The sequence below is a fragment of the Amblyomma americanum genome, chromosome 8 (assembly GCF_052857255.1).
Source record: "Amblyomma americanum isolate KBUSLIRL-KWMA chromosome 8, ASM5285725v1, whole genome shotgun sequence".
Lineage (NCBI taxonomy): Eukaryota > Metazoa > Arthropoda > Arachnida > Ixodida > Ixodidae > Amblyomma > Amblyomma americanum.
This window is the reverse complement of record NC_135504.1, coordinates 96,172,859-96,317,037: the sequence shown is the minus strand read 5'-3', so window position 1 is coordinate 96,317,037 and position 144,179 is coordinate 96,172,859. Positions and strand designations below refer to the sequence as shown.

Genomic DNA, 144,179 nt, shown 5'->3' with positions numbered 1-144,179 from the left:
CCAGCGATGTTGAGCGATAGTTGTTAATGGAGTGTCTCTTCCTACACTTATGTAACGGTTTGATCAATGCCGTAACCCAATCGTGTGGTAGTTGACGGACACGTGAAGTTTTTTAAATAAAAGACGAAAATGCTTTTCATATCTTTGAAGAAATGCATTAGTAATGTTGTCGAGTCCTGGGGGCATTTTATACTCAGTTTTGAAATCATGTTGAAAATACTTTGTTCTGAAATTGTGAGGTCATGCATACCTGGCATGGAGACATCAAAAGAGGGTAGCGCACCATCATCTTTCGAAAACAAATTTAAAATGGTCATCAAAAGCATAGTGACACAGACACTGTTTCCTCTTTCACAGTTACAATAATTATGCGAAATACTACACGACCTACATACCAAGCCCCGCATTAACAATCCAGTATGAATGTGCCTGCGAGGCGTACATTTAACGTGTCTGACTCGGAACCCGCGGGTCAGGAGATACAGCGATCGGTGTGCTGCGCAGTAGCTGGAGAGGCGAGGCTAGTAAGTCAGTCGTCTGCTCTGCGCTTATAGGAGGGTGAGGAAAAAGACGGTGGCAGACAGCCCGTGTGCTTGGCGCGCTGCTCGCGGTTGCTTCGATCACTGAAGATCCGATGCCTCGCTGGTGTGGCTGGCGCCATCTATGGGCGCCTCTTGTAACAGCAACTTTTTCAACCAATCGTGGTTTTTCGGTAACAAAAGGAACGCCGACGACGATGTCGATGTCTGCTCTTCTGAAGAGAGAGGCGCTTACGCTATTGCGTAAAACCAAAGAAAAAAAAAACGAGCAACACTTCGCACGTGCAACAGCTCGCAGTATCAAGCTCTAAAATTTGTAATTTCGGAACAGAAACCTCCCACTCCTACCTCGTATATTATGATATGTGCACAAATAGGTATTTAGATATTCATAATTTAGCTGTATATCCAATTTTCGCTGCGCTTAAGAGTGCATTTATAGCTATTTTCGTATCAGGGATGTCCCTAGCTGATCGCACGCTTTGCAAAATATTTTACGTCTTTTGATTAGCGTAAAAAAGACGGTGTCATTTCCTGCGCCATTTAAATACTGCAAGTACGTTGTGTACCAGTCCAGGGCAGTAATATTCTAACGGTCGGAGTAGCAGGGCTTCCAGAGAGCATGCGTGATATTTGCACATCCAAAATATTCTGCCACATGTCCACAAAGGGTAAAATTTAAATGGAGGCTCCTGCCGGCCGTTCTCCGTTTGGGGTGTCAGGGCATACAACACAAGTGTATCTGGTGTACGTCTGCAGGATGCATTTTGGAGGACACTGCATTGCCCTGAGAACGTGCTTTAGTGATGCTTTGAAATTCCAGAACTGGTCTTATTCTGCGCTCCAAGTGTATCCGGAGACCTTTTTCAGCTGCTTCCAGCACAGAAAAAAAAACAGATGATGTGTGTTAGTAAATTATTGTAGGCAACATGCAGAAAAATACAAAGGAGCGCTTCCTTTTGATTCGTTTAGGCGCTATCTTCCCAAAACAAAACACGCGAAATTTTCTTCGTGCACTGCTTGATTGTGACTGATTTGTCGCCTGTGCAGGTGATCACGGCTCCTCCTTCGCACGTTTTCAGACAGAGACGATCATAAAGCTTTATCTAGACTTGAATTCTGTAACCTTAGTGATGAACTCTAGGAGTAAACCACGAGTGCATTTAGCGCGCGCAGAAAGCTAGCAGTCCAGACTTGCAGAAACATGCAGCCTTTGAAAGCTAGCTAAACAGCAAATGCTTTTAACGCTATCTTGCTCCAATCTTTGTGCTATAGAGCCGCCGGAACGCGGCTTTATAATTTTGTTTGTGAGGCGTGATGCGACCAGACCTATCTTCATTAATCGCAGCCACGGGCTTCCACATGTTTACATATTGCTGTATTTGCTTTTCGCTCCTTATCTCGAAAGTTCCTAGCGAGCTTTAAATTGAGCGCGGCCAAGAACTGCAGGCATTCAGTTCGACGACCTCAGGCCATGCTTGTGGGTATCGCCTCCGCCGAGTCATTTGAGCTCTTTGTGGGCGCGAGTCAGCCAAATAAACGCCATCTTCTTCTTGTTCTTTTTCTTCACCTTAGTAAACATGGCACGTACATACCCACAGAGGGGGATTGGCCAAGATACAGTAGAGAGTGTCAATGAAGTATTTGCGCGAGCAAAAATAGACGTGAGAAGAATGAATCAAGATAAAAATTGAAAAATTCAAATGAATTAAATAAATTTTAATTACCAGGAACAGAATCGAGCATTTTTGGACATGCGACAAATTTTTGTATACAGCTAACAAGGTAATCGATCAGTTACACTTAAGTAATCATAAAGGTAGCCGCAAACACTGCTTAACGGAAATCCCTTTGCGCTCGCACCGAACGAGAGAAGAACTGGAAGGGACAGAGGGAGTCCTAACCTCGAAAGAGAGACATTCAAATACTGGTTTCTGTGAACTGCGAACTGCCGGCAAGAGAGGAGAAAATGATCTATGGTTTCAACTTGCCCACATGATACCCAAAGGTTTGTTGCAGCGAACCCACATCTGCATAAGTACAAAATAATTGAGGGATTCTGCATCGCAGAAGCGTCATTGACACCTTATAAAGCCTTGATTTACACCACCGGATATTCCATGGGAACTTTAAGTGGTGAAAATTCACGGTATTGAAGAATAGATCACTCAAGCTGGCTGAGATATGTCAGAACCACTGGAAACGTGAAGTGTCTAACAGAATTAGGTAACGGACGGGATAGATTATAGAAGCGTTAAGAGCTGCCCTTGCCAATAAATCAGCACATCGTTAAAATAGACACCCGAATGCCCAGGCACCCAGGCAAAGCAAATCTCACGCACTGTGCGAGGAACCAAAAACCTATGCGAACGATTCAATGAAGAGTTTCCAGAATTTGGAGAGAGTCTAGAACTGAAAGGCAGTCTACAAGAATAAGAGCCCGTGGTACACGCCTAGGAATTTTGCGAAGAGGCAAACCAATGGCCAAAATCTCTGCGAAGAATATAAGAGTATAATCAGGGATATGAGCGGAATAGCTCCAAGCCAGCTCATGCGAATATATCTGTCACAAAATTCGTTACATATTCGAAAAAAACGGCACTGCTCGTAAGCAATCGCGCCCACGCGCGGTAAAATAAAACAAAATAAAACTGCGGGGAAGGAACCCTGGAGAGCGCGTGAACATTGCGTGGACTTTCCACTCAGCTCACACGCGCGGCGCCAAAGTAAACATAGCCACGCGCGGCGTGGATTTCTCTAGACTGAGTAGTTTCTACTCATCGTCGACGGAGAGAGGGTAACCTTGTCTGCGCTAAAGTGACACCCTCTCCACTTCGCTCCTGCGCCGAAGACTCCGTGTGGCGGGAATGACCTAGATTTTTCTCGAGGCTGATTTCCGCGCTCGACCAATGGGGTCGTGCGCCGGGCGCGAAGAGGAGAAGGAGCTTGTACAGTTCATATTGCGTGTATGTGCGCGCCTGCCTTGGCGCGAAGAAAAAACAGACGCGGACTGCGCCTATAAATGAGGGGAGGGGCTTCAACCGCTCTCGGTTAGCCCGAGCCGCCGTTTAAGCTTCCGCGCCCGCTCGACTCCCGGGGGAACACCACTCGCCCAGCACCGGACCAGCGAGGCAACGTGCGCCAGCCAGCGGATCGGCCCCGTCGTGCTCCTCAGGTCGTCGGACTGTCGCAGTGCCCGGTGAACAAATTGTGTTTAGTTTTTTTTGTCTCTCTCTGTTGCTGTACTATAGGTGCAAAGGTTTCGTTGAATTGTAATCTCTCTCGATTGTTCCTTTGCATGAGTTGCATTGTATTTGTAAATCACTTCGTATCTGCTCGTACGATTGATAGTGCAATCCTTTGTATCGTCTCTACGCTGTATAAACTTTGTTTTATTATGTGAACCTTTGGCTCCGACCCATCTTCTGGCTTGCGACCGGCGAAAACTGGGCACCAAACGACCAACCCCCTTGTCACTTGGTAGCTGGTCTCCGGCTGAGCTTGCTACGCTGAGTCGAGGGCATCTCCTTTGCGACCGCGACCGCTACCCCACACGCTCTAAGGGTGTCTGGGAGCGCACGCAAAAGTGCGCGAAGTGGTGACAACATCCCAATCGCGGCCTTCTCAAAGATACCGGAGACATCAGTGGAAATAACAGTATGATGAGGAAAATACTTTAGGTGTTCACAAAGAAGATCATTTAGAATATTTGTGTGCATATATTTCGCATGGGACGAGAAAATATGGTGGTAATAGAAGACGAGGTCAGCCTGCGCATTTGCAACCCGTTGCAAGGAGAGCAGATCAACCTGAAGTGGGGCTAACAGATTCTGCGTTAACATAACTGGCGGAAGCTGATAGCGTGGCCAATGATTAGTGAAAAACAGGTGTGCATGGTATAGAAAAACGGGAATTCTAACGCCGGGGGCCGGGTCAGAGGACCTGGGGAAATTACGCAATGTTAGAAGTTGGAAGCGGGAAAAGAGATCGGGGATACAGGCTTCCAGATAAATGACAGCGTTTGAAGCTGATTTTGGGAGCCCGAGGCATATACGTAGCGCACGCCTTTCCAGTAAAGCTAATGGCTGCAGCTTTTAGTTTGCGCTACCAGAAAGCAAAACGCAACCAAATTCCGGAATCGGTCTCATATAAACCTTATAGAGCTACAGTAACGTGTCGCGACGCATGCCAAACTTTTTATTGCCAACTCGTGTCAACCGACCCAGAGCACGTTCCCCTTTAATAACATTATTCTTAATATGGTGTCACAAGTCCAAACTTTGGCCATGAGTAAAGCCTAGGTATTTAACCGACTCCACCTGCGGAATTAGGGTTGAGCGGTATGCTAGCGAGATGTACAAAGGAGTGTCGGGCTGAAAAACCAGCACGCCACATTTGCTGACCTTAATTGATAAATTAGTTTGGTTCACCCAGACTTCAATTGCATTCAGGCATGCCTAGAAATACTCGTAGAGTGCATGGACGTCCTTTGCTGATGCGAAAAAAGCTATAACTTCTGCTTATAAATAAGCTGTAATGTTCGGATGAATGGGTTTGTCCTGAAGCAATATGTTGAAAAGCAGTGGAGACAGTACAGATCCTTTCGGCACACCTCTTGATTGAACATAGGTATTAGAACAGAAAGATCCGTCTGTACAGAAGAAAAATCTACCTTTTAAAAATTCACAAATCCAAGCATAGATGTAGCGCGGTGGAAGTAGCTGAGCAAGGTTGTTAATAAGGACCGTGTGCGCAACGCTGTCGTAAGCCTTAGCAACATCAAATGCCACCAAGGCCGCAACTTCTGTCTTGCGCACTGAGAGTCGTATTCGGCTGTCGAGATCCACACGCTCGGACCATATGGAACAACCGCGACGAAAGCAAATCTGTGCGAAGCTGAGGCCGTTAACGTGATGAACCTGGTCTGTGAAATGACTGTGTACTACTCATTTTATTATTTTTACTAAATTTGAGGTTAAAGCAATTGGCCAAATATTGTATAATTGAAATCCATTCTCTGACTTTTTCAAAAGTAAAATTATTTTCGCAATTTTCCAACTTTGAGGGATCCAAGAGTTTTCCAATGACGCATTTACAATATCCAGAAGGTGGGTTGGAAAGCGTTGCGCTAAAATCTTTAACATGCCCACAGTAACCCCATAACATCCAGGGGCAGCAGACTGCATCGACGAAACAATTGGTAGGAGCTCCGACACGTCTACCTCAGGATAGTCCGAGCTGGGGGAGAGAGTGTGCAAAGGTTCCGTTTTCTGCACTTGGAAACGTAAAGCCAGCCCCTGAGAGACACGTTCAAGGGTTTTCTTAGCTTCCTGCGGAGACAATACCATTGACTTTATGCGGTTGGAGGCCGGAGAGTTGTTATTCTGCGCCATGAATCTATAGAGAGCCTTCTTATTCTGAGGTTTTGAGAGATATGTGTTTAAATTTTGATTATAATCCTCCTTTGCTTTTTAACAGTTCTTGAGAAAAACGCTGAGTAGAACTTATAATTTATCCAATTAGCTGGGCTGTGATTATAGAAAAGGCTTTCCAGGCTGCTTTTCTACGACGATAAGCTTTCTCACACTCCTCTGTCCACCAAGGAGACGGCTGTCTGGCAGGGACAGTAGCGCACAGAGAGAATACAGAGCTCTCAGCAGCATCTTGCAGAAAGGAAATTGCCCGCTGAGCTCTTTCTGCACGACCTGAGCTAACTATGGAAGGAAGCGAGGCAGATATCAATTTTGTATATTAATGTGGTTTACAAGTTTCACGGTTGCACCACCTTTTCTGTTAGGAGAGGATATAATAGTAAATATTATTGGAAAGTGGTCACTAGATGTGTCTGAGTCTATTGTTGACCATGCAGATACTACAACCCCACGAGATGCTAATGTTAAATCTATGACTGAACGAGAAACTCCTCGCATAAAGGTGACTGCTCTGGAATTGAAGCAGCGCACTGCATTTACAGACATCCATGACCAGAGAAGCTGGCCACCGGAGTCAGAGCGACTACCCCTGACACTGTGGTGCGAAAATAAATCCCATGCGATGATTGTGCTGTTTGCACCGCTCAGTAAGGTATCTAAATGGTCTGTCCTGTGAACACCTACAGGAAAGTAGACGTTAGAAATATTTACTTCGGCGCACTGTGGAAGAGAGATTTCAACCGCCAACTACTCACAGTCAGGGAGCATAGCTTTCTGCGATATTGATGCTCGGTGACATATTTTGAAGCGAAAAGCTTCGCTACGCTAGTCAACACCGCGCTTCGCGCGAGTCGGCGTATGTCGTAGCACGAGTGATGTTGCGCATGGTGCAGGTGGCCGCCGCCCACTTCGTCGCCTGACCTTTCGCCGCTGCCGCGCGTGACGTCACGCGCGGCGCAGGTGGCCGCTGCCGCGCGCTATGCTCCATCGTTTTGACGTTCGGCGCAAGCGCGTGTTTATCGCGGCCGCCGGCTATATAACCGCTTGCCAGAGATTAGGCATGCGCATTCAACATGGAAGGAGAAGAGAGTGATACAACCAATACAGAAGTGCTACCACGGGAGTTGACTGAAAAGGAGCGAAGAAATGAAAGGCTGAAAGCTCAACGAGCGTCCGAGCCACCCAAACAACGAGAAGAGCGTCTCGCTAAATCACGCAGCAAAGCTGAGTGTGAAACGTCTGAAGTACGGCAGGCACGTCTCGCTAAACGGCGTGAAAAGGAAGCTAAACAGCGACGAAGCATAACCATAAGCTAAACCGTAAACATAACCATAGGCCAAATCATAAAGCATAACCACAAGCTAAACCATAAGCATCACCAAATCTTTTCGCTTCGAGATATCCAGGATTAACCTTAGCTAAGCTCCAGACAATTTTTTGTAGAGGTCATCGTTATTAACCCACCACACCTGCCATTAATGCGATCTTCCCTGAAAACACGGAATTTCTTCATTGAAAATGATCTAAGTGGAGAGAGCCATGTTTCTTCCAAAACCACAATATCTGGATTATGTTTGTGAAGAAGTATTTCAAGATCCGCGAGAAAAGAAAGTACGGAACGACAATTCTATTGCAGCACTTTTAGACCCGCCATGATTATTGAATGATGAAAGAGGAAGCAACAGCCTCCTTCAGAACATCACCCCGTTGATTACTTTGGGGGGTCCTTTCTTTTCTTTGATTTGCGGAACAGCAGACTTCAAGGGTGACGAAGTAGCTTGACGCTTCTGAGAAGGACTGAGCATTTGAACATCCGTGTTACAGAAATCTACGTGAGAGACACCGCAAGGAGCGCTATTGGCAGGCGGGACTTGGGGTGCGTCACGAGGCAAAATGGAGTGACCCTTACTAGCAGCACAATTTGGGAGCGAGGCATTCGTCGCCGCCGAAACAGATGACTGAGAAGGCAGAGATTGGCCTGCAATAAGTTGGGATAAAGCCTGGGTTAAATTGCACAGCATTCGCTCGACTGCCACAGAAAGAGCCTGTTCTACTGAGGACACTATCGAAGTAGTCAATCTTGACTCTATATCTGCAACAGAGCTTCGCGTACGGCTGGCCTACGGATTATTCTTCCGATCTAAAAGTGCATATGCATCTGCTCTCGAGCATCGCTTCGCTTGAATTATATCTAGCCGGCTTTGTTCGTCAGCTCGCTTCGATCAGTTGACATCATCAGCTGAGAGGTTGTACTTGCAGAGGCAACACTGGGGCTGAGCAGAGGCACAGCTGTCATCCAAATGCCCTTCTCCAAAAACACGGCAGCGGGTCGCCGATTCACACGCTTTACCCCTGTGACCGAACCGCCAACAGTTGTTGCATTGAAGTGGACGGGGTTGCAGAGAATCCACACGACACACTATTGACCAGAAATTGAGCTCAGGAGGACAGGAGGAGCTAGAAAAAGTAGTTATAACTGATTCTGTCGCTGTACGCGCAACATTTAATTCTCTACTGCACCGGTAGACAGAAAGAACCCCCACACTTGCATCCTGAAATTCCTCCTGTATTTCCTGCTGGGAAGATGCTGGGTCCACTCCACGAACGACACCTTTGGAGCATGCGGGCTGTTCAGGGATGAATGCTTTCACTGCTAATGACTGAAAATTTTCACACTGGAGCAAGTCTGTGACACAAGCAATGTCAGAAGACTTAAAAACATCGCCTCTACGGCCGAACGGTCGCACCTCAGAGATCTGGAGGTAATCGGCAGTTAGAGACCTTAGCCCCTGCTGAAGAACCTTAGAGGTTTTATTCTTGATAATTCCCTCACCGATTGACATGAGAGCTGCAGGGATGACGCCAATTCCATTTTTCCGAAAAAAGTCAAGCGGCAAGTTTTGGGTGGGCGACATACCTGAGGCAACCGCGCCCTCAAGTGCACATTAACCGAGGCTACAGACTTAACCTTAGACCTGGCGAAATCCCCTCGCAGGGCGGCCTCACCAGAGATGAGGACGCAGGCACCACCAGGAAACTGCAGATGAACTTTCAGCCAAGCACCAGCAGTTGTCGTTGTTGTTGTTGTTGTTGTTGTTGTTGTTGTTGACCTCACACAATGGCACATACCCACAAGGGGGATTGGCCATAACCAGGCGGTAACTATTTAAATGACCAGTCGCATGTGGCAAGCATGGGATGACCTACCAAAATTTGGATCGCACAGTTTCCGTAGCCGAGGTGGTTGCAGGAGGTTAGGGGGGTTGTTGTTGTTGTTGACCTCACACAATGGCACATACCCACAAGGGGGATTGGCCATAACCAGGCGGTGACTATTTAAATGATCACTTGCATGTGGCAAGCATGGGATGACCTACCAAAATTTGGATTGCACAGTTTTCGTAGCCGAGGTGGTTGCAGGAGGTTAGGGGGTCATACAAACTAAAATTTAGGCAAAGAAGGGGTAGGGATTACAATAAGTGGTTGTAAAAACCGAAATACAGAAGCTGATAATGGGATGGGCAGGACGAAAGCTCATGAAGGTAGACGTTTTGATCCTAGTAGATAATTTTGAACGGCAGAGCAAACATTCCCATTGGTATGGCCAAGCATAGAAGCACCAAGAGACAGAACAACCGCAGAAGACAGGCGCAAACTGAGATTCTGTATTGGAACTTCTAATAGTCGCCTCCTAATCGATGAATAGCGACGGCAAAAGAGAAGAAAGTGCTCTATTGTTTCCGGCTCCGCACAATACGGACACAATGGGGAGATCGCCAGACCAGGCCTGTATAGGTAAAAATTTAGTTGCGGCACTCGGCAACGAAGCCTCGTGAAGGAAACTTCAAGATTGCGCGATCGCCAGACTGAGCTTCTCCATGGGAACAGTAGGTGATGGAAGTCGTCCAAGGAAGTAAGCGCTGATGCGCCCAATTCGTTCATTACAGTGTACCGTCGAAAGCGTGCCGCCGTGATGCAAGCAGTTTTTGGAAGCGGGTCAACAATCGGTCCACTCAGGGCTGCCTTCGCTAAAGCATCAGCTGATTCATTTAATAGAAGACCGCTGTGCCCAGGAACCCAAAGAAATCGAATTGTTGTGATGTGTGGAGGGATCAGGAATTTTAGAATCCGAAAGAGCTGCGATTAAGTGGACGCCGAGAGGGAAGTGCATAAAGATAACGAGTCCGTAATTATTATTACTGCTGATAAAGAAATTGGTACCTTGCGCAGAGCGAGAACCACTGCTAGAAACTCAGCCAGATAGATAGGAGTGAAATCTTGGAGACGGAGAGAAAAAGAGCAGTCAAGGGACTGGGAGTAAATACCTACACCTGCCTTTTCTGCACACACCGAGCCATCAGTCGCAATTGCAACATGTGAGCTGAAGGTCGACAAATAATCCTGCAACATACCATTTAACCATGAGAAAGGCAGTAATTTTGCATTACGTGGATAAATGTCTCATCAAGAGACGAACTTTCTTCTTCTTCATTCGGAAGACGTTTTCGTTGTCTTCCTTGTTGTCGTGCTGCCGTCAGCACTAGGAAACGATATCTTGTGGGCATAACATTTCTTATATTTGAATATTTCCCCCATTATATCAGTGCATTACACGAATTTCATGGTCATATTTCCAGCTCAGGAAATGACCCCACCTACGATATGTAAACGTTCACTTGATTCAAATTCCAGGCCAAAAAGTAGTCTTGCTAATGGACGGTTGAGGGATGGTTGCAACGTACGAAACTGAGGACCTCCTCATGAGAAGTTTTGTAGCGTTGCGCACAAAACGTACTTCAAATGCCTCGTTTCGGATGAGAACGTTTGGACCGCTTGCTAATGCCTCAAGGCTTCTACTATTGTGTATTGTTTCATTGTGAGAGGGCGCCGTCACCGTAGCGGAGAAATATTCAAGTTCAGTCTTTATAAATGACCTGCACCCACTTAATAGCGATGAAGAAGAAGAATGATCTTATTAACACGCACTCTGCCGAGCCGCTCACTGGCGAAGAGAATAGAATAATTTTTGAAGCGGCTGAGACTAGCGCCGAATCCGGACATTTGAACCTGTACATGATGTGACGCTGCAAGTCGATGAGCAAAACATGGAAGACCCCGTCGGACAAGCTCTGCGCAGCACCGCGTTTCTACAACTTGCCGCCCGAATGGTTGGATGAGCCGCTTATGTGGAAGCAGACGAGATGAAACACAGCTCACGACGTCGAAGATACGTGCTCCTTAGCCGAGGTCAACCTTGTCCTGATGCAGGACGAACACCGAATGTTTAGAGACAAGGAATGCGGAAAAGAGAGCCAGAGAGAAAACACCATTTCTTCTCCAGCAAGAAGCTACGCCACTGGCCACTTTATGACCAACATTCTTGGCCTTCAGTACCGGACGAAAGGTGGCAATGAAGGCAAGGTGTCCACCCGGCGATGTAGCCGCCGAGGCCGTCGTCAAAAACAACGTGATAACTCCGTAGGTCGTGTCCAAAGCTCCATCAACGCCAGCCCTGTCATCAGCTCCCCGCCCAAGGTATTCAGCGATTGGGACATACCAAAATTCGCTGTCGACCTCCAGCCCTGGTATCGTGCTAAGAGGCCCAGACCAAAACATATGCGCATTTAAAGTCAACAAAGCGACCATTCGTTCGCCAACGCTGAAGAAAAAATACAGGGTCCTCTTCACCGGAATGGAGCGACCATGAACACCGTCCTTTCTCAAATGAAGATCTTCCCTACTTCAGCGCGCCACGAAGCGAAGGGGACGGGGTGGTAGTATCGAAAGAGCGCCTGCCAGTTTTGATCAGTCGTGACTTCCAAGCGCAGACCAGGCGAGCAAAGCGACCAATCTCTTCGTTGCGCTGTACGTTCAGAACGAAGGTAGCTGGAAAGCTGAATACCGTGTCAACCGTTACATCTAACTAGGACCCTTGCGATATTGAAGTTTGCAAGGGCAACTGCTCAGCAGATGAAGCTTTTAGGCCACAATTGTTTTAGAGTGCCGCACTGCAGTGGCAGGAAAGCCAGATGTTAGGTTTGGTGGTGCCAGTGTGTGCTTCTCGCGTTTTCGATTCTCCTGCCAAAACTGAGCGATGCCCACCTTCGCCGTGACGTGAGCGAACTTCTCATCGAAACTCTGCACTGTGAAGCCAGCCGCTGATCTTCCCCGTAGGCACTGTGGTTTCAATCAAGTCCAAGATTTCGAGACTCGAAGGCATCTTGGTGTCAGAAGACTTTCTGCCTCGCTATTCCGGGAACTCCCAAGCGAATCTTCCTTGCGCTACTGTAAAGCAACTGCAAGATGTTATTCTCAAACTTGTACCGTGAAAGTGCTGCCCATCACCGTCCGTGGAACCTCCCTGGAGGAGCGCTCTAACGTGGACGACGCTGCCAAGTATCTGGACCACAGAGACGACGGGGTACAGTCTCAGCGCTCCTAACCGGCTAATCGTTTGTGATGGTGATGCAGGATAGGGATGAGGTGCATGTGAATATCGCGGTGAATGGTGCTGCTCAGTGAGTGAAACACACCTTCTGCTCTGAATAATAGGAGAGCGCCTGAGAAAGCCGCAACTACCCAGTTATCGCGGCAAGAAGGCAGAACTGCTGCTTTTGGTACTTTGGCTTGGCGAAATGGGAAAAAAATGTTCGCATGCATTTTTTGCACCGAGATTTTATGACGAAAGGTGCCACGAGTGCAGACAATAAAAATTACAACAGAGTATTTCCTGGCACTGAAATCATAAAGTGTGCAAAAAAGAGGATTTTGCTGTTAGAAGCCGATTACTGATAAATCCTGCAGCCTTTCCGCTTTTTGCAGCGAAAAACCGTTCTCACGCATGTCCGAAGGTTGCTACCGTGACAGGCGCACCTCCGGCCGTTCTGGGCGTCTTTCGCGCTGAACTGCAGCTGCGAAGCGGTGGGGAGGGACGTCGCCGTAACATACACCACGACAAAGGCTTTCGCCAGTTCATTATTGATAATCATTTTGTTAGTTTATTTCTGTTATGTTGCTCTCATGCATGCGCTGTACAATTTCTTTTCTCTTTAGGTAGTGAGGACTACATCTGTATTGGTTCATAAATTTTTATTTAGTTCAGTCTGCAGCTGCTTGTAATAATTTTTTGGGCCTTTGTCAAACTGTTCGTACAGCTTTTAGAGCAAGTGACCATCGAGGTACTTAATGAAAAATATGACGATTTAATGATGCGATTTTATTAGCCGCAGTCGTCGCATCGACAAGGCCGGCGTGTCTTCGTATCTGCATTTCGACTTAGCCTCTCAACCGTTTTCTACTCACGGGAGGCTAGATGTTCTCCTGCCTTCGTTTCGAGAACGAGCACCTCCGATAGGGTGAATTAGCGAGGAAAATTCAGCCTCACTGAACAGGAGCAAACAACACGGCTGCTACCCTCCTTTGCTACTGCATTGCGGCTTCTGGTGCCTTTTTTGCGGTAGAATCACGAAAGCCGCTGCCAGCCGGCTCCAAAAAGGACGTTTAAAGGATCTGCTGCCTGGAAGGATGTGGGGTGGACTCAAAAGCGGCTGACTGCGCTAAATGCGCCTCTTCACTCGGGCACCAATATAGCGCGGTTAGCGTGACAGCGTTCTTCTAGCTCTAGCGATAGGCTTGTAGTGTTGCAGCCGCTCTTGGTCAGCGTAATAAAGACTTCTGATCATCGTTTAAACCTTACGCACTGAATTTAGTCGGGATCACTGTAAAATGACACAGATCTGCTTCGAATTCGTGCCGTGCGAAGAAGGCAGCGGGTCTCGGCCGACTCTTGGAGGCCGCGGACGTTATGCAGGTGTCGAACAGAAAAGGGAGCACCACCGCGGGGCAGCTTTTCGCTTAATTGTTCCTGTTAAGCAAAAGCTTAGGCCATGTAATTTTTCCGAACAAAGACATGTGCCTGTTTAGTAAGGTGGTGTGGTCACGCTGCCTATGCAATATTTTGATGACAAAACTTTCATCTCTCTTTAAGCAGGCTTTAGGTGTCGTAATGAGACCACCTCCATCAAAATGAACTGTCTCCAATTATTGCATATGTCGTAAAGAAGTTTTTTTCTAAGTCACAAACCACTGCTATCATGATTTATTTAATACTGTGGTGCCAAATATTACAAGTGTGTAACAATTCGAGATATTTGCGGACGTCAGATCCGCGCAAGCAACATGAAGAATTAAAAACTTACTTTCATTTACCACAATACTATTCGTTGCTTGCTAACTCGCATCGAAGTGCGTAGCGAGCAGCAAAAATAAAAATTCTAACTGTGAATTAAATACAGAAAAGTGGTTTGGATGCAGTTGAATTTTTCAGCATAAATATTTGCGTGAGGTTGTAAAGATTTATTAGTTTCTCAGCAGCCTTATATTTTTTGTCCAGATCTTTTTTCGTCCTTGTCTCTGAACGAAATAACCAGGACAGGTGATATGCAATAGTAATATTTCACTAGCCACGCATTGCATATTGAGCGAGAACCGCTATGAAGTAAATTAATTTTACCGCTTGACTCCGCCCCGTTTTCGTGAATTTGCAGCACCGTCGCATTAAGAAGCTATGAAGAAAACATATAGATCGGCTGTCACAACAAATTACTGTTTCATTGCAGCGGCTGAGAATGCACTAGCACGTATGTTTGGACACCTTCTTGCAGCCATGTAGGTGAGGTTGTGCATGTGCTATCGAGAGATATAGAAAATGTGTGCTTTAGTGGAATAAAGTGCACAGTGAGGGGAACTTTGTCCTGCCGTCTTTTTCGTCTCTAAAATCACGTCCTGGTGCCTTTAACGAGCAAGATTTCTATGATTGCGTGAACGGGATCAGAAAGCATGAAACTTAACAAAATGGTGCGCGTTCTCCATGCACAGTGGCTTCACAGAGGAACAACCACAATGTTTTTTTTTTGCGTTTTTTGCCTCTATTGCACCAGTGTTCTTAAAGGGCAAGCAAAGAAAAAAACATGAACTTTGCAGGGACACTGAAGGGAATAAAATTGCTTGTTGAAGGACGCGCCACACTGGTCATTAAAGTTTGCTAAGAATTTCTAACTTAACAAAACTGGCCGTCTCTTTTCTGTCTTTAAAGCTCATAGTGTTAAATTTAAATAATTAAAAAAGCCTAGGAAGCTGCATAGGAACTGAAGACTGCAACAAAGAGATGACTGAATACAAAAGAATGTATTTTACTCCTGCTGGCAGGATGTCAAGAATTGAGCGCGCACCACCCCCGAGGTTTTCGCCAGAGAACTTTGTGTACTTCTCAGAAAAGACGAACATGAGACGGCACCGCCTAATGGTTGTTCTGGTGGCATTCGCCGGTTACATTCTTAAGCAGGTGGCGGTACGCCAGTAAGCCCAGTTTCTTGAGCGGGTATTGGAGAAAATTTAAACATTAACTTAAAGGGAAGCTGAAGCGGTTTTCAAATGGCATGAAACGCTGTGGTCGGGAAGAAATGACCTTGAAAATCATGTGTGTAAATTTTTTTCCAGATTCTGTCCGAAAACCGAGCTGCAATCGCTTCTTAAACACCCGCTACCGGCACGCCCTCGTCGCTTCCGGAAGCAGCGGGTGGGGGGATGGTCGAGTGGGAGAACTGGCGGAAGTGACGGCATTCACGGAGAGTCGGCTGGCCGTCCGGCTGCGCTTGCTTAGCTGCGGCCCGCGCTTTGGCGGCGAACCACAGATCAACGTAATCTTCTGCCAGTGCCGTTCACTTTCTCTGGTTCAGGGGTTCTGTGCAATGCTTAAAGCCTACATGTATATAGACCAGTTTTTGCATGGCACTTCTTTCGAACAGCGCTCAGCACACAGCTTGGTAGAATCCTTCGGTTGTTCTCCCCAGCCTCTTCCACGTTCACCAGACAATGTGGTGGTACGCAGCATGCCGAAACTGCCTGCACAAAATATGTGCATCAATATTTCTCTTTTCGTTATGACTTTCTTACTTGTTTGTAAACTCTTTGCCTTTTCCAGCTGTTTCACATCCATGCTGAGCCAAGGCCACTTCCAGCACTGTCTTTGAGGCACAAAGTATTGAACTCATTGAGCTCGTTACGCACTGTGTGCCTTTTTGCTTTTTGCTGATTGCTTGCACCTCATGGCAGCACAAGCAATTCTCTTAATCTTTCGTCAGCGCGCAGCACACGCTGCTGTACCTAACTGAGCAAAAAAGCGATTATGTAAGCCTAGTATACTTGAGCAAAGCAAACATTTGCATTCATGAGCGCTTGGTCATGGCTGACGATCGACAATGGCGCCAGAATTCATTCTAATTTGTCCTTGAGTCAGAACGGCAAAGTTGTCGAGCCGCGGTACGCATAAATGTATATCATTTACAAGTAATTCTGCTGGTTATCTCGATGCGCAACATCAGCGACTATATCTCGCAGCACACTAGTTTTGATGAGTAGCACTGCGAGCTCCGAGACGCAGCCATAATTATTCTTCAAAAGCATGTTCAGCACGCAAAAAAAAACAACGCACGGGGGTAAGTGCAGAAGTTTCATGGTTGAACAGTAGCCCGAACATGCGACAGGAGGACAGCGCACACGGGAGCTTCCTCCCGGTCTCCTCATCTTTTCGCGCTGCAGTACAGCAGTGAACCCACTTCAACTCATCTAGTTTGGAATTCTTTTGTAGCTCTACAAGGAATTAGGGAGCAATTAGGCAAGTAACAATAAATAAATGAACAAACAAATGCTTTACCTCGCGTGGCTCGTGTAAGCGTGCCGGTGATCGGATTTAGATCATGTTTACAGGCGTTACAAGAAGTTGGTCAAGATAAAAAACAAAACAAAGAAAGACACAGGACCAGGAAAAGACACACACAGACTAGCTGTCGCCGTAAAGAAGTTAGTGGCCAGGCTTTTATGCAGCAGCGGTGCACAACAATGCTTCCTCGCGATTTCCTTTTTTTATTGCCACTTGCACATGCACCCACACAAAAGAAATGTACGCGCGTGCACCTACGCAAAACATACGTATCAGTCGAGATTTGGTTTTCGTGTTACCCTGGTAGGACGTGAAAGGCCCATACTGGGCTAACGAAATTTCCAGCTTGCAGGCGCCGCCATGCGGTCGCTTCTCTATTACTTAGCTTCTTATCCGGCGATGGCACCAGTTTTCGGTTTAGTCTATGTTCTCAACGATTTCGGAATAGGTTTGCGCGCGCTTGTCCAGGTCCGACAGTCCGGCGGTTTCACAATTACCCGGAAGCAGAGAATATGGGAATGAGCTGAATACAACGGAGTCGACGCAGATAATGATAGCAGAGAAAGTTGTGAAGCCCTGCTGCGCAGCGAAGAACCCGCTCGGCAGAAACAAGCCAATCCGCCTGGCGGCTGAGGCCGCGAAGAGATAAAATCTCTTTGTTAGCCTTTAGTCATGGGGGCTTGGGCCCCCGCCCTCCAGGCCTGCGAGCCGGGGGCGGTGAGTAGTAAGGGGCCTCCTTTTCCGGCGGAAATAAAAGCTGTCATCCATCCATTCATCTATCCAGTTGAGATTTCCAACACGTGAAAATGTCGCGACTTCACTTTCGTTGCCCGCGCACTCCGCGGCGTCATTGTTTCCACCGTTTTCTGAAGCTGCTGGTGGCTCGAACATGCATGGTGAAAGTCCAAACTGTTTAACACCGCTTGAATTATCCATAATTTCCGAAACGTAGTCCTTAAAAGCCAGCTGAAGCAACGCGCTACGCAGCAACGCCGTCGGTGCCGGCCGGAGATTCCCGTGGATGACGTCACGACAGTCCCGGCCAATCGCGGGCAAGAGCTGCGTTCGCTCGGCGCCCTGAGGCGACGTGACGCGTTTTCTTCTAAAACACAACTTTTTGCGTGTATTTCCGCTCTTGTTGAGTGAGATATCCTTTTTCAGCGGACTAAAAGCTATAAAATGACGCAGAGAACTCATTTTGTTTCTAGAAGTGCTTCAGCTTCCCTTCAAGGCGTAGCAGGAGAAACTTATTAAGTGAAGCGTGAAAAAAAATTAAATCGCTTTAACTTAGAGCGCAACTTAGAGGGAAAAGGGTATACACAAAGACAGCAGCATCTCTCATGACGTGGCCATCTATTTTGACCTATGCTAAACACTGAATATCAACTACAAATTTATTAAAGGTTGCTTCCAGGGATTCTAGCGCACAGAAGATGGGAGTAAAATTATCTCGTCTAAAGTTTCAAGCATTGGTCGCCTATCTTTGAGACCTTTTTTTTCTTCCGTCGTATAGAAATAACCAGCGTGGTATACCCATGTTGATAGTACACAAAGGGAGGCAAGAGCAAACTCTATAGGGGTGTCTATTCAGAATGTAGAGGATTGCCATTCAAGATCAAGAGTGCGCCCGAGTATAATTTTAATGATCGTGTTTTATATTCTTGCTGCAACAAAATTTCATTAAACACCGGATGTTTGGACAGGTAGATAGCCGGCCCCTTATTCAGGTGCTTTTGATGCTACTGATTTAGTATTTTCAAGAGAGGGCTGGCTGAAATGTCAGAAGACACTACGGTTTCGGTTAAAATTTCACTTCTACAACATATATGCGTCACAGTACAGGACAGTGAGGACAGCTTCAAACCAACCGTCACGCGCTCAGCTTCTTGCATCAGAAACATAACAAGTACCGGCTGTCTTCATGCGTCATTTATTCTGTTGCCTCAGAAATAACCAAAATATAGTATGAATGTGCCCTGCGTTGAATTTTTCAGGATATATTGAAACCAAGCTATGGATTATCAATTTTATTTGCCTGCTCAATTGAACAGCAAATAGTTATGCGTCGGCGTATATATATATATATATATATATATATATATATATATATATATATATATATATATATATATATATATATATATATATGTGTGTGTACATATATGCGTGCGTGCGTGCGTGTGTGTGTGTGTAAATTAGAGACACGCTTCAGTTAGGCAGGGATTTATTTTGAGTCGAAGTTTCAGCACATCTTTTCCATTCCAAGACTCAGTCCATTTTATATACAGAAACAACAATAACGCGCAGTAAAATGCAGGTAACTATGAGAAAACATGTTCTTCGAGAGCAGGTTTCAACAAAACAGAGAGAGAGTTTATTGGTTTATTGACAGGAAATTTAAAGCAGAGAGGCTGGCCGGAGAAGTGAACATCTGGGCTTCTACTCTGCACTGGGGAACAGGAAGAGAAAAAAAGAGGATCACGATGGGAGATGACAATGATGTGCGGAGATAAATGAAAAAAGACAAAAGACAAGGCACACTTTCTAACAGCACAAACGCGAGTCAAAGCCCGTTTGGCTAAAGAAGCGTGAAGGCGCTTGCGTTTCCTGCACAGTTTTTGAACTGTCTGGCAATGCGCCGAGGATGAAATCCTCGGAGAGGGGCCTGGTGTCCAAAGACTTCAAAGTAGATGCTAGCATGAGTCTGTCTTGTGCATGTGCTGGGCGCGCCACTAAACATACTCTACAGTCTATAGCACGTCACTGGTGGTGCAGTCCGGGGAGTCCGCTTGTCGAATTTTGTGCAAGTACTTGCGCGTCAAGGCAACGTTTGAACGTAGCCTATGTATTAAACATGCAATAGGCCGTGGTATTCCGCGAGGAACAGAAAAGGCCATCTTAGGATCTAGCAGTTTAAGGCGGATGTGTCGAGTGTCTGGCAGGGCCCAGTATCCAGCCGTCGCACTCCTCGTAGATCCCAAAAAAAGATAAGGGGTGTCCGGGCTAGAGAACAGCACAGTTGTGCGCAGGCCACTGCTGAAGTGCTCCTTGCTTCAGCGTCGGCGGTCTCATTTCCATCGAGTCCGCTGTGTCCAGGGATCCACTGGAACTCTTTACGATGGCTTTTTTCCTGAGCAGATGACAGGAGTCTAGTGATATTGTCACGTAGTGGTGACGGCAGTCGAAGCAGCGATGAAGACGGACGAAAGGGTCTTCTAAAAGAAAACTGTTTATTGGGCTGACTTGCACTTAAAATGGACTCAATCACTTGGCGGCGGCGAAGCGACAAGCGTGCTCGGCGGTCGTCGAACAGAATGCCCGCCGCTGTCGGCCGTGCTCAATTTAAAGCTGATAGCGAACTTTCGAGATAAAGCGTGCAAATTTACTAGAACATTCCGGAACAACGTAGAATCAGCTCTGCCTGGCTGCGATCAATCGAGATAAATCTAGTCGCGTCTTGCGCCGCAAAAAAAGCGATAAAGCGGTGTGGCGGCAGATTTGAAAAACGAACACTGAAAATATTCGTGGCAATACTCCCCTCTCAAAGAAGCATCGACCCGATGGATTAAAACAAATAATGCGACTAGTAAGAGAAAAAAACGGATCTTGCGAAAATAGAGCATGGAAATGCAGCGGCCTTTAGCGCGCGTAATACGGCTTCAGACGGACTACATGGACAACTTCTTGTCGTACGCGGCATCGCTGGGATGCAGTCATTGCGTCAGGTATGACTTCATAATCCAGTACACCTAGCCGACGAAGAACCTTGTACGGGCAGAAATAGCGGCGCAAAAGCATTTCATTCAATCCACGGCGGCGAATGGGCGTCCACACCCAGACTTGGTCTCCTGGCTTGTATTCCGCGTTGCGTCTTCGTAGGTTGTAGCGTCTGGCGTCGGACCGCTGCTGATCTTTGATCCGTAATCGGGAAGCCTTCGAGCTTCTGTGCGTTGAAGGTAGGCGGCAACGTCGACGTTCTCTTCTTCTGTAACGTTGGGCACCATGGCGTCTAGCGTGGACGTGGCCTCTCTGCCATGGACGAGCCTAAAAGGCGACATCTGGGTGGTCTCCTGCACTGCGGTGTTGTAGGCGAAGGCGACGCAAGGCAGGATGACATCCGAGGTTTTGTGTTCGGCGCCGACATACATGGTGAGCATATCGGCGATGGATTTGTTCAGGCGCTCCGTCAGTCCGTTGGTTTGCGGATGGTATGCAGTTGTCCTCCGGTGGCTGGTTTGGCTGTAACGCAGGATGGCTTGCGTTAGTTCCGCCGTGAATACTGTTTCCGTGTCCGTGATGAGCACATCGGGGCGCCGTGTCGAAGAAGAATGCATTCCACGAAAAATTCGGTGACTTCTCCTGCTGTTCCTTTCGGTAGGGCTTTCGCCTCGGCGTAGCGGGTCAGGCAGTCGGTCGCTATGATGATCCACTTATTTCCAGATGTTGACGTTGGAAAAGGGGCAAGCAAGTCCATGCTGATCTACTGAAAGGGCCTTGAGGGAGGTTCAATGGGGTTTAGAAATCTTGCTGGTCGTGTGGAAGGGGTCTTTCGTCGCTGACAATCTCGGCAGGATTTCACATAGTGTGTGACATCGGCAGACAGTCGGGGCCAGTAATACTTGTCTTGAATGCGGCGGAGGGTGCGAGTAAACACGAGATGTCCAGCTGTCGGCTCGTCGTGTGAAGCCTGTAGAACTTCTTCGCGGAGACAAGCAGGTACAACAAGGAGGTAGGCTGTTTTGCTCGCTGCAAAGTTCTTCACGAGGACCTCATTCTGCTCACAGAAGGAAGACAGTCCTCGCTTGAATGAAGCGGAGGGTGAAGAAACCTTGCCTTCCAGGTACTTGGTGAGGCATTTTAGGTCGGGGTCCGAGCGTTGCTGCTGGGCAAAAGAGCTGAGGCTGATGGGTTCCAGGAAGGCGTCGTCATCGTCGTCCGGCGGCGGTGTATCTACAGGGGCTCGTGAGAGGCAAGGTGAGAGGCGAGAGGTACTGGGATCGATCCCAGCTCCTCCACCAGATGTCACGTAGTGGTGACGGCAGTCGAAGCAGCGATGAAGACGGACGAAAGGGTCTTCTAAGAAAACTGTTAATTGGGCTGACTTGCCCCCAAAATGGACAGAATCCCTCGGCGGCGTCGAAGCGACAAGCGTGCTCGGCGGTCGTCGAACAGAATGCCCGCCGCTGTCGGCCGTGCTCAATTTAAAGCTGATAGCGAATTTTCGAGATAAAGTGTGCAAAGTTACTAGAACATTCCGGAACAACGTAGAATCAGCTCTGCCTGGCTGCGATCAATCGAGATAAATCTAGTCGCGTCTTGCGCCGCAAACAAAGCGATAAAGTGGTGTGGCTTCAGATTTGAAAAACGAACAAACACTGCAAATATTCGCGGCAATATTAAGAGCCAGAGCCTGGTAGGCGATGTGGCGTAGGATGCATCCCAAAATTTGTAGCGCAGGTTTAGTCTGTGAAAATGTACCACTCCTGAGGCGGTTCTCCGCAGTTGTGGTGAATCGCTTCCCGAAGGTCCACACGCTCTGCAGCGGTTGAAGTAAAAATATGCTCTGAAATTAATCTCCGGGTTGTCTGCTGAGCCCGGATTACCAAAGCTGCCGTCCATGCCTTTGGTGACGCAGATCAATCAGTGAATACGTGCACACAGTTTGGTGTTCTGACAAGATGTAGGCAAGAGCAAGCTGCTTCAGTCCGCTAACCAGCATCACAGATTTCTCTAGTATGCCAGGGATATGCAGGCATACTGAAGGGTGAGCCATCATTCATGGTGGCTGCAAGGGATGATGCGGCAGGGCATAGTCTGATGGCAGCTCGGATCATTGGCAGCACAGTGCAAGTGAAAAACTGCTGTCCTGTCGCTCATCAAAAATTTTCGACAGCGAGTGACAGCAGTGGCCTGTAAGCGGGCGTAAATATACGTGAAGTGATTTGTGTAACATGTAGATCGATATTGGGCACGCACAGGATTCCTCAATTGTGCCTTTGCTCGGGGTACAACATTGTAATCCGACGAATATCTTGAGCGCCTGTGCTTGAACACTCTCTAATGCCCGCAAGCAGGAAATGTTGATGGTAGAGAATACAGGAACGCTGTAAGAAATGCAGCCTATAAAGAGAGTATAGCAAAGTCTCAGCAAGGAACGCTCCATTGGGCCCGATTTAATGCCTGCTACGAAGCGAAGGACATGTCAACAAAGAGTGAGCCTTTTCTGTAGCTTATTTATATACCTCGACCATGACAGATCGCGGTCGATGATAATGCCCAAAAATCTGTGGTGGGAGACGTATGGTATAGCAACCCCTTGAAGTGTTACCGGGAAGATCAAGATAGACTTGCGCGTGAATGCGAACATCGCACATTTTTCAGCTGCTAAGTGCAAACCTGGACGCCGTAGCTTCCTTGAAGTAGATGACATGGCACATTGTAATCTCGCGCGCATTTGCGGACGTGTCGAACCTGAAGCCCAGATGCAGATTTCATTAGTATAGGCGCTGATGTTAAGGTGAGTGGACCAGGATCGCACACCAAGCATGCATATTGCATTCTTGAGCGTACGAGTGATTTATATAGTGAAAGTTATATAGAGGACAGAGCCATTGTGAAATTTCGCCTTAAATATCCAAGCATGCGATTGTCATTGCTGCAAATGAAGTTTTTGTTTGGCAGGACAGATTGTTGGTTATGTAAACATTTATGTATTTGTAAGACGTAACGTGTTCTAGGGAAAGGCCATCGACCTGGTAGTAAAAAGGTTAATGGAAACAAGAGGCGGGTTCCGGAAATTCGCATTACTTTGCCCTTATTACGGTTAAGGCGCATGTTCCAGGTGTCACACCAGTCGGATATGCTGTTAATGTCAGACTGAAGTTGGGTGGAGTCAGAAATAGAAGAAATCGTTCAGTAAATTACGAAGTCATCTGCAAAAAATCTAATAGAAGAGTTAATGTGGTCAGGCAAATCATTAATGTAAGTAAGGAAAAGTAATAGTCCCAGTACATAACCATGGGGTACACCGGAGTAAACTGGAGAAGGAGAAGAATCAGAGTTATTGGCATATACAAGCTGTGTTGTGTCGATAAGACAAATTTCGATCCATGATAAAATTGAGTCTTTCGGTAGAGAGTACTGTTCCACAAGAAACGCGGCAAATTTTGCTTTGTGTACATTCGCTATATGTCGTCTCTCCTATGTTAGGAATCTGGCACGTAACAATGTGGATCTATATCTAGAGGCATTCTCGTTTTGTAGGTATACTGCCTGTTATTCTGCTACGAGGATTTGGCACTCTGACGGCATTCCTTTTTATATCAGGCGTGAGCTATGCAACACGCAATATTCCGATAACCGTGCTGATTTCATTTCTCCTAGACAACAACAAGGTCACCTGCTTTGTTAGCCGACTTTTGGCACTTGGAACCTCGATGCGAGCTTTGGTTGATGCAATCGCAAGGTAGCAATATAGCGTAAACCCTGTAAGAGAAAATAGTACGAGAAAGTTGAAATTAGTGAAACGAAACTGATGGGAAGGGGTTCGACTTACTTCTTTCTAATCTGCTACACTGCGTACAGCGCAGTGTAGCGCAGTGTACTAGACAGCAGAAAAAGAAAGACAAACTATGCCGCTACAAATTGCACAATTTGCAAAAACAGCTTGAAGGAAATTGAGCACATGCCTATTAAGGAGGGATAAGATTTTAAAAGTTGCTGGAATAAAATATGCTAAAGCAACAAAATATTGAAAGCTACCATAATAAAATTTGCCAAAACTAACGTACAGGAGCAGTAGCTAAAGATGAGCCTATATTATGTTTTATAAAATGCCTACAATTTATACATTTATTTTTAAATTTGCACAGTTGTGTCCTTTTTCCACAATAATTAAAGAATTTTTAATATCACAGCTTTTGAAGTGCCACCTAACTTTAAGTAGAAACACGTAACTCAAGTAGTAGCATCAGAATAAGTGATTTAGCAAGGAGGCTGCAGTGTTGACAGCAGTGCTGTGTTTCGCGACATTTAGCTTTCAAGTGTTTATGCTACTAGGAATTTTAGCATAATATCAAATGTAATTCTAATTGTTGTCCAAGGATAGCGTGCGGCTAGAACAAGTAACCTGATACTAAAACAGAAAGTTTTGTGACTATTATGCTCGAACTATTTACATTCTACCATTCTGCGGTTAGGTGACGAAATATAACGTAGAAGTGACTCCTGGCGCGCTAGTTGACGCGTTACGTTCATTTTCGAAATTACGCAAAAAGCACAGGACCGAGCAAGGGACCCAAACAAAAGCGAAGACTTCAAACTTTTATTACAAAAATTACAAGTAGTCTTTTTATACCCTGTACCACAGCCACATAGCAACAGCACAGAGCAAAAACAAGGGCAATTATATTCATAGAGCCTCACCATTCACAGCACAATATCATACAGGTGCTGGAAGTCTGCGCTCGTGTGCGTGGCTCTTGCTCTGTCCTGTGTTTTTTTTTAGTAGTTTTCAAGATGAAGGTGATATGTAAAAGCATCCATACCACTCTGTAGATGTTTCTATCAGCAGCTAGCTAAAGACAAGATCGAAGTGTATCTACCGTTTCGCGAGCGGTAAAAAAATTCACGACTATCTCTTCGTCGAGAGAAGATGTAAGTATGAAGCACACTGCAGGAAAGGCGTGCTGTATTCTAGGAAGGCTCTTAGATACTGACAGCCGAACACGAGTTCTGGGGAGCGTCCCTCATGAGCCACTTTTCTTCCCTTGGGATTTCTCCACTAGTGACAGCGCGCCCGTCTTTCTTTCCCGCTTTTTATTTATGGCGACCTGCGCGACAAGAGTTCAGCGCGTGCCGAAGATGACAGGATGGGTCCAGCACGTGATACAAAGAACGCTGGGACATTTACCGCGAGCGGACGCTTCCATCAACTACCACATCTACGAACGACAAAGTAGAGCTGGTTGCTGGGCATGTTGATTGATGGTGCCATGGGACTTTTTTCCTAGTGTTTACGCGCATTACGTAATGGCAGCAACTCACACAGGCCTGTTGTCTCGCTTATCTAGTGCCACCCGGACTGCAGGTGAGCCTCTCGGGCTGCAGGGCAGGACTTGGGCTCCTTCGCGCCGTGCGGCAGATTATCCCTCCCCCAAGATGACGCTGTTGCTGACGCGTGCGCTGCTCCGGCGACAGCGCCGCAGGTAGCAGCAGGGTGTAAATTATAAGTTTCGGCAAAGTTTGTTTAGGTTGACCTGCGTGTTCTCCCTCCACCCTTGCGCCATGGTCACCCGCCGCACGCTGAGAACGTCAGCTATGATACATAAAAAGAACGGTTTGATTGCAGCGGCCGAAGCTGCAGCCGAGGCTCTGCGAGTTTCGTTAGATTAAGGTAGGGAACATTCCGGAACCTTTTTAGGTGGGAATTGTATATTATGATAGGAAGATGACTAGTAATTCATAAAAAGCTATTTTGAATCAAGCATGGGAAGGAACCTTAAAGCATGGACGATAGAATTTCTATGACGGTGTCTACATTCCTGCCGCAGCTCATTAAAATGACGGTATTCCATGCAGTCCCTACTATTCCACATAGGGAAAACAGCAAAACTGACGAGGCAGCGTCCGTTCACGCTGGCGCATGATGACCACCGCACCTCGGTTAATTAGCATGCCATACCAAGAAGGCCAGCTATCGTTGCGCACCGCAGATTTATTGAGAATGCCACGTGCGTGATACGAGGACCAGAAATGTCGAGCACCTGGCTATTAGGAGGTCAACATGTGGCCAGCAGGGGGACAGTGACTGGCCACCGTTTCTTCACCGCCTAGTCACAGTGCCCCTAAATATCTGACATCTTCGCATCTCCAGATTTCTTTGCGCTATGTGAGTCCCTCCCAGAAAATTGACAGTGCCTATTGTGGGCACGATTGGAACAAGACCTATCTCAACAATTTTCTGTGCGAGAAACTGCAGGGGCTGTTTAGGACAATTGACAGTTTTTAATTGTGGTGGAAGTTACTTTCATTTATTATTCTTAAATAGGTGGCTAAGCTGTGTGAATGGATTCTTATTTTATGTTGAAGTTCTAAGAGAGGTGTGGCTTCCAATACTTATGTTTCCAGGACACACGATTTAAACCTCGTTTTGATAAGAAGTTTTCACTTCATGATTCGGGCATGCAGGCATTGAGTTAAATTCGTCTTCAAGGCTATCACAGCACTGGGACAGCACTGAGCTTTGAAGGGGCTTTACAACTGTCCAATGTCAAGAGCTCTCTGGAGATGCTGACAATATTGTGCGCAGGGGATAAATGCCATTGTGCAGTTTCTGTGGAGAAGTCGTCGAGCATTCGGCTCTGAGGAGAGCCTCTACTCTTCACTCTTGTTTGCGTCACCTTTGTTATTGTGATTGTCTTAAGCAATATCTTTCTTTTGTTCTCGCACAATGTGCGTAGCTCCACGCCAAGTATCCGCTGATCCGCAGGACATCATAGCTTTCCTTTAATAGACCATTTCTCCCCAATCTCGCGCATTCACGCACATACACGCACTTACACGCACGTCACACACACGTGCGCGAAACTGTTTTCGCGCGAGCCAAGGAGCCTGTACGAATATGCTGCATTATATCACATTACATAAGTCTGCCAACAAACCAAGGTGGTGCCAAAGATACACAACGCCAAAAAAGATCAGTGGGAGGCTGCGCTGTGCAGCACAAGGCTGGAAGACCAGCTGAAGCTGTCCACTGGGCTCGCTGGAAAGCTGAGGGTTCGGAGCCCTGATTTCAGGACCCCACCGACAAGACATCGTGATACAAAACTTCTTAAAGAGCAATAAGATTTTCTTCCATCTATCTCTCTCTCTTTTTCGCTGCTAGTCTACCACCTTGGCGCATCATCAGTGCAACATTGAGCGATTTAAGGAGAGGGGACAATTAAGTGCACGCAAGAGCTTAGCGGCCATAAGGGTTAAAATAAGGTTTCCGTGAACGTATTCTACAATTCGTTAACCTCCGCTGTCTTTGCGATCGCTGTGATCTGTTAAAAACCAACCAGTTGTCTTATGTGTTACCTGCTTTCGCTCATTGACAGCGGGTTTCAAGTCAAGAGGCGCCGCTGTTATGAGGCGTGTTTTACTAACTTCATCATTCGTTTTCGGCCCCTCAGTTAAGGCTCATAGCGCTTGTCTGCGTCATCCTGTCCGTCTTTGTTTCCCTTTAGCACTTGAACCAACTCGCACAACTTGCGGTATTGCCACAGCAAAGGATTACTTGCGAACTGCTGCTATCTCCACCACCACCACCATACGTATTAACAAGAGCTGTTGTCAGGCTAGTTGGTGACCGTCTACAGAAGCCATGTTATATTGCGCTAAAACCACAACACGAAAGAGAATAACGTAGCACAGGACGAGCGCAAACTATGAACTGGTTTATTCAGGGCCGAGCCCCTAAATATAGAACAAAACCCGCACATGTGCGCAAGGTACATTCATGACAAGTCCTGGTACAGGTGTGCACGCATCATACCTTAAAGACCGACCTAAAAAATGCTAACTCGTTATTGTACAAGCCCAATGACACCTCACTTACACAAATTGCTATCGTTCGTTATAAAAAAAAAACGGTTGCAAAATTTCTCGTGCAGTGACACTACTGCCCCTGCCGATAATCTTTATCTCATGAAGATGTGGACGACATTCGCAGTCTCTGCAATGTTTAGACAAATTTGTCCTGCTGTCATGGCCTAATAAACGGTCAGGCTCACCTGCGCGATCATTTGTACAGCGCCCTTGTCTGGCCTATATAGGCCTTTCTACTTGTCAGTGGTATTCTGTCTGTAAACTACTCCGGTCGCGCATTTTAAAAAAGGCTTCTTGTGCCTTTTTCCAGAACCACTTTTCCTCTCTTCATGCTTTGTGTGCGCTAGCACAGCTGGCCTAGTCTCTTTGGTGCTGAGAACACCATGGGCACTTCGTACCTGCTAGCCACTTTCTTCAGGTTGGCGCGATCTTATGCACGTAAGGCATCACAGCAGCTTTCGTAGCATTGTTTGTAGCCCTTTTGCGCGATTTTCCTTTCAACTTCTGGAGAAAGGTTTCACTTACCGCGGTCCCGATCGCAAAAGGGTAGCCTGCAGCGTCTAATCTAGAAATCTGGTGTTCAAAGCTTTCACTCATTTTATGCTTGCACGACGTCATGAGCGCTGACTCCAGACAAATGGCAGCAATGACTCTCTTGATAGTTTTCAAGGCAGCTGAATCGAATGGCAGTAAATCCTCTTCACTGAGGTGGTATTTCCAACATAGGTGAAAATTGGAGCTGATCAATTGCATGTCCAAATACTGCAAAGTGTTCGCAGTAGGGACTTCGTGCGTGAAGGTCAATTCCTTACCAAGTGTTCTGAATTGTTCTACAATATCAGTCGTCAAGCCATGATACTGCACATAATTCTTCCATGGTAAAATAATAAAAGTCATCTACTAACCTTATTACTTTTAAAACGTTCAAGGTTTCTAAAGCTGTTGTCAGGGATTGGTCAATATATGACAAAAATATTACACAACACTGGGGCCACACATGAGCAGCTACATATACCGCGCCATTGCAAGTGAAACCTGTTGTGACATGTTATAAAGGTGCCTTTCAGGTAAAATTACAGCACTGTCAAAAACTATCAGCCGTCCTTTCGGCTGAGTTTCGAAAAGACACTCCTTCATTTTCTTCAATGCATGTTTTAAGGGACGCCAGCAGCTCAGCATGAAAGACCAAGTAAAAAACGTTCCTCTAAGTCCACAGAGAACTTGTACCCGATATTTTCTCTCTGTTCTATGTAGGCTGCGACATCGTTCGAATTCTTGGCAGCGAACGGGCCATGTACATTAAGCTTTTGCAAATGATTTAGCAGATACAAGCTGACCTGGTTTTGTCCAGCGCCTTTCTTGCTCACTACAGTCGTAGACGAAATGTCTATTTTATGAGTCGTTGCTGTGAAGAATACTTGTAACAAGTTCGCTTTGCATTTGTTGATCGCTTTTGCTATCCGCTCCAGGCCTAATATCCGCTTGGACAAATTTGTCTGAACATTTCAGACACTGCAAATGTCGTCCATGTCTTCATGAGATAAAGATTCTTGGCAGGAGCAGTAGTGTCATTGCACGAGAAATTTTGGAAGAGTTTTCTATAAAATATGAGAGCAATTGTGTAAGTGATGTGTCAGTGGGCTTGTACAATTACGAGTTGGCATTTTTGAGATCTGCCTGGAAGGTATGATGAGTGCACGTGTGTATCACGGCTTGTGGTGAATATACCTTGCGCACATGCGCGGTTTTTTTCTATATTTAGGGGCTCGACCGCTGAATAAACCAGTTTATAGTTTGCGCTTGTCCTGTGCTATGTGTTCTTTTTTGTGAAGTGGTTTTAGCGCAATATAACATGGCTTCTGTAACGCATCTCAAAGAGCTCTCCAGTCGGTACTACAGCAGGCGTTAATATTTGAGAGAAGCTTTGTAATGTTGGTTTGTTTGCACTCAAAGCCATCGGAACTCTTAATACCCTTGTGACACGAGGTGCAAACAGATCTATCAGGAATACCACGTCCTTTGACCATGTACCTAAAATAACTTTGGCGTGAAGCGATATTGTGACTACAAAGCTTATGTCGTGGACCCCATAAATGTATGCTTTCTTACGGGCATTTTGTTGGCACTTTCAACCCTTTTATTATGTTTTCAAAATCATTATTGGTATATATCCAAAATTCAATGCACATGCTTTGAAATTAATTTAGTGTAAGCCGAAATGGATATTCCAAAGAAACCTCTGGTGAAGATGCGAGCCGCCTGAATGAAGACTCGATTAATATATATGCTTTCTGGTTTCTACACAGTTGAAAGAAGTTACGATTGCATCTTTTGCTGTCCATTTTCCTCTCTAGGATTCCGCTTTCCATTTATAGCTTTGCCGGGTCGAAAAGTAGCGTGCACAAAATGAGAGTAGTAAGAGCAGTGAAACGAAAATAGCTGACATTACACCCCAAAAGTTGTAATATTTAAATCCATATTTATACTTCGTACCTCCAATCTGGCAGTGAAAGAAGGCCATTACACATTTCTATCACAAATATCACAGATATGTCAGAGAAATCACGAACCAAGCTTGCGATAATCTGAACTTGTCAAAGTGATATACAGCTTTACTTTAAGTTAGGTGACAGTAAATTATCCATCAATGTCTATTGTATAGTGCTTACTTGATCGGTGTTTATTATCGAGCAATTGAATGTAAACTGTTTTCCAATGGCTGACAAGTACGTCGCTGGAAACATGGATAAAAAATTCTTCAAAATGCACTTTTGGCGCCGGGATGGTAATAATCATGATCTGGAAACAACAGGCTTTTTGAACAGTAGGCTCTCTCCTAAATTGCTGGAAATGCTTTTTTTACATTGGTGTACTCGCGTTTGCATAAAAAAAGCAATGTTCCACCCGTTGTCCGCAGAATTTGGTTTTCGTCCGTGGAAAAAGATTGCTCCTCTATGCATACTCTTCCGTGGCCGAGCCTCTGTATTCGCGCATATGCACAGGTGATAATTTGTGAATAGGTTCTTCCTGGTCGCACCAAACTCATATGCCATGCGCCAGCGCGTGCAGTATAGTTTATATCATGACATTAATGATGCCCAGCGACATCAGCGCTGCAAATAACGGCTCAGGAAATTAAGCTTGCAGTTTTTGAATTGGAAGCAAGTACTGAAAATTCTCGCGAACATAATTTTGGACGCTATGTTGTTTATGAAGACAATTTATGGCATATCGTTAAGACTACACCATAAGAATTAATGTATTCGCAAATGGCCCATGATTACGGTTGTAGTTTTCTGCTATTTATTGTCAAAAACTCACTCCATTTGTTTTTTATGGAAGACCTAACTACTCGCTGCGAGCGCAGGACAAACTTTGAAAGTGATATTTTTCCACGAATCAGAAGATTAGGCCTTTGCGATCAATATATTCATAAAAGTATCTTACGATATTTAAATGTTGCCTCACAATAAACAAAATGATCTCTAAGAAAGCTGGCCTTGGTTGGTGTAGAAGGCCGCAAACGAAACAGTTTACCGCTACACCTATGTAATTTTTATGCTGAAGTTTTTTGGAAATGATCGGGCTCTAAAGGTCACGTTTTTCGCTCCATATCATCCACATGTCAAATTCCTTATAAAGGAGCGTAATACTGCCAAGAAGCGCACACCAGGCGCACACAGCCTCTTCAGAGAGATCCGGACTAGACACAAAGAGAGCCGTTTATCATAGCTCCCATCTTATCTTGCTCGCTGCGCCGCCAGAAGACTGAAGCAACACGTGATGAAGCGACCGCAGACGGAGATTCCAGGGGCGCCCGTCACCGGACGTATATAAGCCCGCGACTGCCGAGAGAACGAGAAGCGCCCTTTGGTTCTGCGTATCGCTCTGCAGTGTACGCTATCCGCGACGTCGAGGAGATCGACGTTGAACGAAGAGGCGTCGAGCGAGCTGTGTTTTACGTGCTGCTGAAACATCGCATCGACAGTAGAGTGAAAAGGAAAGCACAGGAAGTAGCGTCCGATGTAAGCAGAAATTCGAGCTCATTTCTACACACGTAAGTATGCTTGAAACCATACCCTTCCTTCGAAGTGACCCTGCTTGCGGTGATAGAACACCACGCTGAACTGGTTTTCTTTTTACAGCTTCAGCTTCAAAAACTCGTGCTTTTCACTCATGATTCGCTGGAGGCCGATATTCGTGTATTGATTTGGCGCCAGATACGGACTCTTAGCCAAAATTATCTGTCAGAACTTCAACTTCTTAGCTCTTGGAATGAGCGTTGAGGCTGCCACGTGTGTCTGAGAGGATGCATACGCGAAATGAATTAACGGTGACAAAGAACAGCATTGCACTGCACATTGCTGAAGTAAGGGAAGACTGTAAGCAAGAAGGCATCACTTTGTAAGAAACCACAGTTTGCATCATGACTCACTGCCGCTTGCCGCCCCGTCATTTCAGATAACAGTGCGTGCCAGGAACATTACAGGAAAAATAGCAAGGCTTTCGGAGTGCTACAACTACACGAAAGATTTGTCGTTCCTTCCTGTAGAAATTGCGCAATGGGCATCAAGGACTGAAAACGTCCAACGCTATATTGGTTGTGAAATCCCCAGGATACCTTTACAGGTTGGTGTCTAATTTTTCGATAGAGAGGAAAACTTATTTTGCTTTTAAAAGCGAATACCACTTTTGATCGCGCGTTTCTTGAATATCGCAGTATCTGAAAAAACGTTTCTCCTTCTCCTCCCATTGTTTTAGTTGCTTCACGTGAAGATATTCCTTAAACTAAATTTACTTGAGAGTTTCTTAGAAAATTCTCACGACCTCTTCAAAGTAGCTGTTGTTTATGTTGTGTAAAGTGCTTCGGAACCTTCAGGTATCAAGCATATAGCATTTATTTTTAGGTTGTTGGCTGGACTTGTGCGCGGACGCAGGTTCTGACTGGAGTTAATAGAGTTGAAATTTGTTGACCTGCAGTGCTCTGTTGAAATTGGAGCAAGTGTTGATGAACGACGAACAAGCTAGTAGCATCAAGCCAGTAGCACCTGCTTGCGATTATTAGTATTTTTATTGCAGAAAATATCGCCACAGTTTTTTAGAGAAGAACCACAAAGGAATGACAGCAAGCACGAAGTGTTTCACAGCAAGTGTCTTTATCGTATCGGAAGGGTTTAAAGGGTAACCTCAGGCGTTTTTCCGAACTTTTGTTGGTTATAGCATTACATGGCTTGGAGTCCACAGTCTTAGACACAAGAAACCGGGTTTCAACAAATTCACTCTAATTAGTGGTCGAGAGCAAATGTAGCCATGGCGTACCGGCTTAACACATTCTACAGATTGAACCTCCTTGCAAGGCAAGGCCTCGTATGGGCCAAGCAGTACCGTTCGTCCACCGCATCGCTCGGGCGGTAGAGTTCTAAGTTCAGGATGACAAATTTCCGCCGCCCTAACTGTTTACAACGTGATATGCGCCGCGCCGAAAGATGGCGCCATGGTTCCGGAAGATACAAATGCTCGCGGATGACGCAACACGCTCGGCGCTCGCGCTTTGCTCAGACGTCACGAGGACTTCGCGCACTCCGCACTGGCTTCGCCCACCACGTGATCAGGAAGACGCTGTTGTTGACACAGGCGCTGCTTCGGCGCCAGCGCAGGAGGTAGGCACCAGGGGGCGGACGGAAAAATTTTCCGAAAATTCCTTTAGGTGCGCCTCCATGCTCTCCCTTCGGTCGGCCTCTGTTCTGGTGCCTAGGTCACCGGAGGCGAGCCGACGACTGGCGATAAACTTCTTCAAAGCTTAATACCAATTAAAGCTTTTTTGAAACAGTAAACAAAGCACATCGAAACGAAAACTTAGATCCGGGGCGAAGCTCCGGTTGACGCAGCGATGGCGTTAGATACATAATTGGAAAAGCAGTTGCACGAGCGTGGTAAGGCTGATAGAGGTTGAAAATGACGGCAATCAAAAATTGCCGAAGCCGACCCAATACAAGCTTCAACAATCATTCTTCATGTGGGGAGCGAGGAGCGTGCGAATGATGTTTGTGTTGCAGCAAACACTGTGTTTCCCACAGAAATCACCTAAACCGAGGTGACGGAAACTGCAAAGTATAAAATCGATTTGCCTAGTCATAAATGTTCTCTTGCCTTTAAATTTTGATGAAAATGGTAAGGACGGGGAGCAAGAATTCGCTAAACCGTTTACTGGATGAGGCGATAATTATCGGAGGTGCACCGCGCGATGACTTCGCGTGATAATCTGGCAGCCGTCGAACCACTGTCGCTGATTGGGGCTTTCTGGTTCTGTGTTTGCCGACAATTTCTGTAATCGCCCGGAAGTAGCTCGTGAGATTTGCCCAAGGACTGCTTTGGGTTTTGCGGCCTGCTTATCTGCTCCCCTATATAATTACAGGCTGCTCTGAGCTCTCTAAGATTTATCGATTTGAAGGCTAGACGGCAATCATTGGACATAGTCTTCCTCTTCCAACGTTTATGTGAACAAATTGACTGCATGCACCTAGGATATTTGATCAAGCTTCAGATCCCTGAACGGTCAGTGCGTGGCACTGTACAAACTATCCGCAATTTTTCAGTTCAGTTCAATTCAATTCAATTTATTTCAATACTACAATGTTGAGGACCGCGAAGAAAAAGCCTTTTATGACTTGACAAGGTCCGCAGCCCCTTTTAACAAGCAGTGACAGAGCATAGGGTTAGGTATTACATATTAAGCTAGAATTACCTAAGTCCCAATAACACGAGTGTCAGACATAATGTATATATATAATATATACATACATATATGTGTAAAATGAATTCAAGTGAAACAGAAAGTATATGCAGTACATATAGCACTCACGTACAATTGAAACCGAAAGAATTAACGCTAATTACTAATGCACATTATACATATATGAAATCAACAAATGGGCCACACAAAACATACTGCCATGCACAATTCGGCAAATACACCTTTACGAAAACAAAGTATTTGCCGAATTGTGCATTGTAGTATGTTTTGTGTGACCCATTTGTTGATTTCATATATGTATAATCATTTATATATGTATGCGAATGATTTGTACATATAAAACCATGACACCATGTTGTCCGGGAATATTTCAACCGGATTGTAGCGCTTTTAGGCAAAACTTGCTGTGCTGAATAAACCTCTAACACTTTTGTTTGTTAAGTGTTTTTATAATTCGCAGTAATCATCTCAATTTTTTTATAGCTTTTTGTTATTTTTCTCATTCTTCTCACTTACACTGCGTTCAGTGGTGCTTTCAATGCACCACTGTAAAATACTCATGCCTGTTAATGGGCATCTCACAGTAAATATATTAATAAATAAATAAAAGACTCTTTGGTTCGTAACTTCCGATATAACTAATTTGCCAGCGGAATGTATTTCACTAACGCGGATTAAGCTAAGAAGCTGGCGACGCTAGCACTCTGGCTTCGCCATGAGCCATGCGTGTTCACATTCCAAATAAAACCTGATAGGAGTAGTGGAACAACAAAATATATGGCGTATGTTTCACTGACATGCAAGTTCAACATCACAAAATGAAGTTTTGGCGCCCGCTGCGCTATTTCTCTTATATTGCAGTATATTTAAAAGAGTGATTTTCATCATCTCCTTTATCGTACTTTATGCTGTTTAGTCTTATAATCTGGGCACTAGTGCAGGTATACTACTCTGATAAGGCGAGTTGACTGAAAGGAGAAGTGGCAGCAATGTTGCAACACGCTAACGTGCTGCTCTATCGCCAAGTCCCGTCGCTTTGTGCGGGTGTTCCAGTGGCGGCAGCCATCGTAGAGCACGTCGCGAGGATCATCGCTTCATGCAAGTCCCGCTTCAAAGTTTCATTATTAAATTGAATCTAGCAAATCCCAGGAGCTGTCCTGCAAGAATTAATGTTGAAAACAGTTATTAAGCTAAATTGTTTGACAGAAACTTATTTGTTAATAGGCATGATTAGTGGACTATTTACCTCATCATGTATTCTTAATTTCTCTACGAGCGGGTTTTCGCTCTCAGAAATCACGATATAGTTATTGTTATGTTTGTCTCACTCACACACACATTGTAAATTTGGATAAATCTAGCCTGCTATTCGTTATTTGTCTTGGTTATTAATAGCCTTGCCTGCAATGCTCTCCTTTCATTGAAGAGAGACGATTAAATTATCAAGAGACTTAAAAAAAGGATTAGGAGCGCTGAAAGGCGATTTCAGGAACGAGTTTGAGGGTGTGTACTGTTTCAGAGGAACAAGCCACCGTCACGAAATCCTAGCTTTGTAGATACAATAGAGTAAAAAGCAAGCTACAGAGCGCAAGTCAACTGAGTTCAGATCATGCAGCATTAATGCGAAAACATTATATGGCTCATAGGCAACGAAACCCGGTGTAGGCGTTCACCAGCAGTAGTGGTTCCAAACATCCCAGATGACGTCACCGTGGTATCAAAGAGAAATAAAATTTCTTCAGATTGTGCGGGGAATTCAACCCTGGACTTCGAGATTGCTAGGCGAGCACGCAACCGATGGGCCAGAAAAACGCGTTTCTTGTTGGCGGACAAGGGTGAACCTAATACATGATGCTAAGTAATAAGTGTATCAGCAGTAAGAAAAGAAAAGTAAAAATAAATAAAATGAAGTATAAAATGAAAAAAAAAATTGCTGTGGTTTAGCTCGGGTCGAACCTGGAGTGATGCGATAGCTACAGCTGGCCGAGTGCAACTTGGTCGCGTGACCAACCAGGTTACAAACCACGTGATCAGCCACGGCGCCGCGCCACCGGCAGCTGCTCCGCACCACGTGACCACCACGCCGCCACCGCCACGCTGAAGGCACGTAGTCTTAAGTTCCCCCTGTTGTTTCTTTGAGTGCAGCAAAATATACAGATTTCACAAATGCCTAAGCCATTTCAAGGTCGCAGCTGGTATAAGCGGTAACGAAGGGGACAATTAACTTATTCCGATCCAAGAATTTTTTTCCAGCGATTTCGTGCTTATGAGTGAAACATGAAGGGCTCATTGTGAAGGCCGGAGAATAACGACGAGGCCTTGTATCTCAGCATGCAGCTGTTTTGCAGTGCCGGTTTCTTGTCCGGCAGTCCTCTAAACATGGAAACACAATGTAATAATGAAAAAAAATGTGCGTCAACAAAAACATAGTACGCCACTTCTTGTGAATGATAACGCCATTCCCCGCAACTTTTCGAATGCACATTATCAGCATTACACATGAAAAATCAAATAGCGGTCATGGAAAAGCCACGATACGCGCATTCCAAACAGAACATCTGCCTTTTAAATGCGCAGTGAAAACTGGCACTCACAGGAGAGTTAATTTCGTTGCTCAATTGCAATCTCAGTTTACAACTGGCATTTGGGGGTCGTACATAATGTTAGGACAATGAATGCTGCCTTGTAATTTGACTCAAAATGATGCAAAAAAATCAAAACATTCAGTACATATTAAAAAAAAAAAACATCGTGTTCTACGTGCAGTCGATAAATATCTCAACTTTTCGTTGGTTATAGCAATACAAGCCGTATTATAGACAATTTCTTTTGCTCTATTGAATATTTTGTTTGCCTCGCACATAACCCTCCCCGCCCGTAACTCCCGAGACATCACTCTTGTGTAGCCTCAGAATTATCCTCAGAAAATCCTCAGAAATAGTTTTGTGGCTAAAATATTATTTCAAGCGAGAATTGCTAATGATGGTAACCAAGTGAACGTGAGAATTTTGCAACAAGGATCTTTATTAGCAGCGGTTGAAAAAAAATACCGGGGGCACTTGTCTCTTCGCGTACTATGTATGCGCAGTTGTTGTGCGCTACTGCTGTCAATGTTGGTGTGTTTGTGGTTGATTTAGTGTGTGGTATTCTGTGCGTTTCTGTAATTTAGTTCACGTGGGCTACCAAACCGCGCGCTATTCGGAGCTGCGTTGGTTGATACCAATATACAGCAGACTTGGTCATTCTCTATACTTAACATTCATAGCTGGCGGCGAGTCCTCGTACCGCTACCAGCGCAGTGGCACAGCTATCCGTAGGGATTGTGCGACTTTTTTTTTTCTTTATTGCCTGGCTTTAACACAGAAAATTGCACATAACAAACAATCAACAAAAGACAAACGCTATGTACACCCGACTCGAAGTCAGCCAGCATGAGTCTGGCTTCGTCAACTTAAAATTCTCATGTTGCTTTTCCCTGGTGCGACGCTCCTCTGAACTAACCCGAGTTGCTTTGCGTACAAAAAGCGTGGATTCTTTCTGTACGCGCCACGCATGAGGCAAGTAATGCTCAGGCTTCAAAAACTTTTCCCAACACTACCAGAATATGGGACAGCCATAAACATTGAGGAATAAAGTTGTTAAAGCATAGTGATACGTGAGTGTTGTAATGAAAGCCGTGAAGACAAAGTGTGGCAAATTTAAATGCGCATGATCAGCTCCAGTTGCTTCGCTTCAAGGTTTTGCAATTGTTGCAATTGCTTTGACTGTTGAGGCCACGCATGAGTGTGGTATGACTATATTTCGCTTCTAGGAAGGGTACAACGAGTTCGTTATGGCGTGAGAAATATTTTGACGCGGATCTGAGCATCGTGTTAGAGAGCGCGTTTGCGGGCTTCGTCCATGCCGCGTTCATCCTCTGTTCCGTCATAACAGCTGCAGCTGCTTTTGCACAGGGGCGTAGGATCAGCGAAACGTTGAGTTGTGCTGGTTGGTATGGATTCGTAATGAAACAGCACAAAAGACGACGGACCAGAGAAAAGGGAACACAGGACAAGCGCCGGACTGAAAAGAAACTGAACTGATGTGCGTGCGCCGTCGCCTGCTGTTTCCCGTACGCCGGGCAAGTACCGGGAGCCCTGAAACGAGTCGTTCCTGCCGGCGCAGGCACAGGGCATACTTATAGGGTAGGAAGCTCAACACTTGCAGAATTCGCACGACTGACTTGCATTGACAGCGGTGAAAGGTACACAGATGATTGTATACACGTTAGGGTAAACGTGTGCGGCCACTAGAAGTAAACAAACCGGGTGTCGACGCGTTACGTACTCACACACAGTGGCGGTCCCATCGTGGTGTCTTCATATTTTAGTGCTCTGGGACTAAGAACCCCCCCCCCCCCCCCCCCCCGCCTCCTCACCTATTTCGGCATTGTCTGTCTGGCGACGCGGGTTGCTCGGGAAGAGAAACTTTGGTATTACAGGCCCCTCGGTCGCAGTACCCTCTATCGCAGGGCAGTGACTCATCACTTAACCGCTGCACCACTCCGCGAGGTGTAGTATGAGGACACTGTCACGATTTGCTCACGCTTCCCTTGACTGCCGAAGGGGAATGCTATCGCGTGCAGGTTCGAACAAGGCAACAAACAGATCAAACAAAGCAAGACGAAGCCTTATTTATAATTTAAAGGGAAGAGCCAATAACAAGCGAGCACACAAAGAAATAGACACGCTCAACACGCGTACAACACTACAGTTTAATAGAAAGAGTTCACAAGATATTGTGCGTCCCAGGTGAAGCGGGATGCCTTGTAGACAGGGTGGACGTGGGTAGATGAACTGCAACGCGTCGCCGGCGTTGCATAGAAGCCAGCGGTGGAAAAGATCCAAGTGGTACAGATGATGGATGTGCGCAACACATTAGACGAACCACGTACACGGGAGAAACACAAGGACTGGCGCACCAGTTCTTGTGCCAGTCCTAGCATTTCTGCCGTGTACATGGTTCGTCTAATTTGTTGCGCACATCGATCGTCTCTATTATCATCATGCACCAACTAGGCCCAACAGAAGTGTTATTGAAGATCTAAGTGGTATTATGAGTGGAGAGGGCCACAGGACGACGTCGGTGGACTCCCGTAAGCCGCCCCAAGAACTTGGCAAAAGCAGCAGGAAAAGCGTAGCCGGGGCCCGTCGACGGCGTCCCGAAACGCCGTAGGCTTATGCAGGCTACCCACGGTATCCTCTCGACAGCACGGTCCCTCTGTCCATCGGCTGCCAGTTCCACAATTGAAAGCAACGCAGGAGTCTTGCGTCGGTGATCCAAGGGAGGTCCCCGGCAGCACCGACCCAACGTCCGACGGCTGCCACTTCCACTTTTGAAAGACACGACTTCCGCGGCGCTGTCTCCCTGTACACCTCGAGTTTTCTGACACGTCAGCTCTTCGCTCCTCGTGCTCGCCACGCTCTTCGTCATCGTCGCCTCGCACGCGCCATTCGCGCGTGCACACGTGCAACGCTGGGCTCGCTCACGCAGCGCTCCGCTGTCGGCTGCCCGCACTCAAATATCCCCCATCATTTGGAGTGCACCTCACAAACTCCAGGTGGTTTATGAATGTTAAGAAGGGAATGAACAATTGTGCATATATAAGAGCATTAACCATTAACGCTATGTGTACCCTCCAGCTTAAGTGCACCCTCCAGTGTTAGTTCGCTAGCACAAAGGCTCCCATTCACCGATTTCGCCGATTTTGGTCTGAAACCTGCTCGACTTTGAAAACCGAGCCTGGAACTGCAGTCGAAGTGCCAGCGCACCTAATTCGCATTTGAACCAATCGCGCTACATTGCGCGCCATTTTTTTTCATGCGCGCCGGTGTGTACTAGGTGAATGAGGATAGGAGAAATGCCATTTTTAATCGCTGATGTCTTTGGTGCTAATGAAGCTACCTGACAAAATTCTTGTATTGGATTGACGAAAGATGAAATACCTACCGCTGGTCTGCTTTGCTTAAACTCAGTTTCTTTTACAGTTCCTTAAATAGCTAATCGCCTCTTAATAATTGAAAAAAATACCATCTATACGTATACGTCAGTTAAATCATATTTCGAGCACGTTTCAAACACGTGAGCAAATATGAATGCGGTCTTAGAATCTTGTCAGCAGTTTAAAAGTGCGATGCACTCTCCCTCCACGTGCAAATCAGCTTCTTGGGGCGAGAAGCCAGGAAGCAGTTTGGGGTAAGGGGGGAGTAATTCTACTTCATTCAAAGAAACACAATCCAACAACTACCAAAAACTAATACGTTTGGAATATACTTCGGGATAATTATAATGCATTTTAAACATATTTTGTATTCATGTATGCAATAAAAATGTTCCGGAAATACGTTCCTGAAATTTTATGCTTGGTATTCGAAATATATTCTTAAAGTTTGCCAAAAATACGTCACCTAAAGCAAGCTTCCATCCCGTTTAAATACGTGAAAAATTATGCATGCGGTTTTAGCATCTTTTCAGTTTATTAAAAGTATACTTTGGTAAATATGAAATTAATGCATTCGAAGTATACGTCACTTGAAGCATATTTCGAGCACGTTTCAAACACGTGAGAAAATATGAATGCGGTCTTAGAATATTGTCAGTATTTTAAAAGTGTACGTTCGTAAATATGAAATTAATGCATTCGAAGTATACGTCACTTAAATAATATTTCGAGCATGTTCCAAACGCGTGAGAAAATATGAATACAGTCTTAGAGTTTTGTCAGTATTTTTAATGTGTACTTTCGTAAATATGAAATTAATGCATTTGAATTATACGTCAATTGAAGCATATTTCGAGCATGTTCCAAACGCGTGAGAAAATATGAATACAGTCTTAGAGTTTTGTCAGTATTTTTAATGTGTACTTTCGTAAATATGAAATTAATGCATTCGAAGTATACGTCACTTAAATCATATTTCGAGCACGTTTCAAACACGTGAGAAAATATGAATGCGGTCTAAGAATCTTGACAGTATTTTTAATGTGTACTTTCGTAAATATGAAATTAATGCATTCGAAGTATACGTCAAATAAAGCATATTTCGAGCACGTTTCAAACACGTGATAAAATATGAATGCAGTCTTAGAATCTTGTTAGTATTTTAAAAGTGTTTTTGGTAAATATTAAATTAATGCATTCGAATTATACGTCAATTGAAGCATATTTCGAGCACGTTTCAAACACGTGAGAAAATACGAATGCGGTCTTAGAATTTGTCAGTATTTTAAAAGTGTACTTTCGTAAATATGAAATTAATGCATTCGAAGTATACGTCACTTAAATCATATTTCGAGGAGGAGGAGGAGGAAAAACATTTATTCAGAGCGCAAAAACTAGGTGCGTTCAGTACTTTCTTGGTGGGTTCAGTAATGAAAGTGTACTTTCGCAAATACGACATTAATTCGTCCAAAGTACACTTCAATTCTAAAGAATGAGCTGTCCGCGTAAACGTATTTGCAGCACACTTCAAGCTGCCGTTGAACAGTTAGCGCTCGAAATCGCGTTTAAAGTGTACTTGCGTATATACAAAATTAAACCGTGCGTGGTATACTTCAAGTCTAAAAAATGGGTAGTCCGCCTCAGCATATGTGCAGCACACACTCTCCCTTTTCGTCTGATTGTTTATGTTAACTTCTAGCAGAAAGGCAGTCACCACATATTTAAAATACGTGTGGAAAGCGTGATAGCATTATACAGGGAAAGGCGCCATGCGCGCCTCCGGACCCGAACATGCCATCGAAAAGGACACCGACTGGCAAGGCTGATCGGCTCCCTTAGATGCCCATGTATTTGTTGGTTGACAGTTCGACACCTGACCAATGCTTAGCGCAAGTTATGACTAACAGTTCGGTTCTAGAGAGACCGCAGATTCGAACGCGATCACTCCGACGTTTGTGCGACAATTTGGAGGCCCACAGTCTTTGCGCAAAGAAGCGCCTCACCAGGCCAGATAATGTGTCTCCTCTCGGGAAATATATACAAGCCAACCAAAGTATTAGGATTGTCGGAACAGTACCTGTTTGCTTACGTCATTTTCCGTCGGCATTCCCTGCGTGGCGACACCTTTCCCGTCAAGGTTCCGCCCTGTGATCTTGCATTGGCACAGACTGCTTGATAACGACGCGGTTTCTCTGGTATTGTGCGTCTCCTGATGCTTATAACCAGTTCAGTCATTAGTTCTGTTGCGACAACATTGATCAATATTATCTGGTGAATCTGACTAGCACACCTTTATGAGCCGAGGCGAAGTGCATATATTTTTAACATATTAGTTGTATATTTTTAGCACATTTTCGCTGTAGTGTAATGTATTTATTGTGTATTTTTAGTTTACTTATAATGTATGGAATGCATATTTCAGCATATTTTTATGAATTAATTGTGTATTTGTTAGTATATTTTTATTGTACATAAAGTGTATTTTAGTATATTTGATGCATTTAATATTTTCAGACTATTTTAAAAATATAATAAATATACTAAGCGGACAGAAAATTCATTTTTGATGCATTTGTAAGAATGTTCAAAATAATAACCGAAGCATACTTAGAAAGCATTCGTATGGCAATTTAAGCATAGGGACAAAAAAATGCGAAATAAATACGAAATTATTAAATGTGCTGGAAATGCATTTTTAGCACAGTCTTTTTTCGCTAAGGGAAGGAAGCGAGTTTGTCGTTCATGGCAAAAACACTTTTGAATGGGAAAACTTTACGGACGTAACTTTTTCATATATTATGAGATTTCACCATAACAATCAATATATCCGCCGACCTCTTGTCAACAGGCTTGCCTTTTGGGGCTATTAACATTTCTGTTATCGTGAAAAGCGTGCCTCGTGGGTTTTTCTATGAGAGTCTTACCTGCTGCATGCGAGTTAAGCACAAACTTTAAAAGAAATATTTTGAACGAAACATTGCCTTTCATATTTCCGTAATAGTGCCTTACAAATTCCAAAGATTCAAATTACTTACCCGAGAATGCTGGATATGTTAGCCGAAGTAGCCTCAAATATATTTGAAGAATTTGTGCTAATAGCACACATCTCTGTCTTTCAGGAGGATCGGGACGAGGATTATGCACAGCAACATGGTTATTGGAGCGTTAACGTTTCTCGTCGCCTTCGTCCCAATGGCCTGGAGCCTGGAAGGCTGGGTAAAACTCAACCAAGAGCCAACAAGCTTTGAAGTGGGGCTGGGACCTCGCATGAAGAACCATACACACGCCGCTTGGGGCAGCATTTACAACCTCATGAACGAAACCGGGTACAGAGAATTCATCCTCTGCATGTACTTTTACAAGCGTTAGCTTTAGAAGGCCCGTTACGAAGAATAGTGTCCGGCGTCGGGCGTAGTGTTGTGTGCATGAACTGCCGGCTACATGCCATCTGCCAACCATAGCAGGTGGCAAAGTGGAGAGAGAGGGGAGCCGCTCTCTGCACCTGTAGGGGAGAGGAGAGAGAGGTCAGGAGGGGGTTGCTACGTGAAGAACCTAAGAAGGAAAATGGGTAAGAATTGCTCACCAGAAATGACCTTGCCACCTGACACGGTTGACAGCTAGGTGGGGAAGTGGAGAGGGGAAATGATCCCGCTGCATTTGTAGGGACGAGGAAAAAGGAGCTGCTGGGTGGCTGCCACCGAAATCCAGAGGTGGCTTCCGTAGAAGGCGGAAGGCTGTTCAGCCAATGCCAGCCAGCTTGCGCTGACTGATGTGCTGAACCTGAAACCGTAGCTCTTAAAGCAAGAAGACAATGCTAATGCATTTTAGTCGCATAATGATAATTTAGCGCCGTCGTAATTTTTTTTCTATACACTTTCCAGTTCGAAAAGGTCAAAAAAATTGCATGAAGTGTAAGCTTTAAGGAGATAATGGTACTTGCCGGTACTGTCTAGGGTAACCTAAATTCATAATTTTTAAATAGTTTATTGAAAACTGTGCTTGCTTGGCTGAATAGCGTTCTTATCTTTCGTAGTAAAACGTTGTGAACCTATATTAATTCGCATAAAATTTTATTTTTAGGCTTAAAGGGTTTTCGAAACTTGTTCGTTCTTCCCCTCAGAAAATTGTTTTTCGAAATTGGTTTTTGAGGAAAGAAAGTGATGCAGTAACTGTCTAACATATCTCAGTGGACACCGAACCGCGTCGTAAGGGAAGGAATAAAGGAAGGAGTGAAAGAAGAAAGGAAGAGGTGCCGTAGGGGAGGTGTCCGGCCAAATTTCGACCACATGGGGATCTTTAACTCCCATTGACGTCGCACAGCATGTGGGCGCCTTTTGCATTTTGCCTCCATCGAAACGCGGTCGCCGTGGTCGGATTTGAACCCGGGAACTCCGACTCAGTAGATGAGCGCCTTGACCACTGAGCCACTGCAGCGGGTAAATTTGATACGCTGAACAAAACCCAGGTTCACGGCAATAGATGTGCAGAATGGTAGATAATCAGTATGCACCGCACTCTGATGCAAAGCGCCTTCAATATTTCACACCACCAATAGCGACATCGCGATTCTCTAGAGAAGATAGGAAAATTTACAGATGGGGGCTTCAAGCAGGTCGCTTTTGATGCTACTGCTCTTTATTTAATTCTATGCACTGCGGCTTTGTTCGAGAAGGAGGGTCGAATTCGTTAAACTGCAGGACCCATTGCCATTGCTATTCATTATCAGAAGCAGCCGGTCTACGCCTATTGCAAGAAAAAGGCCTCTCTCATTGACATTCAATGACAGTTGCATTCATGGGAATACCGAGAAAATACTGGAAACACCTAAGCTCCACCTTTAGGGTGCGACGCGATAGCGTTATTGGGTCCCGTAAGCGACTCCATTTGATCTGATTCGCACATTACTCGATCATGTGTTCTACTGCTGTTATGTGATCTCGTGACAGACTAATGCCACACGATGCAAGCTTGCAGTGATTCGCGTACTCTCATTTCTTACCGATATGCTTTCTTTGCTATTTGCATAAACACTATCCGCTTAAGTAGCGCCTTTCTAATAATACAGATACTTGTTAACATACAGTCTTAAATTACGACATTATGTGAAGGAGCACATTATATAGGAATAAAACTCCGCTTTTTCCAAGCCGGTCGAACGTCCCGGCGGGCCTTGCGCAAAACGTGTCTGCCTACCAATCGATGGGTCAGTGCTTCGATTCCCAGTAATTACCCAAATTTAATTTAGACTTAAATTCATTCAGTTCGTATACTTATATGTCGTGATGATTTTGAGTGGCCCTATGGCCATGTAATCACAATTTGAGAAATGTTTTGATCACTTTTAAATTCCCTGGCTCCACCTGAGATGTCCGACTTTTTCGGCCAACCCAACGTTTTGCGATTAAACACTAGAAGCTGCCTCGTCGGCCTAATGGCAGCTTTAAAGATATTACAATAGAAATATTCGAAGCTCAAGCAACGTTTCTTGTTCTTAGTAGTTGTTATTCTAGTACTGGCTTTTACACTCTTAATAGAGCTACAATTTTTGTCTTCATGGTAGCAAGCCTTGGCAAAAATGCCAGCACCAGAGCACTTCAACGGCGGTGTTCAGAATATTCATATAGATATGCATCTTCACAGAATGAGATATACACTGACAGATTACAGATCACAGGGACCAACCTACTGCAGCGAAATTAATTTCCCCATCCTACATGCCTTATTTTTTTGTAACTGAAAGTGTAAAGACATCCATCACAACCACTCTGCATAGCAGTTTAGTTAAAACAATAATGTCGCCCTCGACACATGAGTACAGATGATGACTGTGACTTATGGCTGTGGCAGCAGCCTGAACGCCATCACAACGTGCCCTCTGACTTATGCTGCTATTCTAAACAGGTTCATCTATGTGGAGGTGTACACCAACAAATCTTTACCTGACGACCATCAAGCGTATGCAGCGGGGTTGTTCGAGGGCGTTTTCGCAGAGAAGCTCATCGGGATGCATTTCCGCAACCAATGGACAGATTACTGTGCGAATGAGACCGTGTACTGCAAGAAGCTCTTCCACTTCCTGAACGAGAACCTGCACTACCTAAACGAACAGGCGGCCAAGTACGGATCTACCATCCCATACTGGCATCAGGTACGTGTGCCCCGAAACCTCCCGCTGCCGGCGTTTTATGCAGCATAACGGTATTTCATTCGTGAGCTCATACGTAAACCAGCCCAACCTATGGCAATGGTTCAGTCACTGTCAATAACTGCAACGAGCAATGATCCATATTGCGCATGTAAACTACCTCCAAAAGCATATCTATCTATCTAGCGCACAATGGTAGCACCGGGGTTGTTACCATACGTAGGAATGTAATGCTGTCCACTACACTCTTCAAGTAACTGATCTGCGTCAGAGCTTATGACCACCACTATGGTCCTTATACAACCAAACTGGAACGGCATGACATCAGGTTGTGCCTTCGTTCACCTGCTTTCCATGATGGCCAGTTTGTGACCGCATTTTGAAACAGCAAAGGAACCATTTTTTACGAACCTCTTTGCTTGCGTGATGCTCTAGTGAAGATACGTTAATGAGGGTTTAAAGTTATTCCAGGGAATCATTTTGCCTTCTAATGTCGAATAGCATTGCGTACAGCTCCTTATTTACCAAAATATAGCCCGGTGAGTATACGTTAACTAAGATGTACCTAAACTCTTACTAAAAACACAATATGTGCGGTATAAATAATCAACCGGGAAAGCTTGAAACATATTGCAACCATTGCGAAGATTGTAGGACGCTGTTAGACAGAACCGTAGCCATAGCTTATGCAGGAATCAAAACAGAAATAGGAGTCATTGAAGTGTTAACGATTACATTCGCCGGCTCCGACAGATGTGTAAGTAATGTTTCAATGCTGATGACTGTCGCGATGACTGGAACTGTCGTGGTGATATGTTGAGGTAATAATAATAATAATTGGTTTTGGGGGAAAGGAATTAAATGGCGCAGTATCTGTCTCATATATCGTTGGACACCTGAACAGCGCCGTAAGGGAAGGAATAAAGGAGGGAGTGAAAGCAGAAAGGAAGGAAGAGGTGCCGTAGTGGAGGGCTCCGGAATAATTTCGGCCACCTGGGGATCTTTAACGTGCACTGACATCGCACAGCACACGGGCGCCTTAGCGTTTTTCCTCCATAAAAACGCAGCCGCCGCGGTCGGGTTCGAACCCGGGAACTCCGGATCAATAGTCGAGCGCCCTAACCACTGAGCCACCGCGGCGGGGCATATGTTGAGGTGCGGAACACATTTTGTGGAGAATGCTTTTCACCGCCAGTGTTCGAGCTCCTCAGCGTTGGTTTTGATTTTATTCTCGTTGTTCGATTCTCTTATCATGTTCGCGTTCTGAGCATTTTGGAATTCACAACTCTCTTCTAACAGCGAGATACATGTCGTTTCTGTATAAAAATGGGAAACCTTCATCCCCATTTAACACTTTTTAGTGCGCGATTGGTGCGTCCTTTGTTTCATGGTAGTCAGCAAAGCGTGTAGCGCGTTGGATCCTAGTTATCGCGAGGAGCAATTCTCGCTCTTTTAATGCATACACTGTAGTGCCGGCAAGCTTTCGCTGCTACATGTATCCCACTCCCGTGAAAGCGGCCAAAAATAAAAGCGGAGAGACTAGGCATGAGAAAAGAAGAAAGAGAACAGGAATTAAGTGGATAGAATATAAGGCAGAACGGAAGCCCCTGAGGTATTCGGGGAGCAGGCAATCATGCCATTCACGGCAGCTTGAGGTATGTCTCTTAAGGCTCCGCTGCCGGATCCTACCCTTAAAGTTTTATTTGCATAAGCCTGGGTTGGCGCTTCATCCCGTCTGCGTCTTCTGTGGTGAGCACGAAATCATAGACCATTTTTTGTTGTTTTGTCGCCGGTACAGTTTGATGAGAAGACGGTTTTTAGAGAAACCACTACAATAGCTTGGCCTTTGTTTGAACAGCCCAGTCTTGTTGTCGTTTGGAGCCACCATACTTGGGTAAAGCCACAAGTCTGTTTTTACCGCCGTCCAAAATTTTTTAGTGCAATCAATTCGGCTACCTTGGTAATTTTATTTTCTCAATATTATTTTTATTCTTACAATTACCATTGTCATTTAACCACTCGGCTATAAACATCAGTCTCGATCTCCTGCGTGCGTTAAACATTTCGCGTTTCATTTCGCTGCTCCTTTTTTTACTTCTTCCTTCCTCAGCGTTCATTTTATTTTCGTCCTGGAAATATTTATCTCAAAAACTCTCTGTGCCTCCCAATTCTTGGACAATCCCCCTATATGGGCATGTTCCATTGTATGAGGGTAACAATAACAACAACGGAGGCACGCAAGTGCTGTTTTCGTTGGCAGTGCTTTTATTCTCAAATACCCGCAGCAGCCGAAAGGGCTCATCGTACGCCGTGACAAATGGGAAATTGGTTGCTTCGCTTCCGGTGGCCATGACAGAGTATTCGCGCACTTGATATTTGGTGTTTGCACATGAGAGGTACAGTTGTAGCTGCTGCTGCTAAGCTAGCATGAGGGCAGCACAGATGTTGCAGGTGGCCGAATGCGAGCTGCGGCTCAAACCACGCACCATGTGCGTTGCTGTGTACCTGACTGCGGGGTGTGTCGCTGAGAGCACTCTTCTCGCGGACTGGCGGATGGACTACCGCAAGGGACATAAGTGCGCGGGTCTGGAGCGACTTAACTGATGTCGGTGGCGTGGAGTTCGTGCTTTAGGCAGGCCGGTATATTGTCACGCAGTGGTGATGGTAGTCCGGCGAGCAGGAAGGCAGCGAAAAGGCTTCCAAACGAAACTGTTTATTGTTGCGGAGGGGCAAAAAGCATGTTCAGCGGTCGTCGAACATGAAGGCTTGCAGTTCTTAACCACGCCCTATTTAGAGCTGGCATGGAACATTCCAGATACAGAGCTAAAAAGCAGCTACAACTATCTTGATAATTGTGAAAGCCGTTTCGCGTGGCTGCGGTCAACCAAGATAAGTCTGGTCGCAGTCCGCGTCAGAAACGAAATAAAAAAACCGCGTGCCGGTGGCTTTGAGCGTGAACAAATAAAAAGCGGACAGATTCGCGGCAATATGTCGACTTGTGAGGGCTGACCGTGTGCTGGGCATGCAAGGAGGCGTGAGGACTTTCTGCAACAAAAGGTCAAATCAAGAGCTGTCTGATGTGCACGCTTCCTGCAGGATCACAGATTTCGCGAGGGCCGACTTGTTGAGTTGACAAGGCGTCGTAGGAAGAAAGCGCCGCCGGCTGAGTTGCGTCGGATATTCTCAGTGTTGTGCTGAAGGCCGGTGTGCGGCGTGGAGCACAAGGCAGCAGGCAGAGATAGGCCGGCTGTTTCTGGAAGTGTGCCGATGGTTGGAGGGCTTTCTTGCGCTATAGTGCATGATCGGCCGATCATGGCAGTCGGTGACGGGGAGAGAGAGAGAGAGAGAAACGACTTTATTGAGCCGAGCAAATTACGACGTCTTCTTAGACGCCGTCGATGGAAGTCGTTCCCACTTCACGGGACCCATATGCTTCCCTACCCGCCTGGCCCCTGGAGATCGGGACGAACTGGTCTTCCAGGCAGGGCCCGGTTATCATGGTCTCCCATCGCTCGGAAATGGAGGATGGGGATGGAGTTATGTAGTAGAGCAGGTAAGAGGTGAGGGGATTGCCTTGACGAAATCGCATACTCCAATGGCGTGCTGGAGCATGCCTGAGTCTTGCAGAAATTACATTCCTTCTCGTACCTGCCTGAATTGCTGAGGCTGAGTTCTTGATGGGACTGACTGGAGCCTTGGATAGCAGGTGGTTACAGCGACTGAGGACCGTCTCTCTGAAATGATCATAAGCATGAACGCAGGTCGATGCAGTTGTAAGGTAGAGGCGCCTTTAAGAGGGCGTAGTGTTTGGCTCGTGGCGAAACTTTGTGGACATAAACAACGTGCTTAAACTTGCACCAACGCCGAGATGCACTGTTGCTTATGGAAGGATGGGAGCTGGACGTCTGTCGCAGTCTTAGATGTGTCATCCGCAAGCTGCTCAACAGATATGGCGGAGTTCTGATGTGGAAGATCTTCTTATGTCGAGGTCGGTTGCTTGTTCGGGTGGGGTGGCTCCGGAGGCTCAGCGGAAGCAAATGTAGGCAAGATAATGCCAGGGGTACGTCGAAGTGACGAAGGACTGCACTTCTGACGGTGCTGTTATTCAGCTCCTCAGACGGTGGAAGTTGCAAGCTGTTGAAAACGTCTTGGGGAAAAGTCTCTCGGATGAGGCTGGACCACGCTCCAGATGATACGGATCTTCCGAGGCAGAAGGCAGTCTCTGCCTGGTGGGTCCAAGTCACTGGATTTTTTTGGTAGGACGGCTGAAGAGCAACTGTGGGTTGGCACTGTACACAGCTGTGCAGTGCCATGGCGTGGCTCAAGGAGCGGAATGTCAATATGTGGCGGAAAAGCATAGATCACGTCCAAGTCACCAGATTTGAGCGCGAAATAGGGCTAGCCGGGACGTTGAATTGTAGACGCGGTAACAGCGCAAAGGTTCAGAATTGACTGTTAATCCTCTGTGTAAAGTGAGCTGCGGCGGGCCAGCGTGGGCCACCACTGTGAGAGCGAAAGAGGAGCGGAGAAGAAAAGGGAACATAGCGGAAAATCACAAACACGACTTAACTAAACGTCGCAAGTCCACACACATGTACGGCGTTGCGCACCGTACATGTCGCATGTGTTTCTTCATTTTTGTCCTGTTTTTTTTGCGCTTTTGCGCAAGTACATACCTTAGCAGAGATGAACCAAGTCGCCCAAAGAAGTGTTTTGTTTGATCAGTGTACACAGCACGTACCGCAGAGGCGTGGGAATCAAACACCCACACACGCTGTTGTGCCGCGGAGGTTTCGCCACTAAAAGCCTATACCAAGCCTGGTCATTAAGAAATGTGAAGGTAACGGCAAGGAGAAGCGTTGCATCGAGATTTCAATGCGGGTCTTGTAATGTGAGCGGGCAAATCTTCAATAAAAAGTGGAGATCGAGCCATGCCGCCAGTAAACAACTATAGCAATACATGGGCTCATAAAAGACAAGAAAAAAGCATTCTCCGAAATAGTTTTCAGCAATGGCAGCATTTTTCATGTAGTGCAACCCTACAAAAGCCACTTGCATTATTGGTCTGCGTCCTTGATGTTGGAATCAGCGCATCTTGCGTATCTGTGGGCTGCAGCAGACCATAGAAAAAGCAGGAGGAAGAGAATTTTTCATTATCCTGACGGTCGAGACATCATTTTGGGCGAATTACATGACGACCGATAAAATTTCAGCATCATCGTACAAACTTATGTGCTGCAGTGCACGTGAGGAGTCGTACACTTGACAGCGACTGCAGGACTTAAAAAAATATATATATATTTTCTTTATTAAAATGAAGTGCTTAGAAAAAGTGTCCGAGCTCAAAGACAATAGATCGGACTATCACTCGAATGATGTTCGATATTTTTAAGTTGAACGTCAGTGCATACAATGTGCAATGTAACTTGTGAAAGTTTGGTGTTTTTCGCGCATTTAATATTTCGGCATGCTCAGATGTCGAGAGCTTCTGGCCAAATTTATTTTTCTTTGTATTACTACGTTGTGCAATTTTTATTGAACTTTTTGAGAAGCCTGAAAAGAAATTGTTCGTGGAAAAAATCATAACAGCACCATTTATTAGATATTGAAACCAACACATAAATTAACACAAAATGAATTTTCTTCTGTAGCCTACACTGCAGTTGGAAGAAACATGTGTAGATGCAGGAAAAGTACTAATTCCAGTTGGGCACTAAATAATTGTTTCAAGGTTATTTGTTTTTTTCCACATTCGCATTAAGTTCTATATTTTAAGAGCTGCTTAAGGAATGAAAATTTTTTTTCGCCACAAATAATGGAAGAGATTATTTTCATACGCAACCACTATTACCTCAAACTTTTTCAGAGAAATTGGAGGTGCTCGAGCTCCACACGTGGGGCATATCAGGCGAAATGACCCAGTGATGTCACTGCTATGACGCGTTTGCAGTAAAGCTGCCCTACCATCCAGAGGTGTCACTTTCAACGACAGGTAACCGCGAATCTAAAATCAGCCATCACGACGGCAAGAAGCAAGTGCAGGCCGCCTCGGTACTAAAGCGCTCTTTATTTTAGTGTGTGTTTTAGTGTAGGCAGTAATTTTACAAATAATAAATGGTATCAGAAGTGCTTTAAAATTCATATTAACATGCGTGAACCTGAGAGTTTGTCGAAATTCCTTTCGCAGGCTCTAATTTAAACCTTACCGGAAACAAGGGCACAAGTTAGGAAGAAAAATTATCGATCACAAATATACTCAAAATGTTTTGTTTCAAGCGAAAACGTGAGACCTTTCTTTGCCATGGAACATTCTTATAGTATGCGGTTTATTGACGAGTGGTACGGACACTCTAGACACGAATGGAGTAACCAAGGATGAAATTGTGCTTTAGCGCATTTTAAGGAGGCTGCCCAAGCCCCGGGGGGTGGACCTCCACGATTAAAGATACGGAATACTTATGGTCGGCAACGGAAACAAATTCGCTCCTCAAAGCATGCAAAGTTCTAGCACCTCCGATGATTTTAACCGACGTTTCACCTTAGTCTATCTTCAGACATCAAGACCTCCTTTGCTGCGTTTAAAAGCCTCCACCGATTGCTAACTGCATCAGGTTACTACGCTTTGTAGTGGGACTATACATCTGTTCCCAAAAGTGCATCTTGTTTATTTAGTGATCGAAATCTAAGCCAGAACCTGGACAACATATGCTACCCCTAAAAGGGAGTGCGATGGAGAACACACTACTTTCTTTTTACTTCTAAGCAAGCTTATTTGTGTTCGCAATGCAAATGAAGTGAAATATCTCTTGCACAGCCTTTTTTCAATTTTCTCTGTCGCAGGTCGACCTTGTACTTCTGCAACTGGCAGGAATAGATGATGGGAGAACTGGACGTACAATCCATCATTTTCCAACCTGGTCCTATCTCAACGCCACTGACACACTGTGAGTTCTTTTTTCCCCAACAGTTATGAACTAAAAGCTATTTTATGGCGTGTGAAGAAAGCTAGAGGAACTTTCGTTTGCTTCTTTTTGCAATCACGGTTTATAAATACCTTTTTTATCAATGGCCCTCCGCGTTGCCTTAGTGGCTACGGTGTTCGGCTGAGGAGTCCTAGGCCGCGGTTTCGAATCCTGGAAGCGGTGGCCGAATCTCGCTGGATGTGAAATGCACAAAACACCCGTGTATTGTGAGATGTAAGTGAACGTCAATGAACACCAGATGGTGAAATGAAAACCGCAGCCCTGCTGTACTACGTATCTCATAGTCCCGGGGTTCAGCTTTGGGACGTAAAACTGCAAGTACCGTGCCATACCAAACCATACCATACCATACACCGCAGCGGTGGCCTGGTGGTTGAGCATCCGCCTTGCATGCGGGAGGTGCGGGGCTCGATCCCCAGTGCCGCCGGGTACCCACCGGTGATACAATGGGTACAAGCCTCCTCTGGCCTGGTTCTCGGCTTATTCCGGGTGAAATTCTTTGAAAATGGGTCTTTGACCCCACCTTGAGCAAACGGAATGTACCTTGTGCCATGGCGCTCTTTGGCCGCAGATGCCCTTGTGCCATGAAAATTCATCATCACACTATACCATACCATTACATACCATACCATACCAAACCATACCATACAATAACATGCCATACCTTGCATTTGGGTGGCACAGCGCAGCCGGCGGAAAGACAGAAGAAGGAAACCACACAAAATAGGGGGTCTATGCCGAATGATAAAGATCCGCAGTGAAAACGTGAGAAGAATCAGCCCATTTCACTCTTCTGTATCGCAGGTGTGTGGAATGCGTGTGTTCAGTGGTGCATGAGCTCTCTCTATTATGTCAGCTAGTTTATATAAAACAGACTGCCCGATTTATCAGGGTTCAGCTAAGGCAACAAAACAGGTCACTCTGGGAATTAAATCATTCCCGCTTGAAATAGCTCTGTTAGGATTGTAAACATAAAGAAAATAAGGTGTGGAGACCATTAGTTACGCACACTAGCATTTCATTTCGTAGAAATCAGACAACGCGAGAATAAGTAAAGAAGTTGCTTTCCTTGACCATACATGGTGTGTTGTTTTTTCAGTATTTTCTTCGTTTTTTGTTGTAAAGGTTGTGTCATGTACTGATTCTGTGTTATTTTTTAGATAGAACTTTAAAGCAGCCCTCGTCTATGTTGTTTCTTTCTTCTGTGTTTAGTCCGGCTACGCTGTTCCACCCAGTATACAAGCACATGCGTACCTTCTCGCAACAAGTTTCCATTCTAACATTTTACATTGTTCAATTCATGTTTTCCCGGGAGCAAATATATTTATATTAAAACTAATAAGGGATCACACCGCACACGTTCTTCATTACAGCGAAACATATAGAGCGTGTCCAAGGCGGGCTCTGCTTCATTACATGGCTGCTGCAAAATCGTTCGTCAGAGGAGGAACGCACGCAAAAGAACAAGGAATAATTGGGCAGGAGACATAAGCTCCGCCTTAAGGGTATAACGCAATAGCGTAGTCGGTTAGGCTATCCATTCTGAGCAGTTTGACACCTTAGAACGCATTTTTCTTTCGGATGAATTGTTTGTATTAACAGGGTTATCAATTACACTCACTAATTTTTAATGGGCATTATAAACCATTGCATTTCCATTCATAGCGTTCTGACACCTTTGAACCTGCTTTTTTCAATATTTTAATTTTTTTCATTTCATTAATCATCAATTCAGTACCATCATTTCATTAACTCGTCATCACCTATCACACAACAATCAACCATCAATTACTAGAATGAATAATTACCATGATATACGGTTTCTTTTACGCAGCCCCCGATTAATTCTGACGCGCGGTGCCGACTACTACTACGACGCCGACGGCTTTTCGACCGAACGAACTGTACACGCTGTCGCGTAGGATGTAGAATAATATATGTTGCGAGAAAGCACGAAGATGGTTAGCATAGCGGGCGGACGAAAGCGGCACCAGTGCCTCTTATGGTTGTTTGTATTGGTCTCAGTGGAGTGCTCCCATTAAGAGTGTCACTAGATATCCCGGAGATGCTGCAGAGATCTGCAGATAAATGAAGCAACGTTAAACCGACCAAGAAAATAGAAAAAGAAAAGTTGAGGCATGGCCATTTTGTGCTCGCCAGGCAGCAGTCGAGGCTATGTACACGTGATGAACAGTTCTAAAATTAGCTCTTCACTTTTATACCGATACGTAAATCCTAGATTCACGAATTGCATTTATTAATGCCAGAGCATTATACGGCTCATCGGCATAAAACCAGTCGTCGGCTTTCACCAGCCACAGTGGTCCCAAAGATCGTAGAAAACGTCACTCTGGTATCAAAAAAGAAAAAAAAAACTTGGCGCGGGCAATTGAACTCAGGGATTTCGAACTGCTATGCGAGAATACAACCCACAGGCTACACAACCGCGCTCCTTCTTGACGAACACGGGCGAACATATTTTATGCGTTGCCTTGCGATTGTATGCTAAAGAGCAGGTGTGTCATTAGAAAGGAAGAGATAAACTATGAAAATAAATGAAAATAAAAGAAAATAAAAGAGAAATGAAAGACGATGCTTTCGTATTCAAAGCAAGTATGTAGTCTTAAGTGTTCTCCGCAATTTTCAGCCTTCGGTTGCACTGTTGTGTTGGGGCTTGTTAAGGATCTTAGATCACGCTTGTTCATTTATCCGTCCTGCATTCGAAATCATCGCCATGTCACCATCAAAAGCGTGAGTACGCCCACTGTAGAGCAAAGGCCTCTCTTGTGTCTCTCTAATTAACCCTGTCCTTTGTCAGCCGCATCCACCCTATGCATGCAAATTTCTAAATCTCATCAATCCACCTAACCTGCTGCCGCCTCCGTCTAGCTAGCCTTCTCTTTAAATACACTCCGTTACCTTTAAGGACCAGCGGTTATCTTGCCTTCGCAGTACATGCCCTGCCCAAGCCGGTTTCTTCCTCTTCTTTTCAATTAGAATGTCATTAACCCCCATTTGATCCCTCACCCACTCTTCCCGTTTCCGATTTCTTGACGTTACACCTATAATTTTTCTTTCCATAGCGCGCTGCTTTCTCCTTAACGTTAGCCTCCATGTTTCTGGCCCATAGGTGAGTAGCGGTAATATACAGCAGTTGTATACTTTTTTCGTGAGGGATATTGGTAAATGCCCTTCACGATTTGAGGGAAGCTGCCATATGGGCTCCACCCCATTCTTATTCTTCTACTTATGTCCTCTCATGATCTAGAACAACGGTCACTACATGTCCTAAGTACACGCATTCGCTTACCAATGCCAGTACCTCGAAATTCACTTCTTTTTTCAAAGTACCGATTGTTTAATCGATTCTTTTCCTATAGGACAGCCATTGAGCACGTTCATAGCTTGAAGTGGTAGAAACATGGTGAGAGTGCCGGGCAAGAGCATGGGAAATGAAAATTTTATCTCTTATTGGGCAGGCTGTTTAGATTTGGTGCTTTTCACACCACAATCGACTTGAATTGAGGCTGAGCGAGTCTAGTTAGAAACTTTATCGGCAATTGAGCTTTTAAACTCGGTAGTGTTGGGCGGATACCTGCAGCCCATTTCAAGGCAAGAAGTAAAAAGAACACGGAACTAAGGAAATTGTGACATGCATAAAGAAGGCGGACGTGTGTGAAACTGGCGTTGTGATTTTTATTGTTAGCACGAATCTTTGTGTACGTTACTAACAAAGCCACAAATATAGGCACCTATCCACGCGAATGCATACTACCACGCAACCACCCGAAGCGGAGTGAGCGGTAGAAAAGCCGCAGCCTCATTCCTGGACCACACATTTTAAGTGAATGGACGGTAGCTTTGCCAACAGAGATCTCCGTTTTGTTGTAATTCGCGCTTTAGGAGATGCACCGAAGAAGGCTATTGAGTTGTAGGAGCACCTGGCTTGTCCTGGGCCGCAAGCTCAGCCAAATAAACCAAGTTCTGTAAGCCTGTATATAAGAAACCCGGACAGCCTGCGTTTGATTTGTGCGGCGAACTTGATATGAGATTTAATGGAAATTTTGTGCGCAGAATGGAGGAACACAGGTTAAGAAAATAGGTTTAGAAACCTATTGAAACAGCAACTTGGAAAAATGCTTTGTTTTCGAATGAGGGCTCGACATTTATTTAATATGTCGATAATTCCTGAGGTTCGGCTTTAAAGGCCTGAAGCAGACACAAAAGCAAACATAAGGGAAGAGACGGGAGGGACTGCATTAGGTTGTTTCCTGTTGGTGTGCGCTTTAAGAAGCGCTGTTCGCCGGCGCACACGCTCGCTCAGCTTGCGTCGGACGCCAGGAAACTCTTGCAAACGCGCTGCGGACACTGACACCATTTCTTTTTTCGCCTCTTATACTCGCAACAAAAAGCGGCTTCACAAAAACGCCAAAGTATCAAACTGACTGATCTGTAAACAACGACGCATTGCTGGGTTGAAGTGTAGGACAGATATCAATCGTGAAGAGCAATCTTTGGACTCTCTGTTTTCACACATGTATCCACTTGCGTTTAGTTTCATTCGTTTTGTATTTTAACCTCACTTACCTAGCGTTAGAAAGGCGGTATATTCGACGGATGGTTGACGCAGAGCGTTATAAGAAATGCCTTATAGAAACGAGATCGTCATGCACAAAAACACACAAAAACAGAAAAAACAGGTTATTTAGAAATAGTTCTGCGATTATTCCTTCTCATTAATGTTCTTTAGCACCGCAGCAGTTTCATGTGTTGCGCAATCTCGATGGACCTTGCACCCCGCGAACCTTTTTTCATCTACTTTTTACATCTTTCTTCTTTCATCACTGCGGCCACCTTGGGCTCACGGAATTCAACCAGTAAGATGCTTCGAGTGGTCACGAGATCTGCAAGCGAGGAGTGCGCTAACACGCGCCTAATGTAAGCGAAGAACCTGGTTTCGCCTGTCCTGACCTCCTCCTTCTTCTTTGACGTTTTCCCTTATCCTTTTACAGCAGACGTCAACGCGCTTCTCCTTTCACCTTTATTCTTCATCCTCTCATGGAATGCGCCTGTTGCGCCCCCTAAGTATCTTTTCAGTTACTTGGATTTCCGCCTCTACATTCTTGCCCGCCTTCCTCATCGGAGCACTTTCCCTTTCTCTCCGCCCATCTCCTTTGGCCCTTCCGCCTCTTCCTCTTACGGAAGACGCCGACGGCGCTTAAGTCAGGAAAAGGGCGCTTAACAGCCGCCCTGTATAAAATACACCGGATGCCTGTTTTTTTAGTAAACCGAATTTCAGCGTCAGCTGAGGATGCGGCAAATGCTGATGACGAGATGGAGTGTTTAGGATTTCTTAGCAGCGATGAATTGGCGAGTGTAACGAAGAGTATTGGGTGGGGTTGAAGACGTACATGCGCGAGCAGCGCCGTGTTACGCACTGTGAAGCATAGTCACTCATCGATCTATACAGAGCGGGCATCAGGCGTGATAGCTACACTGAAGAGAAGCAGGGGACGGGGCATAAGTCAGTGAGGCGCGCTGCAACTATTGTCTTTCTTCCTATAACGTCACTTAACCGACAGTTCCACCCAATCAGCGTGGCATGTCGCGTGAGTCGTCTCTCTTTCTTTCCTTCTAGTACTTTCTGCTTGCTCTCCTTCAAGTTAGAACGCGACAACGACGCCGTTCCGCAACCCCAGAAACGTAGCCTTAACAGCTTGCGCTGTGAAATAAATTCCGGGGAGAAAAGTTGAGCACCATCGCTCAAACGCGAACGGTATAACAAATCTGTTTGAAAAGATGTAGACCTCAAGATACCAGCAGGTTTAAGAAATGACTGGTTTTGAGGAAGTAGCTGTATTAAGATGGGAAACAGGAAATTTTCGAATGTGCGCAACGCCAGGGGACATAAAAGATGTGTACGAGGTCTGTTAGAAATGTATCCGACCTTTGGCCGAAAAAAAAAGGGTTAACTCGAGCGTTGGAAACCTTGTAGCAGCGCTGGCATCGCCAGCAGCGCTGATGAAGAAGATCTGCCTCGCGCATCAGCGAACGCACGAGCGAACGTCTCGCGGATGACAAACAGTTATCGGGCTGTTATCATCAGCCACGTGAGCATCCGTTCCGAATCTCCTGGAAGCTCTGCTCTGCTGGGAACGATCGGCTAAGTTTCGGGTGGCTGGTTGTGGCATTTTCTCTCTGCGTCTTTGCGCGGTAAGGCAGTCGCGGTAAGGCAGTAAGCCCGGGCTTTGTCCACCCAGTCTCCCGGCCAGGGGAGCTCCCTCTGGTCGGCTTTTCTGCCCACTGATCTCCTGCCGTTGGAAGCTTTTTTGCGCAGTGGTGTCGGCAGTATCCCTGTCGCGCTTGTGCCTAAGGATGGTGGTGCAATCAAGACGAACAACCCTGGTGCTGTTCGGGCTGCCCTCCAATCGGCGACATCTCATTAAGAGTCAATCTCAGAGGTACGCCAGTTTGGACGCGGCGGGATTCTGTGCAGATCGCCAGACCTCGCATGTGTAAGAGTTTTGCTAAACTCCTCATCCTTTGCCTCTCTTCGGGTACGTTCCTTCATCCCTTCACATCTCGCGTGCACGAAAGGTATCGTACGAGGCGTAGACTCTTCCCTGTCCCCAGCAGAGACTCTTGAGCTTCTGTCGGCTGCAGGTGTTGTTGCTGTGCACCGCTGTAGCCGGGATGTAAACAACTTGCGAATGCCCACTGAATCAGTGATTGCTACCTTTGCCGGCACTTCCTGCCCCTCTGAAATCAAGGCATGGCCTCTAATGTTTCGGGTAGACCCGTTATCATCTCGGCCTCTGCAGTGTAACAACTGCTGGCGCTATGGACATAGCGCCGGCGGTTGCAAATCCAACTTGAGGTGTTGCAACTGTGGGGGTGGTCATTCAACGAGCACCTACTCTGGTAAGAATGAGAAGTGTTGCCTATGCGGTGGTGCTCACTCTGCAAACTACTCAAATTGTCCCTCTCGAGCTCAGGAAATCCAAATTCTGGAGATAACTGACAGGAAACGCTGTTCGCGCCGTGACGCTATTACAGAGGTCAAAGAACGTGCCCACGGTTATGCCGGTGTGACCGCTCGGCAAGGTGTCATGTTAGACTCAACGCTGTCCCAGGCAATTGCGGCTGCTGGGGAGGCTTCCATGTCTAAAATGGTAGAAAAGATTGTCGCAAGTGTGTCGGAGTGCCTTAAAAACGTTCTAGCGACTCAGCTTACACATGCCGTGCAGGCCGGTTTGACACCTCTTTCGACAGCAATTCCCTCTCTTCTTATCCGGTCTCCAATTCCAGTAGCATCACATCCCCAGGAACAAACTTCTGCCCCTTCCGCTGTACCTACCTCGGGTACTTCGAGGAATGTCGGTATAATCTATGATTCCGAGATGGTGGAGCCTGATGCGCGGCTTCTAAAGCGCAGCGGATCCCATGTCTCATTCGTTGTCTTCTCTGGGCACCCAGCCCAAATCAATGAATCAGCAGCTTTGCACTAAACCTAATGATACCATTTTGGAGCAGGCAGTTGCTGCTGCTAGACTTTCGCAACCAAAGCGTCGTTGCGAGTTTTATATTGGAACTGTCGCTCTATTCTTTCCGCTTCGACAAATTTACACTGCATTTCTACCCAGCTTAATCCGGATGTCATAATTCTTCAAGAAACGTGGCTTTCAAACGACAAACATTTTCATATAAAAAATTACCGTTCATTTCGCCTATACCGCCAGTCAAGAGGTGGGGGTTTACTAACTTTAGTCTCTTCAAAATTTTGCCATAGCGCGATGGTATCTTTTAACAAATTTCTCCTGACTGTGAAATTTTGGCACTAGACTTTGTACTTCCTGGGTGCTCTCCATTTTCAATAGCAAATTGTTATTTCCCCAATGGAGTCCAGGATGTTAGACCTCTGGACTTTTTACTCGCTAACTGTAAAAACCCAGTTCTCGTGGCTGCGGACTTCAATTCTCCCCATGTGTCGTGGGGTTTTAGGACTAATACATGCGGCAAGCGCCTTTGGGACTGGGTTTCTGATCACAACCTGATGTGCTCATATTCAGGATCGGCCAGTTATCTTCGCTCACACACTCAATCTGTTTTAGATCTCACGTTCATTAGTCGTGGAATTGGCGTAACGAATTGGTCGACTGTTGATAGCGGCACATCAAGTGACCATATATCTATTCATTTTGATATCATATGTCGTGTTACTCCGGCGTCTTCTCAGTTGCGGTCACATGTAAATTATGACAGATTTCAGACGGCGTTGCGCTCTGCCCTTGCTTCAGTGTCTAACATCGCCGAGGTCCACCAGTCAGCCAGCATATGTCTGGCTACAGAGGAAAGCCGTAAAAAGTCGGTGTTCCTGGTGAGGCCAACAAAAGGGAATTCTTCTAACTGGTGGAACGGGGATTGTACAAGAGATTACAGGCGGAGGAAGGCAGCATGGAAAAAGCTTCTTCATAACCAATGCCCGAATAACTGGAGTGATTATAAATTTATTGCAGCCACTTTAAACGCACAGTTTTTCGCGCGAAGAAAAAATATGACTCAGAACACTTCGATTATCTTTCAAAGGCAGGCAACCGACGTGCACTATTCGGTTTTCTACGGTCTAGGAAATAGCCCATGTCATCTCATGATTTTCAGTGATTAGTTATGTCACCTGAAGAAGCTATCCAGGCGGTTGAATTAATTGCCACAGGCCTGAAAAAGCGGTTCTGGTCTTAACTACCTTTGCGCCCATCGTTGATTTCACCAGTCGTGCCAAATGATTCCTCACAAGTAAATCTATCAGAGCTTTCACAAGTTGTCCAGGGATTGCCAGCTGCTGCTCCTGGTCCTGATGGTGTTACTACAAAGATGCTCAAGATTCTATTTGAAGTGTCTCCCAACTCCTTATTGCACCTAATAAACTACTCTCTCAAACACGCTTGGATACCTTCTGAGTGGAAGCTGTGCAAAGTGATCCCTTTACTTAAAAATCAGGATGGAGGCTATGAATTGGATAATATTAGGCCAATTTCTTTAACATCAAACGTGGTAAAGTTGATAGAAAGGGTGTTACTAATTCGGGTGTCAGCCATTGTGAACCGCAAAACTATACTCAGCCCGTGCCAACTCGGTTTCCGACCACGGTGTTCGATATGGAATGTACATGCTGATCTTGAGAGCAGAATTCTCCTTGCTCGTCGTCAATGCCTGGTCGCGGCTTTGGTTACGTTAGACGTCGCCAAAGCTTACGACAGTGTAGAACACTCCATCCTGATACACAGGTTAGTCTCTTCAATTTCCAGATTATATAGTCGCATGAATATCTGCATTTATTTATAACAGGGAATTCTTTTGCGCCCAAAATGGTGTTCATTCAGAGAGGTACAGACAAACGCGAGGTTTACCGCAAGGAGCTGTTCTTTCTCCTGTGCTCTTTAATATCCTGTTGAGCTCAATTCCTCTCCACCGCCATGTACGCACTTACGTCTATGCGGACGACATTGCGTTTTTTGCTGCTGCGCCGGATATACATTCTCTGTATGGTCTGTTGCAGTCATATCTGAATACACTTGAGCACTGGTTGAGCGCATTACACTTGAAGTTAAATGTTGGCAAGTGCGCCACTCTTGTCTTCCCTGTATTCACTCCTGTAGTGGTCTCTCTCACTTGCCAGTTAAAAATATTACCGCAGGTTCAGCCCCTAAAATACCTAGGGGTCATTTATGACAACACACTCACCTGGTGACCTCACATTGACCATGTCGCGGCGAAAGGGGCTCGTGCCGTGGGCATGTTACGGAGATTATGCCATCACCGGTACGGCATGCGCAGAGATGCGCTATTAATGATTTACACTGTGTATGTCAGGCCAATTTTAGAATTTGGATCAGTGTTGTTCTCAGGCTCGGCTACATATAAACTTCGTCCTCTCGTCCTTTTAGAGAGGGAAGCACTTCGCATGTGCCTCGGCCTTCCAAAATTTTTGGCTATCAATGTGCTGTACCTTGAAGCCCGCATTCCGTTTCTTTATCACGACTTCAATTTTTAACTGTGCAAACTTACCTCAGGATCTGTGAATCCCATTTCCACCGTTCCCAAACCATTTTCTCTTCTCAGCCGACCTCCTTTTTTGGTGTCCCCTGGTCTCGTTTCAATTCCCCTCAGGTAGTGTTTGTGCAAAGATTACTTCAGCCTTTAGATGTAAACATTTATGATATCCTTACTGCGCTTCGCAATGGGCCCGCTATCCACATTGTTTTCGGCGACATATCCCCAAAAAATGCAAAACGCTTGCCACCGAGTATTCTAAATGGCCTTCTAGAAGATCATCTGAGGACCCTACCTACAGATATAGCAATTGCCACTGACGCATCACAATGCAATGAAAAAACAGGTGTGAAAATATTTTGCTCGCATTTAGACTGGTCCTTTTCACTGCGCCTTCCAGATTTCACCCCTACTTTTCAAGCAGAGTTTCTATCAGTTGTACTTGCTCTACGCAAGCTAGATCCCTCTATTACAGCAGTTGCAGTAATTACTGATTCTTTATTTTTGTGTTCGTCCCTCGCTGCACATGTTGACGGTCCCATTTTAACAACTTTCTTATTCCTACTTCCTCCGCATTTGATCCTTGTTCATATAGAATGGGTTCCCGGTCACAGCAGTGTGACAGTAAATGAGATTGCTGACAATCTCGCAAAGGCTTCCCTCAGCGGCCCCGTGTTGCCAATCATCCCGGCTACAGCCTATATTACAGGATCTAGATTTCGGTGACGTGAGTTTTTAAGCACGCAAGACACATCACTTTTAACATCGGCGGATTATGAGCACCTTAAATATTATTGGAACAGGACAATTTGCTGCTCTCGGCCGCTTGAAGTGTCACTGACGAGGCTGCGCTGCCGCATCCCCCCTCTAAATTTCTACTTACACAAGTCGGGTTTGGCGCTTTCTCCCCTTCGTGAATTTTGCTGTGATCCTGAATCGATAGAACATTTTTGGCTGTATTGTCGCCGATTCAATTTTCTGAGAAAAAGGTTGCTGGAGGAGCCCTTGCAACATCTTGGCCTTAGTTTGAGCAGCCCGCTCTTGCTATCATTTGGCGCCACCACATTCGGGTTCAGCCACAGATCTGTTTGTACCGCTGTTCTAAATTTCCTGATAGAATCTCACCGACTGCCTTGCTAAGTGTTCCAAACTTTTCTTTTCTATCAATTATTACATTTTGACTAAATCATTATTATTCAATCCCTATCTATATTATTATTCTTATAATTTTGAAATCAAAACTCAAATCCCTTTTCTATTCATGACGAAGAATTCACCGGTGTTGCGCTCCCATGTGCTTTTCCTTTTAACTGCGTTCAGGTGAATAGCCACCCGATTCTTGGCCGATCCCCCAGTGTGGGTATGTGCCATCTTTTGATAGGCTAACAACAACATCAACCAGCCCGGCCAGCCAGCCACGTCAACAGCCCACTCCACCGTCTCAGCCGCCGCGGCTACCCGGACGTCAAATAAATGTGGACTTCTCACCACATCTGGTGACGACGGACGACAGCTTCGACACACGCAACGCCGCGCCCACTGGCTCTGCGCTCCTGCCCGCCTTGTTCCTCCACTTGCGCTTGCCGCTGCACGCCCGCGGTTCGCACCCGGCTTTCGTCAGCTTTTCGTCGCCATGTACGCACCTCCCATCGCATCCGGTGAGCTCCTTCAGCCGTATCAGCGCCCCTTCCTTCCTCGGCTGCCCGGCCTGCCCGCTTTTTATGCCAGGGACCCCGTTTTGTGGCTGTCGCTGCTGGACTCGCACTTTCATGTCCACAACGTGTCCAGTCAGCTGCTGCGCTATCAGCACGCCAACTGCGAACTCCCACCCGGTCTCCTAGCACAGCTGAGGTTGCCGCCTCCTGGCGCAGACATATACGCCGAATTCAAGAAGAGCCTGACGGCATATTTTGGCTTGGAGCTCCCACCGACTCTCTACGCTCCTGTTCCCGACTCCACTGCGGCGCCAGTGGACCCACCATCCCTGGCCGCATTCCCTACCCGAGCTGTTCCGGCTTTCCCCCCGACCGCTCCTCCATCGGCGCCCCTCCAGACACCGGTCCCTCCACAGTCTCCGCGACCGCATGAGCCCCCATCCACGGTTCGGCAAGTGCCACGTGACCACGCGTTGGTCTCTCGCCCACCTTCACACCCAGCTGTCTCGTACTACACCGCCGTCTCTGCCAAGATTGCTCCAACGGCGCCTACGGACGACCATCCACCTGCGAGCTCCCGTCCCACGGCGCCTCCTGCCCAGACCTGTTTCCCAGCTGTGGCACCTGCCCTTGGACCATCAACGGCAGCACCCTCTCCCGACCCGGGCGAGTGAACCCAACTGTCCTTCCTGTCGCGAGGTGCACATGCACGCCACACCTGAGCCTTGTTGCGCCTACCGCGCCACCCGAAACGCCTGCCACGCATCCCTGCCCACCTGGCGCTTTCACCACTGCATGTGCCTCCGCGACGGCCGAGACAGCCTCAGCAGGTGGTGGCATGCTTGTGATGCATTCCAGCGTGCCCCATCCAACACCTTCTATGGACTCGGCCCTTCCGTATCCTTTTCAGTCCGACAAGTACTCCCCGGACTTCCATCTTTTCCCCCAACAACCGGTCCCAACGCCACGGTGAGCTCACTTTTGCAGCCATTCAATACACCCTGTCGCCCGGCCAGCCAGCCACGTCAACAGCCAACTCCACCGTCTCAGCCGCCGCGGATACCGGGACGTCAAATAAATGTGGACTTCCTACCACAACCTAATCACCCTCAAAGCAGTCTCCCTGGGACTCGACACACTTCTCCCAGCGGTGTTGCCAATGTTGGAAGCATTCCGAATGAGGTTTTGCTCAGCTGTCGTTGCAGCCATGATGTCCTATCTTGTCTGAAATCGCGCTCCTTTCAATGGCCTCTCGATTTTGGGAAACAGCCAGTTGTCACAGAGTGCCATACCAGGAATTTAAGGAGCCTGTTGAACTACAGGAGTCTTGTTTTTCGCCAAAGAAGTCTGAATCAGATGCGAGGAAGGTGGAAGAAAATTGTCGTGATGGATGCGCCAATTTCCTGTTGACCGCAACTCCGGTCTCTTGGGCCGCACAGCATCGAGTAGGCGGCGGAGGAAATCCCTGCAGTACTCTTTGGTGATTGTTTGACCCTGTGGTGCGCACTCATGGTGGTGTACCACACCGCGTAAGTCAAAGAAAGCAGTCAACATCACTTTGTCGTTGCTGTGCACTTGGCGGGCCTTGTTTGGTCTTGGTGACGTGGAATGCTTCTACCGTTACGACTCGTACATGGCGGAACCAGCGAACCTGACGCAGGTCAAGAGGAAGGAGGCACGCACACAAGACCGCTGGTTTTGCCTGGTCAGTAGTATTGGTCGGGGAAATCAAGACGTAAGCGCGAGCAGCTGGAAGCGTTTTTAGCCACGAAAAATAAGCAGATATGAGTAAACGATCCTTCAGTCGCAATCACCAAAAAAGGAATTTCAGTTTTTATCTTCGTAAAGTTTTCCTTCACTTTGTTGAGATTGTGCTCTTGCGCAGTAATGATGTATATTTCTGAATGGCAAAAAAAAACCAGCTGTATTGTGCGTGTGCCTGCTTGTTCTTGTCCTGCGTGAAATTCGCTGGTTTCGCCATGTGTGCATTATGAACCAACCAGCTCAGCAATTTACTCGAAGGATGGTGCATTTGCTAATGTAGCTGGACAAAGGCGATCGGGGCAGTGTATGTGACGAGACTGAACGATGCTGAGTATCTTAAGTGCGAGTGAAAATTAATGGAATATTAAGGCACGACCACAAGTTTTTAGGCTTCAAATCCGATGGCAGTTTGTTGAAGTGATGCTTTCGCAGCGATATTGCTCTTTCTCAGCTCACTTTGTTGCTGTGATCCTGGCGGGTTTTATTCATACCAAACAATTCTAGACTAAAGCATTTTCGTTATCGCCAAAAGCGTTTCCCATCGATTTCCCATGGAAGCCCTAACTCTCCGATGCGAACGATGGAAACACTATTAGAAAGAACGACATTGCTACATATTGGAAGAATGTACCATTAGGCTAAGTTCAATATTTTTCATTACTACCTTACAGTTTTATAACATTAAAAGTTTTGTCCAAAAATGTTGGGCATGCGAAGACAAATATTCCAGTTAGAGCCCTTGAACTGGACCTTTTTTAATTTGTTCATACGCCAACTCAGGAGCACAAAAATTCACAACCACCGCTTGATCTGCTTATGCGTTTTATGACGTATTACCTCTGTTAATGAATGTCAAAAACGGTTTTATTTCAAAACTGAGTGATTGGCCTCATGGGGTCCCAGAGCGACTCAGTCAATGAGGAACACCCTAGTGCAGGGCTTCGGTTAATTTTTACCACCTGGGGTTGTTTAACGAGGAGTGACAACGGCCCGTACACAGGCCTCTAGCATTTCGCCTTCATCAATTGCGACTGCTGCGGCCACGATCGAGCCTGCGTCTTTCGGGTCAGCATCCGAGCGCCATAAGCACTGAGCCAACGTAGCGGCTCCAACATTAAAGGCACACTAAAGAGGAATCTGAACTCGTCTTTTTACCGTGGGAACTCTATCTGCACGTTCCGGGCATTCTTATAAACTTCGAATTGTTATCCTGGGCGGCTGGTCGCCCTAATTAAATCGGTTTAAACGTCTTGGTTCCCGCCTTTCTTTGAACTGAACGCAGTAGGTAGGCGGAATCAACCACCGCGTGGAGAGCCTTCAGCCAGTCCAATGGCGGCTTCACTTTCGATTTTATTTTGTCTTCGAGGTTCCTGTGAATAAACACTTTCTGTCACAGACACTATAGCCGCAAATTAGGCCCACAGGACTAAAATTAAACGTGTACTCTTTGATTTACGTATAGCTCCGCCGATGGCAGATCGGCAAGCCGCAGCGGGACTGGCTGACGCGTTGGTTGCCTCCTCCTACCTACCGGGTTGAGTTCAAAAAACGGCGGGAGCTGGAACGTTTAATCCGATTTAATTAAGGCAATCGGCCGCACAGGATAATAGTTCACAGTTTCTAAGAATGCCCGGAGCGTGTAGATAGAGTTCCCGCGCTAAAAGGACAACTTCAGATTCTTCTTTAGGGCGCCTTTAAGAGAGTGCTGCCTATCCAAAACACGTGCGTGTATAAAATGCTATCACTTATCTTACAGGCGTAAGATAGAATGTGACACATTGAACGGAAGCTCAGCCCGTAACCAAGCTGGGAGATTTCCACTTGCAACTCCGTGCCACAAGTGGAGTACAGATGTATGGATGGCAAAGTAATGTTCGCCGGTCACGGTTGTTTCGAGCTGATACGGCATAATTTTATTGTATGACAATTTCTTCGTAGTTTAATACTTCAATCACTCTCCATTATGGAAGGTAGCATACGTACGAAATAAGCACTCCAGATAAAATTTTGGCATTCTCATAAGGAGTCTTCGCTCCTGTTTTGTGGATTATATTCTTGCAGTCGGAAAGAAAAGATCAAGCAAAAGTAGCGGATTATCCGGAACGACCACGCAGCGGCCATGCGCTGCACCGCGTGTATGAGCCAGTGAATGTGGAAAAACTGAATTTGTTTAGCGAATCACCGCCTTTTTGCCTGAAGCTACCACTGTCTGTCAATGCAAAGACACATGTGGACAAAGTGACGATGCACTGTTTGTCTGTGGAAGAGTCGGTGGACACCCACCCTGCATGGTCTTATGGGCTTCAGGAGCACCGAGACCGCATTAATTGGCCACTGCATAAGTTTTAGAAATTGGCGAGCTTTAGAGGGTCGAATATTTATAACTTGCAAGTAAAGCGTGCGAAGTCCTTTTGGGCTAGCATTTTCGATGGTAACGTAATCGCCGATTGAAGTCGCGACGATCTTAAATCTTCTCCGCAGCGCACAACATAAAGTGTGCAGGTGCATGATGACATCATCGAATGCATCGATACATTTCCAAAGCATAAATGCCTGCTTTGAGAGGAAAAAAAACAAACAACCAACTCCACTGAAGGCAAAGTCATCGAACGCTGTTTGGCAGCTTCCAACGAGGCACGGCCTGGTGGGGCTGACGGCAGCGGTAATTTGAAACCATACCTTCCGTGACGTCACACTGAACTTATCCGCGTTCCTCCGGTGCCTTAAAGAGAAGCAAAAAATTCAATCGTTGATTGCGTCACTATTTTAAATGCTAGTGCAAGAACACTTCGCATGCATTACCAACAACCTATATAGATTTGAATGCTTGTGCATTGCGAAATTCTAAAAAATGGTATAGTTGCCCCTGTTAGGGTGATGTGATTAAAAGGCGTCCATGAGGTGGAACAGGTGAAAATGTTTTCTATGTCGTGGACATGCCAATGGAAGGGTTGCACTTACGCACAAGCTTATGAGTTCGGGTACTCAGAAAAAAACAAAACAAGTGTGGCTGCATTTCATTGCTCATGTTCCAGCTTAGACGAATATTGTGTTGCTCCAAGCTTGCACCGACTATGGTTCGTAAAGATATGCCATTGCTACGGTGCGCTCTCGAAAGAGGCGGTGAGGTCATAAACCAGAAAAGCAGCCCTTATCCGCTTCTCTTGCTTGCCCACTTGCAAAATAAATATTTGCTGTCTTTGCGTATTTTTGCTCATGTGCAATACCGTATAACACACGAGAGATCGAAAAACAAACAGTAATTAAAAGAATTGCACTGCCTGCTGACGACGTGGTTGACACTAGGGCGCTTTTCCTCACCAAGCACTCATACTGCTTAGACCTGCTATCAAGCCCGAAATTTTCTAGCCATTCGGTCCTTCATACTGGTCTTCTCATAAAACCAATTACTGAGACTTAAGTAACGCAGAAGATCGGCATGGCGCCTAGAGTCCAGGGCATCAGCGGCTTGACAAGCGGAACGAATGACCCGAGGGGATAGCGCAACGTTTCGAATACCAGCACACAGGAACTCACCAGCCTCTTCACCTCAGTACAAAAAATGATTTATATGAAGGCTGTTACCCGCCGCGGTGGCTCAGTGATTAGGGCGCTCGGTTACTGATCCGGAGTTCCCGGGTTCGAATCCTGCCGCAGCGGCTGCGTTTTTATGGAGGAAAAGCGCTGAAGCGCCCGTGTGCTGTGCGATGTCAGTGCAAGGTAAAGTTCCTCAGGGGCTCGAAATTATTCCGGAGCCCTCCACTACAGCACCTCTTTCTTCCTTTCTTCTCACAGTCCCTCGTTTACCCCTTTCCTTACGACGCGGTTCAGGTGTCCAACGATATACGAGAAAGATACTGCGCCATTTCCTCCTTTCCCAAAAAAACCAAATATTATTATTAGTACGAAGGCTGTTCCTGTGTATTGTTTATTCCTTATGATCTGGAGCAGCAGGAGAAATTGCAAGAGGGCCTGGATTCGCGAAACCGATTTCATAAAGGCGGCCGCGTAATAATCGGAGGGTTTCTTAGCTTATAGAAGTTTCTTCTTTTTTAGAGGAAACTTCTATAAGCTAATTCATCTGTAAACTTCTATGAGCTATAAACTATATAAACTTCAACTGTAGAAACTTCTATAAGCCATAAGACAAACTCACGAGGTCTCAAAGGAGTGGCCTCTTGCTGGTCTTCCTGCGCACATGTCCTGCAAATGGTGGTGTTACTGAAGAAAAGGAAAATTGGCAGTGGCTTAGCTCGGCTCTGCCAGGATATACGAAGCGAGAGGTACGTTTTCCTGACTAAGCTTGCTTTTCGGAAATTCGAATGGTGTGCTCAGTCACACGACAGGCCTTCACATCCTCTTCTGTTGGCTCCCGTTGACCGACGCCTTCCATAGGCTCCATCTCGGCGGCTATGCGCCGTCTATTACGCTCGGCAGTCTGTCATCTCCGTTTGGCAAGCCGTTCCTCGCTCTGTTCGGGCGTCTCCGCTGCTCTATTCGCCTTCTGACGCTCATTCTCTCTTTGTTGAGTAGCCAAGTGCCAGGCGAAAACATCACGATTCGGAAGAGTTAATCTCCTCTATACCGCCAATTAGCAGCGGCGGACTCTCCTTCTCTGCATGCTTGTCAAACATTGTGATACTGACGCCCATTAATTTTATAAGGAATGCTGGGCATGCGACGCGTGGTTCCGGTGATAGAGCGGCGTGCGGCGAGGCGGCGACGAAGAACGCGGCGCAGCTCTGGCGTCTGTCTGGTTACCATGGTATCGGCGCATGCGCACAATTGCTCATCCGCGTGACGTCACGCTCCGCTTCAATGGTGGAGAGGGCACGCGGCCTCGGCGACGCGAAGCGCACGCCGCACCTTGCTCCTCTTCGGCTGCCATAGTAAAGGCGCATGCGCACACCTTTCCTCTCCCATGTACTGCGAAATTCTCGACTGGTAGCCCAGTGTAGCTCCCGGGACACTTATGCTACGCCAGGCTCCGCTTATGGGTACGACGCGATGGCGTTAATAGGACCCTTCTGAGCCCGGCGGTCATCCTTGTATCTCGCTTCACAGACAGGAACACTGTTCCATGAGGGAAGGTATAAAGGAGGGAGTGAAAGAAGAAAGGAAGAAAGAGGTGCCGTAGTGGAGGACTCCGGAAAAATTTCAATTACCTGGGGGATCATTAATGTGCACTGACATCGCACAGCACAAGGGTGCCTTAACATTTTTCCTGCATAAAAACGCAGCCGCCGCGGTCGGGCTCGAACCCGGGAACTACGGATCAGTAGTCGAGCGCCCTCACCTCTGCGCCACTACGGCGGGTTAAAGGAAAATGAAATGAAAATTTGTTATCAGGAAAGAAATTGAGGCCTCTCTCACATATCTCGTCGGACACCCGAACCATGCTAGGGGAAAGGAAAATTAAGTGAAAATTGATATCAAGGAAAGGAAGTGACACGTCTGACACATCTCTCGTTAGGGCGCAGTGGGGCCGTGCGGGCACTATCACGCGGTGAGCGGCGAACAACGCAGCGCACATCCAAAGCGCGTTCACCACGAAGCTTGCGGCTTGCTGCCCGTTCGTTCGGCGCGGAAGCTATGCTGGCGTTTGTGGCATCAGGTTTGTTGAGAACGATCTGCCGACAAACTACGCCTGCAACTTGAGTGCCGCGCGTTTCGGCAAGGCGCCTGGCAGCGCTTCTACGTGGTTTGCGGCTCCGCGCGTCCGTTTCCCGGTACGTAGCAGAGCGATTTGTCTAACGGGCAAGACATCTCGCCGAACGGGCAATGGCGTTCCGTGGACTCCCTGGCAGTGCTGCAACGCGCTGTCGCGTTGCACTCTTAAAGGCGAAACATAAGCGTTCTCCAATGTTTCTTAAGGAGGACTACGTAATGGTGGTGAAAGACAAAAAAACAAATTGTGTACTGATGTCATCACTCTTGTGGACTGTTTGAATTACCTGCCGGAAGCCTTGGTTTCGCAGCGTCACGAACCTCTAGACAATCCCAATTTTTGCGACGCTCTGAAGCCAACTAGGGCGGTTTCTCCGCTGAACTGGACCGTTTATGCTATCGCCTTAACAGACCTTTCCATCATGATTTCCGCCATATTGCTCGCTGAACAGCTTTTTTTAACTAGTGCGGCAAACCGCTCCTTGAACGACGACTAATTCTTCACTAAGCTGCTGCGGGCACTACTCACAGGAACGGTGCATTGTTAGCACCAAGTACAAAACACAGTTCAACTAATAATATGTCGGCTGATAGATTGGAAATGTCTATAGGCGCTCTCAGACTGAAACCTCTCAGACTGCGCAGGACAAGCAAGTCTCCCCTCATGCGTTTCCCGTGGACAGGTTACTGAACTTGCATGGAGACATCCAAGACTTGGAGGCTGCCTTGAATCGGCGTGTCATGAGCAGAGTGACCGGTGACGGCTCCTGCTCAGCGCTGGTCAAGGTGGTGCCAGGCAACAATGACCTCTACTTCTCACACGTCACCTGGACGAAGTACTCCAGTATGCTGCGCATGCTCAAGAAGTACACATTTGGCTACCACAAGACGTCCGGATCTAGTGAGTAGACTTTTAGACGTGGCGCTGGGCCCCCGATTTTGGTCGAATGATGAGGCAGTAATAGTCAGAGGCTCTTTAGTAATATAGGAACGTCATCAGGACACATGTGTAACGTGCAATTCTTGATCGCAGGAGAATTCATACCTGGCCAAACGGTGACGTTTTCATCCTACCCTGGAAGGATTTTCTCTGGAGACGATTTCTATCTAATCTCTTCTGGTCTGGTAAGGCACCGTCACATTTTGAAAGCTTGAGCTCAGTGTGAGGTATTCATGTTAAACAGGGCGATTGTGACTGATTTTGAGGAACGAGAAAAAATGCCTGTCGCGATATGAAGCCACAAATATAGAATGCGAGAAAATAAAGCTGTATTGTATTGCATTTTCGCTCGTTTAGATGTCTATTTGTGCTTCCTTTTGAATCGGCTGGTTCTGCGCGGAGAAGACGGAAAATACAGCTAAATAGGTGGCGCGGTTTCCAGCTTTCGATGCCTTCATTTTGGGGTTGTTTTTCTCATAATAAACAGTACAATCAGAGCAACAACAACAAAAATAAGACAAGAGACACGAGCCCATGAAGCAAACAGGAAGCGGGTTCTCATACTAAAAGGGACAAGCTAACTCAACACCATATTCCAGCTCCTTAACTAGAGCTTGGGATTTTAACGTTTGTTCACAATATTTTGGTGTCTTGCATTTTTTATTGGAATTCATTGCAAAGACAGCATGATGAGCTTTTCACCTAACTGCGCCGGCATGCAAGCTAGCAATCTGACTAAGTTGCTCACTATCTGTGTGAGAGGTGACCACGCCTTTACGCAGGCCACCATGGAGACGACTCTTGGGAACGAAAATCCGCTCCTTTACCTCTACGTCAAACCTGAGTCAACTCTTGCGTTTATGAGGAACATCGTGGCCAACAGACTGGCTACGACGGGGAAGGAATGGACCGACATATTCGCCATGGATAATAGCGGAACGTGAGTGAATAAGAAAGCTTTGAACACCGTTTTTGGAGCTTTAAGTTTAGAGAAGCATTGTTGAGAACAAGTTTTTGTCACTCTCACTCAAAGGTCCTAAATAGTGGGCAAGTGCCTGAAGAGGAGACCTTCCGGCACGATTCGTTTTAGTGAGCTTAGGGTGTGTCGTACCTGGTGTTACTGCAGCGGCAGTAAAGCCTACGTGCCCAACCAATCAACTTGCCACTTGTTGTAAAAACAAAAGATTACTACACTATTGTCCCCTTCCCCACAAGGGCGTCTGCAACATGCAGATGATGGTTGGTTGCGACACCACGGGTTGACGAGAACATCCCCGCAGGGGGATGATGGTAAGCAGTGCGCCACCGCGGAGGCGAGAACCCACGCTTAGCCGTGCGTTGCTGAGCAGCGTCCGGGGAAAAGGGGTTCCTGGTGGTTGAGTCGATGCCGAGTGTTTGGACCTTTAAGGCCCCTCGGCGGAGGCAACACGCCGCTTTGGCCACAGCTTCCTGTAGATGGCACCTCCGGCATGATCCGAACAGGAAAAATCGCCAGTCGCCCTTTCCTGTCCTCGTTTCCACCTTTCACTCTCCTAACTTCTTTCTTACAGCTGTTCTGTCTCCTCCTCCCTACTTGGCTTTTGCCTTTTTTCCTGGCGGCTAGGGTTAACCTCGTGTGCCGAACTACCTTGCTTTGCGTCATATTGTGCTATACTTGGGGTGTACAGCTGGCTTGGCCAGCTATTGCTTGCAAGTTCCTCTCCCGACCCCTCGTTTGGCTTCATGATGGGCGGCTGGCCCCGTGGCCGAACAGTAAATATATTTTATGGCGACTCCTTTACCACAAAACGTTCGCCCTCCGAATGAAAGAGGCGGACAGAACTCACAGCAGAATCCTTGTGGAAAGCAAAAGAAAAACTCCCAAAGTACCATGTCATTCATAGTGAAGAAACAAAAAAAAACTGCAACAACTATATCCCTTTTCCTAGTGTCAAAATGTACAACTAATGCCTTGATACAGGCTAGAAATTAAAAAAAATGCACTGCGGTGACCTACTGCTGCAGCTCAAATGCGTTGTACAGTACTCAAAACCTTCCAATCTTTTGTAAATTGGGGACTTTTTTGAGTCAATTACTTGCCACCGATCCCTAGACACCATCCGTGGTGTGATTTCTTAGGCAGATTTCACCAACCTTTCAGAGGAAGAGATGCTGGAGGGTCTCAGTAAGGAGAATAGAAAAATACACAGCGTATCAAAATAAGGAAGGAAGGCAAAGAAATACCAAACAAAACACCCAGTCCTGATTTTAAATTCGAGCCCTCTCCATGAGTCCTTAGAAGCAGGATACCTGAAAATGAACGTCCTGCATTACATTCCAAATCCACGAAGGTGTACCAATGACAAAGGTACGGCGATGGCTCAGAAAGTTACCTTGGCCGCAAAATTTGCTCAAAACACGCCTCAAAAGAGCATGCTTCTGAAAACTGTGAAGCAGGAGCGTTACGCTGCGCAGACTGCGAAGGTCATCACCCGACCTGCTCAAGGTCGTGTCCATCATAGGGGAACTAGAGAGAGGTAATAACCCTCAAGACAAAACAAAAGATCACTTTTAAGGTGGCGCGCCGACTCTTTCATGCAAAGAACGATTTCAACTTCACCACAAAATTAAACACCGCCGATGTTGAGCGTGAGCTTCGGCCACCACACTGAGCTTCGGCCACTGGCCAGACAAAGCCTCAAGCATGGCCATCCGCGCCTCTGGTAGTGGCAACGAACTCCGCCCTGCCATTCCCTTAAAAAAGGTCTTGCCGTCTTTTGAACCACAAGGGAATCAGACTTCTTCTTTTCAGAGGAGGTCTGAAGATAGTACACGCTACATTTCCTCGCGGGCCTCGAGTGCCTCCAGCGAGGGTATGGCAGTTAACCCAAGCAAACCCGTTCTGCACGGGTTACACAACTCACCCGAGCGTTAAAAGAAAGGAAGGACGCGAATAACCGGTCCGCCCCAACAAAACCCAAGCTGCTACTCACACTAATAAAAATACAAAAACGCATATAATTGCGTTAACCTGGTACTTCCGTGGGATTTTAAAGAATGAGTGACGTAAAACATCTTTTAAACACACTGTTCATTGTGGTTTTATTTCTACAGGAAGCCAATTTAGGCCCAAAACGAATACTCTGAGCTGTAAATATATTTCTCCAAGAATTCTGTGCGATCACCGTTTGCGTGATAAATGAAATTACAGCTGCGATTTTATTCGGCCAAGATTGCGTGGCTGCCAGAAGGAGAGCCTTTATGCACTTGTATTTCGTGTCAACAATTTCAAACTATTTGCCACTATAATGTAGGCTACCCGTCATAAGCCTTAGATTCGATTGCACGCTTCATCCTGGGTGATTTAGCATTAGAGAAAACGGCTCCTTTGTATAGTCATGTTTAATAGTTTTGCCCAGTGAGCATACTAGCGCACGTGGAATTATACGCGCTCGTCTATTTCTTTGTGTTACGAGAAACGCAATCTCATCGCAATCGTCTTTCGGAATTAACTTATACACATTTGGACATTTTCGCTTGAAGAAAAAGGCAGTTTGGAATTCGGCTCGCTCTGCGGAAAGGGGATATATTGAAGTTAAGGTGTCTTGTTTCGTCTAGTAGAGACTCTTCACTCCTATCTACGTCATCAAGACTGTTTACGAGAGCAGAGGACTTAACAGAGAACTTGGACGAATCAGGGTCTTCCTAAGCCGATTGTCATTTGTGGATTATCACGAGTCCTGCTTCTTTTCTTAGCATTCTTTATGCTGCTTGATGCGATTGGAGCTCACCCACAACATTTGTTTTTGGTTTGCTGACAGTTGGTAGCACGGGTACTAAATGGCCATTTTGGCACCATCTTTTGAAACAGAATGTGCGTCCGTTAGGGGCTTAAAGGCCAGGCGATCATTCTGCCCGGTGTCTCTGTGAGTTCAAGCACCCCTTCCCTGCCTCCATAGGTAGCAGCATTATTACTTAAGCTTCGTCTAAGAACAGGCAAGTAAGAGACGACTGTGCTCCTAAATTGTACGTAATGAATTACTCCCCTGCATTACGCAGATACAACAACCAATGGATGGTGGTGGATTACAAGAAATTCAAGCCTGGGCAGCCACTTCCCGATGGTCTTCTTTACGTGCTGGAACAGCTGCCGTAAGTAATCTATTGAAAGTGAAATGCTTTAATTTTTGGTCGTTTTAAAATTTCGTGCGCGAAAAGCACGCTGGAAGGGTTACGAAGACAGACACACGCACATAAAAAAAACCGACTGTACCGACGAAGCGCTAATGTTTGTCTAGCTTCCAATATACCTGAATTTGTGTCGTCCCAATGTTTGACGCAGCTTTCTTTGACAGCAAGCAGTCTGATATCACAAATCTTAATGATGTAATCCTTGACGTAATGCCCCAAGATTGCAAAAATTCTGATCTCAATCCAGGGTTGTTCGTTGCCTGAAAATATTATACCGTTGAAGATGCAAATTGCGCAGCGGAATCCATGGCACTATGCTAGCCAAGTTTGGTACAGCATCGTGATAGCTCAAAGGTGTTCCTGCAGGACAAATTTTACGATCGAGCTGCTTTGAGTACCCACAAGACTGCCTAATCATAGCCTTTTTGTTTGGTGGATTCCTTTGCAGCCACTATATCAACGTGACGGATGCTACCCATGTTCTTAGAGAGAAGACTTACTGGGCAAGTTACAATGTGCCGTAAGTACTGCCACATCCAGAAACTCACCGCTTTTTATTGCAGTAGGGTAAAGTATTAGAAGTTTGAGAGTGGTCCTAAACTGGCAGAGAAGACCCACTAAAACGAAAGAAGTTCTCTTTTAGGATGTAGTTATATTTCGGAGAATATTGAGGTATTTTAGCACCCGCGAGCTACTGTTTCATAAATCTAAGATACTCGTCCTAACACTTTCTCTAGCCTCAGAGAACTTGTAAAAGACTTTGGAAAGTAATAGTTTTTAATTCATTTTTGTGGCAATTCGACACCAACGCACTCGTTGAAAACGAACGCTTTCCCAGGAACACCGCTTGCCAGCAGTCCAAGAGGCCAGTCTAGCGTACGAGCCTGGTACCAAACAACGGTACTAACGGCACGCCAGCCTTGTCCGCAGAGAACTTTCGCTGATGCGCGAAACAACAGAAAGACTTTTCTCCGAACCCCGTGTCTCAATCAATCAATCAATCAATCAATCAATCAATCAATCAATCAATCAATCAATCAATCAATCAATCAATCAATCAATCAATCAATCAATCAATCAATCAAGTAATCAATCAATCAATAAATAATCAATGAATGAATTGATGTAACTTTATTTTGCATATTTACAAGAGAAAAAAGTGTCCGGAGAAAAAGCTGCTACAGTGCAGCTGGACTGGACTTCAGCCACCCGTCAGCAATTGAAGCGAAGATACATTGAAAATAATATTAATAGAACACTTCCTAACCCACAACCTTCCTGACCCATAGAACACAGGCTGACCCAGCAGCGGCGGCACCAGTACGGACTTCCAGAGCGAGCTCGAGCTCTCCCACGCGCGCGGCAGCCGGTCGCTGAGGCCGGCCGAACCTCTTCATTGTCGTCGATGGTGGCGCACTGCCGTCTTCTTCATTGCACACTAAATAAAACAGGAATACGTTAGAAATCGAACGCGCCGCTATAAGGACATATTGATATAGAGGGATGAAGAATCACATAAATTAATGTATGTGATAACAGAAAGGCATTTACTGCGTGTGAGGTACACTTGTTCATCAATAACAAAAACCACACACAGCAAATGAACTAACAGGCGACGGTCATTCTCGCACGGAAAACTTAGCACACAATGAAGTACACCGAGGCTATTAAATTAGAGTAAAGCATAGTTACAAAAATTCAACATATCAGAGAAAAGGTAGTAGGATGACAGGAATACTGCACGGAATACAAGTATAGAAACCTTGGCCCATACTCTTATACACAAACAAGTGTTATTTTGTTTTAAAATGTAAATATTCTTATTAGGTCTTTCTTTGTGAACGTTGCGATGCCAAAATTCTGTGCGTCATAGTGGTTTAACATCAATGAAAGCGTATGCTGAATTCTTTCTCCACCGTAATGTGTATGCGAAAAACAAACAAGCCAAAAAGTGGTTTACAGAGAAAAGATTATGTTGTAAGAGTGGACTCAAGTTGTGAAATGTCGAGAAAAGCACGTAGTCTGCCTTGAGCCGCCTTCTTATAGGAACATAATAGTGTATAATTGTACAAGTACCGAAATAAAATGATTTTATGCTTTCCTAAAAGAGGTGCCGTGTGTTTAAATAGGAAGCATTTGATACTGCGCGGACTGAGTTTTTTTTTTTTACTCCAGAGAATTTGTGTAAGTTTTCTTCTGTAGTAGCACCCCAAACGAGTATACATTAACACAAATTGGAGCTAAACAGGGCCTCATAAAGTAGTCGCCTAATTGTCGCCGGGAGGTTTTGTAGGTGCCGATTCATTACGCCCACTGTTCTGCTTAATTTAATTGGTAACAACTGAATATGCTGGTTCAGGACATAAGTTCGATAAATATCATACCAAGTGTTTTCACACTTTTTCAATAGAAACATTGTACAGGCCAAGCATAATGGATCCAGGCACTTCAGCCGATGTTCCCAGTGCACGAAACAACACACACCTCTGTTTATACTCGTTCAGCATCAGACAGTTTTTCATGCAGTGTTCGTCTAAACTGTAGCAAAATGCATATGCCTCGATAGTAATATGCGCTAGATCTTTTCCTCCAAAAAACACGGAGCAATCTGCGTAGATAACAAATCTGCAAATTTTATTTATCTGTACGATACCGTTGATGTAGAAAAAAATAGACTAGGTCACAAAATTTGTCCCTGTGGCCGCCTTGATACCATCTCTCTCAAGCGCGATTTGCATTTCCCTATCTCAGTATATTGCGATCTCCCCGTAAGGTGTGAACGAATTACTTCCAGCGCTACTCCTTTGAACCCGTACTGTTCCAATTAATCCATTAAAATGGTGTGATTTACACGGTGAAAGGCTTTGCAAAAATCCAAGTATATTCTTTTTATCATCTACGTTTTCGAATACCATTTCTCTCGGGATCGAACGAGAACTTTTTGTGGAATCACATTTTCTAAACCAAAACTGCTTACTTGTTGTGAGGTTATATATTTGCTACAGAAACTGTCAATTCGCGCATTAATCTTTTTTTTTAATAAACTTTTCGAGAAGACAGGTAAAATTGAGACTGGACGGTGATTAGAAGAAGTGTTCTTATCCCAGCCCTTATTGATTGCCGCCACCTTAGCTACCTGCATTTTTTTTTGGAAAGGGGCCGTTGAAAATTGCTCTGTTGCAAATATGCGAAACGATAGGCGCGATCACAACTATTTCATACTTAAGGGGCTCAAAACTCAAGAGGCGCTCAGCATCACGTGGGTGTTTGTATATCATGAAAACCATTGGAGGTCAATTTCACGTGCGTTTCATTGGAGAGGTTGCTTTGCCTACCGACTTCGCGAAAGCACATGCATGCATTTTGGTATGATGAAGGCCAAAATTATTGCTCCACAGCACGGAAGAAAAATTTATCTGGGTATTTCTTACGGTGATCTTCACGTCTCTTAATAATTAAGGAGACTAACAGTAATAAGTAGAAAGTAGCTATTCTATATTAATTAACCAGCCTACTATTTAGTGCGTCTTAGCTCTATTCTGATGCTCTATGCAGCAGACAATGCCTATGTTGAAAAAAGCGTCTTCCATTTCATGATGCCTATTTAAAAAAAATTATTCAACATTCTAGTTGAAATACACGGCACGGTTTTTAAGAAGTAATACTTTCATTCAAAGGGATACAACGAACCTTCAGTGAATACTACTAGCTATTTCACGCTGAGTATATGTTGAGTTTGTAACGATGCCGAACACATCCGTACCAACTCGATGGGGTAAATCGCAGTTTCCTCGTTCTCTTAGCTGCTCGCTGCACCCGGCTTACAGCAAGTGCGCTCTGTTCCTCTAGTTGCATGCGCAGTATACTTTCCACTTGCGCAGCATCGTCGCATCGCTCAAATTGTTCGGCCGTGCACTTGAGGTGCTTGATAGTATCGAGATCCAGTTAGCTTCACAGGTCCAAGCGCTGAAAAAGAAAGCATAAAACAGTTGCCTTCCAGAGGACGGAAGCCTTGATGGAAGCCTTCGGTCTTGCGTATGCATTTTGCGTTCCGTTGCGTCTTACGAGCTTGTGAGATCTGTGGGTCCGCCAACGAGAGTAGACGATATAATCGCCGTGCGCCCTCTTTTAGACTGGGTCGTATCGGCCTTAGCACTTAGAAAACGCTGATCAGCATCCTTAACTAGCGTCATCTTGTCCTCTACGATATTATTCCTCACAGACCCCTCTTCTGTCTAGGCTATGAAGTACACGCGGGCTACTGAAGACACGGGCGTGCTGGCAAGGCTTACATGTTCGGTTGGTGTAACCATATATTTGGCTTCGTGGTGAGCGCTAGGTGCACGTGCTGTTAGCTCCGTCTCCTTCTTCGGCGGAATGCCAAGCGACGACTACGCTGCTCTAGGTATACACAGTGTTAGGCAATCGCTTTTGCATGCGATAGTTGCAGCCATAGTCACGTACTGCTAGAACAACGCAACAGGTATAACGAAGATTTCCGGGTACCCCTTAAACTAAGTTTTTAACGAGGTTCAACTGTAGTTAATTTTGTTACAGGCGTGCACAAATTTTTGTACAAACTGGCATATTGGCTTTAAGCGTATGAAGCTGGAAATCGAGAAAACAAATATTAAACATGACAAAACCTGTCTGCATGAAAGCTGTGTAGGATGTGCAATTAAGCTTACCGTTTAGAGAGATATTATTTATCGCCTTCGCTAGATGTTTTAAAGGAGGACCTTTTTGTAATCTGAGGGATGCTAATGTCGCCTAAAAGAATAACTACTTAAGGAAGCGCACATTGCTTGGCACTTAGAGCATTAGATGGGTCATTACCCTGACTATAGGTGCATGTTCCATAACTTGGAAGAGCCATTTAAAGAAAAACAGGAGCACTGAGGTATTCTCTATTCATGAAGGCAATGCCGGTTCACAGTCCCCTCTTCGCAGTGTGTGACAAACTGTTCCAGTCTAGATAACTTCTTTTTATTCATTTAGTATGATGACACTGCATTTTCCTCATACTATCACTCTCTGTAATGATCTGGTCTTTTCATTCAGTATGGGATAGCGTGTTCGCTAGTAAACGCTGCTACCTCTTGCACTTTTGACCCTTTTGCTGACCTTTTTTGCTGGTTCAGGAGAACGCCTGAGAAAGAACTTGAAGATACATGGACTGGTGGTGGCATCTGCTCTAGCGGTACTCTCACAAGCAGCTGGAAACGTTTTGAACTAATTTGATTTCGCACTCCAATACTCCCGCCTGCTACTGGACTGCTGGTCCAATATCGGTTTGCTGGCGTTGAGTAAAATTTACAGAATTTTATCCCTGTAATTTACGTGAAATTTTCGTGAACAATGCAACATGAACAGGTTTTCTGAGCGATCGCTAAGAGTGAGTGAGTGAAAAATATTATTGCTCTCAAAATGACTATTCGACGTAGAGTCCATGGGCTGGTTCCTTACTCCAGGGCTCCAGCGGCGACGGCTGCAGCGCGTGTCGGATCAAACAATCGGATATGGGCGTCCAGATCTTCCCTGGATAGCGCGTCCGTCCATAGCTCCCGTGTGAGATGCTTTATATGTGAGACTGCAATGATTTTCGTACATCCCCACATTATGTGGCATACTGGCGCTCTATCTTAGCATCAGGGACATGTATCTCGGTATATGGTTGGGTGGATTTTATTATGTGTAAAAGTTTTGGTAATGTGCTTTTCTGCAGCTGCCTCCAGCGGACCGGCTTCATGCTAATGTCATTAAGCGTCCTTTGAGCCTTACGCATGCATGACTGGTCACCCGCAGCAACAAAGCTATCCCGCGTAGAAATGAACGGAGAACCTAGTCAGATTTGTGCAAAGAGTTGCCTGTGCTTTCGCTGCCGCATGGCATGACTGTGTTTTTCTCCTTCAGCTACTTCGAGTTCATTTTCAACGTCAGCGGCTGGTGGCCTTTGGTGGAAAAGTACGGCGACTGGTTCACTTACGACAGGACACCCCGAGCGCTCATGTTTAAGCGGGATCACTCCAAGGTGCAAGACATGGACTCTATGGTCAGACTCATGAGGTACAGAATGGGCACTCTGAGCAGTGCGCCATATTCTATTTCCTTCCAGAGCGCTTACCTTTTTTTCTTTGCTCCGCTTCGACGGAACCTTTTTTTCTCGTGATGGTCAGGACGCTGCAGGCAGGCGATTGGTTCTGAAGTGAAATTTAAGACAATAGAGTGACTACAATAACATAAATAAGGGTGCGACGTTGTTGTAGCTTAAAAGGACACTTAATATGTTTAAAGTTCGTCTGCGTCGATGCATTACTGTGTGCTGAATACGCACTACATTTTAAACATAAATTATCCTATAAAAGCGGCAACAATTATTATATTGAAGTTTACTGGCAAAGCGCATTAATCAGCAAAAGCTAATTGGCATTCGCGGCCGAGAGGCGTGGGATGCGAAAAATGAAATGAACATCGATTTTCAGGAAAGGAAATGACGCAGTAACTGTGACACTTATCGCGGTGGACCCCTGAACCGCGCCGAAAGGGAAGGATTAAAGGAGGGACTGAAAGAAGAAAGGAAGAAATAGGGGCCATAGTGGAGGGCTACGGAATAATTTCAACCACCTGGGGCTCTTTAACGTGCACTGATATTGCACAGCACACGGTTGCCTTAGCGTTTCGCCTCCATCGAAACGCGGCCGCCGTTATCCGGTTCGAACCCGGGTACTCCGGCACTTCAGACGAGTGGCTTAACCCCTCAGCCACCGCGGGGGCTCTTGTTGGTATCAGACTGCAGGTGCAGATGAATTAATCCTGCTTCAGAGAAGAGCTACGTAGAACACAAAGGATTTTCAGGCCAGCCCTACGATCACAGCTGTTAACAGTAATACCCAGTTTGTGTTGTTCACGTAATTATGTTAATGAGGCTGTCCTAGAAATTCTGGCCAGAGCTAAACTACTGGGTTGTCTATACATGGTTTCTGCAGCAACAATGAAAAACTTAAACACAAGCAGATTATTCAACTGGAAGTTTTCTATTTCATGGTGTGTCCTAAATTTTAAATTATGCTGAAAAGCAATTGAGTGGAGTGCTTGTGCCACAAAAAGTTGACCTCAAAAATAAAGAGAACACAAGCTAAAGGTAAACACAAATTGTCCAAAGCTTGAGTGTTTGACAGAACAAAAATGAAAAGAAAACCTCTTTACAACTGGAAGAAAGCAGGGTGACACCCGAGTACATATTTGAAATTGTTTCATCCAAATCCCCAGTCTGGTGCTTCAGCACTCCTGAGCCAGCATGACATGAAATGTACCTTAGTTCTGGTAGCTGTAGAGAGTATACAGATGATCCGGCATTTTGATATGTGAACGGTAACCCTCAATGAACACCAGGTCGAGTGCTTTCAAGAGGCTGTTCTGTTAACAGGACTGCAGTGAAATGCATAGCAAATTATGCTGGCGGAATAATGCAACACCGTTAATCAGCGAGTTCGCTACCACACAACTTTGAGATAACTCTTAAAGTGTCGCAATTGGATGGAAAAAACTGCCTATTTTATAAACAAAAGTCAAGAGGCTGCAATGCAATGACATGACAAAATGAAAGTGCTGCGATACAGCAATAGCGATACAATGTACACTTTAAGCAACACTATAAAACATGGTCTTTTATCCTTAAGCATAATCGCTTAAACATACTTCTGTTTTCCTTGATCTCTTGCAAAATGAAGTTTTGATCGTGAAAGCGCTCAAAATACAAAGATACCGAAAGAGATGGACACACAGTGCATTTACTTCCAGTGTCTTTTTAAGCGCGTTCACTATCTAAACATGGTTGACCAACTGGCCCAAATGCTGCCGTTATTCCAAAATTAAACCTTTAGAAAGTGGGAGCTCCTTCCACTATACAAGGTTCACCATAACTGATGCCCCAATTTTTTCATGATATGTTTTTTTAAAAAAGAAATACAATTTGAAGATTTTGCTGTAATACTTGTCTTTGATGCTACGAATGTAACATGGAAGTGTTCAATGAAATTACCCTCTGCCCATCTTGATCACTGCTTGCAAGTAGAATACAATGCACCACGGAGGGCAGCTCTGTTTAATTTTTATGTTTTCCTAATGAAGCATGTACGTGCAACCCTTCTGCGGGCCTGTATGCAGCAGGTTTGTTCAGCTAGGTGAACTGTGATTTTGCTATAAAGATGTAATGGTACTTGGGAAGCGAATGCGTTTCTAAAATGCATTTAACATACCTATAGGAGCTTTAACATTGGATGGTGGAAGCAACATCAGTGCGGAAATCGCAGCGGTGGCCTAGTGGTCTGAGCATCCGCCTCAGAAGCGGGAGGTGCGGGGTTCGGTGCCCAGTGCCACCGGGTACCCACCGGTGATAGAATGGGTACAAGCTTGCCTGTGGTCTGGTGCTAGGCTTATTTAGGGTTAAAAGCTTGGGAAAAGGGTCTTTGACCCCGCCCTAAGTATTCGAAAACACATTGTATCATGGCGCTCTTTGGCCACAGATGCCTTTGCGCCATGAAAATCTGTCAAGATCATCAACATCAGTGTGGTCAGCAGCGCGTTCATGCCCTCGTGTTGATGAGCAAGAAAAAATTGGCCGAGGAGAATAGCAGCGGGTGCAGTGGCGGGGCTACTTTTGGTCTTTTTTGACGTTCCACGTTCAAGTGCCTGCTTGGCTTCTCACAGGCCATCTTTTGGACTCTATAAATTCACGTGCGCCTTCTTCCACTTGGGATCTTCGGTTCAATCGCGTTCCCGGGTCACTTCACGGACTGCCAAGCCCGCTTGCAAAAAGAAAATAGTCTAGTTGGTAGCGTTCTCTTATTCCAAGTCTAAATTTGGAAATTGGTTTTTGAAGAAGGAGAGTTGCTCAGTAACTTTCTCGTAGTAACTTTCTGACATCAATCGCTCTGTAAGAGAAGGGATAAAGAGGTGCCGTAAAGCCTTTGCTCGTTTTGACGAAAACAAATGCCCATGACTGGCTTCCTCGATCAGCGAACACATCAGTCGAGCTTTGGAGCAGTGTGGTCCACCTAACGCGTTACACGTAGCACGGCTGCCATTGTGCCCTCTAAACTGCTTCTTTTAAATAACTTGCACAAAAATATTACAGCTTTCGCTGTAATAAAAGAGAGGGTCCTCCAGCACACTCACATTTAAGGGCATGATAGGCTTTCCAAGTTCCGCAGTAGAATTCGTTCAATAAATATGTGGAATGTTTACTGATGGCAATGGATGCATATACCTACCTGAAAGCGTAGCAACTTGGTTGAGTTAGCAAAGGAAGGAAACTTTTATACGCGACATCGGAGGTATGTCTTAATCGACATGTTTTTCATAAGTAAGAGCTTGGCGCTGTGGCAGCGCATTGCTGCCTGATTTTTTGAAGAAGTCATAATGGTATTTTGCACACTGTGGTGCAAATGACTGAAGGGCAAACCATGACTCGCGACTGCTTTATTTTTATTTCCCATCGTTAAGGTACAACGACTACAAGAACGACCCGTTGTCTCGCTGCAACTGCACTCCCCCGTACAGCGCCGAGAACGCCATCTCAGCCCGTAGTGACCTGAACCCGGAAAACGGAACATACCCGTTCCCGTCTCTAGGACACCGGGCACATGGTGGTACGGACATGAAGGTAAGAAGAAAAGCCGCCACCCGGTTTTGTTGGCCGCGGTAACGTATTGTACACAAAATACGCATTGCGGTGGCAGATTGATCAGTCACTTGTGTTTGACCTGTTAATAAGCTGGCATAATAATGGGGGCCGGTGGCATTTAGTTTTGCAGATTATGAGCCTTTACCTGCTTTTCTTCGGTGGTTAATTAGTTCTGTAAGGTTACAAACAGCGTGTGAAAATACTTACAATTATTCCTAATCAGTGACTGCCCAGGATTTCTAGGATCAGGTGTCCCACCTAAAAGTAAGCAGGTTTTTATAAAAGACGGAGTGTTCTAGCCTAGGAAAATTACGTTAGGGTTGAGGAGTGGCCTAGGCTGTACTATTTCCATTGCTGTCCAGACTTAACTGGCAAAGTCTAATCAGCTAACTTTTTAATTCTTGATTCAGGTACAAGGAGTGAGTTTAGATGTTTTATACCCTCTTGATAACCAGCTGGATGAAATGTTTGCAGCAAGGTGTCATTTACATAAAGCAGTTTTTTTACAGGCCCGAAAAGAAAGCCCGCAAAATACAATGGGCTGCGCGTGGCAGTGGCGCCGCATCTGTGTCCCCAGACGCGTCTCAGAGAAGAAAAATTCACTTTATAAAGCGGTACTGTACCAGACGGGGCTCTGTGTGTGTGTTAGACATGAGATATACGCCAGCGTCTGCTACATGGGAGCTTTCCTTTAAGATCGATAAATTCAACCTTTGAACGTAATGTTTCGGGATTGATTTATTTTCTTCTCTAGAAATGATTCCCGAAAGCAAATGTTGCTATATATGTGTAGCGTCATCTCTTCGGGCTAACATGAGCAGTTTAAGTTAATTGCTGTGGCAGTTGCTAGATGACACTGCATGTAGAAAAATACGTTGTCAATAGTCGTCTGCGCATTGTGTGAGTGAATGTGGCGAGATGGATGTTCCATTCGAACAGTGTGTAAACTTAAAATTCTGTGTGAAGCTTGGCAAGACAGCCACACAGACCTATGAGCTCCTTCGTGACGCTCACGGCAACAAGACATTATCGCGGGCGCGAGTTTTCGATTGGCAAAAGAGGTTCGTTTCGGGGAGAACGTCGGTGGAAGACGACACAAGGCGGGGGCGCCCTTCAACTTCATCGAATGAGAAAAAACGTGCCTCGGATCAAGGAAATCGTACAGCAAGCCCCCACCATTACAGTCCGCATGCTATCAGATGCTCTCGACATTAGTAACACAACATGCCATCAAATTTTGCGTGAGAAATTGGGGAAACGAAAGCAGAATTCCAGACTTGTGCCGCACCCCCTCACACATGACCAGGACACGCGGGCATCACTGAGCGCTGATTTTCTCGATGAGGCAGAGAAGGATGCTGCATTAGTCGACACCATCATTGTTGAAGATGAAACACGGTGCTTTCAATACGATCTTTAAACAAAGAGACTGGGCGCCGAGTGGCAATCAACAAGCTATCCGGCGTCGAGAATGGTGCGGCGACAGAAGACCAAAACAAAGACAATGTTGATAGTTGTTTTCGGTGCCAGAGGTGTCATACATCACGAGTTCATCCCAAAAGGGCGGACGGTGAATCAGGAGATTTATATCTGCGTGCTCCAACGCATGCGTGATGCACTGCGACGCCGTCGCCCTGACTTATGGGCCTCTGGACAGTAGAGCCTTCTCCACGATTACGCAAGGCCGCGCATTGCTCTCAGCGTGACAAAATTTCTCGCCAAGCACAACATTACTGTACTGCGCCATCCGCCATACTCGCCTGACCTCTCTCCATGCGATTGTTCCTGTTTCCTCGTGTAAAGAGAGCCCTGAAAGGTCGTTGGATGGGAGCGCGTAGGCCAGTCAAGACGCCACGACAAAGGAGCTGACAGCCCTGCCAGAAGAAGCGTTTTTCAAGTGTTTCCAAGACCTCAAGAAGCGTTGGAAGCTGTGTTTAAACTGCAAGAGAGACTATTTCGAAGGGGTGCTGCACAATTAATTATTTATTTATTTATTTCAACCTCAAATGCCACATTAAAGGGGCATTACATGAGGGAGTGGAATTCAGGGCACATAGTTGATTCGATGGATTGTTTGAATGATGACGGGTCGGAGTTAAGTACGACGGTGTTGGGCAAGTCATTCCAGTCCTTTGCAGTACAGACAAAAAATGATCACAGGTGAGCACTAGTCCGGGCAGGGGGAGGGTAAACGGCCTCCTGGTGGTTCGTGCGGCTGGAGATGCGGTGGGCAGGGGTGATAATAGACTTGATCATGGGGTGATAGTAAAATTTATGAAAAAGGCATAGTCTTGCAATAGTATGGCGATGTGCTAAGTTTGTAAGATGAGCATTACGTTTTAGTTCAGTGACACTTACATGATAGAAATAGGCCGAGTGGATGAACCTTGCTGCACGGTTTTGAGTTGCTTCCAGTAAGTTAGAAAGGTTACTTTGATAGGGGTCCCAAACCGCGCATGTGTATTCCAGTTTGGGACGAATGAATGTTAAATAAGCTAACAACTTTACTGATGGAGAGCTAGGCGAAGGGTTCTGGGAAAGAAATTAAGAACACGACGAGCATCGTTAATAATCTGCGTTGCGTAATGTGACCAATTGAGATCGCGGGTTAAATGTACACCCAAGTGTTTATATTCCATTAAAGCAGTGATTTCGGAATTGGAGATTGAGTAGCTTGATTTTGGTTGGGAGTGACATCGATGAAAGGATAGGAGAGATGTTTTCCTCGTGTTTAAAGACATTAGCCATTTGTTACACCAGGTTATTACGCAGTCAATGTCGGATTGTAGGAGTTGGATGTCACTACTGTTGGTTATTGGGCGGTAAATAACGCAGTTGTCTGCAAACATGCGCATGTTAGAACACAAGTTAGCTGGTAAGTCATTAATATATATAAGGAAGAGAAGGGGCCTCAGGACGGTGTCTTGTGGCACCCCAGACAGAACAGAAGCATAAGGAGATGTACGCTTATTAGCTAAAACAAACTGTTGTCGGTTAATAAGGAAGTTCCGAATCCATTCCAAAACAAAGCAATTAAGATTTAGGCGTGAAAGGTTTAGAAGGAGCCGCTTATGAGGAACTTTGTCGAAGGCCGTTTTAAAATCAAGGAACAGAGCGTCAACTGGAATGTCAAGGTCGAGGTTGGAGCTTAAGTCGTTAACAAATAATGCTAGTTGAGTGTCGCACGATAAACGTTTTAGAAAGCCATGTTGAGCAGGCTGAAAAATTTAACTGCAATTAGGAATTTCATAATAAGCGACTTTATTACATGCTCCATTCACTTTGAAGGAATGCTAGTGATGTATATCGGTCAGTAATTATGAAGAGAACGATGGGCCTTTTTGGAACTTGAATGACTTTGCCCACTTTCCAGTAATGTCGTATGACACCTGACGAAAGAGACTGGCGAAAAATATGGGACAGTATGACGCTAGTAGTATGCTTTGTGTTTTTGAGTATTTTTGCGTTAATGCCGTCGATACCTGCAGATAACGTTAGTTTCAGAGTCTGTAATTTTTTCAATACCATTAAGGTCAAAAGTAATATCAGGCTTGGACGGGAAATCAAAGGAAGGGAAATCAGGAAGGTCACCATCCGGTTCGCGAATGAAAACAGAGCTAAAGGTTAAATTTAAGATTTCTGCAACGTCTTGCTCCTCGATAGGATTATCTTCATCGTCGCAAAGTGTTATCGTATCGCTCGACTTAGGATTGATGTACTTTCAGAATTGACGGGGGTTTGTGCGTAGCACATTGCGCAATGTAGATGAGAAAAATGAATGCTTGGCTTTGAGAACTTCTGAGGTATAAGATTTTGCAGCTTCATAATATTTATTGTATGTGTTCGGGTTCTTAGATCGTGCAGCGGATCAAAAAAGCCTGTTTTTCTTGTTGTTAAGGCGCTTTAGTGAATTATTAAACCAAGATGATGTAAGGCGCTCAGTTACCGGAATTGTAGGAATGTATCTTTTAATGAGGTTGTGTATTTTGTTTTTAAAGAGTACCCAGTTTGTCTCAGGAGTGCCTAGTTCAACGTGGATTAGAAACCAACTACAGAAAGCTTCGAGTTCTTGGTTAACGTTCTTGGAGTTCTTGGTTTATTTCAATGGTAAACGCCTTTTTTTAATAGACTGGGTCTCGGAACTTTACGGACAGAGGTTGTAAACCTCCGTAAATGGCATCTTGGTGCCACCACTTTGCTAGCTGTTTTTCAAGACGATCTTTAACTCCTGAATTGACCGGTTATTGCTGAAGCTGACATTAAAGAGTTAGTACTGAAGGCTGAAAGACAACATTTAAACTGCCCTCTCTTTTTTCACTAGGACTAAGACATTCCGTCTTTTTTTTAAGCGTGATTACCATTAGCTAGTAAACCTGGTTTATTATAGCTGCAGAGGTGACCTAGTGCTCCGAACACCCGCCTCGTATGCAGGAGCGGCGGGGCACGATACCCAATGTAGTTTAATATTGACCTGTATGCAGTAAGTGCGTAGTCAAATCTCTTAGTGCTTGGCTTCCTTTGGGTGGAATAGCGGGAGTAATAGGTCAGGTACCTTCGCCTCGTTTCGGCCAGAGGCTGTAGCTGTGGCGCTCAGTGGGCAAGGTGCCTTTGAACCATTAAAATAAATTCATCATCATCGCACTGCCCTGGTTTTCCTTCGCGAGAAGGTTTTAATGCTGAAAAGTGTCATTATGACGTTGTACTTGTTCGTCCATTCCCGAATTTGTTATGTGAATCATGGCTGATTTTCAATTATTCGAGCAGCAAGCTGCAGGTCAATCTGGTAAAAAAGCTTTCGGTTTTTAATGTTGCCTTTGTAATTAACTCTACGTGCTCAACTGTGTGAAATTTTGTAACAGACGATAAAACCTTGCTGATTAAAAGGTTCAGCATTTAGCTTCGGTATTAGGTGCGAACACACGCAGACACAAAGAAGGATGCGGGACAAAGGTGCTTTCTCCCGCATCCTTCCTTGTGTTCTGTGTGGGCTCGCGCCTTGTACCTAAGATGAATTGTGACGAACTCGACGAAGAAGACGTTCTTTTCAGCATTTTGATTGGCTGTGTAGGCTCTCTGCTCTGAATGAGAGCAGAATAAAATGGATCAAGTTTTTTTAGGGCGCATTTAATAGCGGTCTTCTGAATCGCAATTTTTCGTCCTCATACGAACATACCTGCGTGAAGCAGGTAGATATGCCACTTAATTTAATTCTTTTGATCTGCTTCGTTTTGAAATCTTCGTCACAAAGCCCTCTCTGAAATGTATTTAAACAGTGAAAGTAGACTTAAAATTTTATTTCTTAAAACTGACACAAGATCAAAGTTCACTAATGTTTCTGTCAGCGCTAAGATGGCAGATGTCGCTTAGTGTGCTGATCACTTTCCTGCTATCCTAAAATGAAATCTTTAAGTAACCTGCTTGACGGGTCATTTTTGTTTCTATAGCACCGTTAGGCGTAGAATCGAGATTACTGTAATGATCCTGGAGGCATACTTCATGCTCGCGATGGTGCCATGTCGAAAATTACTGAGCTAAAAAGTTTGAGAAGGGTGAAATTTGGTTTTGTGTGTCCCTCCACTTAAGGCGAACATAATGTTTAATTTTTCTTTTCGACAGCTTACCAACACCAGCTTGTTCGCGCGATTGGAGTTCATGGCCGTCAGTGGGCCAACCTGGGACCAGCAGCCTCCGTTCCAGTGGAGTACCTCTGGTCTCAAAGAGCGCCACGAAGGGCAGCCCGACCTTTGGAAGTTTACGCCTTCCGTGCACCATTGGGGTTCGGGAATGGAAGAGAATGAAGAGAGAGGGAGATGAAGAGGAAAAGAGAAGGCAGGGATGTTAACCAGAAATGTTTTCTGGTTGGCTACCCTGCACTGGGTAGGGCTCGTACGTTGCAGACTAGCTCGATAGTGCTCGTACGTAGGCTCGTACTAAATCGATAGGGCTCGTACGTTGCAGACTAGCTCGCGAAAAGTGCATCATTACGTTTTTATTCCTAATTCACCTTGTAATATGCAGAATACACTTTGATAACCTGATGTAGCCTAGTATCGGACGAACGCGCCTTGAAAGTGCACTGCAGTACGACGCTAATCATAATGTTTTGTTGTGTACCTGCATTGATATTGCCTATTGCTAAAAGGCTCGGCTATAGGCAATGCGCGTTAAGCTTGCTGTGTCAGTCGGAGCGCATGACACATCAGCTGACGAGAGGACTAGAGTTTTTATAAGCGCGTCCCTAGGGCCTACACATGCTGCTCTTGCAAGCGTGAGCTTCCTCGCTGTGTCCTAGGAACACGTGGCGTGCGTTAGCCCTCGCACAACATGGCTTCAGAAAATACTTTTCTAGTGAATTGCACTTAATGTACTTTACGAACATTATTAACTTGATACTATTCGTGCTAGTGAATTTGACTGTATTTAGGTTCATGCAAAGCCTTAGGCAAAATTAAGTGTCTCACGGCTTACTTCCTTGCAAATGAAGTAAACGTAGCATGACTAAATGTACTACGATGGATTAAATGCGTTTTGTGTAACCGCTTTCTATGCACTATAATAGGTTCCGGTGACCTTTGACGTCCCATACGGTCCTGCCACCGCTCGTTTGCTGTTCATTATATGTATTAACGACCCTCCGAAGAATGTAACATCTCTTGTAGGGCTGTGCACAAACGAATGCGTGGTTTACCGTGAAATAAAAAGAATAATATTCAACGTTGCATTACTCAAGGAAGACCTCACGAGTTTTCTCTTTTTGGTATATGTATTTATTATCTCCTTTCAACTTGCATATTTCTTTTATTTATCTGTACTCATGTCAAATTTGGGTGTTTACCTTTTTTTGCTGTATGCATTATCTCCTCTTGCAACCAATTAATTTTTATGTACCACTTCCCTCAATAATGTCGCGTCAGCCATGAGGGTATCGGAAATAAATAATAACTAAAAATGAGCTGTGCTACGCCGACAGCGCCTAGGCAAAGAATGTCACAAGCCAATCGCGGACCTCGAACTAGCAGCCCAAGCGTTTAACGGAAGCAGCTCATACGCACGCAGCGGAAAAGGGCTAACACTGCTTGGGCAGTACACGTTCCCTATTCTGCCAGGTTTATTATAGCGACCCTGGCAAATATTTCGCTCCACTCACGGCTGAACAAGGCAGGAGCGACACATTTAACGCTATAGCTTGATGGAGCGGTTCTGCAGAAAATGCAGTCGTGCTGTAGTTGTGAATGAAGAAATTAGCTGTGGTTTATCTACTGTTGAACCTGGTTAGAGAGAAAAGGCTGCGGTGTATCGGGCAGCTAGACGCGGCCTGGCGTCTGTAACGTTGCGTGCATTCCAGAGAACTTCGCTACACCCCTCATTGCAACATCTGAAATCTACGCGCTCATTAGAAAATTATTCATGAACGCCTCAGCGCATAACGTGAAGATACGTTTCTAAGACATCTGTTCATTCACTAGACACGTGCTATCTGCTGGACCATCGTCGTACATTGCGCGCTGGGTTTCAGTGGGCGCCGCATTATGGCGCTATGACTGCACGCCGTACACGAAGGAAATTCTTCACTTACGTACTTCGGTACTCGCTTTTTTGGGATATCTGTAACTGACACGCTCATTATTAAATAGTTCATGCACGCTTCGGTACAGATGTCGAATATACGTTTTTAGACATCTGTGCATTCACTAGACGCGCCTTTCATTCACCTTCAAGAGTCAAACAAGTCGTGGCGGAATGGCGGCGTCCCCTTCTCGCATGCCGGAGGTGCCGGTTTCACTCCCAACTACCCCATTACAATACTCTTATTTTGTTATTATTTATCTTCGCCGTAGCATGACTTTCAACGTTTGCACGCGAGAAGTGGAGCTTTTGCTCCCAAGTCTGGAATAGTACGTCGACAATGTGGGTCTGTCGCACGTAAAGTGGCGGATTTGAGGAGTGGTTAAAAGTTCAGGAAACTGATGATGGGGATGTGGCAACATGAATTAAAATTTTTCTGAAGAATAGAGTGAACTTGGACGATGATTGAAGGATGACACTCAGATGGGCGCTGACTTGCAACGAAAATTTTTATTTCTTGTGCCGTGGAAACAAATAGATTGCCACCAAACAACAAAAAGAAGAAACAATACAAACATTCATTTATGACACTGAAGGAGCTAATCGCTATGTAACTTGCATGTGGCTATAAAGTGCAATTATTTAGTAGCTGTTGCCAGAAGAGGGGCTGGTTACACCTGTGTGAAATCGCCCGGTTCGACAGACACATGCGTCAGCAGCCCCTCTTCGGTAATTTCATCTAAAGAATTGCGCTTCTTAGTGACACGCAAGTTACTTAGTGATTGGCTCCTTTAGTATCATTAATGAATGTGTGTGTTGTTTCATGGCCATCTATTTATTTCCACGGTCGAAGCAATAAAAATTTACGGTGCAAGTTAGCGCCCATCTGTGTGCGTTCTTTCAGTCTTCAACCAAGTTCGCGCTGTTCTTCAGAAAAATGTGTCACCAATTCGCCTAAGCGTCCGTTTTAGTGACTAAAGCGTCACTAGAACATGTAATTATATGAAGTAAATGAATTGCCCTTAAAAACACTGGGGTATTAAGCCGAGAATTGATCCCGTAACCGTTGTGAGACGACTTAAACACGCTACCCATAGGCCAGGCAGGCACTTTCGTACTTCGTCTATGGGAACGTGCGCTACCGCTTGCGCCATATGTATGTCGTGTGGTTTTTCATATAATATAGAAACAGTAGCCGTGTCTGCGTGGGCAAGAACAGCCGCTGCCGGTGTCCATTAACGGTATAGCGTCATATGTTCGCCAGATTTTGCATCGAAGTCCATGCAACAGGTCGCCGACATCGGGGCCTGCATACGCGGATTAAGCCTTGCTCTGACGCTGTTTGTGCTGAACGCCACATTACCAGCCAGATTCGTGCCTCGATGCCGTGAGCAGCTCTTTGCTGACTGATCGTACAGGTGACTTTTATGTTAAGCTCCGTAGTAAGTGCTTGAATAAAATAACTGGTATAACCAAAAGCCAACAAAGGAGGCACCACCATAGAGCTCTGCATTAGAAGCGATAGCTTTCATAGCCTTTCACGTAAGCCAGTGTCCTAAACGTTTCTCACTTTGTTACTAAGAAAATTCATGAATGTCTGAGATGTTTACTAAAATTTACGACACAATTGTAAATGAGTGCCTTCTGCTGCAGACGGCAAGCCTAGAAATATATAGTGTATGTATTTGAAATCGTAGCCCACACTTAGGGGACGACACGCCCTTCCTTTTCTTAAACGGCATGCACTGTTAAGTATGGCTAAGCAGTCCATCAAAAAATAATACGACTGTTGTTAACGCTAACATTCACAGCGCAAGACGAACACGGATACGAGGGGAGACACCACAAAGCGCCGCGGCTTACTGCTTAATTTCGTTTCGCCTATTGTTGATGCTGGTGTATTTATATAAGCTACAAAGCGAAGGTGCTATCATCGTCAAGTGAAACGCGAGCAGCATAATCGAAATGCCAACCGCAAAACATGGAAGATATACAACTAGGAAGGCGGAATACCGTAGCGGCTTATTTTCGCATCGAAGGTGTAAAGACCGCTCTTTGGAAGTGTGAATAGGCTACGCCTTTATTTATTCTCCAGGTGCTAATATTTTTTATCGTTTGGGCACGCGTTTAAGTTGTTTTGTTCGGGTTTCATTTCATGCTGATGTTACAGGCATAGAAAACAACTGCAATTTTTTTATCACTGGAGGATTTAATCGGATAGGCGTGAAATATGTCAGATATAAACGAGTTAAGCGATGCTTTAGTCACCTTTAGACTGGTATGTTACAGCATGACAGTTCGCTATTTTCACAGCATCTGTTGCAAGTTCCGTGTGCGTTTGAGTCACATTCTCAGCGATTGGCGGCTCGTCAACCGCCAAATTCGGAATGCTAGCTGCAGTAGCAGGCATCTATCATTCTGTGATTGTGACGACAATTTGGTTGGTAACAACTTTATTTAAATGTCCTGCAGAGCTTTCGCCGACGGGGCCTTGGGTCTCCAACGTTGCATATATCATCTTGTTCAGATTTTTGCTTTCCATTTTTTCCTCTAGATTTCTGCCTAGAAACCAGATTACTCACAACGAGGTGAGAGGGTTGTGATTACGTCACAAGGTCACGCTATCTTTCATTATTTAAATTTCCAAATCCCAGAGTGGGCAAGTTGCTCACAGTATGTTAGCCAGGTTGTCACCTGCCACAATTGTCAGGTTGTGATGACATCACAAGGTGACCTCTCTTGACCAATAAACTGGCCCATGAGGGCAGGTTTTGGCAACGCCACAAGGTGAAATGGCCTTTTAGGACCAGTCTGCGAATTGAATGGCATCAGATGCCACGTTTTGTTTTGTGACAACTCCAACGCTACCTTTAAAAGAAAGGTTGGCTTGTTTTTTTCCATGGCTGTGATTGTACAAAAAGTCTACAGCAGCCTGCATATAGGACATTGCTTCTTTTTTAACAGTAACTTGATCACTGCTGTTCGAAAATAAAAATGAAAAAAGTTGAACTTTCAGTGTTTCATGTTCCACAACAAAAGTTGCTCTACTGTCAATGCCTCCCCTCCCCCCCTTCTCGAAGATTTCACGTATGTTGAAGTGAAGCCTCTGGCCCAAATGAGAAAGCCCTGGACTACAGAATCCAGTTTTGAAGCCACTCGTTCTAAAATTTGTTCCGTAACATGAGCAGCCTTGTTTTATGAACGCAGGCTCGATTGCATCTGCCGTTAGGTCTCGCGACAACGCCACGGGACTCACCAAGCTACCACCAGTTCGAATGTTTATAACCTTGCCAACCATTTCAGTCTTAGAGAAGAATTTTACCAAAAACGTTATCCTCATTCTCTACCCCGGTGAGAGAACTCACAACGTAGCATTAACAAAAATAGACTTAATGTCTCGTTTGTTGCGATTTTAAACACTCCGTGGAAGCCTACTTAACATCTGGGATATTGCAGCCTCTGCCTGAACTAAAGTATCATCCCATAGAGTGTGATGGGTCAGATCGACCCCCGCGGCCGCATCCACTGGCTTTGTCCACTGTATTTAAGAGCCCGCCACCCTAATGTGTTGAGAAGCTAACCTGGGCCAGATATCCTGTGGTTTTAGCAATAGGAAGCACAGTATCCCGGCTTCATGACGTCAGCTTGACATCTGTGCCACGAAGGCGGTTGTGAAATAAAATGCTCTTGTACAATATATCTCTGCGGACTTCGAAGCAGCACAAAAGTGCTATAAGCGCTCTCCACAGGAAACAAAGCAATCTGGCTGATCAAACTGAAAGCTGCAACACCCGTCAGCTAGACATATGCTGAGTATTTGCGCCTTACTGGAGTTATGTCGAACACATGAAATTCTATAGAATAAGAGAAAACTCAGGTCGTTTTATTTCTTTCCAGCGAGTAAGTGAGGACGGAAGCGTTTGTTCAGGGATAAGAACACAGCAGTTCATCACATCAGCTTTCATCACTGTGAACTGCGCTTACTGCACTGGTGTTGTGCTCAGCGCAAAACAAATATTAAGTGTTAGAATACAGGTGAATTAAAGAACTTACCTTTTAATACGGTTGCATTTAGGTTGCCGTCACGTAGTTAACGGTTCCTCCGTAAAAAAAAAAAACTTTCTGACTGGTGATTCAGAGTCGCGTTAATTTGATGACGTCATCATCTTCTCTTGATTATATTTGACTAATCACAGAGCATCGCCAAATTTAATATTCCTTTATTGGTTAACTTTTTGAGACGTCATAGTGGTCACGTGGCCTCCTTAGTAACCAATGAGACAACATCGCCAAATTACAAGATCCGAAGGATAGATTGTGATAGAGAGAGAGGAAGACATTTTAATGACTGCAGGAGAGACCTGCCTGGTAGTTAGCCTCACATTCTACTCCAGATAAGGGTGAAGGGAAAGGGAGAAAAAGGGGGGACAATAAAAGGAAAAGTAAACGCAAACAGACACAACACTCGCGCACTCACACATTTTCAAATGGTGTCCACCAAACCGTTATCGTAAAATAAGCTAGTCAGGCTTTTGTCTCACACGCAGCCGAAGCCGCATCACACCAGTGCCCAAGGCCATGCTCCAGGTGCAGGCCACTGTCCAGGCGGAGTCCTAAAGTACTTAGTAGTGCCTTGCGATATGTATTGGAAGTCCAGCAGCAGTGAACCAAGTGTTCAAAATTCTCGCGAACACCACATGTCGAGCACAGAAGGTGGCTTGATTGATTAACTTAAGGAATAAAGTCTTTTGGGTAAGAAACGCCCAAGTGAATTCGGTGTAGGCAATTACCGTCGCATCTATCTAAATTGCGTTGCAAGCGAGAGCCACAAGTGGGGCTTGATGTGGAATATGGGTATCTAATGACGCTTCGGATCACGGAGAACTGCGTCCGCCAGGATTCCGCAGCCACATGTCTGGCGCCGTCACTACGAGAAATGGGAATGGGTAGCAGAACGGAGGTATAGCCATGCGCTGCTTTCGCTGCGCCGTGAGCGTGATCGCTGCCTGCGAGGCCGCATTGAACGGGTAACTGCTGCAGCGCTGTACGATGACGTAACTCGCAGGCCTTGGTGTAAAGCCTGTTCAAGTCGACGACGAGCTGCTCCTGAGTGCTCGATGAGTTGAACGATTGTAGCGCAGCGCTGCAATCAGTGAAAATAACCCAGGCTTTTTAGGGTTGTTGCAGAATACAAGAAAAAGCTGGTCGTAGTGCAGCCAGCTCGGTAGCGGCAGCCGATATGCGGTTGATGAGTGTACTCAAAATTGTGGCGCGCATTGAAGATATCCAGACTCCAATTGCTGATGAGACGGACGCAATAGAGCTGGCCTTGTGAATGCGGCAATGTGTTCATGTGCAGAGAAATATGTTGAAGAGCAAAGGCAGATCAAGGGGACTTGGTGGCGTCATTACAACCTACTAATCGGTTCCTGAGCTACTTGCCCTTCTTTAGATAGATAGATAGAAATTTATTTCTAAGAGACATAATGGGAAGAGGTAAAAAAGCCGTTGTTCACAGCTTCACTACACCTGGTCCCCTACAAACAGCAGTGGGTGACGCAAGTTAAAATACGCAACCGCAACTTGAAGAGAATGAAGTATGTGCTCAGAACACATTAAAGTATGGTCATACTACAACTAAATAGTTTTCAACAAAGACGAAAGTAACGCCGAGAGTAGAATGCACTTATTCAAAGTGAATAAAAGGAATAATCTACTCATACATACAAAAAACTTATCATACAAAATATGAACTATCCCATGATGGCCGACATAGCAACTTAATGACACCTGAGGCATATATGATGGGAAAGAAAAATATAACAATCATTGAAGGGGGTCGGATTACTAAAGAAATACCGAAAATTTAGCTTAATAAGCAGGTAGTCACGATACAGTCAATCTTGTTTGAAAACTGAATTGAAATGCTAGATAACAATCACTGAAATACCAAGGATCCCTTACAACTAAAAAAGGTGAAGCATCAGTATTATTAACTTGGTAAGTGTTTAATGAGTGAGGGAGGTAGTATCCTAGTAAAAAAATTAATTTAAATATATTCAATTCAGTTGCCATTTACTCACTGTGTCGCTGCTCGGAAGCCTTACGGGAGCTCGAGAAGAGGAACTTAGGTCTCATAAGTCTCACGGGTGGCTGTGTTTTACACAGCTACCTATAGAAAAGGTGGTGTTGCACCACTGTGCTAGTAGTGGTATCGAGACTGTCCCTGATCTATAAATATGAATAAATAGCCGTTTCGTCCCCACCATTACGCCAACACCAGTGGACCACCATAATGCACCAAAGAAATTTGAAAAATCTCAGGATTCCGAAAGTTTGCAAGCTATCCCACCCCCTGAAATTCGAAATACCACCAAGATTTTGGTAGTAGGCTCACCTAAAAAGATAGATTATGATAGATTAGCGGGTATTAGTGGGTGGATTAAGTCGGAATACTGTGTTGGATCAGTACAACCCCACATGATAATCTAATGCAAGGTGTTGGAATACTTTAGAAGGTGGTGACTCATGCATACTATATAAGGACAATAAACCTCTTCCAAGCCTAGTTTTGTCGGGATAATTTCAAGAAGAACATTAGACACTTAATGTAGACACCACCGCAGGCAACCGCACTTCCTCCGTGAAAAATGTGGTTAACACGGCCATTACTTTTACTACCAAATCTTACCGCGCAAATCGTTCTGCATCTCATTCAAGGTTCAGCTTCAAAGCAGTTTGACGTTTGTTCAGCTTCTTTATATGTGTTGTGGAGAGCGCCTGTAGCATAATAAAGCCATCCTGCTGACTGCAATACCTTTGCACATCTGAGGCAAGAGTTGGCGTGTTGCCAACTGAAAGCCAGCAACGCCAACAAGAAGTTAGAAGAGCCACTGCAAGGTGGGTACAACGCAGACGAGACGGTTATCGACAACTTCAGCGACTCTATTGGTTATGTCTGTCAAGCAGACATCGGCAGAAAGTATTTCCTTACGAATTTCGGCATTATTATGTCATTGTGAAGAGCCAACTTCGGATCCGGAGTCTTATTTTGACATAAAAATTCACATTTTTGGCGGTTTCTTTATGCACTATGTAGATGAATAGTTGTTTTCTCAATGTAACCATTCTAGTATTTTATTATTGAGCTCATACGCAAGACTGAGTGCATTAGAGAAGTTGTAGGAGAAAAGTAAAGTATCTCTTTCGGCTCACTAATGTATGTAGGCCACCAGATGGGGGTTCTCTCGAGACCAAAGGTAGGCGAAAGTGGTAGTGCATGCTCGATGTGTATCATAGCTATCTTGCAAAAAGAAACCGTGAGAATACTGCCAGACTATCGTGATTGTGTCTTAAGAGGTCGAAGACCTCTCGGTATCGTGTCGGTTCCTGCATCGATGTTAAACAACTTACGCTTATAGATACACGGAATGATACAGACGCATATTTCTGACTAATTAGTACGGGAAAGTATAGCGGCTTTTGGGCGGAGGCAAGCTGCTCCATCTTGCTCATATAAAACCATCGCTTACACTGTAGCCTCATTTATGGCATTAGGTGTAAAACAGTAAAAGCAGGTTTATTGGGAGAAACATTAATTTGAGCTTCATATGTGGTAGCTCGTGATTCTCGCGTGCTTGTTAGGAAACCAGCCCCCTCCCTTCTTGCACCAGCGTAGATAATATAGCTAATTTTCTTGCAGACCGTACAAATAGGTTATCAATATGATTGCGCCTTTGCGTGTTTTTATTCCTTTCCAGATGCGGAAAACTACAAAGAGATAATTCAATAAAACAGACAAGACAACATTCCACCTAAAATGATCATGTCTTTACTGCCGAATTTTGCACATGGTGGATACCTCGATTGTCCATTTTTTATGTATACAGTATGAAATAGTGCTACTCTATTGCCACTGGGCCAGAGAAACCAGCATTTGGTATTCTGTGTTGAAATTCTTATGAAATAAATAAACACAAATTCATAATTGCATAATGGTACGTAATAATTGACAGCATTTGTTTGTTGAAGCTCAGATCTAGCCTTGGAGATCAACTTTCTGAGTGCTTTGATGACGTGTTTTATTAGTGAAAAAATGATTATAAGCAGTCCCCTGCTGCAAACGGTATTGTATGCAAGCAATTTTTTCATTGCAAGTAACATAAGGCGGTGAGTATGTGGCTTCCTTCTCACCTCACCTATTTGCATTGCAAAACATTTCCTAGCACACGACAAAATTTTACCTGCAGTAATTATGTGTTATGAACATGCCAAGATGAATGCTTGTGCAATATCACTCAAACAAACTCGAGGACATCAACTGATCGTATAGATTTTCCTCTCAGGCGACAGGAAAAAGGTGTAAGTATCTGGATCAGGAATCACTGCCGGATCAAAATGGTAGCACGAAGCGTAATCTAGCGCCGGCAAAGGAATAGGTGGTGCATGACGCGCTGCATGGTTGAGGGGACAGGTGCAATGGTGCGTGCTGTGCGGTTCTTGGTTTGCTATATTGTGCAGTCCATACTGCGACGCAAAATGTCGAGGCCAGATTAGATTGGCGATGCGTGACAGCTTAGGTATAGCCTTGCGCACTTTTAGTAACAAAGTCAGTAAACATTCGTAGGAGTTTTTATTTTCCCAGTTGTGCATTCCGTGTCACAGTGCAAAGGGGAATTTTCAGGCTGCCTCTGCAGGCTTCTGACATTGAACTAACTTATTCATAAGGAGACGTTAGCATCCAAATCATGCTTAGACAGCACGGTTAAATAAGTCACCCGTGAAGGTTCAAGTTTCTCAATGTGAAATGAAATATTTCTTCAGAATTGAGCAGGATTAGTCTGATATCGGCAATAAATAATCTTCACTCATGCTCTACGCCTAGCAAAAAATATAGAGGCTTAAGGCTGAAACTAAGGAGCTGGTTTTCCGAGAGTGTGTGTTCTTTAAGTTCTTATGATGAATAGGAAAAGTTACTATGGTACGTTGGCGCATGTGTATCGTGCTCCCACTGAACAATGTCCCCGCATCTATCGTCGAACTTCAGAAGAAGCGCAGATACTTTTGCGAATTTCTTTCTCGCTTTCAATTACTGTCGTGGTGGAGGCGATACTTCGTGCAATTATGGAAGAAGATTTCACCTTTTGGTTTTCAGAATTTGTGCAATAATCGGCACAGTCGCCACGCTTCTCTTGGCGGCGGAAAAAGTGTTGAATTAAAGCCAGCAATAGATATAGCTCGTTGTTCAGGTTTATATTCTTAGCATAGCTGCCCAGTTCCTTTCAATTGGATAACTAGAATTTCCCTCGATTAATTTTAGTCTCAGAAAGTGACCTTCCACAAATACCAGCCACGTTTACTTTCCATCGTGTTTCCGACTCACCAATGATAGGCTATTTTTCGTGCCTGGCTGATGCAAAGGTTCTCGTAAGACCTTGACAATGACTATGGCTAAGAGATTGCAGTAATGTAATAAAATAATGCTGGCATCTACGGCAGGAGACAAATAGATAGATACATAGATATAATTAATGAAACGAAGGCAGAGAGGTAGACCAGAAAGATTGAGATGTGGCATGCTACTCTGCACCGGGGAAGGGGAGGAGGAGAGAAAAGAGGGTCTTGATGGGTGACAGTGTGGTGAAAGCAGAAGAATATGTGCACTCACATTTAATGGCACAAGGAGAGAAGTTTCCATGAGCGCGTGAAAACCTGAACTCAGGTTTCGAATTGACCCTACACGTCATTCCTGCTAACTGACCGCTTGAAAAATGCACCGTTGTTATTGCTGTTAAAGTGACTGATTTGAATTAGTGACGGATAATGAACGCGTTAATTTTTTTTCCGGTAGAAAATAGCGCTACGGAAGGCCAGGAAGGGCGTAGAAGTAGGGCATCCTAGCGCGTGCAAGAGAAATGCGGTTCGAATCCAGGTGCCGCACTGTTCTCCACTGGATAAAAAAAAAAACCGCATGTCGATGGAACTACATAACCAAGATTGGAGTGTGGCCTGATCTTACCAACCAGAGTTGGGAACGCATTCCCTCACCAGAACCGGATTTCGCCACCCTTGTGTAGGAGTTGGCGAAAATCAGTCATATGAATACACCGGTTAACCATCGGCCATCAGTCTCGAGCGGTTACGGAGCAAATGACCAAGGCGGTGGTCAGGTCTGTGAAGCAGCAGAAGGTGCTGAGAATCTCTGTCACTGGACTGGCCTTAATTGAAAAGAAAATAGTGGGTATTAAACGGGATGTGATAGGGCTTAATGAGGTTATGAAGAGCGTTCAGGCGTATACAGGGATAAAGGCACAACACGTACTAGGGCATCGTGGATTAACGGACAGACGAGAACTGGCTTAAGGGTTCTTCGTCAACAAGGATATGGCAGGCAACTTAGAGGAATCGTGTATTATTAACCAGAAGGTGCTGGTTATTGTAATAAAGCTTAATAGTAGGTGCTAACTAAAAGTGGTACAGGCCTACTCGCCTAAATATTGCCCTGATGACCAGATCGTTGAAGATTTCTATGAAGGCGTGGAATCAAAAAATAGCAAATGAAAAACACACTGCAGTGTACTGATTGGTGATTGGTGATGCCAAGGTAGGCAAGGAGCAGGCCTCAGGCCAGGGAGTGCCAGACTATGGCATAGAATCTCAGAGTAGCAGTGAGGAGTTATTAGTAGAGTTCGGAAAGAGAAACAACTAGCGGGTCCTGAATGCCTTCTTTAACAAACGAGAGAACAGGAACTGGACGTGGAAAGCCCCAATAGCTACTCCTCCATTGCTTCTCCTGACTCAGCTCAGCGTTCGCTCTCTTCACTGCGGCTGTCGCTCATAAGTCGCCTACCCCGGCTCTGTCTCCGCGCTTTCCAATAATTTATTATAACCCATGAGAGTAGCCGCCAGCGGTAAGTTCAGCGACATGTGAAGTTCCTGCGTCGTCGGCACAGCAGCCAGCTAATATGTATGTTCAGGCCTCGCTGCCGGCTTCGCCACCGCGTACCAAGCACTTAATCGCATGGATGCCGCAGTTCGCACCGCTGGCTTACAGCCTCCCCCACCTACGGGACTGCATCAAGCCCATCATCCGCCCAATCCGGATCCGCAATGTCAGGCAGTAGACGAGCCAACCGGCTTTGCTTGGACGGCAGCACCTACTTGGCCACTCCTACACGCTTACATTTCGCCGCAAACTTCGACCACTGCGAAGTAGCCAGGCTCACCCTCCTGAACTTGCACCGCCTAGCCGACGGCCCTGCATGAAACTAGTGATCTGGACTTGACCGGTTTTCACATCTGTTCTTTTTCGTTTAGTGTTTGTGCTTCCTTGTGCATTCTTCCTTTGGTGCGTCCCATCTCGCCCAAATTTCTTGTTCTGGCTGTGGGGATGGGGGGGGGGGGGGTGGCTGTAGCGCCACCTTGTAGCGGCCGTAGCGGTACGCACAAATAGGAGGAAGTACCTGAAGCGCGAGCCGAAGAAAACGCTCGGGGCCTTGGCCAGGGCCAGACGCTACCGCCGCCGCTCCACACTATCTCACCTCCGGCAGCCCTCAATAAATGTGGCCCCGGTCGCCTTCCCAGGCGACCTCCACAATATAAATGGCTGCTTAATCCCGGGTAAACGTGATGTGTGGCGTAGTGTGTGGCAATTACGAAATACAAAGGTCATATTGGGATGATTAAGGCTTGTTCTGGGGCTATGCGATGCAGGTCTCAACGTTTTATGATCGTGATTGCAGTAACCAGAAGACTTGATTGTTAAGCCGGAAAAACGCATATACTCACCGCCATGTACCATTGTAAACCGATACACAATCCCTTTAAACTATTTTATTCCTATCACATTGCATTGATTTCCTAAAAATGAACATACAGGAATTGAGCAACTAGCCGACAACAAAAGAACTAATTAAGAACTACTCAGAAACTTCAGTGCATAGGAGTGACTTTTGCGCACATGATTACTAAGCATGACTGCAAAATGCTGGACAAACATTCCGGCAGCCACTGATGAGTCACATATATAGAATGCCAGATGTGTATTCTCATGAGTTGATAGGTAAAGTGCCACTTTGTGTTGTGTATACAAGGTTATCTCGAACTAAGTGAAAGTGCGAGAACCCACCAGAAGTTTAGTGCCATGTCGTCCCAGGTCATAGACCTCTTGGTCTCGTTCTCTTTCCTGCGTCGAACGTAAGCTTTAGTTAGGAAAGATAGGGTCCACGCGCCACCTTTATCGCAATGTTCTTAAATGTGTCGAAGCTTGGCGACCGACATTGAGCGGCTCAATTGATCTGCCTTTCAGAAAAGCTCCAACTATTGGCGGCAACATTATCTGGCATGAAGTGTAAAACTATCGGTGAATTTTTGTTCAGAGAAATATCATTTTGAACTTTACTACAGGCTATTCGCCATTCTTGCATGTATACCTTGCGTGTAACCCTTTTTCACAAGGTTAGCGTAAACCTATGCTGTGCTATCATGAAATTCTTCACCCTAAATACGTATCCTAACACTCTGACCATGTTCACAGAGCGGAGATTGAATCACTCAGTTCTTAGAATTTCGCTTCGTCATCCATTCATACCTCGCAATGGGCCGGAACTGAACCAACTTTCTACAGAACTCGTGATTATCTGTGACAGCTTACTGATTCACCCAGTTCAAACAATATATCTTAAGGCTCTGTTTCGCAATTGTGTAGCAGTCAAAACTACAGTTTTTCCTCAGTATTTTTGCCATAAGGCATTTTTACTACTTGCATTTTATAATATCTGTATCTCTGAAGGGTAAAGCAGGTTAAGGCAAAATATTGGAATAACCTTCACATGAGCAGAATTAAAACGACTAGCTCTGACCTGCCAAGAAATAAGTGAACAACACCTTGTTTTTGTGTTTTTCGTACTGTTTGTAGAAATGAATTATCAAAACCACAAGAATTAACGAATAAAGCAAAAGACAGCTGTCACCACCTTTTGCTCTGTCAATAAATTCTCTATGTCTAGGCCACGAATTTGACCAAGTGGACGACCAACCGGTATCCGAAAAAAGAATTCTACAACATCGAAAGGACCTACCGTCGCAGAAGAAGGCCGTGCAAGCGCTTTTGCGCTTTTTACAATCTACCGGCCTGTGTGAAAGACTAACTGGAACGCCTTGTGTGTGTGTGTCTCCATGTGTGCACGCTGCTTTTTTTGCGTTTTCCTCTCTGTCATCTTTCTAACCCCTATCCCCCATCCCCAGTGTAGCGTAGCAAACCGGAGACTCAAATCTGGTTAACCTCCCTGCGTTTCCTTTTCATTCTCTCTCTCTCTCTCTCTAGGTCTAGGTTGTATTATTTCCCCGTGTTGTCGTAGTAACTGCTCAATGCGTTTTCATCTTTGTTTGTAAAGAACTGTGCTCTGCATGCTTTTCAATTGCGCGCATCTAATGACGTACACAAACAATTAAGTTTCGTAACACCAGGACACGAGGAGTAGGAGGAGAAAACTTTGTTCGACTCTGCGGTTTGGGGGCAAAATCAGAGATGTTCTCTCCTTGGTTGTATGCACAGGAGTCTTCTCTGTCGAGCTCGTTCAATTTTATTGAATGGCCGGGTACCCTCAGTCCAGGGCTCCGCTGGCCACTGCCGCCCGTTGGGCTCGCTGTACCAGAACTTGTTGGTGTCCACAGCGGTCGCTGGACAGCAGTCTCTCCCTTTGCTCCGCACTGGGGTTTAGTATTTCGGAGACCCCGTCGTGTTTTGACAGGCCCATGTGACGTAATATAGTGTGGGTTTTCCGTCTCATTAGGGACATTTCTCCGCGTATATCGTAGGGTGCATGCACGTAGCGTGATGCGATTGAATTTCGATTCATGGTTATAAATGTTGGAAATAATAAACTTGCCCTGTATGCATTTCAACTTAGCAATTAATTTTTTGATGTTTTTCTATCTTTTGCACACAAAAAAAGCCGAAAGCTTTTTAAACGTAAGAATTCTTCAAGTAGGAGGCATATGACTACCGCGTTTCTAAAAGGGTAGTGAAGAGGCGCGAATCTCTGCATAGCGCTCAATGCGCGATAACTCGATGGCGCATTGAAAGCAGTTCTCCTTTCCCACTCGGCATGGCATGTTCAGACACCATGAGAGTGTTTTGGAACGTAGTCAACTGCTTTCCTGGCCGTGGCTTAAGTGTAAGTCTTATCAGTAATTTTTTAAAACTGGTTGCTCTCGTGTATTAAATCATTTTGAACAAATAAGATTACAGCTTCATTAAAATTTTACTTCTAGTGGCAACTGATTGGAAGCTCACTTTAAAGAATGATCACACGAACACAAGAAAGTAAGTCGCACTTAGCTGTGCAGGGAAGATGCACATTACTCGTGACCGCGCAAGTAGACCAAATGCCATAACACTAACTTTACAAGGAACGTCTTCGCAAACATTTCGGTTATTATCAAAACTTTTTGATGCTGGAGCTAGAGTCAGAGTGGAAAAGACTTAAGTAAATTGTTGCCACTAGCCGCCGCGGTGGCTCAGAGGTTACGGCGCTCGGCTGCTGACCCTAAAGACGCAGGTTTGATCCCGGCCACTGCGGTCCAATTTCTATGGTAGAGGCCCGTGCACTGTGTGCTGTCAGTGCACGTTAAAGAATCCCTATGTTCGAAATTTCCGGAGCCCTTCACTACGTCGTCCCTCATAGCCTGAGTCGCTTTGGGACGTTAAAACAACCCCGAAAACCAAACTAAATTCTTGCCACTGCTCAATTCTGCTTGACTGGCGTGCTTCTAGCGTTCGAGTTGTGTTTTTTGCTGTGCTTTGGTCGTCACAATTTATCTCCCGCACACAAACAGGGGAAAAACAAAAAAATCACACTACGACCTGCTGTATCCACACTTTGCATCGTCAGTGCTTGGAGCAGCAGTTCCTACCGACGCTTGGAACTAGGGTCACAGACGTCTTACTTATGGAAAAAGAAAAGGCAACGTCCGGATTATGCTGGCAATGCTATCAGACGGGCCAGACTGTATGCGCGAGCAAACATTAGAGAAGGCATTTTTCCGTGGCAGGGTAAGGGTCCCCCGTTAAGTGAAGAACCCGGCGCCGGCGGCGTGTCTAGAAGATCATGTTGGTGGGCCAGGTCGTAGAGTCACACGTTTAACTGTGGAAAGAAAGTGATCAAAACGTGAGGTGCATTGCAATTATGATCTAACGTTACTCTAGTGTCATTATGACATGAAAGGATATAAAGTAAATTAATTACACCGGAAAGATAATTGGAGTAATTGTTTGGGAATCCTACTAATGGCCGCTGGATTGGGAATGAAACACGTTTCCCCTATGCCACTGAGGCTTTTTTTCGTTGTTACGTGAAGGTCATTCAGATACGTGGGTTGGATTGGGTTTAAGAAAGACCTATGTTTGGTGGTCGATAACGTGGTCTGGAATGCTTACTGATGTATGCTAGTGAGTGCGTGTAATCAGAAAGAGGAACTAATTAAGGAAGTACCAAACAACCATTAACGCTCTCACATTAAGTTCTTAAAGCGAAGCTTAAGTAACCCAACAATTCTTTTATATATTTTAGACTAAGGTTTGCAGCTTTCAAGCCAGTACTCGTCACCTGGGGTGCGCTGGCACTTTCCTTTTTGCGAGACAGTAATCGCACCATTGTATGTTTTCGATAAGGACAGCAAGCATAATGCAAACGAAAAAGAGGAGTCGCAGCGCATTCTTTTGTTTTCATCGAGTGGGCAGCGTATCTCGGAGCAAGCAGCACGTGATAGCGACAGACGCGCGGATTCCCCTGACCGACCGGCCCGATATAAGCGTCGCGGAGCGAGCCGGGAGAAGAGGAACGGTGTCGCCTTTCAGATTTCGCCCAACGCCTCTTTCCGGCGCCTATCAGAGCCGCGCTTGCAGACAAGGCGCTTTGAGCAAGCCTTCGACGCTGCGCGTCCAGCTAGTGGGCGTACCATTTGAAGAGAGCAGTAAATCTCCTCCTTCTGCCTCGTGGACGGCTAGACATACCGTTAAGAGGTATTTGGCTTTTTCATTTTTATTAACTATTAGCTATGGTGCGTGGATATCACTGAGAAAAGTTGCGTGGTAATTCACACACATCTTTTTCGCAAGGCATCGTTGTGAAGTTCAATGTTCTTCCAATGATCTAAGATGAGCTTGCCAACGAAACGCAACAAATTCATTTCTCTTTTTTTTCGTGTGATTCTTTGCCTAATTGAAACATTTTTCTGTGAGATAAAGGAGATAGCTCGCCGCTTTGGGCTATGAAGCAATCCTCTCCTCGCTTCAAGCTGGAGGCGGCACGTGGCGTCTGGCTGTATGCGCTGCCTGATAAGATGTCAACTTGTTGGCCTCGTCTGCAGTAGTTTAAAGGGGTTTGTACTCACTTTATGTGGATGTGATGTGACCTCCACTGTTGTATGTATGTATGTATGTATGTATGTATGTATGTATGTATGTATGTATGTATGTATGTATGTATGTATGTATGTATGTATGTATGTATGTATGTATGTATGTATGTATGTATGTATGTATGTATGTATGTATGTATGTATGTATGTATGTATGTATGTATGTATGTATGTATGTATGTATGTATGTATGTATGTATGTATGTATGTATGTATGTATGTATGTATGTATGTATGTATGTATGTATGTGTGTGTGTGTGTGTGTGTGTGTGTGTGTGTGTGTGTGTGTGTGTGTGTGTGTGTATGTATGTATGTATGTATGTATGTATGTATGTATGTATGTATGTATGTATGTATGTATGTATGTATGTATGTATGTATGTATGTATGTATGTATGTATGTATGTATGTATGTATGTATGTATGTATGTATGTATGTATGTATGTATGTATCGACTGTTGTACGTCCCTCGAAGCGAGGAGTACGAATAATGCCAAAGCCATGGCTCGCATTAAAAACCTCTAGGGGTGCTTGTCGACGTGATATTACAAGCAGCAGTGCAGAGGTGAAGAAAGGACAGCATTCAATAACTATAAATCCACAACCGTGAAATCTCGTTAAAGACTTTCGGCATGCGCGCTCATGTTTCGTTGTATCGTGTCTAAGAAACCTTGCAGATGTCGCCATACAGCACACGAATGGACGCTTACATTGTTATTTTTTTGTCGCGGCACATAGGAACTAAGCATTAAATACTCTTTCACATCCATTGCACTGCTGTAGCAAAGGAAGGAATTTCAAGGCAATTGTTTCATGCTCGAAGATTACTTGGTCATTTCAAGACCGACAGGCCTTACCTTGTGACAACAAACCACAAGCATCGCTGAAGTAGCCTCCAATATACCATAACCATAACCTACCAGCAGTTCGCTTTGTGTTGTAATGCGCGAGGATTCAGAAATACTGGTGAGGCATCAAGCACTGGTTATTTTTTCGGTGACTCGAAAAGCGAGAATGCAAGGGTTTGTCGGCACATCAGCATGTGCTGATGCCACCTTCGTGTTAGTGACTTTTGCTGAAACCTTATGCCTATTGAGGATGCACGTGTGGGTCACGTAGTAATTCTGGTCCGCAGCAAAAGGGCCCAGCAAACAAGGTCCAAAGATGGAAACATGTAAGCCCTCTTGTTCGTTTGTTCATTGGACCTTGTTGGATGTTGCAAAAATACAGAATCCTTCTCCCCTAATTGGTTTCCCGTGTAACAAGAGTTCGAGACTGGTCGCAGGTATATATTGTTACGAAATGTATGACTCGACAAACTTCACGGAAAGTCTAGGTCATTTGAAATGCTGCAACAATATAGGCTGCGTGAAAGAACCACATCTGATGAGCCGCCTCGCGGACACCACAGAATGCAGATTACGTGTTAAAGCAGCAGTGATGACCAATCGAAGTTGGCTTGTACAGATAAGTCGAGATATGATATACTGGGGTCGCCATCACCGGCTGATTGCACTAGTAAACTTTGACAGTGAACATTTTTTCGACACCGATTCCAAAATTCCAGGCTCCACCTACTTTCTCCTGAAAAATGTATTCACGGAGCCACGTTTGTCGTAGAATCGTGAATTTGAAAAAATTGGCAGAAAATTGTTCGTTCCAATTTCCTGAGCAATAAATTCGTTCTTTATTGCTAGAAAAGTTAAACGAAACCTTAAAGAGCAATAGAATTCAACTTTAACTAAAAAATCGAAAACTTTTCCATGCTAACGGAGGAAATTAATGTGCAAGGCTGTATTTTGGCCGTGCACACTCAACAGAGCCGATACAGTGCTCAAGAGCACGGCAGCAGAGACTATTTGCTTTAAACCGGGATGGAGGAGTGAAGTGGATAACTGAACGCTTCCTAGCTCCCTACGACAAAGGCCAAACGTCGTTAAAATTTAACGGCCTGAGTATGGGGAACGCTCTGTGGTTGCAACCACTTTTGAACTCACATGGATCACGTCTGTGTAGTTTAAGTTGGCATTTGGCAGTAGATCAAGGATACAGTTCTCGACAGCGCCACATACTAATGAACGCAGCTGCAAAACAATTCATACAGCACTGAGAAAATGTATGATACAGCTAGCACTTCGGAGCTCACATAAAGGCATAAACGCGAAAAGAAATTACAAGCGTTACCGTAATGCTCTTCGGCACCACTCTGTAGGGAGAAAAAAATGCGCTGATATTCTATGAAATTATTCAGACCTTAGCTCTCAGTCACTTATACGGCAAGCGTTCAACGTTATGCAGATGGATAAGTTTTCAGGGTACCAAGATGCTCCTTCCCTCGCCACTGTATTTGGAAGGGTCAAGTTTGGCCCTGACTCACGTTCCCAGACTGAACACGTCCAACGTTCGTGGACGAAAGATTTCAGTATTAGAAATCTGTAAGGTGGTGGTAACGAAGTATTGAAGGTAATGGCCCATTCTTCCAATATGTAGCAAAATCCCTATTTTATAGTGTTTCCATCACTCGCATCGAGCACTTAAGACTGCCTAAGAATACCAATGGGGAACACTTTCGACGATAGCAAAAACTTTAACAGAAAAAAAAATCAACCCTGCCGACGGGAGGTCTGCCGATATATTGATTGTTACACTGAAATCTTGCAATATATGAAAAATTGTGCTCACAAACCATTTTTCGTCCAAAAACGCCTTTGTCCACAATTGTTCGGTATGATCGCATAAGTGGTTGCCAGTGTATTTGCTTTTGATGGTTCGTCAATATAAATGACAAAACTGCAGAGTAAACGTTTGGGAACACTCCGAATAAATGGGATACAGTAACTTTTGCGAATCATTGAGGCAACATGTTGCTCACGTATAAGGTTCTTAAAAATAGCCCCGACGTTTTGGACGCCCGTCGCTCTGTGGGAAGTCTCTGCAAATTATGGTCTTTGTTGATTTGTTAACATTGGGCTGAGGCTGCCATATTTCTTCCAAGCTCGATGCCGCTGGGAAAAGGAAAGCGGTGACTGAAAACTTTACTGCAGCACCGATTGCTGCACTAGGCAGCAATATACCCCTGGCTTTTTTCTGCGACAGCGCTCGTGCACGAGATTCGTATCGTACGCACGTGACGCAAATGCAAAAAAGTGCAACTAATTCTGGCTGTGAGGGCCAGTAGTCACCACAGAAGAATGAAGGGTTACAGTGTCCTCTGCCGAAGGCGGAATTAAAAGTTAAAATTCTTAAATTCCGCAGCTGAGAGCAAATAAACACGCTGTCTTCACCTCCGCGAGAGCAATTTGGGGCATTATCAGTTTGTTTCCTGAGCGCTGCTGGAGAAACATGAAACTCGATGCGCACAGGAGCACGGCAACTACGTTAGTGCAGCGCTTTCGTTCTGAGAATTGTAACTGCTTATAGCTTAGTTGACGAGGTGAGGTCGGATTACAGTGCCTGCGGAGTGACTGTTTAGGAACACACATAAAATAACAATTTTAAGCAGCCATAAAGAAGCCAAAAAGTGTCTACCGTACCTTAGCGGCATGGGACGACCATCCAACTGCCAACGTACTCAAGAAACTAGTCTTTATACTGCATCCGCTTAGAATTCCTGCCAGGCAACCTAGTCGAACATTAGAAGACTAAGGGCACTACATGTTTAGGTTGTTTGCCTTCTGGTGAAACAAGGGGAGATATTCCCCATTGTATCTTTGTTTGTAACATCAATACTTACTTTTTCTTTGGTGGCCGCATCAGTGTTCATGCTGGAATCAGAATACGGTACAGCAGCGAATTCTTAAGTGGTCTTTGAATGCACGTTACTTCTGGCGGTCCTGATTCATGGCAACTAGTGACAGAGAGAACGCGAACGCGAACCAAAAACGAAACACTTGACAAAGGCAGTTGTGTACTCTTTAACGAAAATGTTTAACAAAGGAAGTTATGTCGTTTCTTAACAAGAAACCTGTTAAAAGTATTAGCACTTGCAATAAACTCCATTTTCGTCAACGTTTATAAGGGATTGATCACTTTTTGTAAAGAGTAATGTTCACAGTGATTAGATTATTTTATTCGAATAATCGATTACAGGTAATCAGCTACTTAAAAATATAGCAAGCGATAACCAGAGTGTAACCTCGAACACCTTAGCTTGAAGGAATGGCTGTGAAGGCGATGGTCCAGTCATGACGTGTGCGGACATGCAACGCTGAGCGACCTGCATTTTTTTTTCATGATGTGGCCTGCAGGATGTGCAAGCTGTCTGCCCCACCTGCAGTTTCAGATTTCGTCCCACCGGCGAAATACCACATTTACTCAGCCGCAGTTCGTTCTGTGTATTGTCTATACCTAAGCTTTAACAATTATGAAGCGCGGCACTTCGTCGAAGACCGACAAGCGCATAGAGGTATTGCACAACTTGTGTAGCTCGAATGCGTGGTGTTCGTAAGTTAAAACACCCTCCTTCAATTCAGTGCATGCATCGAGAGAGCCGTCGGTATCGCTGCTGATGTGTTTTCAAGGAAAGGCGGAAACAATTCCGAAGAAACCATTTAAAAGAACTGCTGAATAAAAAGTAATAGCCGTCGCGGTGGCTGAGTGGTTATGGCGCTCGGCTGCTGGCCCGAAAGTCGCGGGTTCGATCCCGGCCGCGGCGGTCGAATTTCGATGGAGGCGAAATTCTAGAGGCCCGTGTGCTGTGCGATGTCAGTGCACGGTAAAGAACCCCTGGTGGTCGAAATTTCCGGAGCCCTCCACTAGGGCGTCTCTCATAGCCTGAGCCGCTTTGGGACGTTAAACCCCCATAAACCAAACCAACCAAAAACTAATACATGAACCACGACAGACAACAGATCAAGAAACTCGCACCCGCTCACTTTAGTACGTGTATAGTTGGTCTATACTTAAAAATATTGCCCAAAAATAACATAATCGTGATTACTACAACGGAACCATTCGGTTACTGTTTTCAGGCAATAAGTGATTTCTGAAATCACTACTATACAAGGAATAATTGTGGTCGGTTATTTTTCTGTAACGTGCGCAATCATGCTATTTGAAACTCTAACTAGCGTTCTCAGCACGAAATTAAAGCGGAACTTGAGCACATGCGACCAGTACGCTCCCGTCTCCGCCTTAAGACCTTACTTGCCACACGTCTTCAGCAAATCCTTCCACTGCCAAAAGGGATATGGCCTCAGATACGAAAAAGTCATATATCCTAAACTTATGCAAAAAGGATCTTGTAGACGTGCTAGATGGTTTTCAGATTTAGACGGCATTTCTAGCGCTAAAAAAGACGTACACGAAAGAAAAGGAAGGATACGGGACTGTTGACCTTGATTTTCTTTCGTGTACTTGTTTTGTTAGCGCTAAAATTGCCGTCCGACTCCTAATCACAGTTGACATAGGCGCAGGAAATCGCGCCCTTTCTACCACATCCTCCTTGCTCTTAGCACGCACACTGCTAGTGCTTGATCCGACGGGTGTAATCTAATTTTATGCCTAGCTTCTGCTACAACCACAGCCTACCCTACCTCTCCGGCATGCAGGCATGCGTGCGCACTCTATCAGTGCACACAATTTGGTTGTGCCCATGCGCCACCCAGTGATCGGTCTACCTTAAGTGCTGCCTCCCCTCAAAGCACGCCCCTTAGAGGGAGTGGGACCGCACTTGTGACACTTTTTGCAGTGACACTTTCTCCAGTGATATGGGCCTCTCAGTGTTGAACATCATCTTCGCGTTGAGAAGCCACCATACATCATCTGCGCCTAAGCCCGCTTAACTACTGCCACAACTAGAACTCGTCGTTTATAAAAGTTTAATTTCTTCCTTTTCTGCTGAGCTGAGACACGTGGGCTTCGCTTGTTCCGACTACAAGCTTATAACCAGAATAATGACATCATATAATACGACGACTACCAGATCTGTACTTCATCTTCTCAAAATTTGGTTTGGGTGATCTTTAGTCCCCCTTTCTGTGCCACTTGTAACGACAGGTTTCTGGTCAGAAATACCCACTGAAACGCCAAATGTGTCAGCTTTCACGGACGTGTTTATGACCCTGCGTTTTCAACTGGAGTGACATATTGAACGGTTTTTTTAAAAGTGTTGTAATGTTAGTTAATCCGTGACACTGTATGTAAAGTCTTTAGTGTCTTTTCTGAGCACTGGATACTATTGTTGAATAGGTTTTTACGAGTAAAGCTTGTCTGTTTATTTTTTGCAGCACAGAAACACAGTAACTGAAAAACAACTTAAGAGAAGTCACCAAGTAGGACTGAACATGGATTAGCTAGGCGAACGTTACCGAAACTGCCTCAACAGGTGATTGAAGTTCTGCATCACTGCGATCTCAAAAGAAGAAAATGGCATCGTTGCGCACTTGTAAACCGGGAGTTCTCCCATGCTTAACCACGTCCGCCGAACATTCACTGCCATTGCGAAGTGACACAGATTCACCGATTCAACAATAGTATCCAGTAGTAAGAAAAGGCACTTTGTCCAGTGCTATGGGCCTCTCAGTGTTAAACATCATCTTCGCGTTGAGAAGCCACCATACATCATCTGCGCATAAACCCGCTTAACTATAGCTACAACTAGAACTCGTCGTTTATAAAAGTTTAATTTCTTCCTTTTCTGTTGAGCTGAGACACGTGGGACAAGCTTTACTTGTAAAACATAAAAGGGCATCAATATCACTTGTTTGAAAGACACCGTGTGACATGTCGTTAGCGCAGTATGCTGTGCAATCAAGCACTTAAGGTTCAGTTATAAATTTGGGACTTGTTGAAGATGGGAAATATTGAGAACATTATAGCACTTATTTTTCACAAATTGAATTACTTTTGGCTCTATAATAAGCTAATTTTTGCCAATTTTTCTCTTTTTCTCTCAGCCTGCTATGTAGTATCTACTCTGTTTCCATCGTGTAAATGTTGGTCATTTGTCGCCTGTGTTCGCTGACTTGATTATCAGCTCTGTGTCGTATCCTTCGAAAGTGGCGAAAATGTTTTCATACAATTGTGCAAAGCATTATATCTAACATGTACGATTTATTTATTATTGTCTATTGCATGTACAGTACTCACGGATTGAAATAGGACATTCGGAGCGCGTGGCCGTCGCTTCATGGAGCGCCGCCCGTAGACGCTCATGGAACCAAGGTGGTGCATTGTGGTATGGCGCGAGAGGGAGAACATCTACAAAGCAGAATTGTTCCTTCCACTAGCCAATGAGCCGGCCTGTGGCTTACCACATGCCTGCGTGGCACTGCAAGGCTAGCGCTCCGAATGTCCTATTTCAATCCGTGAGTACTGTACATGTAATGCAGTGGTCTTTACTGCATTACGAGCGGAGTCCTCTTTCAGTGTGTAAAAGCGATCAATTTAAAAACGAATTGTAATACCTATACTGCTGACGCAGATTTGTAGCATGACGTGAAAAAAACCTTCAGCGCATTTCTTTTCTCTGCTTGTAACGCCTCGTGGACTCCATTCATACCACTCGCTATATTAGTGTGACACGTTTTCCTCTTATATGCGGACATTTAGGATCCGCAATAAACGTCTTTTGAGTGTACTGGTAAGTGTGGCATTAAATAGTACTTTAATGCCATAAAACGGTTAACTGAGGGTGAGCGTAAACGCAACAAGTGAGCAGGGATGGCAATGATTGGCGGGCCTTTAAAACAGCCTTTCTGTCGTGGTCTTTTGGAACTAGTTCTGGCAAGTCCAGTAATGGCTCTTTACGCCTATAAGCAGCTTGGAGCGTTTCTTTGCACAATACAACAGCTGCTGCTATGCGCTTTAAAGTAGAAATTCCTTATGACTTTTTTTTTCTGTTGCTGCATGTAACAAAATTCCCAGGGTGCTTTAGGCCTTTTGATAACAATGTAACAAATTCCCAGGGTGCTTTAGGCCTTTTGATAACAGTGTATTTTATGTTAATTCAGTTTTTTGTGGAAAGATAAAAAGATCAAATGCTCGAAATAGACACGTGATGTCCATTTTCTCACACTGCAGCAACAGATTGCACCAGGGACATGAGGAGCACCACAGCACCAGTGGCGCTTGCACTGTTCGCTGCGCTATGCCAAGCAACTCTGGGTCTCGATGCTTGGGTCAAGCTGAATACAGTGCCGGCCACCTTCGAGGTGATCCAAGGGCACCCACGAAACAGTGACGACGTCGTCGCGTGGGGCTCGTTTGAGAATGCCATCAACGAAACAGGGTACTGTGAAAGAGGCCGATTCTCTAGAGTCGTTTTTTGTCAAGACCAGTCTTGCAGGAATTGAAGCGAAAGTGGAAGGATACCGGCGTCAACCTGTGTTATTGGACGGTGCTTCGACCATAAAAACTTGAAAACCAACGTGGGGTCACAGTACCCTAACAACCTTTACATGAGGATGTAGCTCAAAGTATGGTTCTCTCCGGCAGGCGGGAGCACTGTTTGAGGAGCTTATTTAAGCTTAAACTTTTTGGTGAAGCAGGGCGCCTTGCCGCGGCCCCTCTGTATCACCGATTAACCGCTGGGTTGGGTTTGGAACTGACCGCTTTTCACATGTCTATATTAATTATGAAGCTTTGGCTTGTGTGGTAAAAATATTCAATAGATGTGAGTACTATAGTTTGCAGAACATTATCGTGCTTTAGCTTGTGATTTTTTATTCAGTAGAAATAATCAATAGATGGTCAGTATTGCAGTTCACAGAACATTTCCGAACAACTTTATATCACTTTGTCATTGCACTATGAACGAAACTGTATCAGCAGTCTGAAACGCCGGCGATTATAGACATATACTATTAGTTAAATTGAAATGCTTCTTAAGACGGCAACGATATAGGCATCTAGGGCACTTAAAAATAAGTTGAGATGTTTGTATATTGTCACCCTCTCCCCTTCTCATTGGACACTGTACGCGGTAAACCTTATGGAGCGCTTCAAAATTAAACCCGTAAACTATTTCGAGCGCAGAAATGAAAGAAGCACATGCTAAATCATATAATTAAACTAAGAACACCTGAATTCGCCACAAAACATTAGACATTGCAAAAGCAACACAGTTGTCATAAAACAATTATCTTATTCCTAGAAGTAACACGATAAAATCTAAATGGAAATTTCAGCGTCAGTACAGGTATTCGTCGGACGTACATGTAGTTATATACAGCCTAACAAAGTCTTCACAAATGCACTTAGAGCGCTGAAAGAGTACAAAGAGAACAAATAAAAATAATATATCTTACATCTTAAGTTGGCGTTTTTCTTTTTCATCGCCTCTCCACCTGATAGATTCGGCTACCTGGAGATTTACACCAATGAGATGCTACCGGACGAGTATCAAGCATATGGTGCGGGATTCCTCGAAGGCTACCTCACCAAAGATCTTATCCGAATGCATTTCGAGAACCAGTGGGTCGACTACTGCCAGAACGAGACGGCCTACTGCAAGAAGCTCTTCAATTTCTTGAATGAAAATGTGCGTTTCATGAATCAGCAGGCAGCCCAATACAGATCCAGCAGCCCATACTGGCATCAGGTATGTGTGTTATGACACTTTTAAGCGCTCTAACGCGGTCTTCAACGTGAGAACAGTGATTTTGAAACCCTCTTCGTAGCTTCAGTGCATCCATAATGCTCATAACGCGAGCGTAATCTGACTAATGGGCTGAAGACGGGGAAATAACTCTCTACCCAACGTTGAGCTTTTACAGCTTTATTTGATCTGGAATTTATTGAGTGGAGAGAAACAGTTATTTTTTGTTTTTTATGCTTTGTTCTCCCACGAGTATTGTTGAAACCAAAATATATAGAATGGCGCAGAAAAGTGACGCAGAAATGCAGCCCAGGTAACTATCCAAATAATTATATAATTTGCTTGACATATTCCTTGAATCTAGCTTTTTAGTCACTCAAATAGGTTGCATTACTCGCTTTAAGGCCTGCTAAAAAAATATATCTGCCTCCAAGTAGAGGCAATCAAGCATTTGCAATCGTACGAGGTAAGACCAGTGTTTATAATGGTGTTTTTCTTAAAGGTAGTCGCATTCTGATCAGGTAGTTAACTGGTTGCAGTTTCTGACGTTTTTGCTTAAACCTCATCATCACAGGTGGATCTAATTTTAAACCAACTAGCGGGGCTCGACGATTCTAGAAAGGGATTCACCAAATACTTCCCCAACTGGTCCTACGTGAACGCGACCGACTTGCTGTAAGTGGAATTTGGAGTTTTTTATACTCTCAGTACGTTTGCGGCGCTCTAACTTTGAGCAACGCTCAATGTGCGCTTGTTTAACCGATTTACGCAGTAAGCTAGCATTTACGCTCACGTGCAACAGCGTTGCTTGGAATGCACAAGCAGCACTGGGCTTTTGTGGTGTTGTGCTGCACTTTATGGCACATAGGCAACAAAGGCAATCACGCGCCAAACGCAACCACTTCAGTCTAGCTACATAGCGGCACCTCATACTTCTGGGAAACGCGGAGATGAAGGCGCATCTACACTTAAAAAAAACTGACACACTATTGCGATTCTCGGCACACAAATGGTCTGCTCAGGTGAGCGGGGGCAATGCTTGCTGACAGGTTTGGTACATTGCCTTGGGACGCTGATCGCAAGCACGACGCCAACAGGCAGAATTGGCTCAAGCCGGCACCCGTGAGTGGCACTTCAAATGCGCCAGCTATCCACTCGGAGGCATTCCCCCTCGCTTTTTATTGTCCCTCCTCTCTCCTTCTCCTGTTTCCTCTTCACCATCTCTGAGGCTTCAACAACGGTCGGCACTAAATCCACAAAAAAGGACTCGGGAAGCTGCGCAATAAAAGCAGCAGAGGCTGAAAAATTCAAACCGCAGTCGTGTTTCTCGATCTGACGGCCCTATTGATATTCGTGTCGACTCGCCTTTGCGATGCAGACCAGTTGTTCTTGACGCTGCTAGTTTATACAGCCATAACTGCGATGCACGAAAATGCAGTCAACGCCTTTCCTCGCGCTTTTTGTCTTTGTTCTGCATTGTTACGCCTTTGGTGGGCCAAAATGGCAAGGTACATAAGCAGTTCTCAGCGCCCTCTTTGGCATGAGCTGTTGTTGCTGTTGTTGTTAGCCTATCAAAAAATGGCACATACCCACACTGGGGGATCGGCCAAGAATCGGGTGGCTATTCACCTGAACGCAGTTAATGTGCTGACATCTTCGTCATCCTCGGGATATGGTCACGTTCTCAATATTCGAAAATGATATGAATGCTGAAATGGCGTTGAATACTTTCTCACAGTATATTTTAAATGTACTCGCCTGCGGTTAACCAATAGTGCCTTGCATTGGTGCAATGTGAAATGTGAAAATAATTTTGCGTACTTTAAAAGTTTCGATGGGTTGCGCTCCTGCGTGGTACACACCTCTCGCCATCAGCTCCTCCCCCCGCCCCCCCCCCCCCCCCCCACCCGCGTATAGGTCCAGCACACACATGTTGTGGTGTTTTGAAAATACGTTATCTTTGAAATGACGATTCATTCTTGCAAGTTCTCTACTGGGCTGTGCTCGGCTTTTGTCAGTGAATGAACGACTTCATAAGTAGACTGTAAAATAAGAAAAGAACTTTAAAAATTTCTGTTTAGATATTCCTAGAGGTCGCACCCCCCGGTACTGCCACACTCGGTGACAACAGTGCCACCGCATCATGCTGTTTGCACACACTGGTGCTGGTCTATACAAACTTAACAAGGACCCCCCTTGATTTCTTATACATCGCAGTTTTCGCCAGCTCCGCATGGGCTGAATCTTGTAGCTGGCGTAAAATTGTTTTTTACTTGCAATGAAAACGTCGGTTGGGATACATCGGACCAGTACTGAGTATTCCCTCTCACCCTGTCGCCTTTTTTATGCGCTGGTTCTCTTTCCTCATACTGGCATTGACAATATTAGCGACAGCGAAGAAAATTATTTCGTTAATTCCTACGGGATAATGCAATACGTTCAACTCCTTTATGACCAATGTAAAAAAAAGATCCTGGCCATATAGGTTCTGAAAATTATAGGCTGTAATTTCTGAGGGTGGGGGCAGGTGCCGAAGGAATAAGTTTGCTCTACTGACTTTGTTGTGTCCGGCGTGGCTAGCCACTGCGTGGTAACGTTTATTCCACGTATTGTTAACGTTCGCGGCGTTCACCCTCTTTTTCCTATACATAAAGTCGGCTTCCGTGCAAGAGCCCCCCTCATGTGCCCCTCATGTAGCCCTCATGTAAAGCCCTCACCCAAGTGCTCTTAAGTTATCTATAACAAGTAAATAAATAAATAAAGAGAAGACTTGGGATATGACCTGGAAGGATACGCCGGTTTTTAACGCGAAAGCATTTCTTGCCTAATGAGTGGCGTCGACAAGATGAGTCACCACGGGTCGTAGGCAGTGTGTCCTCATGAATTGTCGATTTTCCAGTAAGAGTGTTATTATGATTTGTAATGATTATTAATGACAGAGAGGGAAGTTTAAATGACCAAATTTAGCAAAGAAATTAACTAAATAAGGCAATTCATTTCACTAAATACCTTGAGTAATTAATGAAATTGGTGAATAACTAGCAATGACTCTAAAATTGAGCGATCAAGAAAGATAATAATAAAATCAACCGATTGATACTTCTAAAACCAATAAATTATTTGCTAAAACTAACGATTCAATTAATTGATTAAGTATTCCAATAAAGGACATAATTACAAACATCTAACAGTTAACGATTATTTATAAGTAATGAATTAATTACCAAGTATTAACTAATTTGTCAAACTGAGTGATTATTTAGATAAATAAACAATTACTGTCAACGATTAATTACATTATAAGTAACAGAGTGTAATGGAAAACAAAGTGCTTTCGCAGCTCGGCACGTAAGAAGACTCAAGTGCACATTTAATTCATTTTTAATGATGTCTTTCGGTATATTAGAGGAAAGGAAATGTAGGAAAAGAAGGAAACGCAGAAAAACTTAACGCGCACTGCAAGGATCTGCACCATACACATAGAGAGAGGAATAAAAAGGGAAGGATAGAAGAGATTCGGGCTCCGTGATTTCGACCTACTGTAGCTGACAACTCCATTAAGGTATAACTGAAAAACCTGAGCTACAGGCTAAAGCGCGAAACTGTACACAGATTTCGTCATCAGTTTCTATAGGCGCATTGACAAGAGCGGTACACTCCATCAACAAATTTTCATAGGCTAGCATACCTAATAAGCCGGCGTGATTAAATAAGTACTACGTGGAGGTTGGCCGTTAGGCTTTGTAGCCATAAGGCTACAAAGGAAATCAGTGCAGCTTCCTCAGAAACTTCGTACTTGAAGAAACATTCGTTCCGGTATCCTAGGACGGAATCGGTGTCCGTAGTAGACGGCTCAGGACACATTTCAACATCTCGGGATTGTTTTACATCCACACACATTACATAGTACATGGGTTGCAGTTTGAATTCTGTCTCCATCGTAGTTCGGCCTCCACGCCGGGACTTGTTCCCTTGACTTTGGGCTCCGCAGCCAAACACCATACCTACTGAACGCCGAGGCGAGTGTTGTGCTATCATAAGAAATATTAATGGTTTATGCTTCACTATGACAAAACGGATTCGTGATCGCCAAACGAATTACGACGTATCTGTTTTCACATTACTGACTAATGCTATGCCTAACATATTCTTAACTAAGATTATTACTTTCCCAGAGCTTTCTTCACACCTGTCACCACGGACAAAATATTCTGCGGTTCGCGAAAGATGTTACTGCGCTTAGATCATGGCAGGAAGTATAGAGAAAAAGTAAAAGGCTGTTCTTGCTGGCCTGCCGGACTACTTACGTAGCTTTTGCCTACATTGGCAGGTTCCTAAATGTGGACGGCGACCTTGAAGACCTGGAGGGTTCGCTGAAGCGTCGCGTGAGCCGCAAGGTCGCCGGCGACGGCTCCTGCTCGGCGCTGGTCAAGGTGCTGCCAGGAAACAGCGACCTGTACTTCTCCCAGGTCACGTGGTCTACATACGCCAGCATGCTGCGGATACTGAAGAAGTATTCGCTGCGCTTCCACAAGACCTTTGAATCGAGTGAGTGAAGAGTAAGCTTTTCGTTGATGCCATGTTGAGGAGCAATGGTATGTGCTTTCGCTAGTAAATGTTCCACTATTTTGAGATGTGAGGTTAGTTTTTTAATTTTTCTTTAAGTTTGTTATTGTGCAGTTCTTCTCAAGGCAGCTGTTTAAACAGAAACTATTTGTACTGAAAGTAGTGTGTTGCGCATTTGTTTTTTTTGTGATCTGGATACGTAGTTTAATATTTTTGAGAAGTGTCATCTTACTGCACTCTGTTGTTTTATGTTTCTTAATTTTAAACTAGACGTCAGAATTGCTGGTGTATTTCGGCAGCGTGGGCCTAGTAAATCTACAGTGAAACAGTTTTTCGTCTAGGTACCATTTCCAGCTTTGTGAAAAAGTCTGGATAAATAGCATAATTGAATTTGACAGTTGGACGACATTAATGCCCGATTCACTCCCGCTACATTGGCAAATAAAAAAGGCAGGCTAGGGCCAATCTGCTGCTTGATTTTTCGTGTGATTACGGTATGCGCCGACCGACCATAGTGGCACCATCATGGCCATAGAGACGGATCGTTTTCCCGATGAGCTACGGTAATCAACAACTATATCGCGCAGTGTCGTGAATGTAGTCGTTTCTGGTTACCCGTATGCCAAAGCTCACGCACACGCGCGCCGTCAGGTCGGCAGAAAGCAGGAAAGTAAGAAATGGCTTGCAAGATGATGGATGCTCTTGGAAAGAATTTAAGGTAGAAATGAGGCACGTCCAAGGAGAAGGGCGGACGTTGCACAAAACCAGGTTTTTTATGCTCTAGTGGCCGAAACTGAAATGGGGTGGTGAAAGAAAGCAATGACTACAAAAATATGCAAAGACTCTTGTGGAATCGAGGATATAGTTTTTTAAAGTGATTGTGCGAGGTCGGTTACGTGTTTGTAACGCTAGTGATCCAGCATTAGCTGGCTTGTGACCATGAAAAGATGACGACATAAGGGACTCTGGGAAAATAGCGCAAAAGACGAGGACAGCATAGAAAGGAAACAACAGGACCAGCGCTATCCTGTTGTTTCCAAATCGCCCATTGCCCGTCTTGGCATCGTGTTCGACATATTGGAGTTTGTGTATTAGACAGGATGCGCCAACTACTATGTCACAAAAGCGGTGACCCAATGCTTACTCCAGCTAGAGCTTAGAGTATACGCCTCGTATGCAGGAGGTGGTGGGCTTGTGGTGAGAGGACCATATTTACTGATGAATGCCCAGAGGTGAGAGCTGAGGGGAGTGCTGGGTTCGTAGGTAGGAGGTGCATTTCGGAAAGTGCGCACCCGATAATTAGTTTGCGGATGCCGACAACGGCGGTAAATTTCGAAAAGAGATATAATAGCTAACGCCGTAAAAAGGATGACCGTTGAAATTCAGACCTGAGTATCTCTGATAGTTTGTTGTCATGCAGTGCTAAGAGTGGTATGGAGTTGAGGCCGGCAGTAAAACTCAAGATTGCCTTGAGGCAAAGCGTCATGGCATTGTCTCTAATGCCGCAATGAGCTTCCCTTCTTTTTTTCAAGATTGTGCATAAAAACTTCAAATAGATAATACTCTCGTAAGTCACATCAATTTAAATGAGTTAACCCATGCTTTTTTTCGTTTTAGCTCTAACATTTTGCGAAGTTCGGCGAAGTTCTGCACGGTAGTCCAAATGATTAAAAGTATTGACCATGCCAAAGCTACCATACTTTTTACAGGCAAATTTTTCCAATATCGCCCTGAGTATATAGAGCTTTGTCTCAAATGACATTTATAAGTATATATTTTAGATGTATTTATATTTTTTTACTTATATTTAAAATCATTTATACTAGATGTCATAAGTATTTGTACTGGACGCCGTCATCAATTTTGTTTGGAAGCGAACAAAGGACAACAATTAACGACTGCAAAACTATTCAAAATACAAAAAAAAACAGAATAAATTTTTGTCTCTTTTCAAGATGCATTTTAATTAATGCTTAGTGGATCCGAGAAGATTCGGAGTGTTCACGTCATCGCTGCTGTTATGTGAATGTAACCTTCCTTCGCAGGTGAACCAATCCCGGGCCACACACTCACGTTTTCTTCATCTCCCGGGAGGATATTCTCCGGCGATGATTTCTATCTGATCTCATCTGGCCTGGTAAGGTTTTCCACATGTATTTGCAAGTGCCTCTTTTAGCAGGTGCTGCAATGCGCCAATGGTAGGCAGGGCGGCTTTCCGCTGCTGCCTCTATGAAGACTTGCCAGAAGGCCTCTCTGGTGTTTATGGCGCACGCTGTCGGAATAACGTGCCGTACCCTGAAATTTCCTAGTCTATCTACTGGCAAGTGAAAATCATCAGTCAAACCTGGCCTCTGTCGATGGTCCAGCAAGCGCAATAGATAATGTGCTAGCCCCAATCGTGAAGTCCAGTTGGCCTGTGAGAGGAGCTGCCCTAGGGAGGGTACGTTAGAGATACTATAGTCCCTGCTTAGTCGTGAATGGAGCGATAAGGTCGATTTTTAACATCATTTTCACTTTCCCATATTCTCACTTTGCAATAGGTTTCCTCCTCTTATGTGAGAAGCTCAGAGTTTGATTCCCTGTGCTTTAGGTATTCCAATTACTATAATGTTACATGACTTCACTGCTTTTCCAATAACTACAAGCTTTTGAATGGCCTGAAGCTCAGCTCTCTCCGCGGCACCGTAGCCATAGCGCTCTTTGGCCGATAGCATTTGTGCGATTAAAACCAAAACATTATAATCAGTTTTTCCAATTTCGTGGCCGCTAGCATGCACTGTAGCGTGACCTACATTGATACGTTTTCTCACACGATAGCTATCAGAAGCTTCTGGGGTACAGGCTTCTAGAAAAAATTGAGTTGCGGCGTACATACGGCTTATTACCAACAATGACGATTTCTAGGACGGTTGCGTAGAATGCGTGATGCGTTGAAACTCAACCTTTTCTTGGATGTATCACAGCATAATTGTCTCACTGCGGTAGTACGTAGCTTTTATTTGGTCACGTGCGTGCAGACGGTTTAGAAATGCGTTCCAGCAATATGGCTCTCATCATCGACAAACCCTGCTTTGTGTAGCGGGAAATATTTTCAAGATGGTGCTACTTGCTACTGCATGGCCCGCGATCCATGACTGCTATTTAGGCTTGGCTTATGGCTTTTGGGGGTTTAACGTCCCAAAGCAACTCAGGCTATGAGGGACGCCGTAGTGAAAGGCTTCTGAAATTTCGACCACCTGGGGTTCTTTAACGTGCAATGACATCGTACAGCACACGGGCATCTAGAAAATCGCCTCCACCGAAATTAGACCGTCGCGGCTTGGATTGAACCCGCGTCTTTCGGGCCAGCAGCCGAGCGCCATAACCACTGAGCCACCGCGGCGGCTTGACTGCTATCTAAAGTGATAACTTATGAGGCCGAACTCAAATGGCATCTCCATAGCAAACTGTAGGTCATGTTGTGTAACAAAACATGCAGAAGGAAATTATGTTACGCAGGTAATTGTCATTGACTGAAGGACTCCTACTGTTATGCAACGTGTCGGAGAGCACATCAACTCAGCACAGACAAAACCTGAGGGTTTTCGTACGTGCGTGCCCCGATGTAGCCACTGCAGGAATTTGCATTGTGGCTTGCAGTCATCTCGTACACAGAGCGTCCCTTAGTTACGCTGTGACTATCGAAAGCTGTTTCGAAGTTGTCGTAAGCAGCAGCTACCCCTTGACATTGCAAACGGAAGGACTGCCATTTTCTTACTAGCAAACAAATGTCCCGACGGCATTGGCTGTTTTTGTTCACTTGGTGACTGGCGGTACTGCAGTGAGGGACGCATTCCCTGGTAAAAATAAATCCGGTTCTGTACGCCCTGTATCGAGCGCTAGTGCGTCGTTCAGTTTCCCTTAAACAATAAACGTTGTCCAGAAAAATTGACACTGCTATTATTTCAGAGCGCCAACCGTTATGTTCACTGAGAAGCCATTACGCAGCCTGGAATAGGTAGTAATTGTTCGTACTTGTAAACTTGCGGCGTTGCTCCCCAGGCTGCTATGGAAACGACCATAGGAAACGGAAATCCGGACCTCTACAAGTACATCATACCTCAAACAAATCTGGAGTTCGTCAGGAATATCGTTGCTAACCGACTAGCAACTACTGCCAAGGAGTGGACCGATTTGTTCGCCGAGCACAACAGCGGCACGTGAGTACTGTCTTGTTTCGCATAAGATTGGGCAAGTTGGTCAGACAGCTAAAAGGAATAATGGCGCAGCATCAAGTGACTGGGACAGCAGGAGAGCCCCCGCACACCCAAGCACCATGCTAGTCACTTGATGCTACGCCATTATTCCTTTTAGCTGTCTTGTTTCCTTTTAGAGATGTCATCAGAATTTGGCATCCTAAAAGAAAAAACAGCGTGGTGTCGACTGTTTCCTGCGTTTGCAGGCTATGATTCGTAGAGTGGGCCAGCTGCAATAGGCACCGCGTTCTATGCCTATAACGTTTGAGGGTATTTGTTAGTGATTGAGAAAACTAATGGAGGGATTACCTTTTCGACGAAACATACTCAATGAGTCGCAGACGGGCAAGTCGCTCGTTTACCAGTCTGAAAAAATAAAGCAGTTGGACATAATCTATGGTGTAGATTTCAATAGCGTTTCAAAACCACGAGGGTTTTTGCCAAACTTAGTGGCTAAATTTTTGTGACTTAAGGAGCAAAAATGAAGATATTTCTTCACGTTTGATGCCTAAATTTATGTATCGGGAGAGTAAAGCATCCGCGCCTCTTCTGTACGCCTTCTTCTAAGATTCAACCCATTAAATAGTTACTCGGGGTTTGACTTTGGTACAACGAAAAACATTAAGCAAGCATAGAAATTTAAGGTTGCTTAGAACATTCTCGTTCAAAAACCAAATGAACCTGAGACCACTTAAAGCCCCTCTTCTTAACTAACGTTCTAAAAGAGCGCCTTCGATGATGTGTGATCCTTGTGGCCAAGTATTAATTTCCAGCCCATGTGGCCGCAACCTCCTGTGCAAAGCCACTACGAAGGCTGCAACGAGCATGCAGAGCATTTCGTGCCGTCCACATTTTAAACTGCTGAAGAGACCAACATGGCGGTATCGTTTGAGAGTGCACCCCGTTTTAGGCATTGTTCTAGAAACAAAATAAAGGCACTGTTTTTTTCTCAACTTCAAAATGTTATTTTTCACCGAGCGCGCATTTTTTCGAGGTAGTTTCTAGTCAGCCAGGAATTGAAGAATAGAAGAGATTACCTTTTTGTAGTCCGGTCAGTCAAAACAACACAACGTAGAATATCTTGATTGCCTGGATGCTTATTAAAATGATCATAACAGCCCCAGTACCCTTTACCTCAGGATAACGCATAGAAGTATCTTTTGCAGATGTATCCATCACAGATTAAAAAATGGATGAAGAAGTATGTTTGACACTTGCGTCAAAGGGAGGTACCTTGTAAATATGCTAAGTTGGCGGTGAGATTGCAGCAATTCTCATAATTGACGAACTCTATAAGGAGCCGTTATAAATCTGGTTAGAGACTGGACATCGTTAAGGGGAGTAGGAGTCGCGTTACATTTGCTATTTAGTACTGATACTCTCACGAAAATAAATTTAAAAAATGCCTGCGGTTTAGCTCTGGTTAACCCTAGTTGAATTGCCAAAGCAAGAGCTGCATGGCTACGCTTGTGGTGTTAGCTTGTGCTTAAGCGTTTGGTTCAGCAGTATTGTATAGACACAACAAGACACACTGTTGCCGTGTCTCGAGTTTTATTACACGTTCTTCCTCCGTTTCCTCGACACGTCGTCTACGCAGCGCCTCATTCCGACGCTCCCGAGAACTCAAACCGGTCTCTTCCGCACTTGAAGAGTCACTCTGGCACGTGGCACGACTTCTAGCCGTATCTTCGTTACGACGCTTTTTGAGTCGTGCGGCGCACTCTTCTGGCGTCTCTTGATCGCGTTGTCTCTTCCTCGCTTCGTTCTGTGGTTGTTGCGTCGTTTTCGCGCTCTCCATAACAATACACTGAGGCGAAGCGCTTATATATATACCCACCCGCGAGGCGACACCTCCTCTCCCTCTACCCCAGCGGCGCACATCTGGTGGAGCGAGCGGCGTAGTGTTGTTTTCGCAACAAAACTTTGCGCAGGAAAAATTAAATTCGGAACTTGAACTTTCCTCAGCTATATACATAGGCTTACCGTTTGCAATGTCAAGGTGCAAGAATAGAGAGACGAGAAAATGTCGCGCGATTGCTGCGGGCAGAGCACACCGGTGTAATATTTGCATTGACTCTCAAGTCTTCAAGACTATGGAGTTTATAACTTAACGTGGGCGTTACCGCGGTAAACGGTGACCAAACTCTGGATGCTACGTGAAAGGACACGCATTAAAAATATATAAGTATTATGAAGAAACAAACAAATGCTAAGTTGGGGCAAACGGAAAGCAATAAAAATAAAGTCTGGCTCCAGAACAGAGTATTTTGAGATAAAAGCAATAGAAAGATCATTTGAGAGCAATTGATCCAAGTGAAAAAATTGTCTGAAAAAGAAACAAAAAGCAGGAAAATGAATTGCACAAAAATATTTGTGGTGCCTGTTCAATAAAGCACCCATTGGACATATATTTTTAGAGCGGGAACTCCACTGCTGCCAGATAATACCTCAAGGTCATGTCGCTCCGAAAAACGGCCTTCAAGCGACGGAGCTGGGGTGTGCCTGTGACGTCATACCATATGACTCACCGCTCCTCGGTGCAACTGCGGCGCGCGGAGCCGGCGGCGTTCCCTGCCTTCGCTACTGCGCTGAACAAAGGAATTCAGCGCTCACCTCGCAGTTGCGCTCAGCCACGTGACTCGCCGTTCCTCTGATAAGATAATAAAAAAGCTCGAATTGTTGCTTGACATTTGCAGCTAGCAATGAGGAGTGGCGTGCTGGAACCAGTGTTTCGCATGTGTATCGTCGACGGCTGATTGAATCTGATGACTCTTATGATCAAGAACGCCAACAGGGTGCGTTAGCGAAGGACAGAGCGAGGAAACGTTAAACCACAACAAATCATGTCTGACCATGCATAATGGAGCTTACGCTCTGTAAACTAAGTTCAGTTTATGACACAGGCACCTCCGTTTTTATTCCCCACATTATTTTCTTGCACCGAACCTTTTGAAATTACCACCAGTACTGTGCAGACGCGTTCAACCCACCCTGGCTAAACAATGTCCTAACGAGGGTGGGGAACACATGGTGGCCAAAGGTTGTGGCATAAGGTGTTCTTGGCTTTGGTTATCTTGTTTTCACATCTATTCTGACATGGAACCTTTAATTTTGCTACAGGTACAACAACCAGTGGATGGTAGTAGACTACAAGAAATTCGTGCCCGGACAACCGCTACCAGATGGACTTCTTTACGTGTTGGAGCAATTACCGTAAGTTTTCTGTTAAAGCATCGTCTCTATGCTTAGAAACAGGTCAGTTTTCTGGCAGTAGCCACATTATATTCTTAGTGCACCGAATCATCATTATTTCTTCCGGATAATTATTATTACCGCTATAAAGAACCCTCAGATTAATTATTCAATTCAGTTCAAGCAAAGCGTAGCCTAGAAAAGCCCTTATCAAAATTTACTGTTTAACAGAAGTACGGTAAAGTCATTATGAAGCTCTAATGGCATCAGCAGGGTTACAGATGAAAAAAAATGCTCGGCAGGAAAAAAATTCGTTTCTTTCCGAGTCATGGTTTTGTGGACAATTTGTTTTTCCGGAGTGGAAGAGAGCTTCATCGACGAGGATATAAATGGTATTTTACGGCTTTCATTAGGTTCTAGACTCAACGCAACCTGGCAGTTCGCATGCAGAAGTAAAAATACATAGCTGCCAAAGGCGAGAGTGTCTCACAAGTGTCTCCTGCAAAAGAAAAGAGACAACTATGAGTATTGCAACCGACTGGCTGCATATTTGTCAATTTATTGCTTCCACACAGTCTGAACGACGTCCGAGAAAGGACCGGTTACGAGGAAAAGCGCAATCATTGTAGACCAGGACGCATAGGTTGAAAGATTGGGCAGCAGTCACTGACGTAAAGGAGCAGTGCTAGGAAAAGTTGGACTGTTTTTGCAACTAGAGCATTGTTTTGTGAATTGGAAGGGTTCCGACAACGATATGACTTGCCGTGGTGGCTGAATGGCTTTGGCGTTCGGCTGCTGATTATAAAGTCACAAGTTCGATCCCGGTCGTGGAGTCCGTTAGAGGCGAAATACAAAAATGCCCATATGGTAAATCCTGAGCTCTTCATTGCGGCGTCGTGCGTAGCCTATGTGTCGCTTCAGGACTCTGAACACTGCAATTTACGATTTACAACAAAGATTGATTTCTGAAGGGGGCCTTACCTTCCTGTTAATATAATCTGAACTTTGTGAAAAGCAAGGAAATAAAAAGCTAGTCAGTCATGCAGTCGGGGTTGTTAAGTTAATATATTAGTGACGGATATGTGGGTCGGCCACTCGTAATATGAAACAAGACAAGCCCTTTATAGCATATCTGCTGAGTCTATCATGGTGGCCTGACAAGGGTTGCATAGTAGATAATTTGCATAGCGATCAGTTGAGCTACACGCATTGATTTATCTGTTAATACTAACTCTGGGATGTATAGGTACTGCACTAATGAGAGAGTCGATTCACCACGAGGTGCCTTTTTCAAAATCCAACGGCAGTGAGAAATGCACTAAGGGCACGTGAGACAAATATCATAAAGAAAGCAGGTTTGCAAAGTGCCGCTTCGAAATGCACGCCAAATGTACGCAATGCTGCCGCTATTCATGCAGTAGTGCATAATAAGCCGTCACATCTGTGCACAGTTTGTTTGTACGGTAGTGTGACCTTTTATCTACTTTCCGCTGATGCACGAAATTTTTCAATTACATATTTTTTGTTTCCTCCATGCAACAGCCACTACATCAACACCACAGACGCCACTCATGTGCTGCGAGCCCAGTCGTACTGGCCAAGCTACAACGTTCCGTAAAGTATCATTCTTCCTTTCTGGGCTATGCATGAGATCCGAGGTGTATTTTCTGAACAGAAAGAAGTGCCTGCGTTGCGCACCACCGGAAGCACAAAGTGCTTGCGCTTGTTGAAGATGCAGGTTTCAAACGTAGGAATTCGTCGGCAACGTCAGCGCAGTTATGCAGGCGTCGGCTAGTTGAACAAACATGGTGAGATCAGTATCCGCGACAAGTGAGGACTGCAGGCGTCGTCATCTGATGTACTACATTCAAAGTAGCTGGTATGTGACCGAATGCCGGAAATCAGTCGCCGGCTTCTCTCTTGTGTTTGAGGCCAATAAATCACAATATTCATTCATGCAAGAAAAAAGAAGGTACATTTATGTCTCCACTTACACCCAAGAGGGACTTAGGACGGTCGCTCTTTATATTACCGCTACGCAGTTCTAGCCTAGAGGCTAGATTAAGGTGCAATATTCTGGGAAACTGCAGGAGACTAAGAGAAGGACACGCATTAACGAGCTTTAATTTTGTGGCGGGTCTCTTCACAGTTTGTGGTACTTTGTTCGCGCAGCGCCTCCGAGTTCATTTTCAACATGAGCGGCTCCCCGGAGCAGGTAAAGAAGTTCGGCGACTGGTTCACCTACGACAAGACGCCGCGTGCGCTCATTTTCAAGCGAGACCACGGAAAGGTGCATGATATGGACTCCATGATCAAGCTGATGCGGTAAGAGCCATGGGCCACTCTTCTATTCAACCGTCGTATTCGTTCTATAGTGAAATAGTTTGCAGTCTCTGTCACTTGTTCAGTGTATCTTCCCGAGACAATCATTGTTTTTTCAACTCGTGAACATGCCGGAAACGAAAAATTAAAGCTCTCGAGTAGACCTCTTTTCTCCAATTGTGAGGTAGTTGGCTCCGGAGCTACAATAGAGCTGAACTGTATGTTTGCATCATAATTTAATTATATTTGCTGCTATAATGCTGCTATATTGAAATTATAGATAACTCACGCAAACTATAGAAAATTGGCCCACTGATGCGATCAGGAAGCAGATGAATAGGTACATATTAGTATTAATTGAATAAGAAGTGCAGAGGGTTCAGTAGAGAAAGTATCGATGCGAAATTGAGAGGATTACACACCAAGGTAAATACTGGCATTTACGAAACCCCAAATCTCTTTTTCTTTAGCAATGTTGCCTTCGTAAATTCAAGTAATTTCAGTTTTCGTGATAAATTTCAAGAGAAGCAGTGCATTTATTCTTGACCACGCAGCAATTTTTTAGCTTTGTCACTGAAGCTTGCTCTGTGCATTATCTGCACAGAGTTAGGCAGCCTGTCTAAGACCTCCTTGCTGAGAAGCAAACCGGATTTCTTTCGAAGCTTGTGTTCTTTCATCAGTCCTACTGTTGCTTCCCTGGAAAATAAAAGCAGTAACAAGGTGACCTCAGAGGTCATTCAAAGGTGCCTCGTCAACATTTAAAATTGCTTCATTGTTATATGCACTACGCTGATCGCTGGGAAATATCCAATCTGCAATTAGTTTTCACCAGAAAAAAAATTCAGAGGGAAAAAGATATGAACACAAAGGGACAGGCTCCCATGCCCACCTAGTTTGAATTTTTGCAACCTTTCTTGAAGGGGAAATATTAAGAACTGTATAAATGTGTTTACAGCTGAAGTGCGAATCATCTCGAATGCGCATGTATGCTTTTGTCAAGTTTCATTCTTTACTTTCTAAAACTTTCTAAGCTTGGTACGAGGAGCATTCTTTCACTGGCCTTTATCTAACAAAAGAAATAAACTTGGGGCCAAAAATTCGCGCATTTTGATAGGAATGCTTATCTATTCAACACGTTTCGCCGACGTATCTTTCAGATACAACGAAATCTTGCCTTCTAAGCTCAAAAGCATGGAATAGGAAACCATTACGGTCGAACATAAGGTATCCTATTTGATTTACTTTTGTTTCAAGGTCTCGTTTTTCATGGGAATACCATTAACATTACAACAAACTGCACGGAAACTGGTGATGTAGGACATGTAATGCAGCCTACCTGCAATGTTCAGGTAACACTTAATGTAATGTATAGAAATATGATGTTGGAAAATATTGTTCATATTGTGCCAACGTAAGAATGCATTGAATATTGAAAGGAGAAAATAGATGAAGAATAATCTGCGTTTGAATCGCATATTGCAGATTAAGGAATAGGAATAGAAAAACACACATAAACGCGAGGCTTAACTTACGGGAGTTTTAAACACTTTATTCAGGAATATCATTCCATGGTTTCTTCGTCAGGTTGTCACGCTCGTAGAGCCATAATTTCTTGTAGTAAATACGGCAGCAGGGGAACGGGGGGAGAGCAGGTGAAGGGACTATATAGGTTACCCTGTGAATTTAGAGTACGTTTTCTTCATCATCGGAATCTTACGGACGATTATCTAATATCTCTATATCTTCCAGTCTGACTCTCTTATCTTCCTGGCGCGAAATGTCATACCTCAAAAGCTTCATTGAGGTGGCACGAAGGGAGGCAACCAAAGCGTCCTTTGGTTAACTAACTTTTGTTAGCCACTTGTTAGAACGATTTTCTAATGTGTAAAAGTTACTATTTATTGCAAGCAATGTATTTTTTCTGTGGTGTCGCGCAGGTACAACGACTACAAGAACGATCCGTTGTCTCGTTGCAACTGCACGCCCCCGTACAGCGCTGAGAACGCCATCTCGGCACGTAGCGACTTGAACCCACCCGACGGAAAATACCCGTTTGCTGCCCTCGGCCACAGAGGGCATGGCTCTACTGATATGAAGGTAAGGTAACCTACCATCTGCTTCTCTCAGGTTCAATGCCGACTGAAGATGAGTAAGCGTTGCAGTAAAAAAATGACAAACGATTTAGGCTGGTTAGTTCCAAAGCACGTTCGAGGGACTGGCAGTTCAAACACATCTGATGCTCACCTAGGGCTATGACGCAGTCACATTTGGATACGAGTGCCCGCTTCCTAAGCGCAATGTTTGATTGCTGGCCAAACCTTTGGACTAAAGCGGAATTTTCGCAGCTGAACGTAGAAATCATCGACGAACCTAGAGGAGATTAGACCAGGTCAATTCCATCATTGGAACTCAAATGTACCTTTGATAATGTAAAAAATGATAAACTGAAAAATTTACAGGAATGTAATTGTGGTGTAACGACTTATAGTCATAAGAAATAATTCCTTTCGAACCGAAGAGTGAGGCTCATTGTCGGGGAAGCCAAGTCAGAGTTCACGAGACTGGCAAGTAAGGGTGCACCACGGGGGGTAGTGCTTATCCCCTTTTGCTCTTAAACATTGCCCTATTACGAATACGGGGTAGGCTGGACAGCACAAAGGGTGTCAAGCACGGGCTGTGTGCTCACAATATTATGATTTGGGATTCTGGAGGGTCGAATGGGAGCTTGCAGGGAAGATGTGCGGTGGATACCGTGCAAGAATACGCTAATAGTTGTTGACTCCAAGGCGCATGAAACAAATTGGAGTTACTAATGTTTAGGAGGAAAGCAGACTCTGACCCTGTTATAGTTTGAGGTGGGAGCGCAAATTGAAGTGGTACCACTTGCGAAAATGTTAGGTGTGTTAATGCAGCAAGGATAACACGGAATCGATTAGGTGGTTTGAGGCAGCAAGCAAACAAGTGGCCAGAGCGATTACTATTGTGTCAAGCCACAAGCATGTACTTAGAAATAATTACAATATAAAGTTAATACAGGCTCTTATTGTGAGCAGGATCGCTTACATATTACACCATATATGAAATGAAAAAGCGAGAAGAACAATTTGGACGTCTTGATACGCAAAGTATATAAAAGTGCATTCTGTATCCCGCTCAGCGCAGGAACAGAATGACTACTACCCATGGGTATTTATAATAGTGTAGACGAAGTTATCGAATGCCATTAGATTGCGCAGAGAACACAGCTGTGTCGTTGCAGCAAGGAAGAGACGTACTGAACAGACTAGCGCTCTTATGCAGTTGGTCTCCGGAGGACAGAGAGGACTCAGAAGACAACCATAGCAGCAAGATCAAGGTTCAACCATTTCCAAGAAATATGCAACTGGAATTTCACAAGGAAAGCTATAGGGCGAACGCGATCAGGAGAACACAGGGTTGCACTGAAGACGAAATTTACTTGGACGAGGGAGGATGCGGAAAGGAAATTAGTTAATGGGGCATCAATTGGATGCCAGGGAATCGCCTAGGCTGAGGAGGCGGCGATAGATTTGGCGATAGTTTCCAGGATGGTCTCGTGTGTTATTACGCACTCGCAGAATGAAGGTAGAAACTATACCAATGGAATCATCGGTAAAGAAATAAGCAGAATACTTTAACTAAAGAAGACACAGACTTTAAGTTCATGGTCATATAGAGCCCAGGGCACTCTGTTGATGCTGGAAACGAGCGCGCTGACCACGATGCCCGGGCGCTATTACCGCGGGCCTCCCAATACAGCAGAAACAATTATTTAAAATCGTTATCAAGCTATAAGGAATCACTCCAACATATGATATAGCAAGAAAAGTGTACGCCGACCCGCACAAAAATCTAAAAAGGAGCAAGGGCTCATCTTAATGAAATCGCTATCAAACGCTCGCATAAACCCAGTAAAATTCAGCTATATTTTTTACAAATTCGTGCGATCAGCATTGCTCCTTCTACGGTTTGGTGCCTGACTTAACCCAGATGGTATAGGCATGCCAGAAGAATCTAGGTATTCCAAGAATCAGTAACCCAACAACTGAGGACTGGTAGGCGGCGCTGTCCAGCTCGCATTCGGAAGAACAGCTTTGGCTGGTGAACCGAGCAAGAGCTGCGGCAAAAGTCAATGGGGTCCTGCAATGGGGGCCCACCCAACTATGTGTTATTTCCTCTATGCATAAAACGTTTCCTCACTTACGCAGTGGCCGGTGAAGCTGATCTATTGCGCCGCCGCGGGTTCGAAACTCACTCGTGATCGTGCTCCTATTTCTGCCTCAGAAAGAAACAAATTTTTTTTTATTCAATACTGCCAGCCTCCATTTGGTGGCCAAGGCAGGAGCGGTACAAGGATACATCGTACATCGCGACAAAACAAAGCAAGTAAAAATGCGGATAAAGAAGCAAAAGCTAACACACAGGGTTTTATAGAAGAACAAAGAGCAAAGTTAAAAGCACTCGGTTACCTAAAATACAAAAGAAAGCAAACAAAAGAGCATGAACGAATACAATGCGCTTAAAATGACGATATGACAGCAGATAAAAAAGACTTCTGGTCTGTCAAACGGACCACGTCACACGGAAGCCCGTTCCATTCCAATATCGTTCTTGGAAAAAAAGAAAACTGATACGCTTTCGTTCGGCACTGTGGCACCATGATTGTCAAATTGCGTTTATTGCGCGTTGGTCGTGAAGTGTTGTATGCCATGTAGGTCTCAAAATGAATGTTTGTTAAGTTATTAACAATCCCATGCAACATTTTTAGTCGGTGCAACTTGCGACGAGATTGAAGTGTCTGCAGTTCAGATTCCCTCAATAGATTAGTAACCGAAACGTGCCTTCCATATGCGTTGTAGATAAATCTAAGCGCCTTCCTTTGGACGCCTTCAATGCGCTGTACATCTACTTGGGTGTGCGGATCCCAAACCACATCTGCGTATTCCAGTAATGGCCGTACGAGTGCAGTGTAAGCTGCTAATTTAGTTTTAGATGTGCAGTGCTTTAGACGATTTCTTAACAGCCAAAGCCTGTTGGACGCCTTTGAGACTATATGCCCGATGTGCGAACTCCAATTCAAGTTGCTATTGAATACAACCCCCAAGTATTTGTATTCGTTTACGGGGGAGACAGCTGCACCGTTTATTGTGTATGTGTAATTAAGAGCGCACTTTTTACGCGTAAATGTCATTTTTGAGCACTTAGACGTGTTTAGTGACATTTGCCAGACTAGGCACCACCTTGAGACTTCTGAAAGGTAGTCATTCAGCACATATTGATCCTCCGCATTTTGAATAGGCAGATATACAACGCAGTCGTCAGCGAAAAAACGGCACCGTACAGGGGAGTCGAAGTTTAAGTCGTTTAAGTAAATAAGGAACAATAGTGGACCGAGAACAGAGCCCTGGGGTACTCCTGAGAGAACTGGAGCTGGCACAGAATTGGAACCTGAGATCTGGACGTACTGGTGCCGTTCAGAGAGGTAGGAATCTAGCCATTGAACAAGACGCTGATTTTGTAATAGATGTTTGAGCTTTATTATTAAATCAATAAAAAATGAGATTGGAAGAGTGAAGGTTCGGCGTGTTGATGCTTTAGTTTTTTTTCAAGCCGGCCGACAGTGAGCTAATTTGACAAGGACTGATTGTTTTTTTTCTTTATCCAGTGCCAACATCACATGAGCTGCGCTGCCGGGAGGATAGGTGGACGCGGCCGAGGTTTTAGATGCTTTTGGATGAAGCGCACGCAGTCGGCTTGCCAGGAGAATTATCGCGTTGAACTCGGTGACCAGTACTATCATGCGCTATGCAACGAATTGCGAAGTTCACTACTAGAGTGTTTTAGGGAGAGCGAAAAACAGTGCCATAACCTTTGACTAATTGTGAAGCATGAAACTGAAGTCATGATGTTAGGATGAAGATGCGCTGTTTGCGTTTTTATTGTAGGTATCGAGAGTGGTGCGACTGGCACAGTATATAATCGTCATCGCACCCCACGTAGGGAACTTGTTCTAGAGTTAGGTGGGCTGACCCCACACTCAGGTAGCCGCGGAGAGGGTGCACGGGAAGGCCATAGACTTTGTTGGGAGACGATGTATCTGCGTTGTAAATATTTTCTGCACAAAGACCTTTTACCTAGTAGTTCTTTCTGAACTCTCCGCAGAGCCCGTAAGTTGGAAGGGACAACGGGAAAAAAGAATCAATGATCAATGTGAGCTTATTGGGTGTAGCTGAATTCTTGTGCACAATAAAGAGAAATTACGCGTGCGTAATGTGCGCGCTCAAATCTCTTATAAAGCATTTATCACTAAAGCGTGTGGCTGTGACAGGATCAAGAACTTCATGGCATCACAAGTATTGGCCTCGTCTGTCGACTTAATAAGCCGACGTTGCAATGTCATCTTTGTACGGAGGTAAAAAATGTCTTTGCAATTCTGCCACTACAACCTCCTCGCAAGGGCTTTCTCATCCGTTTTTAGAGAGAAATTTTTAAGCTTAGCACGTATTTATAACATTAATTTTATTATTAGTAAATTCAACAAGCTACGTCAATCCCAACCTCGGCCTCCTTTTTGTGATCATGAACTCTGCTTAGTGTTACCATGGGGCAACACTGCTTCTTCCGATGCAGTGTTCAGAAATGTGAAGCAACATTAAGTTTGCATTTCTCAGTTTTGTCCTCATAGTTTGGTTAATGATATTCTTATTTATCCTTCTTCTGTTTCCTCTTGTTCGCCGGCGCCTGACATGAAATAGCTGACCAACTCAAGCATGTTCACGAAGCTGGAGTTCACGGCAGTCGGTGGCCCCACCTGGGACCAGGTACCTCCCTTCCAATGGAGCACCTCGGGCCTTAAAGACCGACACGCTGGCCAGCCGGACCTGTGGCAGTTCACACCTTTCACGCACCACTGGCGCTCTGGAAAATACGACGACTACTGAAAGGGAGCCAGGCAGAAGGGTCGGCACAATAAAAATATACGGACCCATGTGCTGCCTTTTTTTGACGTCGTTTTTTAGCTTCACAACTGCGATGACAAGTGACTTTCAATTCAATATTTCATCACTGATCTCATTTTTAGGTGTGGCGTACTGGATATCAAATTGTATCTTTAAACTTAGGTTTATTCGTGTGAAGCATGGCCACTGGCAGGAGGCCGGGGGATAAAAAAATTGGCGTTTTGGCGAGCGTAGAAAGTTTTAATATCTGACACTGGAAGTTGGCTTTAAGGAAGTGCGTAGATGCTTTCCAAGACAGTAACAACCGCCTGCAACTATTGTTTCGTGCGGGTATTTTTTTTAGACCTGTCTTCATTCTTAACATGACGGAATCATGAATTGCAGCGTTTTAATTTAGCAGCCATATAAATTGACAGCTGCCTGTCAGCGTTTTATCTCGCAGTGCAAGTTTATGTGAATATCAGGTGGTCAAGCTTTATCGCGACAGTTAGACATTGATTCTTGCTTTGTAACTGACCGGTGGACTTTTAAGTGTTCACTCCGCCACACAAAACTCCCGAGAAGCCATTCTAGACGCGCTACTAGGGGTTCTTGCACCTACTACGTTCATTTCACTGAACTCTTCCTGCCTCATAAAGATCAGTACGCATTTAACACAACAACTGAGAGTTTTTTTACAGCGATACTTGGTTAGCGTTCTTTGCTGAGCTTTGCGATGCAGTAGCAGTACGCCGAACTATTCGTTGTCGTCGCGTAACCGGCAATAAGGCTGCAAGGAAGCAATCTACGTTATAATCTGTCCTACAGATTAGGCGGAAGGGTTGTTGAGCAAAGACAACAGAGTTTAATGAATGCGGACGATATTGTACTGTTAGCAGATAGCGTGGATGATTTGCAAGTTCTAGTTAATTGTTGTCGAGAAGAAGGAGACGCTCTCAGCTTCAGTTTTAGCGCAACTAAGTCAGGTGCGATGATTTCAACGACACAACTGATCAGGAGATTAGAATACGAGGCCATGAAATACCCGGAGTGGCCGAATACAAATATCTAGGGGTGTAGGTAAACTAAGGGCAGATGTACACGGAAAAGCACGAGCAGTCTCTCATAGCAAAATGGTGAAGAAATGCCGGCACAATGAAGCATAGGACATTTTGGTGGTACAACAGGTATGAAGTACTGAGAGGTATTCGGAAAGGAATAATGGTGCCAGGGCTTACTTTCGGGATGTCGCTCTGTGCTTAAGTGCAGAAGTTCAGTCGGGATTAGAAGTAAATCAGAGGTCCGTT

General features: G+C 45.1%; 2 protein-coding genes across 4 annotated transcripts; both read left to right on the top strand.

The window, feature by feature from the left end:
• Window positions 1-32,079: 32,079 nt before the first annotated feature.
• LOC144102009 (putative phospholipase B-like 2) lies at window positions 32,080-94,800 on the top strand. 3 transcript variants are annotated; one of them, XM_077635256.1, is made up of 13 exons: window positions 32,117-32,337; window positions 35,971-36,132; window positions 44,134-44,340; window positions 46,916-47,162; window positions 54,000-54,103; window positions 73,962-74,179; window positions 74,312-74,403; window positions 75,001-75,158; window positions 78,257-78,349; window positions 78,837-78,908; window positions 84,302-84,454; window positions 87,893-88,052; window positions 93,690-94,800. In XM_077635256.1, coding segments are annotated over exons 2-13 (1,704 nt in total). In that variant the 5' UTR covers window positions 32,117-32,337; window positions 35,971-36,130; the 3' UTR covers window positions 93,888-94,800. The 3 variants fall into 3 exon arrangements, with proteins under 3 accessions (XP_077491383.1, XP_077491382.1, XP_077491384.1); XM_077635258.1 differs by lacking the exon at window positions 35,971-36,132 and adding an exon at window positions 32,742-32,909; XM_077635257.1 differs by lacking the exon at window positions 35,971-36,132 and having other exon boundaries at window positions 32,080-32,337.
• A 16,676-nt stretch (window positions 94,801-111,476) lies between these two features.
• On the top strand, window positions 111,477-142,924 carry LOC144102008 (putative phospholipase B-like 2). The gene is made up of 12 exons (XM_077635255.1): window positions 111,477-111,663; window positions 120,086-120,293; window positions 121,358-121,604; window positions 122,176-122,276; window positions 125,932-126,149; window positions 128,213-128,304; window positions 130,209-130,366; window positions 133,523-133,615; window positions 135,137-135,208; window positions 135,767-135,919; window positions 137,854-138,013; window positions 142,690-142,924. The coding sequence occupies exons 2-12, from the start codon at window positions 120,106-120,108 to the stop codon at window positions 142,873-142,875; spliced, it is 1,668 nt and encodes a 555-aa protein (XP_077491381.1). The 5' UTR covers window positions 111,477-111,663; window positions 120,086-120,105; the 3' UTR covers window positions 142,876-142,924.
• The last annotated feature ends 1,255 nt before the right edge of the window (window positions 142,925-144,179 follow it).

What these genes read in the sequence shown, in the direction of transcription:
- LOC144102009 (XM_077635256.1), top strand. An exon ending in TGGGCAAGTTACAATGTGCC is followed by an intron (nt 78,909 to 84,301) that starts GTAAGTACTGCC and finishes TTTCTCCTTCAG; the next exon opens with CTACTTCGAGTTCATTTTCA. An exon ending in ATGGTGGTACGGACATGAAG is followed by an intron (nt 88,053 to 93,689) that starts GTAAGAAGAAAA and finishes TCTTTTCGACAG; the next exon opens with CTTACCAACACCAGCTTGTT.
- LOC144102008 (XM_077635255.1), top strand. Translation starts at nt 120,106, where the DNA reads ATGAGGAGCACCACAGCACCAGTGGCGCTTGCACTGTTCGCTGCGCTA. An exon ending in GCAGCCCATACTGGCATCAG is followed by an intron (nt 121,605 to 122,175) that starts GTATGTGTGTTA and finishes TCATCATCACAG; the next exon opens with GTGGATCTAATTTTAAACCA. An exon ending in TCCATGATCAAGCTGATGCG is followed by an intron (nt 135,920 to 137,853) that starts GTAAGAGCCATG and finishes GGTGTCGCGCAG; the next exon opens with GTACAACGACTACAAGAACG.